Source organism: Chelon labrosus (assembly GCF_963514085.1).
Source record: "Chelon labrosus genome assembly, chromosome: 10".
NCBI lineage: Eukaryota > Metazoa > Chordata > Actinopteri > Mugiliformes > Mugilidae > Chelon > Chelon labrosus.
In genome coordinates this window covers 16,152,102-16,294,443 of record NC_140360.1, presented here as the reverse complement: position 1 = coordinate 16,294,443, position 142,342 = coordinate 16,152,102, and the positions used below count along the sequence as shown (strand labels likewise).

General features: G+C 42.3%; 2 protein-coding genes across 3 annotated transcripts; one reads left to right on the top strand and one right to left on the bottom strand.

The window, feature by feature from the left end:
* The first annotated feature begins 29,888 nt into the window (after positions 1–29,888).
* Positions 29,889–41,712, top strand: LOC311494362 (dystroglycan 1-like). Its single transcript, XM_084553375.1, has 3 exons — positions 29,889–30,552; positions 35,958–36,524; positions 37,727–41,712. Exons 2-3 carry the CDS (start codon positions 36,102–36,104, stop codon positions 40,034–40,036), a joined length of 2,733 nt encoding a protein of 910 aa, XP_084409501.1. The 5' UTR covers positions 29,889–30,552; positions 35,958–36,101; the 3' UTR covers positions 40,037–41,712.
* Positions 41,713–51,410: 9,698 nt separating this feature from the next.
* Positions 51,411–113,901, bottom strand: LOC311494139 (metabotropic glutamate receptor 7-like; the record flags this gene model as incomplete). 2 transcript variants are annotated; one of them, XM_084553039.1, is made up of 10 exons in its annotated part: positions 51,411–52,324; positions 55,688–55,940; positions 63,403–64,338; positions 69,735–69,870; positions 75,654–75,858; positions 77,644–77,781; positions 80,873–81,027; positions 81,636–81,771; positions 87,414–87,630; positions 113,398–113,901. In XM_084553039.1, 10 exons carry the CDS (start codon positions 113,899–113,901, stop codon positions 52,188–52,190), a joined length of 2,817 nt encoding a protein of 938 aa, XP_084409165.1. In that variant the 3' UTR covers positions 51,411–52,187. The 2 variants fall into 2 exon arrangements, with proteins under 2 accessions (XP_084409165.1, XP_084409166.1); XM_084553040.1 differs by having other exon boundaries at positions 52,195–52,422.
* Positions 113,902–142,342: the final 28,441 nt, after the last annotated feature.

The following is a 142,342-nucleotide window of genomic DNA, read 5'->3' as shown; positions in this document are numbered from 1 at the left end:
AGGGCTTATTTTGGAAATTTCTGTCACTTCATCTAAATAGGTGAATCATCTTGAAAAAAAAATGTTACATGCCGTAAACGTGGCTTGCTGCTATCAAGAAACAAACTCCAGGTCTGATAAATGAAGCCAACACTGAGGTACCAACAGCTTTGAAAACACAACTTGAGGCTGCCTCCAGAAATAAATCAAACATCAAATAATTATTATATTATAATGCCCAAATTTACAGCAGAAATTCACTTGTTTACAGCCTGGTACAAAACCTGTTTTGGTCTCGTTAGCTTATTTAGCCATTCATAACAGCTGTACAGGGACATTTTAAAAGACTCACCTTTATAAACTCTCACAATGCTTAAAGTTCTGCACAAATAAGTGCCATAAATAATAGACCGCCAGCTCTCTGGGCGTCACCTGCCCACCTTCACCCATGCTCCACCTCTTCGACTTGCTTTTGAGTTCCCCCAGTGTTTGGCGGAGTCAGCCACAACCAAGGTGGCCTTTAAAGCCGCTCCTCAAGAGGGTTCGTCCATTTTCACATACAGTCCCACGTGTGCACACCTATGCACCATACCTAGTTTTTCCTCCTACATACAGCAGTACATCACCCGTTGTAAATAATTAAATGAGACGCTGTGTCTGTATTGTTATACTGAAGGAAAAATCAATTAAAAGCTGTAGTGATAATCAATTTTTAAAAATGCAGTAAATGATTTTTTTTTTTTGCCATGCTTTGGCATTTCATACATACAGACTAAACCGACTGACCGAAAAAATAATAGCCATATTTATTTGATAATGAATATAATGGTTAGTTGAAGCCCTTTAAAGAATAATACATTAATGACATAATCAACACACTCAACTGCAATGCACTATTCAAGATATGCTGAGTGCAAGAATTTCAAGCCTCTCACAGGACCACTGTTGAGTTTATAACATGTGACGGCATAAATTTACCACATACGAAAATGTCTTGTACACTTTTGTCTTTACAGACAGGAATCATCACCACAATCAACATCACACATTAAATTACTAAATAACGTCCACTTTATTGCCAGCATATGTCATAATCCAAAATGATCCTTTCAGCTAAAGACAGAAAGAATCCAGAAATCTTTTTTTTTTTTTCTTCTATCTTCCATACATCAAAGATGCCATGGATAAAAGCATCCGGCATACATCCCTTGACAGCCGCCAGCATTCTTTTTCTCTTTATTCTTGCCACATTTTCATGAGCTTCCACTCCAGAGAGACTGTCAAGATGAAAAGGATGTTGTGCAACCCGCTTGTCTAGAGGACTGGACACCTGTTCTGAGACAACCATGTCCCTCACACAACAGACGGCTCTGGGCTGGCTTACAGGAAATGAAGAAGGAATGAGGACACGCCTGGTCTCCATGGCGAATGACAGAAACAGGGTTCCCCCCCTGCATACTGTACATACAGGGGGTCGGATGTGTTGAGTGTCTATGTGATAAACGCACGGAAACAAAGAGGACAGGGTGTCCCCCGGGTGGGCACATATAGAGCAGTAAGTGAGACGGTGTCAATGTGTGCACACGCGCATGCTGAGGGCAAGAGGTGAGACTCCATTCACACATGCCCCGGCGCGCACACACACGAACACACAGCCTGTGACATCCGTGCGTCTGTGTGCACCAAAACAAAACTCAAACAAACCCACGTGCAGCTGCTGGGATGAAAGGAGCCAATAACTTGTACGGCACGCAAACATAAAGTGTCCAGTTGAAACACAAGAGAGGACAGGCTTTGATCTGCTGAGAAGTTCCACGGGAAGACTTTGCGCATCTATCTGTCATGAACAAACTCACACTGCTGCCATGTTGGAGTACATGGGATGACACAATGAGAGCGTCGTCTCCTCAGACAATGAACGATAAAACACTAGAGTAGAGAAAAAAAATAGCCCTCTAAGCTCCTCTTCATGTCGTGGTTAGTCAGCCTCCTCCAGACTTAAATGAGACGCTCAGGGGATAAAAGTGTGTACACACATCCGCACAAGGTTGCACATGTGTAAACAAACTGTAACGTCGACGTACTGTCAGGATACTATAGACATAATGAGACAAGAGAGCGTGCAGAAGCTCTGAACAGTGGAAGGCAGTGGACTGACAAATCACACATCACAGAATACTTACATTATGAGCTGAATTACAGTTTTATGAGAGATCTTGATTAAACTAATTCCTCGAGAATTTGAAATATTCAAAGAGGGGCTGTATGTTTGGAACAGCTTTAATCAAATCACAGCCAATGGTCGTGTTAAGATTCACAAATATTACGAGCCGTGCTTGACGAGTGAATACTGAATGGCACATCAAAACCTAAGACATTCTCTTAGAAGAGAAGAAAATAAATCTTGTGAATACTATTAAATTAAAAGGTAGACATCTGCAGTGTTTAAAAGCTCTGCTTCATCAGCACTGCGTGCATTTGGTTTGATTAGATTTGCCATACCCTTCAACCAACCCTTCCATTTTTTATTCAAATGTTGCTAAATCCTGATTGGTGTCACCACTTTAATCTACCAAGATGCAAAAATGCCTCACATGGGGAAATGTCACTAACTTTGGCAGAAAATTATGGGAAAATTATGGGATATAAATATATATATATGCACAATTTTAAGACTCTCGAGCACTTGATAAAAGGGCTTCTGCTCTGTGGCTGCACTTCCACAATCTCTCCACCGAGTTGTGAAAAAAAGCGAGGCAGCAGCAGAAGAGGGCTTTAGCAGTGAAACAGGAGAGGCTTGAAATTAAGGAGCAGTGTTTCATCTATCAGCGTGTCTGTCTCAGCTCTGTCACATATAATGGGAGGGGTCGGCCCTCGGCACAGAGGGGACTGTACTCTCCCATCAGCCCGAGGCTTCATCTGGTGTTAAAGCAAAACCGTGTCAGGCTGCAGAGCGAGGCGCCTGTCAACCACAGGGCCCCAGAGAGGGTTATCAGACCCCTGAGCTGGCTGCTGCTCCGGGAGCCGGCCTCGGCTTCCTTGCGGCGGAGATGAGGCCGGCCGTCGCCGTCACTGCAGCCTCTGCGCCTACATGCGTCCTGATAAGATTACCCCACGGCAGTGTGATTTTAATCCTTAACGTGGTGTTTGAAAGACCGAACAAAACCGCAAGATTCCCTGCAGACTGTGTAAACACATCTGCTGAAAAAGTTGTCATCACAATGCAAGTTTCTAATTCAAAGTCCCCGGGACAAAATGACGTGCCTTCTGAAACAGTTTTCTGGCTGACACGAGAAATCTGCAGCACTGTCAGGTCAGTTATTAAACGAGGATCTGATGTGGAAAAGAATATTATAATATCTCCCTCATTCCCCAAACATATTTTTGGCTACATCAGAACTAAGGCGTCTTTTATCAGCCCGCTAACACATTTTATTTCTCACCATCGTAACACCCACCATCCCATCTCACAATACGACACCGGTTCGGGAGTTTGTATGAATGGATTTTCAAAGTCTGTCATAAACCAGAGTGGTGTGAAACAATACTGTCAGGGCTTATTCTTGTCACAGCAGCTTACAGTGCCGTCAATTTGTCTATAAAACTTAGACACAGATCACTTTCTGCAGCATATTATGAGTGAATTCAGCAGCTAATGCAGAAGTGTAATTGACACATTATTATATTGTTTCTACTATGCTATCATTTCTTGGTGACTGTCAGGATGGAGCTTTTTTTTTCTTTGTTCTGGCCTAAACCCCTGTAAGAAACACACTGTACACTGATCAGGTCGTGATGCAGTTGTTTTCACAGATCCTGTCTCCTCATTAGGTAAACCCGAGTCCCCTTCCCCTGCTTATTACTAGCAGCGGGGCTAAAAACAACACAAACATACAGATAATGAACCTTACAGGGCCGTGCTTCTGGACTGCCAGTTGTTATCTCCCGAGCGGCCGCTGGTTTCAGACACACTGTGACACCGTCTGAGCCGTCTGTATTTACGCTGGCTTTAGATAGCATGGGGACAGCGCGGCCCAGGACTGCACGTCGTTCAATCGTTATTTAGCTTTTGGGTAAAAAAAATCGGCAAACTCGAAAAACAGTTCGAAAATCTTCCAACTGATTTTGTACGGCACGCGCTGCGGTGCTGTTTTCATACACTTTGACTTCTCCATAGGGTCAATCCCTCCAGAGACAACAGCGGGGGTTTTCTGATCATTTGCTTTGCCTTACAATGGCATGCCTCTTATTACCAGAGAGCTTCTATTAGACCCATATATCATTTCGAATGTTTTTTTTTGGCATGGCGGAGAATACACTTTGGCAGGGTATTAACTCCGGCTTTTATCCCATCCCTCTTACTGGATGAAGGTCACTCTCTCTCTATCTGCAAAATGACTTTTCTCTCTTCTCTTTCATCCCCGCTTCCCTCCCATCCTCCACACCAGGGCATGAGTCAGAGAATCTGACACCTCCGAGGAGAGAGGAGAGGGAGGAGAACTGTAGAGAGAGATGGGAGACAAATTGAGAGGGAAAGAAGGAGAGATGGAGGTAGTTGGAGGGGGGTGGGGGTGGGGCGGGGATGAGCTGATCGATATCAAGAAACCTGAGACGATGATCTGGACCGGCCATGCTTCCCTGACGTGCAAGACACTGTAAAAACATGGCAATTAAACTCATCAGTGCACAGATGGTGTGGGAGTCCTTGCTCCAGTTTTATCACACATCTCAACTGTACAACGTCCTTTACAGTGGCGTACATTTTGGTTGCAAATATGCACTGTGTACAGCATCGCTAAGCTTCAGTTGGCCCAGTCGATGGTGCGTTGTATGGTATAAAACATCTCCACGCACGTTGAGCTAAAACTACATATTACATAAGCCCCACAACAAACCCAGCACAAACCCAAAAATAGTGCAGTCCCTGTTAAATATTTCAGGCACTCGGCAGCTGAACGGGGATAAAAAGCTTCTCTCTTTCTCGGGCGGAACACAAAAACACATACGCACACAGATGCAGATGGCCAATTGAAAGGAAAACCTCCATTTAGTGTACTGTGGAGCAAAGCGGATTACTGTCACGAAGGCAGTCTTTTAGCCTACTCGCTTGATGTACAGGACTTAGTCGGTGGAGTGGTGTGCTTTGCATGCACCTATCATTATATCTTAAGCAACTCTGTACAGTACAGAGAGCATGAAAGCGGCTCTTTGAGCGTAACTTCTGAACTAAATAAATCATGCTCATGAGACTCTTTCTGAGACACAACAGCAGCGTCACGAGGCCTGCTGGGTCAATCTTCAGAGCTCAGCACAGTGCTGTCTTTTCATAGCAAGGGACAGCCCGAAGCTCTGTCAGCCACTGGCTCTGTCTTAGGAACGGCAAGCGAGGGTCACATTGTGTATCAGAAGAAAGGGCCTCTTCATGGGACAACAAGAAGCTCCAAAACAAAGAACTCTACACTGTTTATCTCCGTGGACGCTGCCAAATCACCAATTAAACAAGTATTTGTGCGATTCAGTTTTGAGCTAGAGTTTTTTTTTTTTTCTACCTCAACATTGCTTCATGGTAAAAACAAAACGCAAAATATCTGGTTACAAAGCTGGACAAGTAAGGAGCTCAGTCTCAAGAGTCTGTAGTTATTAGATAGCGACAAGGAAGGGTTAATTACTCAAATGCAGGTTAATTGCTACGGGGGATTTATCTCGGATATTGGAGAGGAAATTAATTTGTATCACAACAATGCTCCTGTGACAGCAACATCAAAATGAATGCCTGAGACAAGGTGATGATAATGATTTGCCTCATAAAACACTACAGATGATTACAGAGTTTACAAGCAGGAGACGTCAGAAATCAATAGAACTAAATGAAAATCTGCGTACAATTCAACACTGTAAACCCGAATGCTCAAAATAATTAATTGGAATGAGTAGTGTAAACTCAAAATCTTCTTAAAAGTTGTACTTACTTAAAAAAATTGAGTGCCAGTAGCAATTTGCTTCTTTTTGAGTTTATTAAACTTGTAATTTTTGATTAATATGAACTTTTTGCATTTTTATGTACCTGCTACTTAAAATTATTAACTCAGAGTTACTTAAAACTATATGGATTAAACATGAATTTATGTCTTATTTTGAAAGAACAAATAAATAAATAAAATCAAGAATGAATTAAGAATTAAATCAATTGCATCAGATAGATTTGGATAAATTATCACACACGTTATTAAATATGTTTATAAATAATTCATTGTTAATAGTTTGCATGTTACAAGGTTGGCTAGTTAATGAATTACATTTTTTTTTTTAAAAATAGAAAAAAAAAAACACGCTTCCACCGGAAGCGCTCACATATTTTTTTTTGGAAGTATTTGCGTGCACTTCAGGCAGCAGACCGTCACCGGAGCCGAGGAGAAGAGCGGGAGACTAACCGACCGGAGTACGTTAACACTGAGTTGTGAATGTAAGTAGTCAACATAAAACTTGCTTGAATGTTTGTTTCTGGAGGTTTAACGTGTTTTTAAAACGGACGAAGTGAGTCACGTTTGCAATGTAAAACGGTTAACCGTTAGGTTAGCTAGCTAACATGCGAAGTCAACAGTTAGCTGTATACGCCATAGGCTACATGGCTAGGCTAATGTAGTCGTGGTATGTCGTTCTGGTGGAGACCAACGTGCAGTGGTGGATAGTAAGGTATCATGCTCAATAAAAAATCTGTGTTGGAGCTGTGTCAGTGTTGTGAGTGAAAGCAGAAGCTAACTCCACTTGCCTTAGACTAGCTAAAAGTTATTCTCTGCAAGTTAAATTAGCTGGTTAATTTGTTTGTTTTTTTGTTTTTTTTTTGGTGAGTTTTTTGTTGTTATTATTGCTAGGATAAGAATTTATGAGTGCTACCCAACTTTACCTAACTTTGACTTATTTGTGTAATAAAATATTTTGAATAGTCTAACAGGCATCTTAAACATCTACCTTGTTTTATTCAATGTTGGTGTATATTGTTGTACTCTTTTCGTATGAAGAATATGACTGCAGTTTTTGATAGTTCTGATGGAGGTTTAAACGTCATGACAGGTGTCCTGTAAAAATATTTTTTTTCTGTATGTGTTTTCAGGTTGCTGCGACAAATATGACTTGGCACTGTAAGTTGTGTTCAGCTTCTTTTACCACTAGAACATATTTATTTAAACACTGTAGACTGCAGCACAGCCACTTTTCAAAAATTAGCCCACTCCCATGCCTCCATGATGATTGTATGTGCACATTTCAGACACTTAGTGCACTGAGTACTCATCTGTCAAGATATCATACACAAGAACATACCAGCAGTGCAAAGGAGATTCAGGAACTTGTGACTTTCAAGTGTCCTTTATGCACATTTCAGCAACCTTTTTCTGAGTCTGTACTCCTCAGTCACATAAGAACACACTTAAAAAAGCATGAGACAGTGGTATGCCCATACAAAGCTTGCAACTATAGCACAAATGTGTATTCTTCATTTAACTCCCATAAAAGTAGAGTGCATCAAGTGAGTCTTGCGTCAGACTTTGGTAGTGACATTGTCTATGAGCATACTCAGAATCTCCAAGCCACCAGCTCTAACGTCACTATTGATTTGGATGAAGAGTGTCCAGTTCAGAGCACAGAAATGCAGGATGATACTTCAAAACTAAAAAATCAGCTCAAACTTAATGCAGCATCTTTATTTCTAAAGATGCAGGCTATCCTTCATGTGTCAAACACAGCTACACAAGAAATAGTTGATCACTTGAATCAGATCTTCTCTTTATCTCAGCCACTGATCAAGGATGCAATTAACGATATATTGCAGAGACATGGTCACAATATCACAGATTCCACACTCGATGAAGTTGTCAGTGCTGTCATGGACTCTAATGTTGTTTTTAGTGCTACCTCCAAAGGTGCAGAGTTGTCCTCTTTTAAGCGAAGAAAGACATTTATAGAGCACAACTATCCATTGGTAATGCCAGTAGAGTACCATTTAGGATCACCTGGTCATACCATGATGTATGTTCCAATCCTTCAAATGATTCAGGAACTGTTTAAAAACACAGATATCCTGAGCAAGATCAGAGAACCAAACACTGAGCCTGGTTATTATGTGTCATATCGTGATGGCTCTCATTTCCAGGAAAATGAATTGCTCTCAACAGAAGATTTACACCTAGCAATACAGCTATACATTGACGATCTTGAAATCGCTAACCCTCTCGGCACATCACGTAAAGTTCACAAACTTTGTGCTGTATACTGGGTCCTAGCAAATGTGCCGCCCAAGTATAGATCAGCAATGCACACTATACAATTGGCCATGCTAGCTAAAGTGACAGACCTCCAGAAATATGGATATGCAGCTGTACTTGCTCCACTGGTTCGTGATATTCACACACTTGAACAGGATGGTGTTTTCATTGAATCTGTTGGTCAGAATGTGAAAGGCACCATCTTCTGTGTTTCTGCTGACAATCTGGCTGCACATGGGTTAGGTGGCTTTTTGGAGTCATTCAGAGCAGATTATGTTTGCAGATTCTGTATGGCCACAAGTGAACAGTTTCAAACAACGGAGGTTAAAAAGGAGGAATTTGTCCAGAGAACCAAAGCGAGTCATGACATTCATGTACAAAACGTCCTCCAAGATGAGAATTCAAGCAGCCAATTTGGGGTTAAAGGTGATTGTGTCTTCCGTGAGTCACTTGAGCACTTCCACCCTATCACAGGTTTTCCTCCAGATCTACTACACGATCTTTTGGAAGGAATCGTTCCAGTTGAACTGGCACTTTGCATTAAGGAAATGATTCGGCTTAAGTACTTCACTTTAGAGTATTTGAACCAAAGGATCACATCATTCCCATATCAGCACACTGATAAAGTAAATAAACCTCATCCAGTTCCAAAAACATTCATGACCCGGGGAACAATAGGAGGCAACGGGCATGAAAATGCTACGCTGTTAAGACTACTTCCGTTACTTGTAGGCAGTAAAGTACCAGAGGGTAATGTTGCATGGGAGGTTTTGATGGACTTGAAAGAGTTGGTGGAATTAGCATTGTGCCCATCATTTTCTGATGAAACATTGGACTATTTTGTTTGCAAAATCAGTGACCACAGACAGATCCTACAAGAGACTTTCCCTGAGTTTAGGCTTCGTCCTAAGCATCACTATGTGGAGCATTATCCCACCTTAGTTAAGTGCTTTGGGCCCCTGGTGCATGTTTGGACCATGCGATTTGAAGGTAAACATCGTTTCTTTAAGAGAGTGGTGCATGATGCTCAAAACTTCAAAAATGTCTTGAAGACACTGGCAATCAGACACCAAAACATGATTGCATATCACCTTGGTTCACCATTGTTTTTCAAACCAAAAACACAAACATCCAGGGTTGACTCTGTTTTGGTTTCAGCTCTACCAGACGTAGCTCAGGCTCACATTAGAGGACAAACAACTAGTGACACTGTCTATTGTACATCAAAGGTGACCATTGATGGCACAGACTATATCAGTGGCATGTTTGTTTCAGTTGGAATCAGTGGGGGACTGTCAAAATTTTGCAGACTAACACAAATCTACCTTGTGAATCACAATGTTTCTTTTCTCTGTTGTGATTATGACTCCTGGTATATAGAGCATCTTCGATCCTACGAGCTGTCAGCCACACAGGGAAGCCAGTCTATCCACCTGCAGTCTGACTTCAATGATACAACCCCACTCTCTGCATACAAGATTGATGGCTTGCTGCTGTTGACTCCCAAGAGGTTCATACAAGTGAGACAAAATTAAGACCACTCTATGGTGAGTAATTCTTCATAAATCATTAATTGCATTTTGGAATTGCACTCTTTGGTAACACATTCTAAAGAACATGTCTATAATGCATTAAAAGCACAAATATAACTGGCTAATTTCATGGTAGACATAATGTACTGTGGAACCCAGGTCTCCGATTTTTCTTTCAAGCACAGTCACTTTGGCATGGAGGTATAAAGCATTATGAATGCTGAACACGTTGGAGGTTGTCATTAATGATTATAAACATTTAGTAAGACTTATAAATGCACTATAACGTCTGTGTGCTGATGTGTTTTTAACCTTACAATCTCTTCATTTATTAAAGTGATGGCAGCTGAAGCCCCACAAAAGATGATCCTTCGTGTCATCGAGGCAGACCGTGTTCGAAAATTAAAACTCAGCTCCCGTCCAGCCTCTGTTGATGCACTGATTGAGATTTTAAAAGAACAACTGGAACTGGACTGTGACTTCAGTTTGCAATACGAAGATCCAGACTTTGATGGAAAACTCACTTGCCTTGTTGACATCGAGGAGTTACCACAAAAAGCCTGTGTACATATTTCACTTACACAGGATTCCAGTTCTCTTACATCAACTGATACCCTTTCAGATGTGTCATCCCCAGAACGTCTGAGCAGATGGCCTCCAGGTCCTTTTCAAATTCCCACCTTTCCATTTGACGTTGAGCTGACACTTAGAGATGGGAATGCTGAATTTGAAAAGAATGAAAGACCTCTTCAGTTGTCAAGGGACCAGAAGCACAATATTTTAGACACACTGGCATCCACCATATATGGTTTTAAGGCATACCCCAGTGATAAAGAGATAGCAATGGTGGCTGAAGCTCTCGTAAGGAAACACCCCTGTTTAAAAGAAGCAGGATCTGACAGTGGATGGAATGGTTGGAAGAACAGCATCAAGTTTAAAATGGGCAATTACAGGACCAAGATGAGAAGGGCTGGATGTCAGGAGGTCGCTGTAAATGCTGGGAAAAGGAGCCGAAAAAACCCAGAGAATGAACCTTCACACTCCAACATCAAAAGACCTAGGCGTGCAGAGGTCAACTTCCTGCCTAACTTTCCTCAAGGAGAGGATCCCTCAAGTCTTGACCTTTTGAGGCAGGCTATTGTTGAGGAAGTAAAGAAGACAGAGAGAAACCTACCCCTTATTAGTAAGATGATGCAGAACACATTTGCTTTGCGACGCCAGACTATTGTGATGTCATGTCCTCCGGTGAAAGAGCTAATGGACCTCTGGCCTGCTCTTCATATGCAGTCTGAGGTAATATGGGTCAACTCTTTCATCTGTTTTTATCTTTGCTAAATAAATTTAATAAATACATTTATTTTGTAGGTTCTTTTTCAGTTTTTATCTTTGCTACTGTATGTCACATTGTCTGTAATGTTGCCTAATCTCATTCATCATAAAATAAATAATTGCTGTTACTGTCCTTTCCTCCATTGCAGGTTTATGCAGAGTTCCAACGGATAACTAACCAGAACCTACCTAACACTTTCTATGCGGAGCTTGATCGCCACACTCCTCGTTTGATGGCCTTATTTAGGCAGAAAGCTTCCAAAACTGGAAAGACGGCAGATGCTTTGGCAGACATTTTCAAAGTCCATGATACACAGGTGATTATACATTTCACAGGTAGAGTCTTAGTGTAATGTTGGGAGTTTAATGATTCAAATAAGGATTTATGTGCAGATATTGGAAATTAATTAATTAATAATTAGTTGGGACTGTTTAGCATTGATTTTGATTTGTAAACTTGTCACAACACTATTTTAATCTTCTTAGGAATTACATGATGTCCACACAAGGCGTACCACTGTTCTCCATGCCCTTCCCGTGTATCTACGTGAGGAAGCCTCTGGATTTTTCAGAACATGTGTGGTAAGTCCAAGTAAAGAGATATCAGGCCTATTGTACTGTAAATTAACCAATTCATATTTTCATTTCATTTCCAACACACTAGAATTCCTGTATATGTACCAGTGTTTCAACGTAAAACCTCTGGCAAGATGTTTATAAGTGTGAAGCGTCATTTTGAGGCATCAAAAAAAAATCAACTGCAAAGAAAATCAATTACCCGTCATTAGCCTAACAGTGGAACACATAAAAGTCATCTCACTTTCTAAGCAGTGAGAGCACAACGCAGCAGAATGAACAGGAGTCTTTCAGACTTGTGTATTTCTTGTTATTTATATTTGACATCCAACTGTAATCAAAATTGCCACAGCCATAGTTTCAGTAAATGTGATTATATGATCTCCCTTTCATTTTTTAGGATGATATGGATGAGCCAGACCTGGGGGATGCATCAGTGGTCCTCCTTACAACCGTCAACGATGATGCTACAAGCCCAGTTCACTACCACCCAGTGAGAGTCTCTGTCGTCCTAGAGGGTGATGTGGTTGTCGATCTCCCCAGGCTTGCTGATGCCTTCCTGGTAATGTTCGGCCTGATTTATGCACTACATCTCAGTTATCCCAGAGGACTGACAAACACTTTTGAGTTCATACAGAAAATCTTACTTGGTCTTGATGACTCTAAGCTGTCACCCAAGCTGCAGACTCTTAAAAATGACCTGATGTTGTATGTGTAACTCAAGATCCAAAAAGGAGTGGTGGATTCTGATGGCTCACTCTGTTAGAGCACGGTCCACAATGAGAATATGTCAGGTCAGGTCCATGTTGACTACTGTTCAACTGTAGATGTTAAAGTTGCTGCTCTACTCAACTTGTTTTCAGCCAAATGGCACAAAGTACACACTGTCTTTGTACTTGTTAATGTAAATTTTATTGTTGTTGAACTGAAATGCAGGGTTGAATTAAGTGTTTATACACTATGGCCAGAAGTAGACTTGTTAATTTTTATTTTTTATTTATGCATTTATTTATTTGTTTGTTTTTTTATTTCATATATTTATTTTTTTGCGCCGGCGCAAATTTAAATTTTGATTGAACTATTCCCTTAAGTTGATGGGTTTTTGTTTGTCTTTTAAGTCAAGATTACTTATTATGTTTAAGGCAATCAGTTGCCACAAATATTTTAAGTTGGGAGGTAAATGATTTTGATTTGTAGCAAGTCTATGTTTTTGAGTTATGACTAATCAAAAAGATTGATTGAAAAAAACAATAAATGTTAAGTTCATGAAACATAACAAACCTGAGTTTTCATGCTTGAAATTATTAAGTTCTCTTGAGTTATTGCAATGAGAAAGATGAATAAATATTTTGAGTAGTAGAACCTGAAAATATTTGAGTTGGGTTAATCAGTAGATTTAATTTCATTATAATTTAAAATTACATTTACCATAAACTCCAAATATATAAGCTCTGATATACTCAAATGTTTGAGTTTATGAACTCAAAAAAATTGTGGCAACTGATTGCCTCACTTTTTTTGAGTACTGCTAACTTATTCGGGTTTACAGTGAAGGAGTTTTGGTAGTGGAAACAATATTGTTCCCCTGCGCTGTTAATGGCCAGTTTATCTAGGAAGTCTCTTCTTGTATTCTCAGAGTCAGTTAAAGACAACTGAATATCTATGATCTCTCTGTGAAACTGTTTAATAGAGAAAAGCTGCTGTACCGGGGCTGCATTTACTTGATGACTGCAAACTAAAGCTGAGCCTTGTGCCCGTTTCTTCCCGCTTCACTCTGCAAGAACAGCATCCTACTAGATGAGAATTGTTATTGGCAGTTCCCAGACATTGGAGCAGCACGTGTCAGGTCTGGATTCTGTTATTTATGAAGCCTCTCAACCCCCGGCCCTCACTCTGCTGCAGAGATGCAGGTGGGGTTTCATTATTGAAGATGTTCTTCCACTTCTTATTAGATCTCTGGACTCTCAGAGTGCATTAAGGAATTGCATCTGGACAGCAAATCAGCAATACACGATGGCCCGCCTCTGTGCCCCCTCGAGCACGTCTAAAAGACATGTTTGCATCTCGCGTCAGCCAAATTGTACTTCTCGCTGCCTTTCCAGGAATAAATTGTGTATTTGCCCAACCCTTCACCGCACACACACACACAGACAACAAAATTATATTCCTTAGATACCTTGGGAATATAAATCTGAGTCCTGTTCTCCTTCTACTACTACTTCTTCAGCAAAACAACCGTACAATGCATTACAACCTAATCTATTCTCACACAAACAGCTCCACCCTAAGTGATGTGTCATTCTCTAAGTGTGTCCTGTATCTCTCCACTTTTGTTTGAGCAGATACACACTCGAGGTGCACATTTAAGATTCATGAGCATCTCCCAGGCAGGAAGAACCAGATTTCCTGAATCGATGAGCAGGTCCACATTCAGATTTTTATTGATTGCATTGCATTGAATCGTTTAAAGAGGAGCAGCAGCTTAAATTATGAGCGTGTTGTGCTGGTGAAAATGGTCAGATTCACATCAGAGCATGCAGAATGTAAATAAAACTAGAAATGAAAACGAAATAAGAAGACAATTTGGATTGGATTTGGTTTTGATAAATTAAAGTAGGTCTTATTGGTTGTAAATTGTGTCTAGCACAACAAACAAACTGGAAATATGTGAAAACAGTATGATTGAGAGGACAAATGACTGTTAAAGAGAGTATTGCTGTACAACTGAACTGCTTATGGTTAACTAGATTTGACCAGAGATTCTTAAAGTCAGTGGTAAAACTGGGAAAACCAGCCACCTGCACTGTATTTTTGTTTTCATTTGGGTCAGCTTATCTGTTTTGTTTTTTCCATCCAGTGTAGTGCAATTAGGCATCTTGGTGAATAATGGTGCTGTCACACGCACTCGCTGCCTCAGCACCAAGCAGGCGCCCACAGTACGGGACTTGTTGAGAACGATCTTTGTGCTCAGGACTGGCCTGGCCATCGGGGTCCACTTTCATAATCATAAAACCGTCCTCACACAAGAGACCAATTGTCTTACTCGGTCTCACTGCTGTCCCCCTGCTCATCTGGCGACATTCCGGCCATATGCCGGATTTAACAGCACACTCAGTTTAATGGCTTCATTAATTTAGCTCCACACACAAATTATTTTACCCAACACTGCTCTCGTAAAAGAGATCCAAGTTAAAATACACCAGGTCAGGAAGAATGATAAAAAATTAAAATTCCTGATTCTGTTTTTAATTCGATGATTGTTCGGTAAAACGAGTTTGAGGGTTTACACTGGAAAAAATGCTCTTCGTTTTTTTTTTAAAGACTCGACTAAATCTGACAGTCGACAGCTGCCAAGAACGTCAGCTATTGGATAAGAGCTGTTTCAAGTTGTAGAATTGGGAACACGCTGTCCAAAAAATTAGCTTTTTTCGAATAAGCTAAGTCACTTACCTGTTTTCATGTAAAAGGTCGCAGGCTGCAGATCCAACTAAACTATCTCCATGGGTCTGTGCTGGCGTTGTATCCACATAAGAGCCCAATGACACGGAGGTGTAGTGCGGACTGTCCTCCCGGTGTGTCAGCAGACTGGAGTGCAGAGCGCCTGTGCGCTGAGGAGGGGAGAGACACACACAGTGATGCAGGCGGCGACCACCCCGTTCACCCTGATTATCATTGACCGAGGCAGCCCGTGGGAGAGAACCGAGCGCTCACGGGGTAGAAATCCTTTGGTTCAGCTGCCTCCAAAGCAAATGTGTTTGCGTCCCCGCCTCGACCGAAGTGGTGCGGTGTGATCCTTGCTGTCCCCACAGGACCTCTACTGGGAGCGCAGCGCGCTTCTCCTTGTGCGTCGCACCGCAGATTTCCACATTTAGGATCTCTGAGCCTCTGCGCGCTGTGGAACCTTGGCCGGAGATTTTGCAGTTGCTGAATCAGTCTTTTAGATTTTGTGGCATTTCCTGCCTTGTCTCGGTTCAGGTTAAGATTTAGAAATTCCCAGTGTCAAGGAGAAGTTTGAGCCAAGTGCGCCAAAACAATGCGCCATCTTATGTCTTTCTTTTCACGACTGAATTTAATTTGCCACATATTCCCACTAAGCATAATAGCTCAAACGTTTGAGAAACTGTCAGGTTAAGTTTAAGATCAATAGTTTATATGGAGATCTAATGTCAGTCTTGGGCCAAATTTAAAATGTATTTAAAATTAGTGATGCTAATGTAGCATTAAAGTATTTACGTTTTTTCTTTTGAAGTTTTTTGGTGTGCTGGATCAGTAACTTTCTCTCACATGGCGCCATCTCCTGTATCTATCTTGGTGTTGCAATTGCTGCATCATAAAGTTTCTAAAGGGGAAGTGGGCGGTGGCATAATCGTGAATTTCATTATCATCCATTCTCAGTTTATTCTCTTATCTAATGTCCTTTAATCTGAGTTTATCTCTCAGTAACACAAAGACCAAGTGTTAGTGTCTGATATCGTTTTCCTTTGTTTCATGTGAAGCAACCCACCCTAAAGTGACAGAATGATGTGAATGTGTCTTTCTCACACCAGGCAAAAGGCACCTACGATGAATCTTCACTCCACAGGACGGCTCATTAATTTAGAGACACTTAAGGAGGACTTGTAGACAGCTCCCACTGCTCCCATGTGAAGAAGAACCTGTTTGGGGTAACGAGTTCATGACACCTCCATCTATTTCACAAATAATGTCAGGTGCCTCTTATTCATACTAAAAAATATGAAGAGGATTTTTCTGAATAGCAGCTCTTTATTCATTGCTGCTTGACATTATTGCTAGTGTCTCTGCAAACTGTTACACACTGTTGCTTTGTTTGGTTAATGGTGACATTTTGTCTTGGCTGGGAGTCAAAAAGGAAGAACGGAAGAACAAAAAGGAACTAGGCTGGTGTGGGCAAAGATATTTATGGCATATACGCTCAAACAGTGTTTGTGTTATTTGGTGTTTGTTCCCCAAATGGTGTCAAGTGCGACCTAGGGAGCTGCTGGGTTTCAACTCTTTTTAAACGCTTGCACTGTTGCTTAGTGAGGTGAAAGAGATGCAATTATTGCCACAGTGAATGCAATGAAAACCAGTAGCATTTTTTATTAAACAGAGGCAGACACAGGCGGCAGATAAAGGATCAAACTGGCTAATGGATGCCAAAACATTAAAAGTCAATCGGGGAGACAACATAAAGTATATTATAAACTATTTAGGCGCTTCCAATCAGGCCAAGCAGCTATGCAGGTACCTGTTTGTGGAGATTAATGAATGAGACTCAGAGCTGCAGGAGACAAGAATGAAATGAAACATAAATAAGATTGAGACAGAAACTGCAAACGTTTAAAGTTAAGGAGTCGGGCCTGGTGATTAGTGAATGAGTAATCTGTTAACCCATCGGCTATCGTCTGAGGATTTGTGCAGACATCTGTTTATGGAGATTAACGAGGAAAGGAAAGTGAGAGCTGGTGTTACGATGGAAAGGCACAGAAGACAAGGATCAGATCATAAAAAATAAACGTGGCTGAGACGTGAACTGTGTCAATTATCAGACATGATTACCACAACAATAACCCAGTGTGGTCGATAAAGGCGTATTAGACACTAAACACATTAAAGCATGTCCCAAAACTTCAGATTGCTCGCCTGCTGTTGTTTAATTCGTCAGTATCACAATGGCAACTCCATAGGAGTCTCTCCACAGCGGCGTTTCATGAATCAAGCACTTAACCGTATAAAAGCTTTACTGAACAACTTGCTGTGGTCCATCTGGGGCGGCGGCAGAGCGAGATGCTGTTTTTCAAACAGTAGGAGGTGCTGTGCAATTCCAAATCCACTCCACAGAGACAGCGTGCTTTGTTTGAACCACCGCTAGGAGCATATGGGTCAGCCAGCCATCAGTCATGGTGAGGTGCACTGTTTGATATGAAAAGGGTGAAGGAACTGTGATTGCATCAATACACATGGTATTTACAATGCAGGGATGCAGTAAACACAGACAGCTGCTCTGGGAGTGGCGTTCCTTAGAAATGAATCATAATTCCTTCCCTGCTGCTTGTGCATAGACGTTGTATTTCTGCCCGGGTGTAAGGCGCGAGGAAAAGAGAGGCGGAATTACATGTTCATTTTGGTTTAATTGTATGATTTTTTAATTCGTTTCTTGTGACTCAACCCCACACACCGAGGATATGCATCCGTATTTATATAATTTGTAATTAACTGCGGTTAAGCCTGAAAAGCTCACATGTGTTTTCTTTGTTGCATCATAATTTCTATAATCAAACAGAGATGGAAATTAGATGGTGATCAAAATTCACAAAAGCACCGCGCGCGCTGTAATCAGCCGTGGTATACAGGCGCCCATTTGCTTTCCCAAACACAATGTATATCATCCCTGCTTGTCTGTGAGCATTCAAGCTTAACAAATACCTCTCATACTGAAACAACAAGAGATGACACCAGGGCAACAACTACAATTACTCAACCGCGGAACATCTCTGTTCGTCTTTCTACTCCAGTCAGGCACAAACAAACATGGCTTAACATTCTCTGCATTGAATTTCGGGGCATTTCCGAACTTTGTCCTGACTAATGACGGGTGAGGACATACGGGAGGGAGGGCTGAACATATTCTGCTTTTGTCTGCTTCCACATGGCAGAGCTCGCAGTAGGTTCACCTTTCATTAAAGTAACTTCTGCAGTAGCTTGATCTTCTTGAAAGCGGAAATCATCTTTGATTCCCTCTCAAGGAAGCAGCAATGGCTTGACATTTCTTTTTTGATGTTTACTTATCAAACATGAAAGAGATTTCTCGCACAAACTTAAAGAAATAACATCCTTTATGATAGATATAATGTATGTTTCAATGTCCGAATGAAAAAATGAAGAAGGCCCGCGGCTAAAATGCATGCACCTACACATACACAGAGAGCTCTCAAATAGTGTTTATCATTGTGGCATTGATGTTCATTTAGATGCATAATGGTGACATATTAGAAAGCACATTTCCATATATGTTCCTTTGAAGGTGTATGGCTTTGCTTTGAAGAGAGCACATTGATTCGAACAGTGGAGGCAAAGCAGGCATTGGACAGAAAAGACCAGAGTTGGAATACAAATAGGAGATTTAGTATTAAAAACAGAATCAGGATTACAGTTGCCATGATCAGTAAGTGGTTTCTCTTTTGTATGTACAATCTACTCGCAGCTTGGAAAGAAAAAAAAATCTTCTTGCACATGATGATGATAAGCTGCTCTGTTTTTCCATTCCGTCTGTAAAAATGTCATACAGGGTGACATAATCCATTTCTTTCACTGTTTGTATTTCATCAGTCATTCAGTTTAATGTATGCGGTTAATACAAATACGCCATAAACAGAAGTAACACATGTAAGAGCGATGAGCACAACTCGCAAGAAATACACTGCAAAGACGGAAGAACGGAAAAAAAGAGAAGATCAAATGAGACAAGAGAAGTTAAATGACAACTCTACAAAAAGACACAAGGTCAAAGGAGGAACATTTTACAGCAGCTTTTAGAGAACTCCATCAGATGAGATTCCCTCAGATCCACAGGATTAAAGAGTCTTTTGGTGTTTTTGATACTTATATCAAAGCTAAGACTGAAGAGAAATATCGTGATATTCCTCACAGCATTCCCAGTTTTCGGTCTGTCATTTGTGTAACAAAGCAGCCGCTCGGGCAGCTGTGGCCACAATCAACATTCATATGAAATGGCAATGTGAGCACGGTGTTACAATGTGAAAGGGGTTACTGGTCATGATGAACTCATAGCAAATTATGTCTCAAACTCAAGATTTGGTTCACTGGTTAGTATGGGTTGTACCGACGAGTCGCCTTTTCGCCGATCATGTGACAACAACAACACAGACGCCTCCAAGAAGAGAAGTGAGGAGCCCAGTGGGTCGTTGCAGCAAAAGTAACAAATGTACTACTGCAATACACACACATCTAGCATCCGCTAACGCTAACAGAGGAACGGTCCAAATCCTCTCGACGGCAATTAACAACTTTGCCAAATGTCCTGCAGTAACAGAGAGAAGGAGGCTGCACATCAACAGTTTGTTGGTGAATTTCATTGTCTAAAGTTATTAGACGTTTAGCTGCTATACGCAGAAAAGGCTTCAAAGATATACCGCTCTTCTATCCCGGCTACATTATCCTATCTTACAACACGCTGTGAGGTGCTACTAAATGCTATTGACGGTGCCGATTTATATATATTAGAAGTGTCAGACTGACGGTGTTTGTGGTGTTGACGTGGGCTAAGGCCGACTGTGTTCAACCTTCAGTTACCTTTCAGAAAAGCCTCCGTAGCTCCCTTTGTGTGAAACGCTACAATAGGTCAAGAATATAGATTTCATTGTGGCAAAGCAATACTTTCTACTGCGTGTGACGTCATCGACTAGTCGACGTCGACTCGACTTTCGTGACACATTAGTTGACTTTAAGAAATCCGAAGTTGTTCAACCCCTACTGTTTAGTTGCCAGACCAGCATCTTTACTGCAGTCTTAACTGGGAGGATTTGGCGTAGACTGTCCACCCAGCTCCAAACACACAAAGTTAGCAACTAGCTGGTGAACCAGTGGGGCATTTAGCAGGTAAAGAGACAATTATTTTCCTCAGGAGTTTGTGGAGAAAAAAATAAGACTAAAAGAGAAAGAACGTTAGACTTGCATTTGTCAGGTGACCAGAAATATGACTCCAAATAAATAAGGTAAAAGTTAAAGCAATGTCAGTGTTGTGTTCAAAACATCTGGGCTCAAGTGGTTATAAAATCTCCTATAGCATAGTTGAACATCTCAGACTAATAACCATGATTTCAGTTGTGTTTATATTTTGACAGATGTATTATTGAACTGATGTTGTATTCCTGAATTTCCCATTTGATGGGATGGATTCCAAGTACTGTCACTTAATATCTGTCCACCTCCTCAATACATTTCTGTTTTTCTGCCTATAGATGTTTAAATACATCACCATGGCAATTTGATCTACTTCAGCTCAGCATTATGTGATTTCTAAGCAGCATTGCAGCGAGGTCAGTGGTCACATCCAAGCGTTGGCCAGTGAAATATGGGTTGGAGAGTGAATTCTGAATGTTTTCTCCTCTCACAGCTCATCGTCTCAGCGTCGTTGAACAAAGCTTGCTTGCTCAACGCTGCTTGAATGCAGCTCAAAGGTGTACCTGCACTTTGAAACCACAGCAAGGATATTATTTGCTGAAATTACAAGGTAACCGGTAACCAGAGTGGTGTGACCTGACAAGCCAAATAAGCATTCAAAACAGCACATTCGCAGTGGTAAAAGTGCTGAAATGTACACCTTTACTATGGGAAATGTTTTAATGTGATATGTCTCATATAACATTCAAATATTATTATAATTATTTCCTGATAATTACAGCTTACAGAATGCCACCTGTTATTCTTTAAAACTGAAGAACAACATCTTTCATTTAAATCCAAAGACAGAACTTTAAAAGGACTGCTTTAGAGCTCTGTGGATTCACTGGAGTATATGTAACCCCCTCCATAGAGAGATCATTACCATATTTCTCTTTCATTTAATAATAATGAGTCTCCTCCTGCACTGAGATAAATGAAGCTTTGTCCAAAGTCGTGTTCCAATTTCAATAAAACCACTTAAAAATGGGAGATTTCATGCAGGTCCTGTTCTCCATTTTTAACGTCTCAGTAACAAGACCTCTGCCAAGGCTCTGGGTCAAAGGTGTCTGTACGAGAAAAAATAAATAAAATAAATGAGAATGACATAATGGCAGATGTGAGATGAAGTATTCCTCTGGGCTATGTCTTGAACAGACCAAAGGATAATGTGTCATCCGCAGGTGCACAAATGTGCTATGTAAGCAACATTATGACGGTATGGTTTCTAGAGCAGCGGTTGGAAAACAGCCTGTAGGCAGGAACTCAATCTGATAAGTATGTTGAAAAGTGTGGGAAGTCCTGGCATTAATTTCAAAGAGGTGTAAGAGAGGGAACAGAAAACTAAGAGAAAAGGACGTAACAAACATAGCTTCTGTGCCTTGTGATGCAGGAAGCAAAACTATTATAGAGAACCATTATAGACACTCGAAAGTCTGGAAAGGCTCCTTCTGTTTGTTATTAAGTAAAGCTGAAAAGGGTTGTCCAAAGCAATCTGCTACTGTGAGAGAGATTGGCTCCATTGAGGGTCTCACTACTCAGCCAACCGGCTCAGCAGACCGCTCATAATAACCCTTCTAATAAATTTTCTAATCACATTAAAAGATATGGAACTGATTTTTTTATTTTTTATTAATAGAAACCAATCTCAAATCTTTGCTTTTTAAACAGAAACATGTGAAACGGACCTTTAGTGATAATTTCCTACCTCAGGTCCCCTATACAGGCTCTTGACTCTAACTTTAGAGACAGAGCTATCTGCAGAGTCTCATCTGACAGGTATGAAGAGCACCTTCAAACAGCTTTTGATCTTGAAAGTGCACTGAGGTGGGGAAACAGGTAATGAGATCTGTGCTGGAGCACAATACTGTACTTAGCCACAATACCGCAACAGTGAGGCAACGCCAGCTATTCTGAAGTTTTTTTTTGTAACTTTGGCAGGAACTGAAAGTAAATGGTCGAATCATAAAGGAGCCCGCGTGTGTTGGCTCTATTATTAAAATGGTTACGCATACCAACACCTCACATAACTCACGCTACAAGCACCTACTTGGTTGTGTCATATTTATGACAAAAAAGGACACACATTTTGTCTCATGCCAGGCCTTCATCCGTGCGGATGATTCGTGGTGACAAAGGCTTGACCGAAAGAATAAAGGCCGACAAGTTTTACTATGCAGCTAAAAAGGGACAAAAACAGTCAGCAAGAAACAAGCTGGTTAGCGTGCCAGTTTGTGCCTGTTTCTGTGCCCCAGGGCTTTAATTATTTAAACCATTGTTTATTCATCAGTTTTAACCATTTGCTCTCTCACCCACTACAGTTGCATGGATTTGCAGTGGAGGCTAACTAGCATAGCTGCTTAGTTCTCCGTTGGCAGCTGAAAGGCTTAACTGGATATTAGGGCTGGAAATATCTTAGTTTATCAGCAATGTTTAAATGGTGTCACGTTGACTAGTTCAGTAAATAAAAATCTGTTTAGCCCTGCTTTAGCCAACAGTATTCAGGACATGTTCATGTAGAGCTGCTTTTGTACAAACGTGAGAACATTGGCTTCTTTAATCCAACTTCTAAAAAGGGATTTTCTAGAAAAAATTCTGCAAAAAAAAAATTATAATAAAATATTAAGTAAGGTGTTAAAAAGCATGGTTTTAGGCACTGAGAGAGAAAATCCAATCAGTCTCCATTGGCCATACCAGTTAGGATTCAAAAGCCGTCCTCAAAAGCAAGCTGTGTTGAACAAAGACTGATGGCTGCCTATTCACGAGTGCACTGACTCATCACATGGATTATTTTTTCCATCAGCTACTGTTGCCTTTATATGTCTTCAGTCACGTTTCAGTTCATGTTAGCTTTAATGTTTGCTCCAGTGTTGTTTGGAGCTACGATTCTTTCTTCAGTAATATTCATTAATACCAAGGTGAGTTCCATCTGAAAGAATAAAAACAGTCCGGGCAGATTAATAGAACAAATACTTGTGATTTACATTCTATAACAGCACGTCTGAGCCTGCGGGGATAAAGAAAAAAAGATCCTCAAGGTTTTGTTTGTCTGCACATGCCTGTACACATTCCAGGAATGTGGAGAATGGTGGGCGAGCTACAAGAGAGACCTTGTATTTGTGGGTCTATCTCCTGCCCACCCTGTAGATTAGCCTCTTATCTGTTAAATGAGATGGTGCCGACGGATTTGGATAGTGGGACTTTGGCATCAGCGGCATGGTCCATGCACTGCGAGCTCTGCTGTATCACAGAGGGTCCCTGTGCAAGAGTTAAGCGGCACAGAGAGCCTTGGACCAAGACATGGTTGGATATGGGGAGGGATATAGGCCGCTTTGGATTCCTTCTCCTTGAATAGTGCTGGTGTTTTATTTTCTTAGGTTATTCTTAGTTTCTGTCTCTTATCACAGGTGTATGCAAAATTCTGGCCACTCTTGGGCAAATAATGTTTTTTTTTCTTTCATTTTTAAGCGAAAATATGGGGCTAAATAATAACAGTGCAGCAAACAGACATCACAAAAACACACCCTTCTAGTTGTAAAGTTGTAAACATCTGTAACTCTTTAGATCTTAACTGACTGAAATGGGATATTATGAGCTGATGACAGTTCCAGAGCTTTATGAATTGTCTGACTCTTTAAACTCAGTAACTCAGTAACACTCAGCAGCCATGGGCCCCTCTCAGTAACTCTCTGGAGGATCTGAAAATGAATGCCTACAAAGTAGGGGAAGGCTGTAAAACAGATATCAAGGCGCTTCCAGCTTGTAATTTCCATGGTCCAGAATGCCATGTCAAGACAAGACCTGGGATTTACAGAAAACTTTAATCTAAAAGTGCACGTCTGCTGCGGGCAGCAAGCAAAACTAAGCCCCCCATACAGAGCTGCATTGTTTGGTGGAGTGGTGGTGACGTTCCACTATATAACAAGGCTTGTACAAACACGATCATTGAAAGGGGTCATCACCTGCACCCTCATCACGTAAGTCAATGCAAGAAGTAGGCATAAAAAACGTGGATAAGCTGGATTCATGTAGGAAGGACGGGTAAAGTTAAGATTGAGCTCTATGGCCACATTCGCCAAAGGTAACACAGTGGAAATATTTAGCTTTAATTTTATGCGGTAACCACAGAAAATATTTAAAAAAAAAAATAGATGAATGGTTTTCACACGAAAAAAAAAAATATATATAAGAAACAGATTTTGATCAGATCCACAAAACTAAAACTTTCTGAGGCTGTATTTTCTCCAGCAGTGCAATGAAGAAACAAAAGTTGAACTGTCCTCGTCTGAGTTGAACACCGTGCAATATCTGTGGGTTGATCTTGCCTAAACATATCTTTCTGGAGTGATCTGCGAAGAAGAGTGGGTGAAAGATTCAGAACACAAACACTCTGAGGTGGCCACTGAAAGTATGTGCAAGCTGCAATACCTACCCATGGGCGGCTCACGAAGTTATGACTTAACAGGATACCAAAGAATGCCAAAGTTTGTGTTTGGCCTTTTCTTTTTTAGAGATAAAATTCCACTGAAGAGAGGTTCATTTTAATGTGTGTTTACTGCAGAGGTTGTATTTACTTATTTTAACTTCAAAAGCTCAACAAAATATGTAATTTGCTCAGGGCGGGTCCAGCATACAACTATACGACTGCAGTATGGGGGTTATGAGCGGTGCCACAGAGTCTAGATTCAATTCACACTCTCCCACATATCACCTGGACAGATGTGTGGCTGTGATTCCCGTAGCAGTTGACTCATTCCATCTCAGTCTGAACTGTTACCATGTGACCAGCCAGACAATAAGGCCGACTGAAATGCATCCTCCAGCTCTGACTCATGATTTGATCTGGCTTGTAGTCGCCCTCACCCCAGGCCGGAATTGATAGGTAGTGTTAAGTGCACACCTGAGACCTAGTGCTGGGTCTCCTGGCTTTCTCCTTATTTTCATCCTCCCTAAGCCCAGGGCCTCAGACAGATATTAAGCAGAAGTGCTGTGCCACACACTTGGCAGCAGAGGTAGAGACGGAGCTGCCTGCCATGTTAGGCGTGAGTGCCAGTCACCGTCAGGACCGACGGACAGAAACTGGAGCACATTCCTGAGACCTTACACACTCTTGCTAGTTAATAAATCTCTTACGATGGCAGAAAACACATGAAGCTGATGATTATCTCAACCAGAAAGGTAACAGGAGAGGACACAGAGTCAGGTTACACTGAACAGGCTTGTCGCACTCACATAGGTTGGAGCCTCTAACATACGGGGGCCACATACTGTCAGACATCTAAGGTTACCTGGAAGGATTTTATGAAAAAAAAAAAAATAGTCCACCGCAATGCAGGCAGCTCTACAGCAGGATAAAGTTCCTAATTTTGAGGAAGTATAGCGATGTTTGCTATCTTAATTTTGCGTGCTGGCATGTGAACATTTCAAAACACTACTAGCGCCTCTTGCCCACTGACAGCTGGGATAGGCTCCAACCCCGCCGTGACCCTCCAGAGGACAAGTGGTTACAGAAAATGAATGAATGAATAAGTGTTGACTTGGAAAGCTAAGCCACCAACGTCTTTTCAATTCATCCAAAGTGGAGGTACAAATGTCAACCCAAAAGTGCCACTACAGAAATAAAGAGGTGTACTTACCTAATGACAGCCAATTACTAAAATAAATTAGGCTAAACAAAAACATTGCTAGCTGGCTGTTGTAGCCAAATAAAGAATTCATGACTATGCCATGATAATACAGTTGCATGGATTTACAGTGGAGGCTAACTAGAATAGCTGCTAAGTTCTCCGTTGGCAGCTGAAAGGCTTAACTGGATATTAGGGCTGAAAATATCTTAGTGTATCAGCAATGTTTAAACGATGTCACGTTGACTAGCGTCTTTTCAATTCAACCAAAGTGGAGGTACAAATGTCAACCCAAAAGTGCCACTAGAGGAATAAAGAGGTGGACTTACCTAACAACAGCCAATTACTAAAATAAATTAGGCTAAACAAAATCACTGCTAGATGGCTGTCGTAGCTAAATAAAGAATTCATGACTATGCCATGATAATTATAATGGGCCGAAAGGTTCATTTGGAGTTGTGTTGGACCGTGTGATCGTGTTACTCTTTGATTATATTAAAGGTGCTTCCAGTAACTGTTAAAGTTGCGGTACACATTTAAGTGCCATTGAGGGCCTGTTCAGTCGCTGCGTTTTGATTTGATTTCTGCTTTTTATTGGGGTCATCCTGTGGCCATTCCATTTGGTGCTTTTTTGTCTTTGCTGATGTCCTCCTAATGTGTTTCAGAGTCATTAGGCCTGTTTGTTTCTGATAACAAAACTATTACCCCAGTCACAATAGTCATTAGGGGCTTTTCCTCGGACTTCCATTTGGCATCAGGACTCCTCGAGAGCTGTGTATTTACCCTGTAATGGAGTAGGGTGATCTGCCACTGGTCGAATGCACCTAACTGCCCAATACCCGGTAATTGCCTCCCGGGGTCTCTGATGGCGGATTAATTATGCATGCATTACGTGTAATTTGCAAATTATCAGCTAACCTGCCTCAGCAAGACTGGTGTGGGATTAATTTACACCGAGACACATGTAAATATGACAAGCTGAAGCCACGAGAACCTAATTTGCTTTCAACAAGACAACATATTTGGTAAATAATTGGTTTTTCTTCCGCACAAATGGGATGCTTTCACTGAGCAGCGGCTTGCCTGACAGTCTAGTTGGGTGTAAACGTGCACAATGGTAGCTCTTAAAAATTCTTATTTGTGCTGAGCAGCGAGAACAGATAACCAGGGGCAACCACAGACTGGAACAGCACACTGGTCGAGGCTCTGTGGTGAAAGGAAATCCTCCTCTTTCCCGTTATATTATCAGCTCGACATAACAAGTGACGCACACTGCAGACCAAAAACAGAACATCTGACAGGTATGTGACGGGAAACATTCTTTAAAGCGTTTCAGCGCTGAAGAAGTGACCCTGCAAATTACTGCAGCCCCGTGCCTTGTCATGTGGGAACCAAAAAGAAAACGATTATAGGCACCCTGAAGTATGATTGTGACAAAAATTGCGTGTGAAAAAGAGAAAAACTAGAAAAGGCTCCTTCCGTTTGTTATTAAGTAAAGCCGAAAAGGGTTGTCCAAAGCAATCTACTATTGTGAGAGAGATTGGCTCCATTGAGGGTCTCACTACTCAGCCAACCAGCTCAGCGGTCCAGCAGACCGCTCAGAATAACCCTTCTAATAAGTCACTTGGAAGAAAATGTGGGGCGTCAGCTGATTCCTAATCCTCTCCCTTTCTCTGTGCACACACATCAAGAGTCAGATTGATATGTGCAATCACATGAAAGCCCCTCTGCGGTGGGGCTATCATGGTCTAGTAGACTTGCAAGTGTTGTTGTGTACGTGGGAGCTGTGTGATGTATTTGCAATGAAAATCCCTCATCTGTCTTTTGGTGTAAACAATAGAATGAGGGAACAGAAACTGCTGGTGGGCGCATGCACTTCTCTCAGCTGACACGAATGTTTGTGCAGATGCTGTAGTGATTCAATTCATAGAACATGATTAGATAAATGGTTCTCATTACTGTGGCCGTGTTATAATGTGTAAATCAATCCATGATTTAGAAATAAAAAAAAAGATTCCACGGCTCAGCTACTACGTGACGATGAATTCTTCACACGTATTCAGAAGCCAGTTGCGAGGGAATATCTTCACTCTGACAGAATATCAGTTCAGACGCTCAATAGCTGATCAATTCTCTCAAGTCTACATGCAGATACTACATGCATGCTCCTGGTTTCTCACTGTTGCCTTGCAGGGGTGAACAAAGAGTCAGAGATATCCAGATGATTGACAGCTCTGTGAACTATTACAGACAGGCTCTGTTTCCCCGTCTTAAAATCCCACTCATGCCTGCCAAGGGTTTTATTACGATATGAAGGCCCTTTCTTTGTTGCCACGAGCATCGAGACAATTTTTGCTCCGAGACATTTGCGCAGTTTATTGTTTATTATTATGCCCGATGATGACAGCATGTAAATGGCATCACATATTTCACGCAAATATTTTCTACGGGGGTAAAAAGACATCTAATCATTTGCTGGCAAAGCGAACGATAAGAATGGCCATTTCCACTGTTTTATTTGGCAGTTTTATTCGGCTGTATAATGACATCTGTGATTGTTGTTTCATTTTAGGACTTTTACTGTGCTGCTCGCCTCTTCTTCAACGATGGCTGTCAGCCCGGGAGATGTTCTTCTTCCTTTAAACTCCCTCTTTCAAGTATTTTTCCCAGTTGAGCCCATGCCCTATTTAAAGCCACAATAATGCGGGCTAATGTAACCAGTCATTCATGCAGACTCAAAGAGGTCTCCACAAAGAAACTTCACCTTCTTTGTATTTGTTTGTTCCAACTTTTAGGGGAAAGGTGGGAAGTCGACAAGGTGAAGAAAAGTGATCTTGAAGAAAGTTTTGTAACACTCGAGTGTCTCAAATGACTTCTTTTGCATGATTGCTGCAGCATTAACTAACTAATCATCTTGGATTGGGCATTGGCTAAATATACTTCAAAAAAAAAAAAAAAAAACGCTGAACCCTTAAACGACCCCATGCTTGCATCTCGTGATTAATATATCACAGTTCACACAGCAGTCAAGTGTTTTCCTGAGAACGATGCACTAATGCAAATGCACATTGCTGCAAACTGCCTGCAACAGACACCTCGTCAATACTGCTTCACAATGTCCCTAATCCGTCTGGTGTTAGTATCTCTAAACTCTTCACCCATTACATTCTGTGTGCTGATACCAAAATCAATCTGTGCTGACAGAAACACTTCAATATAGCAATAAGTTTTTTGTTGTTTTTTTTTTTCTCAACGGATGCAGACGTGTTTTGATGATAACAGAGTGCAAAAACTGGCACCATTTTTTTTCTTTTTTTCACTTGCACAAACAGAAAATAGGTGGGTTCTGTTGTTAATCATTTCAACAGCCTTCGTTGAACAAACATGACCTTTAGACCGTGAATGGTCCTCAACTCTTTTGAACAGAGTTTGCGCTTTGGAAAATAAGCAGCAGCAGTTAACCTGTTGCAACACATTTTGCCAATCTGTCACTCTCAAAATAAATCCTGTGGGAAATGTTACAGGGCGCAGACAGCGTATTACATACGTCAGGGGTGTGTTTAACTTTTAATTTTTAATAAAAACATCAACAAAGGAACATTTAACAAGCTTGAGGTTTTTTCAAAGCTTGAAATTCAAGGGCAGTTGTGAGACTGGATTACAGGAGGCCATTTATGCTTTTCAAACTTGCCAGTGTGTTTCGTATGCCTTGTTTAATTCCCCTTGCTGCGTAATATCCTGCATGATTTTATTATCTTTAGATCAAAGTTGGCTCATTCTCTGTTATGTCTTTTCAGGCACACTTGTGATGAAGGGCTCAATTAGGGGACTTTCAAATCAGAGGGGTTTTATTAAAACATCCTTCGAGAAACCCCGATGCTTAAGAAACATCATTGTGATTTCATTTGTGATATGTGAAACAAAACACTGATTGCATCTGGAAGAGTGAAGACAGAAAAGAATAAAAATTAATTTACATTTCTAGTCATGCTTACTATAAAAATACAAACGACAGGAGACAAAGCCATGAAATTCTTGGACACATCTGTTGGTTTGTTGCCATGCAAAGTCACAGCAGGACGGGGAAGCAAAGATATTACACTGTGTAATTTTCTGTTTCCTGACTAGTTTATTGTTTTGTCATCTTAATACTGCATAAATGAAGGACCGGCATTGTTCTAAGCACTATCAGCAGGGTGCATCTAAATACCCAGTCTAAGTTTTCACCTGCATGTCTCGAAACATAAGGGAGGCGGAGTCATGCTGTTCCCACACGATCGGCCTCAACCTGTGGACCTGTGTGCGAGGAGGACGGAGCGAGGCAGCAAGGGAGGGGTAGCCACCGACATAATTACAATACAGAGCCGTGAACTATCGGTAGACTAACCGAGCCAGAGACATATCTGCTCAGTTGGGCTGCAGCTCAGGTACCCCGCTCCCTGCATGTTCGCTGTCCGTCTGCGGCGCTGAGGGCCATGTTTAATGGCATTTGTCAAGTCCTCGCAGCGATCTCCGGGTAGAAGAGGAGACATTACGGCGCGAGTTAGCTAACGTTAGCTCGCTAACAAGGTCAGTTTGAATTTTGGGTTACGCTGCTCTTTTAGGAGTCGCGCCATTAAAAATACCAGCCTCGTCATCTTTGCTAATTGGAGTCGTTTGCGGGATTAGCGCCGAGTGCTGTCCGCCGGCAGGACAGGTGAAGAGCTATTTTTGTCACCAGCAGCACACTCTCTTAGTGTTAGCTTGCCAGTTAGCCTCACTCGGTGGCTACCGCCGCTCGGTCCGTTCCTCGCTCGACTTTGGTGTTTGAAAGTGAGCAGACTCACGTTTACAATGCCCATGTGGGGGGCTATTGTCGCGAAGCAAGCTTTTCTCAATCGCAGTGCATCCTTGCCGATCTGTATTATTTTTTAGAGAGCCGAGTATTTGTGTGTTGGATGCCCCATCATCATCATCATCATCAGCTCGCTGCTCGTTTCCACCTAGAATAAAACAGGTGCATCTCTGGGCTAGCGGTGAACGGAGGCGCTCGGCGAAGCTAGTTCGGGGATTTGATTTTTTTCGGTTTTTCCGCAAATTTGGGGAGCAATACGTGCACTGAGATACAGTATATAAAGTGTGGGCTGCTAAATGATGTATCAAGGTTGAACGTCGTAGGCGGCGTTGTCATTTACAAAGGCCTCATGTACCGAGTCCTACCGAAACCGGGCAAGTGAAACGGGCCCGGTAGCTAACGATTAGTTAGTTAGCTAACGTTAGCTGCAAGCCAGTAACTGGTTAGCACGCTAGCTACTGGGACGTAAATTCATATTAGCCTCGGAACAATTTAATCAGGATTGTAGTTTAAATGTTTTATTAAATCACACACACACACGTCAAAAACGACATTTGTTGCCATAAACCACAAAACATTTATCGCTGCAGATGTTACGCTGTAAACGGTTGATTTATTTAATAATACATTTGTTGTGAATATGCACATTAATTGTAACGTTACTATAGTCCAGTAGCTGTGACTTAACCTTGTGTTGCAGGACGAGTTTAAACAATTGTGCCTCAATCACATGTAGCTGTAACTGTAGATCAGTTCACAGGATCGAGTAAAATTAATCAATAACCCACATCTTAACAGTTTACTGTTTAAATAGATGTGTAGATTGCTCTGTCACTGTTTCACACAACGCACAACACTCTCCCTTCGTGCCTCAAAGACCTCTGAATTCATAACAAAATGATTTGTTGACTTCCTGCACTGGGGCTTTGACAGCATACAGTGGTTTTCCTGTTGCGTTAAACGAGTTGCTCTCAGTTCAACGTGCCGGGTTAGACCTCCACTCAGCCAAGGCCAATTTTATGTTTTCTCCCCACATATTTCATTACGTTGTCGAACGGAGCAGAGGGCAACACAAGGGAAACATCCAACTGCAAAGCAAGCTTGTCTTGTGGATATGTTTGTTATTCAGCTCATGCGCTATCCAGAGGCTGCTGGATGTGGTACGTCAATTCAATTGGCCCTGAGTGCCACTGTGCATGGGAGCCCTAATTATTTTGATGGTTTTCAAGTTTTAACTACTGTTGAACTGCTGGCTGCATGGATACCACGGCTGTGAAACTGTTTCATTCCCACAGTAGTGCCGACATCAGTGTGAAACTGGCAGAAATCGCCCACACTCGAGCATGTGTCACTGCTTTGTTTACCATATATTCAAAGGCCTCGGCATAGAAACTGTGAGGTTTTGGGGAATGTTCAATGTATACACAGTTGCACAATGAACACATTGTTAAATATCTAACATCCCAAATAGAGCAACTTGATATGGGACTTTATTTAATCCTGGAACTCTTGAAACTACATTTCCTAAATATTTTCAGGAGGCATGCAATCCTCTCACTTGCAGACACCATGTCTTCATCTGCACTCTTGTCAAGCCATGTTTAAGGCTGTTGAGGTTTACTCCTCTTTCAGTACATCCTATTACGCACGTTTTGTTGTTTGTTTGAATGTTAGAAGACTGCAAATCAGAATATTAAAACGTTTCATATTTCTTAATGAGATGTTGTTCGACTTGGATACTGAATTACTCAGACACTAAAATGAGAACGTGATAAAATCTAGGCCACGTTGTGGAGAGCTTACTTTGATGCTCAGATGTAGCTTCCCCCCCCCCCCCCCTCGTGTGTGGCCATAGCCTGTGGTCTGCTGTAGTGCTCATCCTGAATTAAATTAAGGTTATGGGTAAAATATTTCACGTTAATGCCTGTAGTTTACATTTAAAGACATATGTATACATGACCCAAGCAGTATATTTTGTCTTTTACATTCAGCTTGCGTATTGGAGGATATTGAAGATGCAGCCACTTAATATTTTTGCATGAACATCATGCGTCTAAGAGACACTCGGTGTTAGAGATGGCTCAGTGTTTTGCTTTCTTGTTTGGTCCAAGAGTCAGATGAGGGTCAAGTGGAGAGCAACATGGGATATAAACTTCCAGTGAACTGAATCAGTAGATAGAAATCCCAGATAAATGTGCATGTCTCAACCTGGGGTTAGGTATTATGTGACTATCACATAATTTCTCTGCTATTTTGTGAACTGGTGGCAAAATGTCCAATTAGAAGAACATAACCCATCCTGTCACAAATTAAGGCCTTTTTTTCCCCTTCTTTTTGTTAATGTATCTTATGTGACATGTCTCTCCAACATTTCAAACTACGTGCAGGATGGTGGACAGTACAGGATCCCTGTGGATGTGAATTGATTGTATATTATAGTCTTCCCAGTGGGCAGTCGACTCATAACTGTCCACTTCTTAGCCCGAAACACAGCACAGTATTCCTGCAGAAAATATTAATTATTGAGAGTCCAAGTAGAATACAAAGATTAGACGGTATAGTTTGAGTTGTTTGTCATGCACACATTAGCCTTTGTATTATTTATTAGTCACTAACGGTAGGTAATCCGCTGACACAGTAGATTTCCCAGCAAGCTGTTGTAACTATCAACATTAGTATTTGTTAATAGGCAGTAATGAATCATAGGGTTTGACCTGTTTCAGTAGCAAAGTAGCTGTACACTGCTATACTGACTCGTTACAATTATAGGATCAGATCTGAATATAATTGAAAGTTACAAAAGTAGCAGTTAGTGGTTAAGAAAAGACTGACTATTGAATTTCCATAATCAAAGCTGTACAATTGATAGTAATGTGTGCCAATGGTGTTTTTAATCTTTCTTTGAGATAGATATATTTAATAGAAATATAAACAACTAAACATTCAGTATGACTTAATGGTTCTAAATTGCCACGGCAACACAGTTATTTTCAAGAGCGGCTTTGCCTTTCTTTAAAAAATATATTTCCCCAACCTTTGTGACATCATGTGAACGCAGATGTTTTGTTATTATAATTAAAGGTTGCAAATCCCCTTAAAGGAGCCGCAGGTTTAGGGCTGTTTGACTTTTTTTTGTTATACATCTTAACTTTGACACCAATCTAAGCTTCTGGATGGGAGAGTGCAGTAATCTACAGATTTACTGTGTCTGTTCCCACAGAGATTCTGCTCACTCTCAATTGCAACAGTTTTTTCTGTTGAAAATCTTTCAGCAGGGAAAATCCACTCATTCAGCTGTTTAATAGGCAGCATTGGAATACACAAATTGCAAACAAGCCTTATTTAATAGGTTTTTGTCGGTTTAAAAAAAGCAGCTTTACACTGTAGGAAAAAACTGTGAATAAAATATGTTACGGATTGTGTCCTAGTTTTCCAGATACTTCGTTATTTCCCATTGGAGCAGAGATAAACCGGATGCTTGAATGTCATGAATGACACCGAGCAGCGGTGATACTGTTATTGTCAAGATATTGGTTGGAATTGTAATTTCTTTTAAAGTTATTCACATTTAAACAAAATGTATGAAATAGATTGTCTGAGTGGTGTTAAAGGAGTGAGAGAAAGCGAGTGTGTGAGTCACAGAACAAACTAATTTAAAGCTTTGCTACTCCATTTGGAGGCAGACGGCTTACTGGTAGGCCGTGCAGTTTCCTGCATGGTTGATTTCCTTAATGACTACCTCTCATTATGTTCATTAAATTTAATGGCGGAGCCTCTGTCACACCTATATAAAGTAAATACATGTACATTTTGTGATTGGTTTGTGGTGGTTTCTGTGAGATGACTATTCTACTGCAGTCTATGAATCATCCAAGTATTACAGAGTTTTGTTCAAACCACATAAAACATTCTTTGCATGGCTGTTTCTGTATAAACTGGCAGACTTCAGGCCATTGGAAAACCAAAAGATTTCAGGTGAACTACATGTGTTTTGGACCAGGCAGTGTTTTGGAGTTCATCATCTGGTGTCATAGCCTTATGCCAGTCAGGCATTAGGATTCCAGGCAAATTGATGACCCCTCTCTGTCCATTTGTGTGCTACAGGATTGGGGTTGGCTAGCTCAGCACAATGAAGACTCTTAATTCCAGCCCCCAGGGCACCTAATTAAAACTTACAACCAAGACAAACAACCTTTGACACTGATGCATCTCATGAGAGCTGCTATAACTCAACATGACAGAGAAAAGAACATCAGTAGGCCTTTTTTTTAATTTCATTGAAATTAACAATGTGCAAGCATCGTGCAAAATTAAAAAATATATTTATCTAATTTGCACAAATAACCCAAAGATTTAGATAACATTTTATTTATGCTGAAGCAGCTGCTTCTTTGTAGTTTCACATTTATATAATTGCATGCGTTTTTGGGAACTCGTTTTGCCAGTCTTTGTCCTGTGACTTATTACTTCCTCATTTCCAAATGTTGTGTCTGAAGCCTCTCTCTCATCCACTTAAACACTACTCCCCCTGAATAATACACTCAACAGTTTACACTGTAGTAAACCTTGCATTTAGATGTCACATATATCAAAACAGTGATATTTATAACAGATGAATTGGTTCCAATTTGCTTTTGGTTTAGTGTTGCCTGGCTGTAATTTTTGTGTCAACACAATCTGACAAATTGCATTGTGGAATTTTTTTTGCAGAAAGTGGTGTGAATTGTCTGATTTGAGGATGATGGATGATACTGCATCAGTCAGTGTGTATTATGAGATGTGTCATTTTATACAATTTTACAGGGAAAAGTAGTTGGAGTGAGCTAATCTATGTCAGATAAATCAAAATATGAAATTGTCAGACTTTTTTGTTGCATTCTGGAATATCTAGTAAATGCATTTCCTTACACAGAAATGTTTGCATTTTTGAAAAGTCTTTCAGTAGCAATAATTTTGCTGTGCCATCGTAATCTGCTACAGCACCCTATTTGTTTTAAACACAATGTATATATCTGCAGAAACTACCATGAATGCCAAGATACTACGTAAATGTTTGCACTGATGTTACAATGTAAGTTTGCACTTTGTCAGACTCATGTTTGTTTTGTTTTTTTGTTTTTTTTTTTGCTTTCCCACTTAGCGGGCTGACATGGCTGTCTAACAGGCTACCAAAGATCTCTTCATGGATCACAGAGGACAACAAAGAAAAACCGCTGCATTTGTGAGCATAGCCAATCAGTAGGGAATCTGACATACAAGCATATCATCAGGTTGACTTCAGTGCATGCGGCCTCATCAGTTGTTCATAGACATTTGTTGGGCAGCCCAAAGGCCTATTGCTATGCACTATAAACGGAGAGACATGAGCTGTGGGGATGCTGGGAGGAGCAGGCCTCTTTCGTGCAGGACTATCCCTCTGGTAATTGGGCTTCTGGTGACCCTGGCCCAGGGCACCATGCCAGGACAGCAAGAGACACTGGTGGAGATGATATCTGTGGAACTAGAGGCTTCCATGCAGTCCTCTGTGCTCGCTGAGCTCCAGGCTGCGGCATCTTCAGTTGGTGAAGGGCCGCCTACAGCTGTCCCAGATTCCTCTGCAAAGAATGGGGGAGTGCACACCGGGATCCCTGACTCCTCTGCAATCGTGGGCCAGGTGTTCCAGTTGAAGGTTCCACCAGGACCTTCCCATGCAAGCTGTAATATCCATGTAAGTAAACTTGACATAACAGAAAAATACACAAGAAAGATAAATTTAGTGGATTTTATGTGGGAAATATTTAGCATGTTATCTTAAATCCCTCATAATATAAAAACAATGTTTTAAAAACCATCAAATTTACTGATGGAAGTAAATTCCTGCTGGGAAGTGCTGAATTTACCACGTTAGCTATAAGGGCACCTATTATTGTTTATTATATGATATCATTATAATACTTATTAAGGAAGCTCCTTGAATTTTAGGAAAACAATATTGAGGTCAAGCTTCAAGGTTGTCATTAGAGGTTTAAAATACTTTTGTACAGAGGAGAATTGAAATTACTTTGTGTACAGTGATGTATTTGGTTTTGGCCTTTTATGAAGTTAAAAATGAGCTTCCATATATTAAAAATGAGAATCACTGAAGATGTTTGAAGTTATCTAAATGCAAAGATATAAATTGGTTTCTAATGTTTCTTTTTTATGCCTCCTCTCCATAAAGTTTACTTTCAGAAATAGAAATGCTTAATGCTGTGTATATATATATATATATATAATATATGTGTGGTATTTATCCCTTCAGTGTTGATCACTGTATCACTGCTGATTGAAGCTGACTGTGTTGCAATTTGTTCCAGTCAGACTTATGAATGAGATGAGATTATCGGCCCAAGTAGTGATGCAGAAGGATATCCTGTCATACAGTAATAAGTCAAAAGTGATGAGCGATGACTCACACAGTTGTTATTATGAATACAAGCTCACACTGCTTCCTGTTTGTATTTGGCGAGATTTGACAAACTGAATGGAAGGAGGAGGGAGGGGATGTTGGGGAGGTGGTGAAAGCGTTTTTGCTTTTATTTGAGATATTTCAGCTTTGCATTCATTTTATTCAGTGTGCATCATCTGGGTCTTGTTTTAACTGGCAGTTTGCGTAACATGAAACAGAAATGAATGCACACACATTGCATTTCTGGTTATTGATTCGTAAAGGAAAACCAAGCATGTCCTATTTACTGTTTAAATGCGCTTGTTTTTCTTTGTTTTATATCAGGAAATAACATTAGATCATTACTTGGATTGTGATAACCTTTCATTGTTATTTGTAACTGATGTTCCGTAATGACTGCAGCCTTTTAGTGCTTGAGTTTTAGCTCAGCGTTGTCCCAGTAGTATGAAACTGTAATGGTGTCTCTCTTTTCCCCCCTGAAGCTCACTGAGATGGGAAAGGAGACTTTACCCTCCTGGCTATACTGGGACAAAGAAAACTGCATTCTGAGAGGTCTGGCTTTAGAGCAAGATAAAGGTGTGTATCATATCCTGGTGTCTGGCGAAGAGATAATTGAGAAGACTGGCAGCCAAGTGTTCCCCAGTACAGTCTTCTCTATTGAAGTATACCCAGAAGAACGGGCAGACACTGAGCCAGCCCTGCTCACTCTACAGTCTGATATCAGTGGAGTGCAGCCATTTACCTGTGGCTCTGAAGAGCCCGTCACTGTCCTCACTGTCATCTTGGATGCTGATTTAACAAAGATGGTTGCTGAACAGAGGGTAAATTTATTGGCCATTATGACAAAATTCTCACATGTGCCCCTGGAGCATATGAGGGTGGTCCCAGTTGTCAACAACCGATTATTTGACATGTCTGCTTTCATGGCTGGACCAGGAAATGCTAAGAAGGTGGTGGAGAATGGGGCCCTACTCTCATGGAAATTAGGATGTGCCCTTGACCAGGGCAGCATTCCTGACATTAGCAGTGTCCAATCCTCAGCAAAGGATGGGACCATGTCAGCCAGGCTGGGATACCCAGTGGTTGGCTGGCACATTGTAAACAAAAAGCCCCATGGAGTGAAACGGGTCAGGCGACAATTGTACAATACTCCTACCCCAGTGCCCTCCTTGCTTCCTCCAACAGTCCACCAAGAGCCCCATTCACGAGTTGTTCCTACCCCAACTTCACCCTCTATTGCCCCAGCAACAGACAACACTGCTCCACCTGTCAGAGGCCCTTTGCCTCTTCCAGTGAAGCCTACTATGAGGGTAAGAGATCAGATAGCCCACACCCCTGTCTTTGGACCTCCCCAACCTACCAGAGTACTAGGAACTACAAGCACCATCCCAATTCAGCCTACAATGACCAGGCCTACATTTGTGGAGGCCACTGCTTTGCCAACTCTACCAAGCACCACCAAGAGACCCAAAACCTCTTCCACAAAGAAACCGAAGAAAGCCAAGTCCTCCACCCCAGCTCCACGAGAGCCAAAGTCCACCACTGCTAAACCACCCAGACGTACAACTCCTCTTTCTTTGGCTCCAGACTCAAATCAGGCCCCGGAGATCCGCAACCCCATTGACCAGGTGACTGCATGGGTTGGCACATATTTTGAGGTTAAGATTGCTTCCGATGCATTTTATGACAGAGAGGATGGCACTGCAGATAAGCTGCGCTTGACTTTGAAGAAGACGCCTAAAGAAGCTGTGAATGAAACGTCATGGATCCAGTTCAACAGCACCATCCAGCTTTTGTACGGCCTTCCAGAAAAGGATCACGCAGGGAACCATGAGTACTTCATGTTGGCCACTGATAAGGGTGGAAAGAGTATCATGGATGCATTTGAGGTTCATGTCAAACCTTGGTCTAATAATGACAAACCATCAGTTGTGTTTGCTGCTCGTTTTCATGGTGACCCCAAAACTTTAGACAATGATGTCCATAAAAAGATTCTTTTGACCAAAAAGTTGGCTTATGCCCTTGGTGATCGCAACAGCAGCACGGTGACCCTGAGGGGCATCACTAAGGGCTCCATTGTTGTTGAATGGACCAATAACAGTCTCCCACAGAACATTTGTCCAAAAGAGCAGATTGCAATTCTCAGCAGCAGGATCTCTGATCGCGAAGGGAACCCTAAACCAGCCTTCATCAAAGCCATGGGGTCTGATTTCAAACCCATTAACATCTCCGTCCGTGGCACCAACAAATGCCAGAGCTACACATTCATCCCACCGGGAGAGATCCCTATGCCTGCTCTTCCTACAGCCACACCTTCACCCGGGACAGGTCGCAGGAGCAGTGATGACGTTTACCTGCACACCGTCATTCCTGCTGTAGTGGTAGCAGCCTTACTGCTCATAGCTGGGATCATTGCAATGGTCTGCTACCGTAAGAAACGCAAGGGGAAGATGACTATAGAAGAGCAGGCCACTTTCATCAAGAAAGGCGTTCCCATAATATTTGCAGATGAGTTGGATGATTCCAAGTCACCCCCGTCCTCCAGTATCCCTCTTATCCTTCAGGAGGAAAAACCTCCACTTCCTCCTCCAGAGTACCCTAACATGGCCGGCCCCCACAGTACCTTGCTTAACCAGGATCTGCTGGAGGAGTATTCGGTTTATCAAGATGATGATCCTAATGCTCCACCTTACCAGCCCCCACCCCCATTTACTGTCCCCATTGAGGGCAAAGGTTCTCGCCCTAAGAACATGACCGCATACAGGTCACCACCCCCCTATGTGCCTCCCTAACGCACACAGGAGCTTTCAGTTTGGAAAGCAGGTGCACTCTAGGGATGCTTGTCGAAAACTAGTACAGGAATAATTTTACATGTGTTCGATGAAAATGGCTTTGACTTTGTAGAGGAACAGGCAACCATACCCATATATCTGACCATCATGGATAAGACGCTGTATCGTACAATTCTACTGGCACAGGATAAATGGATGGAGAACAGTTTGTGATTCCAGCACTTTTTTTTTTTTTTTTTTTTTTGTCCTTCAGATCTGCTTTTGACTTCTTGCATATTCTCTTTTGTCTGTTTTTGCCAAGAGGAGTCAATTTTATCTTCAATGATGTACTATTTCTATTGTATAGAAAATAATAAAGAAGCAGGAAAGACTGAAGCCCACGGGGCCTTTGAGCAGATGTCACCATGACAACAGACTTGAGGCTCTCCCTTACAATGTTAATCTTTATGAGTTCTACATCACTCTTATCTGTCCTTTGGCTAGGTTTACTAAGATTTTGCACCTGTTATGTCTAGAGGGGAATGAAATACAAAATGCCAAATGGAAAGCATGAAACATTTTATTTACTCAAAAATCTGTTTGTTTCTAAGACATTGATCCTTTTTCTGTTCTCTTCTATGCTTTGCTCCCTCTTGACAATAACATGCAAACCATGCACTTATGCAAATTCTTGTTAAACCTTGCACTATGTGTCTTGCGCAGAATTGAAAGCATTATGTGGTAGGCCAGTAAGGATGAAGAAAAAAAATTATTTTGTATCCTTAAACTCACCACATGACTGAGATTCAACTGGTACTTGATCACAAAGGACATTACACTGATCACACATGTTGTAGATGTAGCCTAATTAAGTTACAAAACAAATGATTGTTTATTTTTTTTTTGTAGTTTTTGTTCGTTAACGTGTGCCACTGAACTCGCCTGTGTGATGAATGGTCTTGCTGTTGCCAAGGTGATGTCTGTGGTCAAAAGGCATACCTTGTGGGGTTGCTACAACAATATCAAAGGGGCCATTGGTATGCTGTGGTTCACAACAGGGTGGGAATTGATGACATAGTGAGGTGGATCCACGGTCTTTTATTCAGTTGGTTTTATTGGTGTGAGGGGTGGGTGGGCTTAGACTACTGTATTATCACTGCTCTGCCTCTAGGTATTGCACTCTGCTGGTTTGTGCACTTCCTGTTGTCAGTACAGATGTGAGGCATGGGGACAAGGGGGATGTACATAATTGTGTGCCTGTGAAATTAAAACAACTCCATAATGTTAGTGTTTTATCAGTAAACCTAGTCGGGGAAAGGGAGGGCCAGAGTGGGAAATGATTTTATTTTTATTGTATGTCTAGATTTATGATCACAATCATGAAAAATACAACTCTATAGTTTGTGAGGGTATAAAAGGCAGTTTATGTGCCCGACACAAAAAAAAGAAGCATTATCTCAATATGATGGCGGAACCAAGATACCACAATATGTGAATTATGTACATTTCATATCTGATATCACCATAAGAAAAAATGGTTAAAAATCTAATGTTTTTACTGAGTTTTTGATACAGTCTTAAACTTGTTTTATGAAAATATATTAATAAAATGTAATACTATTTGTAAAGCCTCAAAGATGGTGTATTGACCCATTTATTTGAGAAAATGGATTAAACATGTTTTTATTGGATATGTGTGTGTATGTATGTAGGAGTATCAAAGGGGTGATGAACAGAACTTACCAGAGAAATAAGCTCCACAATATTTTAAATTTAATGTGCTGATACAGTATTTATATTTACATGGTCAAACGTCAGAAGGAACAATACAGACGTTGAGATATGTTGAGTTTAAAAGTTACACCCCATTTTTTTTCTTTGCCATCGAATATATGAAATTCAGTTGAGTCCACCCTTGCGTAACTTTGCAGTATGTTGTCACATTCTTGACAGAGTTTACACAAGCAGGCTACAATTGGCTCTAATGGTTGACTGGGTTTGGCTATAACATGAGCTATGCTCTCTTTGTTGTAATAAACCAAACACGCAGCAGGCAGCCCCCGTGAGACCACATGATATTTTAAGAGCAGTGCTCCCTTTCTGTGCCATTTAGGTAGGCAGTTTTTTTTTTTTTTTTTCCTTTTGGTGAAATATCAATAACGGTGACTAATATCTGCTCTCAAATTCTTTTAGTATAGAGCTTCTGTTATGATGGCTTATTCAGGAAAGGTCAAAAAAGGATTTTACTGTTCGGTGTCCCGCTGCACATCCATGCTGCTCTGGCAAATGTATATTTTCACGTTACGAGACATTTTGATATGTTCTTGCATAGTCTGAGAGTAGAAATAAATCATTTAACTGCTTAGTGTGAAAAGCTTCTAGAAATAATTGCATACACTTAACTTTAAGAAACAATCGAGGCCCTTTTTTCTTTTGTATTTTAAAGGAGAATTCTTTCTCTTTAAGGTCATACAAAGTAATTGACAGTCACTAGACAGATGTTACTGCGTAGAGAGAAAGGTCTCTTATTTTTAGCACTAACACATACCCATAACTTTCTATATACCTGCAGTAGGTCTATGTTTCTGTCAAATAAGTCCATGCATTAAAATTGACCACAGTTTAATTGTCTTTGGCATTGATGCTGTAATTCCGTTCATCTACCCAGCTCATGTTTGCTCTTAGTCGTAACCAGTCTCTGTTATTATAAAACATAATTGATAATTATGAGATGGGTAATGTTGTAAATTGGGGGTAACGATCATCTATCTGATAGCCAACAGCTATCTAACTGTGGGCGACTTGCTCATTTACAGGTGATTTTCGTGTCACTGTGCTTAAAAGCAGTTTCCTGCAGCATATATTGTTTATAAATGTATCGACTGATGGACTGACATTTCACCTCTTCCTGCTGAGACCCGACTTCAGTTTTTTATTTTACTTATGTACAAACAAAATATGCATTGCAGACAAAACAATGGCAGCTAGCGGGAAAGAAGTCTTACAAAGGTCAAAGCAATTATTTTCATATATATTTAGTCTCACCTGTCTCACTTGAATAACATTTATTTGAGATGTGACTAAATTGTACTCTGGAGAGGAGCTTTTGCTATTACTATTAATAATTTTACCTCCCAAGCAGTTGTCATCACAAAAGCTACCTCCTGATTCCACTCGAAACCTTTATATTTTCAGTGACTTTCTGGTGCTAGGGGTTTCTTAAAATGTCTGCTGAACTGTTAACGTGGACCAAGGATCACCTCTGGCTGTCTTTATTCGATGCTGCCAAAGGGCCTCTGGATGCACAGTTATTGGGTGATATTTTAGTTGCACATGGCGGAGTTGCTGTCCGCTGACAGATAGGAGTCACATTTTCTGATGATGTTATAATTCATGACTGGCAGGGGCTCTGTGGAGTTGAAGCTGAGAAAAGGCAAAATAAGCACACCAGTATTGCCAAGCACAGTGGTTCTTTTCTTGCAGTGACCTGTGGGCTTTAAAAGGGGGATTGTAAAACATTCAAGCTGGAACCAGTTTGGTAAAATGCACAAAATTAAACTAATTGATTATTTTACACAAAAGCTGTATTGAACGTGAAAGAGTGAGTTATACTTTATAATTACTAGTACAATGGTACACAGCCTGCTGCAGCATAGCATTTGCATGTAGGGAGCTACTTCCTATTTATACTCTTTGTGAAGGACCATCTAACTGCTACAACAACAACAGCAGAGTAGTTTGAATCTACAAATGGAGTGGAACTGATCGATAACAGCAGCCAAATAGTATGAGGGCGAGTCAAAACACAGAGTTGAGGCTATTTTATGTCCTGCCAATCTCCCACTTCATCAACCTCCCACCCCTGTGCACTCATTAATAATGTATTGGGAATGAAAGTTAATGTATGTGATGAAAAATGTATAACCACAAGAAAACCTGTAAGAATAGCTGACCTTTCGGCTGTTGACGCACTTCACTTGAAAACCTGCTGCTGTGGATGTGTTGCAGCTCCGCACAAGAAAAGAAGAAGAAGAAAAGCACCAGGCCCATCCATTTCTCGACTTGTCATTTCTTAAAAATCCAAGCGCCTTTTGATAAAATACAGATCAGCAAAAGTGCTCTGCTTTGTTGACTGAAAGTGCTTCACAGATTTTCTACATGTCCCAAATTTAGTGTTTAGACACCACCTGCTGTACCTTTGTTAATTCAAAAAGTGGAAGTGCACTAATCAAAACTGGTGTTTTTTTTAAGTGTGTTTATAATTTCTGAGGTCATAACAAATTCTAATTAGACCTGTAACATGCCAGGCAAGGCTCTCATTGCAAACAGGAGGGCAATTATTTCCACTGCACAGTATTATTGACACAAACTTTTCTCTTGATTAAAAAACAAAAACTAATCAGTCACTGAATGTGCCATGGTGCTTGAGGAGGCGGTAAGGCGATCTGCTACTTAAGCTGTGGAAACAGAGGAGAGGGTATGATGGTGGGCAGCACTGTATGAGTCGGACAACTCTGTAATAGGCCTCATTAGATGCCCAAAGCCCAAGAATTGTGGCAGAGTGTTTCCCATTAGGCTGAAAGCATGGACACAAAAAACATTATAATGATTAAGGGTAATTGTCAGGGAAGCAAGGGGTATATATTTCACGTTTTATTATGGGCAATCCATAAACATGTTTAGCATAATACCATATTACATCATACAGACTGTGCTGTGACAGTATAGTACAGCTGCATCTATACAGAGAGGCCAACTGTACATTAACGACAATATAAAATAAACTGATTGCTACTATCTGCATATGACACCAACTGCAACTCTAAAATGTTGGCTAATATCTAATTTTAGCAAAACAGTGTGATAATAATAATAATCCAAAGGTGATAATACATTATAAAATCATAAACATTAGCATATTGCTCTTCTAGTCGTTAGCCAATTAACCTGTCATACAAACATGTAATATAACAAGAATAAAGAACTAGAAGAGTACGTCAGGAAAATGCATTTGATAAACATAAGACGGTCACATTTTTAAAACCGAAGCAATAACGTTTTTCTTCTCCGTTTAAGGGAGGAAAGTATCCGGTAACTGCTCAGTGCTAGCTCACGGCTAATTAGCTAATTCAAGCTAACTGCTCAGTGCTAGCTAACGGCTAATTAGCCAATTCAAGCTAACTGCTCAGTGCTAGCTAACGGCTAATTAGCTAATTCAAGCTAACTGCTCAGTGCTAGCTCACGGCTAATTAGCTAATTCAAGCTAACTGCTCAGTGCTAGCTAACGGCTAATTAGCTAATTCAAGCTAACTGCACAATGCAAGCTAACGGCTAATTAGCCAATTCATGTCAATACCACTGGTCAATACTAGACTCTATGGTCAATACTGCTTTGAAGCTAACTGCTCAGTAGTTAGCCAAAATGCTACTTTAAATTAGTGACTAATTATATGGGCAGTTACACCCATAGACATATACAGTAATTGTCTATGGTTACACCCAGTGCCTCTGACAGAACAGCTGAGATTCAATGGTAAGAATAAGACATTACACATTTCACAGTTCTTAGTGTTTCAGGTGTACGGGTTTTTTACATGTGCACTTAATAGTTTTGTGCTAATTACTTTAACGTTTTATTCCCAATTTGCATTTTATGCGCTCATTCCAGATTTAAAGTGGCGTTTTTAAATGCGTTGTATTGAGTGAGGAGTTTGTTTTTTATCACAGTGTTGTTGTTTTTATACACCAGTATATATAGTTATGGTGTTTGTGTTAGAAGTGTGTTGAAAGGCACAGTCGTCCCAAACAAGTGTATATATCGGTGTGCGTGTACAGAATTAGAAATGTTCATAATGAGCTCCTCACTTCATTAAGTCTGCACCTCGTCCTCCTCCTCCCGTCAACAACGGCTGCAGCGCCATCTTGTGAAAGAATGAAGTAAGCCCATTTGAATGCTTTTAGTGAGCCTCCTTGCCCTGAGCGCTGAACAGGAAGTCGTTTTAGGAGTACATTTTGTCGTCTGTCAGTACTGGTTGTAAGGCTTTTACATTTTTAGACAGGATAGTGAGGTTGCAAGGCTCTGAGGCGCAGGGAGAACACAAAAGACAGATATTGCTGCAGTGTCAGTAGATGGCAGTAGCATCACACCATGGCGAATGTACTGATTAATGCCCTTTGCATGAGATCACCATATTTTTTTTGTAGACAAATAACAACTAGCCTTAAGCCACGGTAAACAAAATCCCAAACTGCAATTATCATTTATCAGATACTGTATGTATATGCAGCACGATTCTATTATAAGATATTTGTGTTTATTTCAATTCATTACCATCCAGGAGGGTTAGTACAACACAACTTGTGAATCAATGATAGCATCACTGATGCATGTGATGCTATTTATTACGCAGTACATCAGGAAAGAAGTGATCCTCCTTTAATTCCCCTTGATAATAAAATGTGGCTGCTCTCTCTTAAGTCACTCTCATAATTAGAAAGTGAGATAAGTCAGAACAACTGCGAGACTCCATCATTCAGTCACAGATTTAGAAAGTGTGGAGTAATTGCACTTAGCTTCTTATCTCATAAATTGGATCCCTTCCTGAGCCTGGATGGAAATCCTCGTCTTCGGTCATGGAAGGGATCCCGTTTCCTCGGAAGCTGGGGATTTTCAGGGGCGTGAAAAAGCTAAGAAGTTGGGGAGAGTTTTTCCACCAGCCAGGGGAGACAACATGACATATTCTGCCTTGAACCGGTGTTAATGGTGTGCGCGGCATGTTAAGCTGAGGCTTACTGCAGGGGCTCGGGGCAGCAGCGAACACATGTCATGCGAGAGGTCACAAGAAACATTTACATGGCTCCGTGTTTTTGGATGGAGAAGAAACGACGACATTGAGGTCAGGTTAAACCCCCTGCTCTGCAGTCTCGTGTTGAGCCAACCACGCTCTGCCTCACTTGCAATGATCACAGCTGAATCAACATGTTGTTTCTGCTCTAAATTATACACCACGCAGCAGCAGGATCACTCTTCATGCACGATGCATCACATTCCTGTCTGTGGTATGCGTTCACCTGTAAACTCTCTTTTCTTATACAGTCCAGACAACACAGAGCATCTAAAAAAAAAAGAAAAGAAAAAACACAAGGGTTGCTCAGTATGTGGTTGCTGTACACCATTTCTACCTTTTACAAGCATTGTGTGATCTGTCAGACTCATGTTAGCGCAGGATGCCTGTGCAGAGCTTTGGTCTCAGCATCCTGTGTACTCCCTGCTGTCCTGATGGCCAGATGGGTCAGTGACTGTGTAGTCAGGGCTTGGTGGGCCCCTTCTGTTCTCTGCAAGGATCCACTCATGGGATCTAAACCCCAGAGACGAAAATCATGGAAGCTGGATCACAGGGTAGATTCACTGCGAGCCGAGCTGAGACATTCACACACTTTTGTATTCAGCGCACATGCGAACCCCACACAGGTACGTGAAGGAATATGCACTGCCTCATGTGTGGCTGAGAGTATGTGCAAATATGCTGGCATATGTGTGATATTTTACACTTGCCCGGAGGAGACAGATCTGTCGGTTTTACAGATTAACAAAAAAATTAACAAAAGAAAATGTCATTTTATTCAATAAACTAGATGCAGACATGATCTTTTATCATTTCAGACAAGCTGTTCAGGAGGGTTACATTACTGAGGCGGTATTTTTCTTGCCATGTCATGTGGAAATTTAGTCAAGTCATCTTCAACCGCAATTGCAGTCCATTAACTCCATTGTGAAGATACATAATTGATGCAGCCTTTGGGTAGAGTTTAATCAAATGGAGAGTGCTCCACACTCCACCGCCAACTGAAAAATGAGACATACAATCTTCAGCAATGCAGTTTGCGAGGTAAAACCATAATTCACGCTTTGAATTGATTTATAATCATTTGACTGCACACTTCCTGCACAGTGCCCAAAGCAAAACTCATAGTTTTTAAGCTTTCAGAGGTGGATTCATGTGAAGGATTTATGTGCTTGAATTAGGATCAGTTTTGAGAAGAAAGACTAACATATAAAACACCACACCGCTTTTTACTAATCTAGTTCCATATAAAGAGTGTGGTATGTGATTTATGTTCTGTACCTTTTAGGTTTTCAATTTCATTCCACTTTGGTTTCATGCGGATTCTGTATCTCTGTTTCGCAATTATTCTTTTCCGTTTCAATATTTTCTTTCTCTTTAGGCATTCGCTTTCCTTTGAAATAACAGGGATCTGTGTGGGATGCGGAAATGCATTGTTTATGCCATGCTCCTTGAAATCAAGGGCTTAGCTCTCTAGTTAAATTTCACAGCCAGCCACCACTTATCTCTGTCAACTCCTGTTTAAGCCACAGATGATCTGCCTTGCTGTAACCGCTGTTGGCTTTTGTTTTGCGGCCTGAACCTGAGCTGTGATTCAGTGGTAGAAATGTGCCACTTTATTTTGAACACGCTTTTAAAAAGTGAGATGCATCTTTCGCCGCAGCCACGGCAGAACAAATATGCAGCACATTCATGAGATGTGTTCCAGCTCCTGTACATCTTTTCTCCACGAATGCATTTTTATGACGGGGGGGGGGGGGGGACGGGGGAAAAATGGCAGATTAGCGCACCTACTCAGCTGCGAATTCTGAATAGCATTTGCCTCACTCGGCCATCTTAATAACACAGCAGTCAATTAAATCCATGAAGTCAGACATGTAATTTTCAAATGATCATTAACTGGAATTAGAAGTTTGGACGTGGATGAGACGGGAGGGGAAGACAGAGAGGGAGAGGTATAACAGTCATTAACAATAGAGGCAACGCGTACTAAATCCCTCAGCCAGAGATGAGTGAAGATAAAGGAGGTGACTGAGCTAATTGTGCACTGTCAGAATCCATATCTCTAACAACTGTCAAATGAGCAAATTTCAAATGTATTCTCTCCACCCACCTAACTCCCCCCCCCCCCCCCCCCAGGGGTAAAAATGGTGACAGAGAGAGAGAGGGAGCGAGAGAGGAAGAAATACCAGGAGACACTAATGTGATGAGAATGATGCCTGGTCTCTTCCGCTGATTAAAAATGCAATAACGCTGTGACAAACACACACACACACACACACACACACACACTGCGCAGGCCAAGCAGGGAAACGAGTTAGCTCTGTGGACCCACGGATGAGAAATGGCGCCCAGTGACCCCAGACTAATTTATTCACCTAGTATGAAAGGCACTCTGTTTTTTCTTGCATCACTATTGAAAAAACAAACATTTCAGCAAATTAAAAAAAAAAATATATATATATATATATGCTCATGATCCTTCCTTCAGATGATAATTAGTGCCCGTGAGGAGATGTGGATGTTATGATTCATGTCTAACCAATGGCTATCCTACTGTACCACTAATTATAAAACTGAAGTGACACTGTGGGCTGGTAACAGCAACTGGCCTGGTTTACAGAGAACAGAGGAGATGCAGGGGAAGGAAAAGATGCTGGTAAACAAAAAGAAAGATGCAGCAGGGGGAAAAGAGTGAAAAGTGTCTTTATCCAGCGCATGTTATATCAAGCCTCAGTTGGTCAGTGACGGGAAGCAGATAAGGTTTCACTCTGGCTGGAGTTGGATAATTGGACATTTATGGAGAGATAGGAAAGCCCAGGGCCCAGGAGCCATGAAACAGAGCTAATCTAGACTCAGGATCAGTAAATTGTCTGCGAAAGAGCGCATCAGGAGTTCTGACAAGATAAAGAAGGCTTTCCTCAGAGGTGGAGCTGGACCAAAGTGACATGAAAACCGGGATAGACGGAAAAACCCAAGCTCTTGGTGCTGGGACTTGTACATGTCACACAAAGGCGCACACTGAAATGCACATTTCACAGCGCCGCGGTGCCAACATGTCACCCAAATTGGGTCACACAGTCTTGTAATTCTTAGACAGCGAGGACAGTTTTGACAAGTTTGTGACTAGACGGCTCTTAAGAGGCAGAACTCCTAGTAAGAATGTGTACATTTTTAAAGAGTCCATAACATCTATTGTTCCTAGCAAATATCCCATTCTGAATAATGTGCAACTGACAGCCCTTAAACATTTCAGTCCTCCTGGTGAAATGGGTCACGCTCTCAGTTCACCGTGATTAGTTTCCTTCCTTTGATGTCTTCCCATTTGATTCTCTCAGGAAACTGCTGCCCACAGAACAGGTGCATACTGCAGGTGGGTCCTTACGTAGGAGCCTTGAGAGTTTGGATCCAGAATAGTCCGTACTTCATACTATTTTTGGCAGAATCCATTCCTGGACATGCCTTGCTTTTAAAAAATATTTTCTGCATTTCAAAGTTTTTTTGTTTGTTTTTTTTATATCAAGACACAAAAGGCTATTGCTTTTGTGTCTTGGTATTTCTTTTATTTTTGCTGAGCTGCAAATCTAAACTCTGTTCAGCCTCTACTGATTACTTGAACACAGACTCTGACACAGGCAATTAATTTGGTGGGGAGAGGCTAGTCTTAATTGGGTGTAAGTGGGATTTTTCTTGGCCGCGTGCAACAGAAAATGACAGACTGCGCGTATAAGAAGTAAAGAACCATCTGGTCCCACAGGAGCTGAGGGATATGCCAGACAAATGGAAAGAGAAACAACAGAAAACCTGTGCGGGTAAGGATGTCATTGCCTCTCTCTTGCTCTTACACACACATACACATAAAAGAGGAATCCGGCATCACTTGGTCATATATCATTTGTCTGGGTAACGGCCTAGAGGGAGATGCTCACCGGCTGAAGAAACAGAAGTCTCCCATGCGTGGCTTATTCATGTTTTTATATGATAATCAATATTGAAAATAGTAACATTATGCTTGTAGGCATGCACAGGAATAAAGAGTGGTTAGCTCGTAAAGGCTTGGTCATCAGCAGGACAAATTGTTCTGACATGTTCTATTATTCATGTAGGGGATTGGTGGTGAGACTTGGAAGGAGCAGCGGCGAGAGGGGGAGAGAAACAACGGATGAGACAGAAAGAGCAAAGGGTGAGTAAAGGAGTCAGCTAGTGGACATCCTCTCCTCTCGTGGGGTCTCATCTCCTCTGCATGACAGCACTGCTCAGTGAGCTTGCTAATATGCCCTGTCAGGGGGTGAGACGGTAAACGAACACATAACAGTCCCCTCAGCTTCCAGGAACCCATGAACAACACTGGGATTAATCGTACTTATTCGTACATGTGCACTTTCTCCTGCTATGGACATGCTCACTCATACAAACGCACATGCACAGAAATAACTATGATATGCTGTCTGGTTTGATTGTATAAAAGATAACAAAATGATTTTATTACATGTTCATAATTTGACAGACATCACAACATACTTGCATGATTGCTCTGATATTACTGTTTCCCACACCATAATTAGGCATAACATACCCAGTACGAAACTATATAAAACAAACATGCTTGGAGATACAGGGGAGGTCAATCGGACAACAGATTAAAGCCATATTCTGTCATTCAGTGAAGTTCTGGTAAAGAAAACAAACTGCAGAAGGATGCTGAAGCTCATTATCATTTTCATAATTTATTTCTCTTTTTTTTTTTTTCTTTAGTTTACATCAAATAGAACAAACATACATTGGCACATGCAAAGTGAACACTTTGTGGTGCTTTTCATTACCATCCAAATCCAATTAAACAAAGACTGGATATCTACTTTTGTACTCCAAACATGAAAATACTCTCAAATATTTACAAAAAAAATATACTTACAATGCCCATCACTCTTAACATAACAATCATCTGGGACTGATTTGAGTTGATTTCATTAAAAACAAAAATACTGTATGTGGCAGAGCTTGCTGTTCAAGGTAATTAAATTGACTTCAAGAAAAAAGAGGCACAGAAGAAAATCACTTCTAAACAATACAAAACAGAAATCAGATAATGGGAACCCCAGGAGAATATGGCTTTAATGACATTTCAAAAGAAAATATCTTGAAAGCAGATCCAGTGTCCTTTTTAGCGTTTGTCCTCATTCACAGTGACCCCTTTTAGCAGGCAAGTTGTTCTCTGTCAGAGAGAGAGAGAAGGGGGCCACCAACACAAGTTTAAAACCTACTGTTTGGTTCTGGAGGCCGACCCAGCCACTCTAGCCTAAAGCTGTGCTAGTCTCTGTCAGGACTCATGCATCATGTCTGGATGAAGGTTGGATCCCATCCACAGTCCTGGAGTGCATAGGTACTGCAGGTGGTGCTGGGATGCTTGCGCTCTCTCTCCTGTCTCTGTCTGTCTTTCTCTGATCCTCTACAGCTCCCCTCCCTTTTTCAATCACAGATAAAGGACAAACAGCATTCATTTCCAAGCAGATCAGATCCTGAGGTTGTTGTAACTCACATATGTTTTCTTGGTTGCTTGACCTGAGAACAGAGTATATATGTACAAAGATTACAATTTACTTTGCTAAAACCAAACAAAAGAAAGCATCTTGCAGAGGTAAACAGACATCACCCGCTTTGGTAAACTCATCCTGCTGTGGCGTGCATTCTTATCACCAGCTGTGTGCAATCAGCAGCAATGTTTTCTGGCCTGGCGTATCATTTCAACTCCCAATGCCCCTGTGTAAAGCCTTAGTTTCTATTTTCAGATGTTAACTAGTGATAAAAAACACAAACAACACACAAGTGGGCACCGAACAAATGCTGGGGCATGCAATGCGATCCCAGTCTGGATTGCCATGGAAACATATCAGAATGTGGCTGAGTGCCTAGGTGCCGTTTGTGTTTGTGTGTCCTGCTGTATCTCTGTCGTTATGAGAACCAATCTGAGATTCAAAACTTCACGCAGGAAGCTTTTTTTTTTTTTTTTTTTTTTGGAAGCGGAGGTCATTCTGTCTTGACTTCTTGGAATGGCTGTTTTATGTTAGGAATAAAATAAGAGTTATGAGTAGCCTCTGGATTAGGGTGAAATTTAATTAGGGTGTGATATCGTGGAGGTTAAGGCTGGAATAAAGAAATGTGAGCACGGGGATGTGCGTATCTGCACGCGGGCCGTCCTGCCTGTGCCGTGGATGCGGAGGTTGGTGCACACTTTCCTAATCACAGACATTTCTATAAATGCTCATTCTGCTGCTTTAATGTTGCTATGGCGACCAGCTCCCATGGGCTATGCAATTAAAGTCTCACCATTTCTTTACAGCTGCATTTTGTAGTCTTGGCCAGTGAGTATGATGAATAAAACATTAGTGAATTTACAAGAGATTCTTGCTGCTAACCATAAACAGTCTTCAGGAAAATCAGTCATTTTTAAGGAAGACACTTTCCTTGTGTGTGTGTGTGTGTGTGTGTGTGTGTGTGTGTGTGTGCGTGTGCGTTTGCTGGTCTGGGACTGAGGCATCCACCTTCATCTAATATTCAAAGCTTATTATCTTATCTCATCCCACGACTTTTCTTATCTTCTGCTATTTGCTCGGCTGTGTTTTCTTACCACGTTAATGAAATAAATTCAATCTGAAAAGCATTAAGGCATTCACACACGTGCCTGTCGGGGAAAAAAATGACAGGACACAGGATAATTTCTACATCTTTGATTTACAGGTTAAATCCTTCTGCGTGAGAGGCGCAATCATGAAGATATTACACCCTATCAATACCCATGTAAATCTGCAGAATTGCGAATGCTCCTAATTCTATAAATCACTCCGAGTCATCTCAGCGCCGATGGGCCCTGAAAGGGAGGTATTTGGCGCTCTGATGGTTACAGGAATTGACGGACAGTCTCTGGGGATGGTCGAAGCACAGTTCAGGTTTCGGAGCGGTCATGCACATAAATTCGCCATTAATAAATGTCACTTCCACTGTTGCTAAAGAAGAAGGGCAAGAGGAGGAGTAAATGTGCAGGGAGGGGAGACGAGGTGAGAAGACATTCACGTAGGGGAGACAGAAGGTGAGAGACACACAGAACAGATGACACGGCGCACACTTTGGGAGGGCCTTTCGGTAGCCTGCAGGCCCTGCTTGGGGAGACGGGGTGTGCTGCTGCAACAGATGTTGAGGTTTTACCCTCTATGCAGAGTGTGCGTTTACTCAATGAGCCACACGTGTGACAGGCAAGGATATGTTCCCCGTCCACTGACACGCTCGCGCCAGCTCGCCCACTAATACATGTGTAACTCTCACATTCAGTCACACAGCAGCATGCACACCGAAAACCGCGTGCACACTCACAGTTGCACAAACGCACGCGTACACAAGCTCGTTCGGCTCATGACAGATGAGTGTGACAACTGTTGGGCGTTGGAGAAATTCCCAGGAAAATCTGTCATCTCAGGCATAATTCAAAGAGGGGTTGAGGGGCTGGTGCACCTGTGGGTGCCATGATCGCTCTTATGTGATTAGAAACGTTGAGCGAGAGGAGGTCTTTGGAAGCTGTGATGTGTGATTTGCATGAGCTGTCAATCTTCTCTGTCTTCATCCTGACAACTAGAAAGGAGCGCAGAGCTTCCATAGCAACACTGGTCTAAAATCCAGCCTCTGCAGTTTTTTTTTCTCTCCGTAAAATTCTTTCTAGTATCTGTGTTCCTCAGCCAAAACAAAACTATATCACCTAACTATGAGAGCGTGTAGGCTTCCCCACTCACGCACTAATGCCCAGCATTATCTTTGCTAACAGGATCATGCTTACTGTTTCAGATGAAGGCTGCTATGAGTAACACACAGCAACAGAGACGGATAATCTCCCTCCATTCCCAGCGACAAAGCCCTGCTTCTTGAAATCTCTTCACAGAGCAAGTTCCCAATCTCCTCTCGTGCTCGCTGCCATGCACTCGGGCTAAAGGTCTAACCATTTGTCTGGATACGAGATAACTGAGTCCTTTCTATGGGACATTATACATGGTTTTAACCATGTCACCACCCAATTAAAGTGGTGTGATGGGACTTTCTAGGACAAGAAAGGAAATATGAGAACGACCTAGGGAAGAATAAGAAGACGCCTCATTCGTGTTTCTCGGGGAAGTGTACATCTATTACACGGATATCAAGTCCTCGGTCTTCTTTGCGCTCTTTATCATTTCCTAACATCTGTATAAAGTCATTATCTTTCACATGAAATTCATCTCCCATCAGCCCGGTCTAACTGCTTATCTACTGTCTTCTCATCACATATGAAATATTTAATGTGTGATGAATGCACTTTTTTCTCAGTTTCTACTGCTGTATTTGCGTTAAAAATATAAAATGTATATTTAGTTAACACATATTTCGTAGCACAGTGATCCCCCAATTTGGGATTTAAAAGCAGCCGATAACTAAACCTTTCCAAGTGACGTGGTTGTGCTCCTGTGGGCACATGCTGGTGTATAAACAGATAATGAATGACCATATGGTAAAGTCAGCTCTTTAGGTCTCTAAAAGTAAAGGTGTTGTTACAGTTACTCATAAGTACTGTACATTAATAAACATAGCATTGTCTGCATAGCTGCATATAACTAAATGAAGTGTTTTTCTTAACCTTTCTTAAATGTTTGAATGCTGCGTTTTTTTAAATACTTAAAGTACGGCATTGTAAATGTAAAAGGTTTTATATGAAATGTAACGTAACCGTATATGAAACGTCACCTTGAGCTCAGTTCACTCATACATACGTGGCTCTGAGGCTTAGCCATCCTTACACTGGGCTACTTACTCATGGGGTCAGCAGCAGGGTTCTCACACAGCTCAGTCTTGGCCTCTCCATTGGGCCTCTCGCTGGGCTTCTGGGACAAACGTGATGACATTGTGGCAGCTGTGACCACAGCCTTGAAGCTACGCTTCCTCTTCTGTACGTTCAGCTCAGGGTGGAAGATAATGATGTACACCTTGGGCATGTAGAGCATGCCCAGTGCTACTGAGGCACTGAGGTTCATGGAGATGGTCAGGGTGGTTGTCTGAATGTACAGCTGGAAGGAAGCACAAACAGGTAGAAGTGTATTTATTAAAGACCATAATAGCAACGTGCATAATAAGAATAAGTGTGTGAAGTTTGATTTGGCTGCTCTGTGAGGCAGATAAATATGTTATGAGTAGCATTTAAACCCTTATAAAGAAGAAATTAGAAACATGAAAGCAATGATGGCTAAACATCTGTGGCCAATTAGGGAACAGTCACACTGTTGAGCGCGGTGATGAGGCGAAACCTAATAATAACCATCGCCTGATAACAAAATCTGAGCATCCGGCCCAAAAAAAATAAAAAATAAAATGATTGTCCTTTTTTCAGTCTGGCAATGTGGTTAAATAAAAAAATGGGGCCATCAGTTATGTTTCTGTTTTGTGCTGATATACCAAGTATACTGTGTGTATATTCAGAATAACTTGTAATTGAATTCAGTAATAATATTCCTGTTTTGATAACCTAAATATGGAGGAGGTGGACTTTCAGATTTGCTATGTGTAGCTACGGACAAAGGAGCAGTCATGCGTTGAGCAACATAATCCAGCAGCATTTATTACAGCCTGACCTGGAGCTATTCACTCAAGTCAAAGTGGACTCAAGCGTATTAATGACAATAGGCGACGGATCACCCCGACTTTATCAAAGTGTCCTCGCATGGCCTCTTCACTCTTGACTAGATCGATTGACCACACACCGTCTGTCAGACGAGGGAGAGATGAGGGTCTGAGAGTCACCTTTCCTCTCTGTCCGATGTCTTATTTCACCACTCAAGCAGCTACTCCTTCCTCCAGTAGACCCATTTTAATTTTGAAGTCGTCCCGAGTGCAGTCAAGGACTAAGCGTGGACTAAGAACACTGCATCTGCAGCAAACAGCAGGTCTATGTTTAATTTTGTGCAGCGCCGCACGCAGCAGAGTGCGACCTGTGAACGGCTTTCACCGCGTTACTGCTGCTGTAACTGCTGAGACCATTCATGAGATTGCCATTCATTAACACATTCAGGTACATTTGCTTCAATACTCCCCTCACTACATTCCTTTTCAGAGGTTACCTAACACCTTTCACACTGTCAAGACTGAGAGCTTACATAACTCAGATCACTCAGGGATTAAGTATTTTAAACTTCATTAAAGTATAGTTATTTTACTAAGAGGGGGTGAAGTCAGTATATCAGCTAACACGCAAGAGCCCCTTGTTTCATTTAAGGGTCTTGGAGGAGAATATCCCTCTTCAGGAGTGGACATTAGCGTTTCAAGTGCCGACCAGCAAAGCCTCCTCGCTAATCTACTGCACTCGAAAGCATCAGATGTCACTTATATGCTGCCTTTCAGTCAATCGCTGGCAATGTAGACAGGGAAGAGGGTGCAACTGTAAACACATTATCCGCCACAGTGTGTCTGCAAAGAAGCGAAATACTCTCTGAGCAAGTGAGAGGCAGAAATGTCTGCATTTGCATACAATCTATCTTGGTAAATACGGGTAACAGCGATTTCTTTTACACAACACTCATTTTCATGCTCGTCATGCCTTTGTCTTCTAATCTGTAGAAAGCATCCGGATGCCTGATATCATCAACATGCCAATACACTCAGCTGCTCCTGCGGTTTCTCTGTGGAGCTGCGTCGGAGGCAGCGATCTGGCTGGTACACCATGCATTAATAACAGTATGAATATCACAATGCTCTCAGTGCACTCTGCTCTGCTAAGACGGAGGGGGATGCTGCGTCTGGGCTGGGAATCCGAAGCGTTTATGATTAGATTTTGGGGCAAGCCAGTCAAAGAGCTGCGAGGACGGCATCAAACATAATCACCAGCGAATCTCCACCCTGCGCTGCTTTTCAATGTTTGGTGGTTGGTAACCTGTCTGGTAACCATGGCAACGCTTCAGAGTTTGGCGCAAGCAACTAAACACACGCCCGGAATAAGCTTTTAATGAGATTCTGATACCTTGGACTCGGCGATGCTGACCCTATCAGAACTGATTTATTGACCGTGCAGGAGAGTTGACTCAGGAGCAGGCTCACAATAAGCATTAGGCGCTTGCTTGTACTCGATACACAAACACTGTACACAAACACACACACACTCCCGCGCACACAAAGCGTGTGTAGGTATGAGGGCTTTCACTCCCCCCTAATACAGCCGCGCATGCGCACAAACACACCAAAACAAATCCTTTTTCTTACCGTCTCCAATCTCAGAGATTTTTTTATTTTTTTTTTGCATTGTGCATCTCTCTGAGCTTGACCCAAATTCGTCGCCCCTTCTCACCCACCATTTGAACGTTTAGCTTGTCACAGAACATTCATAATTAATTTCTGTTGCTTTAACATAAATAAATACATGAAGTCATTTTCACAACTGCTTAGCAACTCTCTATTTATAGCTGCGGTAATGATTTATTAACGTCCTCATCAGGAATCAAACGGTTGCTGCTGAATTTTACATCTCATTGACAAGCCAAATGCCAACATTCAGCCACAACAAGCCATGCGCCTTCTATTTAGCCAAAAAAGCTGCCGAGGGTAATTCTCATAATTATACCCACCAGGGATATACTTACTGCAAAGGCAATTTAGTTGGGTATGGTTGAGTACTATAAATTCACACAGCGATAAGGACTTGATTCAGTAAGTGACAATTAGGATGCTCTCTGCCCCGTTGGAGAATGCCTTCTATAATGAATCCGGGGGATTTGCAGTCTCCTCTCAACTACCTGGATGTCTCTTGTTGTTTTGGGTGGCCTACTTTCAAGGCCCAGCTCACATTATGAATAACTCTGTTTGGCTTTGTGCTGCAAAGCCCTATTCCACATTGGAGACAGTGCTTTCTGTGTGGATGGCCTTCACTCCTTTTTGGCTCTCTGTACAGGAGGTTTCCACTTATGGGCTTTAGGACCGGCAGATAAAGAGTTTGTGAAAACATATTGCGCATCGTGCCTGTGTTAAGAGTGGTGCAAATAATAGTCAAAGCAATGTGAGGAAGTCACTGCTGATGTTCCCTCGACGGGATTAGTCAAAATACAGCGTTAACAGGGTTGACGTTTATCAGAGTAGGAAGGAAATCAGTCTTAACAAGGCAGCATTCATGACTAGTTGGGAAATTGTTTTTAAAATTGTTTTATAATATGTCATAATTCATCCAATTACTTCAGTCTTGGTTGATGTTTAGGAGGTGTCCTAACCGGTTGAGAGTCACCAGAAGACGGCTTTGAGGCAGAGACAGCTTGTGAAAGGAGAGAGGGTTTTTGTAACGCCTGATGAAGAAGAAAAATAAGCCTATTAAAAGATACTATTTTGACAAAAACTGAGTCATTTTTTTTTTGTGACTGGCTTTGTGCTGGTGTTCAGAGGAGAACACATTCTGTCTCTGCAGGGACTCCAAATCCTCCACAATGTCTCACAATCTGACTTTTTTTTTTTTCAGCAACGGAGAGAGTGCAGCGGTGATCAGTGGTTCTTTCAGAGCCTACGACTTTGACAGCAATCGAGCCAACTTTGATCACATACTATAAGATAGTGCACAGCTTCAGCCGGGTTACTCAGTGGGAGCGCAGCTGCTTAATGGTCACGAAGGGCAGCTCGACTGAATCATAGCAGGTAAAATCTATCATAACCCTTTATGTCTCATTTATTTATTTAAAATGATAGATTTTCATGGTATATCTCCCCCTGACTGTTTGCATCATCACTACTGCATCTGATATACTGGTCAACATGTACAGTGATCTAGGAAATGTAATGCAATATGGTTGCTAAGGGCTGAAATTCATGCAGAGGAGTTTCATTTTGTATATACTCTCATTTTTTTTTAAAGTGAGGCTGGAGGCTAAGCAACGGTAGCTTAATGTTATTTGCTGGTGTTATATTTATTCCCCATGTTGCTATTTTTCTGCATTTCAATTTTTACCCTCACCTAAAACTTTTAACACACAGTCCAATACCATGAATTACCTGTTTTTTTGGGGGGGCGGGGTTTGCTTTCCTGGACAGTGGTGGTTCAGAACCAGCGCCGCCTCCCTTTTCCTTGATGAATAAATACAGGCCGAGGCTAAAAATGTAAACCATGGCATTTCTTTCTCTCCATTACACTTGACCAGTTTTAGCATTTCGCCTGCAGTCTGCCTCTGGTGCAGTCTGCTGAAGGTTTCATGCATAAAACAAGTGCATTTCACATATTATTTTTCAAAAAGACTCCACATCTCCGGAGCATGTGTCAAGCCCAACTCGGTCAAGAGCTGTTTGCACAGAGGGGCGGGAGGAGGAGAAGTTCTCCTTGTTTCACCTGCTGAAAGCTGGAGAGATAAAGTTTTGTTTTTGCCAGAACTGGAGCTAATGACGCCTGTCAGGACAATCTGTCTTCCAAGAAGTTTACGTATACAGGAGACATCTTACAAGAGCCTAAGTGGTTTCCTGACATGTATTGAGGTATGTAAGCTTCCATGACAAGAAGTTCTCTTTTAAGCATCACTGCATCTTGTTTCACTAGAGCGCTTCTGAATCCTCTTTCTCTGAACTGTAAGACATTTTGATTGACATCATCCATTAAATATATTTTGTAGTTTTCTTTATGCATAATATCTATATGAATGATCTATCTGACCAACTAAGAGCCAGTAAAACAGGATGCATGGTTGGCAACACCCTGGTAAACCACCTTATGTATGCCGATGATTTGGTTATCTTTTCTCCTAGCAGTGCTGGGTTTCAAGAGATGCTGAACATATGTACTGAGTATGGTGTTAAATTTGATGTTAAATATAATAGTAAAAAGAGTGTTGTTCTGATCTGCAAAACAAAAGGAGATAAGGAGTTAATCTTTCCATCTTTTCACCTGGCAGGGCAAGCTTTAACTGTAGGTAATAAAACTAAATATCTAGGACACATCATCACAGATCAAATGTGTGATGATGCTGACATCTATAGGCAGCGCCGCATGTTATATGCACAAGCTAACATGCTGGTTAGGAAATTCCACTGGTGCTCGGATCAAGTTAAGATAAGCCTGTTTAAAGCATACTGTACTCCTTTATATACTGCCCATTTATGGACCAAGTTTAAAAAGTTTAGTATCCAGAAGCTCCAGATTGCTTATAATGATGGTTTGCGTACACTGCTTAAAAAACCCAGGTGGAGCAGTGCAAGTGAATTATTTTGTAGGGTAGGAGTCAACACATTCCATGCATTGTTAAGAAACCTAATGTACAAATTCATTTGCAGGTTGAATGGTTCATGTAACCTTATCATTATGCTGTTGTCAAACCCTGGTTTTAGTACTGTGCGATACCAGTCATCCATGTGGAAACACTGGTATCATTGCCTTTTTTAACTGTCCTGTTGTTTGTCTATGTGCTGTTGTTGGTATTGGTATGTGTATTTATTGGACCATGAGTCTGGAAATAAAAGTTGATGATTTATGCAGAAAAGAAACTGTTAAAGGTCATAAATAAGTCAGATTGTTATGTGGATTAAAGTCTGTTTGAACGGCAACACGTAGGCCTTAAGAGTCAGAAGTCCAGAAGTCAGCTGATCTCCTGGACTGAGGACAGCTGAATGCGGATGCCGGTGACGTTCACATTTATTTACGTGAGCATGCTGAGTAGGTGACTGAGCACATGCAGGTGCAACCCGAGGCAGAGAGATGCTCTGTGATCTTTTGTTGCTGTTGTCGCATGGCTTCCCCTCGATATGATTTTGAATGAGCAAACTAGAGGGAGTCACAGGTGTGGAAAAAGAAAAGGCCAGAAACGGTGTTGAATACAAGGAAATTCCACTCCCTACATTTATAAACTTCTGCTATGAAACCAGAAAACTTAAAGTCAAACAGGAGCAGCTGATTTTTTTTTGGGGGGGGGGGGGGGGGGGTCTGTGGCAGCTGGCTTTGTGTCATCTCAGTGTTATAAATCATTTGGTATTGGACAACCAGAGGAGGGAGAGATTACTCATCTGAGTGGGTACTCAGCCACATCTGCACACAAAAACAAAACACGGCAAGGCACACTTAAAGCGAAGACACACAGTCAAATGCATTTAGCGTTCAAAAGTTAATTTACATGCAGGTTTTACGCTCAAACAAATGTGCACACATCATCAATCTAATCTATCCCCTGATTGCGCTACTTTTGTATTTTTAACAACATCTTCAGAGCAGCAATCACGAGGGCGTCTTATGAGCTTGTATATACCGGCTAAGCAGAAACCGATGCGAGGACTGCGTAACGTCCCTGTGCGTGTTGAAAACTTCAGCATAAGTAGGCTGCAGTGACGGATAAGATCGCTTCACTTCACCGCGACTCCTCTGCAGCTTTTGCAAAAGGATTTCACTAAGACATGCTAAGGCACTTCTCACCGGCTAGGGAGCCAGCAGAAATGCACCCACAAAGGCCATTACGCCAAGATGCTGCGGTGTGAACCGGAGGTGTGTGAAAGGCAGGCGTCGGTGTTAAGACGGAGTTAACTGCATAAAGGGGGAAAGATAAACACATTACTGCTTCACTGGTCGCCGCAAGTAACATAATGAACTCCTAGTCGCTGCTGAGGGTGTAATTCATCTATGAAATCAGCAGCAAATTGAGATGAGGAAAATCAGCTTCTGATCCATCTCGTGCGGTAGCTTAGCAGGAAGGATATTGAACGGTGCGCCTCTCAAAAGGTTTGGAGTAACACTTTCCTGTCAGCATTGATATTCTGTCAGGGGAAAACTTCCCCCTTTGCTCCATCTTGTACGCACGCACGGGCCCGCCAAGCACAACGAGGGTCCACCGTGTGAATGCATCTGTATTCTGCCCAGCGCTGGCCAGATAAGCAATGACTAGCACAGAAGGTCAGAATGTCATATTCTCAATCAACTCCAGCAGCACACAGTGTCAAATGCTTTGTTGAGTAGAGCGCAGCTGTCAAGAGATGGAATGTGTTGAATCAAACTTCTATTTACCCTCCTCTCATTTCTCCCTGCGTTTCTTCTTCTCCAGGTCCTTATCATCCTCTTCCTCCACCTCCTCAACCCTCTTGTCTCAGTCTCCAGAATAGGGCCTAATAGTATATGTTGAGCCCCAAGCGTGAGAGCTATGATAATGGCATCTGGAGCTGCCGGCGCCCCCATCTGTATCAGTCCTCGGGCATTTTAGGATTCTGGTGCTTAACATCAACCCTTCCTCCGCCTTCACATGCCTATTTCTGTCTGCCGGGGCCCTGGTGTGGGTTTCCAAGCATGTCTGAGGCACGTAAATAAGAACTCAAAAGGAAACAAATCCATAACTTATGTAGTCACTAGATTTGTGCTTGCGCGCGTCCTTCTATGTGCCGTTTGTGTTTTCACAAATATGCATGTGCGCATGTGTTTGTACAAGATAAAAACAGGGCCGACGGAAAGAAAGGGAAATCTGTGAGAGGAGGGAGAGAGACAGACAAAGAGAGAGCTGGTGACAGAGAAAGAGAGAGAAAGCAAAAGACAAAGAAATGACTCACCTTCTCCGCCGACTGGGCCGTGCCAAAGAAAATCGGGATGAAGGCCAGCCAGACGATGCAAGTGGTGTACATAGTGAAGCCAATGGGCTTGGCTTCATTGAAGTCTTCTGGTACATCCCTTGTCTTGATGGCGTAGATAGTGCAGGTCACCATCAACAGGATGCTGTAGCCCAGTGAGCAGATTATCTGCAGGTCTGTGATGTCACACTTCAGCATGCCGCGGGCCAGCTTGGGGTTTGTGGTTTTCTGCTCGTCGTAGTCGATGATGGTGTTAGGCGGGTCGACGGCAAACCAAACCAGCACCCCCAGCAGCTGCACGCAGATTAGACTGGAGGTGATGGCGATCTGGGAGGTGGGACTGATGAAGCGGGGGGCCGTGACTGTCTGCTTCCCCTGCTCGAAGATCCGATAGATGCGGTTGGTCTTGGTGAGCAGCGCGGCGTAGCTGATGCACATGCCCAGGCCCAGAAAGATCCTCCTGAACGTGCACACGCCCACGTCGGGCTTGGCGATCATGAGGAAGGTGATGATGTAACACAGGAAGATGCCAGTGAGGAGCACGTAGCTCAGCTCTCTGCCCGACGCCCGCACGATAGGTGTGTCATTGTAGCGCACGAAGGTCGCCATGACAAAGATGGTGGCGATGATGCCGACCATGGCCAGGAAGACGGGGATGATGGCCCAAGGGGAGTGCCACTCCAGCTTGATAATGGGGATGGGCTGGCAGGCGGTTCTGTTGGAGTTGGGCGTCATGTTGTAGGGGCACAGTCTGCAGGAAGTCTCGTCGTACTGGTACTGGTAGCCGTCGCAGAGCTCACAGTGCCAGCAGCACGGCATGCCCTTTACTTTTTTCTTCCTCTCTCCAGTTTTGCAGGGCAGACTGCACACAGAGATAGGCACCTCCTGCTCCCCATCTGGCCACTGAAGCTCCTCCAGCTGGGAGAGATGTGACACAGCGCAGAAAGCAACAGTGAGATAAGGAGGAGAGAAAAGGAGCAGACTTTATGTTAAGATATATCTTTACTGATATACTTTTCCGACATAATGATTTCACCTACAGCTTGTTAATACAATGTGACTGTCATGAAGCTTCTTCTTTGCAGAGACAAAGTACAATACGATCATTATTAACCTAATACAGTCAAACATCTTTCTTGCCAATTTTTGAGAGGGATTGTATTTTCTAATACTTGAAAGTAATTGAAATCACCATGGCAACTGAGCCTACCTTTGTTCAGTGAAATAAAAATAAAAAAATGTGAAATGCAAAAGACATTATGTTTTAATACAGGAGCCAGTGGGGTATGAAATACGTGATGAGAAGGAAGGAGAATGGGATTTGGGACGGCAAACGGCTTCTGTTAGACTCCGCCAAGCTTATTTCTATTTAGGATCTTGTCGAGGAAATGAAAAGTGCAGTATACACGCGCGCAGCGAGTGAAAATCCAAACCTAAACAGCCCTGAGGTGTTTTATGATTCAAGCTCACACTATAGTTTCAACCTAAAAGGAAGCCTTGTGAAGAAATGGAATTTTTTAGGGCTCTTACATATTTTGTTAGGCTGTTAAGAGGAACTTTCACACTACTCCGAGCTGATCGTTTGATTTATTATGAAAGTGTACTGATCCGCGCCTTTAAAAGCAGTGGAAGATTAAAGGCGCACCAGCTTGGTTTCGCGGCAGTATCAATCAACAGTACCAGATAAAAATACATCCACCAAACTAAATCTATTGGAGACCAACGAGCAAAGAGAAACTGAAAACCTCCACGGTAGCAACCTGACTTTTTAATTGTCTTCTCAAACTGACAGGATCTAAAAAGACGCTTTGAGACAACGGGTGCGGAACAACCATCATTAGAAATGGAATGGCGGAAAACAATATTGGAAATGAACAGGAATTCATTTTAGTGATTATCTTTGTAGTGTGCTGCAAAGTGAATTGATGACTTGAAGACTCCCTGAGGAGTTACTGACTTCTACGGGCGCGATGGAGCGGTGTTCTCCACATCTTGTCCGTCTCACATGTACTCATAAGGACATACACACACACACACACACACACACATAAACACACACACACATGCAGTGGCGGGAGAGAGCGCCGCTCCGTTTAAGCCAAGCTAGCGGTTCATGTTCATCTGTTGCGAGCTGCACAAGGAAATCGCCCCCGTTAACGTTTTGATAGCTATTGTTTGAACCCACGAAAGCAGGAGAGGCTATGGATGTGGTTGCAGATCTTCTTAGAAAGACATTTTCATGGTTTACTTTGAAGGAAAAGCTGGATATTGTGGGGAAAGGCCGGCCAACCCTGGAGCTAGCTAGCCTGACCTAGCCGGGGAAAGGGTGTGTCCGTCACTTTCAGGCCAGCAAATGTGAGCGCTGCCCTTGATTGTCAGACTCCGAGGAGATCTCTAAATAGTTTCTAAAGTGCTGGTGATTAAAATGAATTATATTTACATCTTTTATGCATATTTTTCCCATTTTATTGGGTCGACATTGATGCTTCAGCTGGATTTGACGTATGTGGCGCTGCAGTGAGAGGAAACTTTTTGTTCTAAGTGAGTTTCTTGCTTTAGTAATGTCATTCATCTCGCTATATGAGATACGCGTCTACAATGCAACGTCCTGTTTTATTGCGTATCTGTATGATGTTGATGGTTTCTACAGCAGTGGCGTCATAACAATTGCATTAAGAGGTGTTTTGAATAAGGTTGAAGGCCATTGAAGGCCTAGAAAATCCTCGGTCCGCCACTGCACACATGCATGACACCGTTGTTCAGCAGAATAGCTGGGTAAAGGCTGGCTGAACAGAAGTGGAGACAATGCAGGAAATAACATATGTGCGAATAAAACATTTTTCTCCAACAATAAAATCTTAAATGGAGTCCTAAACCAGTAGTAAGCGCATTCAAACATTCACTATTTGTGCCAATCAAGTCCTTTGTGCAGTGATGGACGGTAGAATTTTAGAGACATTGTCAAACATTTGATCTGAGCAACACTGAGTTGATTTTGCTTTCAACAAAACGGCTCTGAGTAGTTGCAGGACTCATTACATATAGAGGTATTTTTTTCTCTGTGTCGATTACAACAAGTCTAAGATGACACGCCAGCCTGGGTTAGAACCATTTATTTGGGAACCAATCACTTTTCTTATCCTGTTACTCTAGTTACTCACAGTTTATAAATTTCACAAGGTAACAGACAGTCACTACTTTGGATAATGTTTTAAACTGAGCTCACGACTGAGTCCATTTGGTGTCTTCGGTGTATTTGAGAGTGCACATGAAAGCATTTCTCTCTCTGTGGGCCAGTTTCATTAAATAATTTCCTCCTCAATCCTGACCTTCTCAATCCCACAGAATATTCGTCAAGTGGTTTGTTTCAGCGTAGTGTTTTGCCGCGGCGCAGTCCACGTTAGATGAATTAATTGGCGTTTTGTGCTCAGACAGTTGTAGTTTGAGGGGGCGTTTGCTTTGTCCCGCATGTGCAAGGCCACAGGGACAAAGAACGATGCAAGTCGGTCGTGCAGTTCCCACATCTATACATGCTGGTGGATGTCATACATGTGTTCTCGTTTTGAATAGAGAATGTTTTAAAAATTAACGCACTGCTCAGTGAAAAAATAGAGGATTCCTTCACAGACTTATCTGCTTGGAGTACGTATAAATGTCTCTCGATTTTTTATTTTTATTTGTGAAGATCAATGATTGTATTGAGTACAGAAATGAGCCCTACAAATATCAAAACACTAAACAGTAATTTGTTCAGTAACATGTACAGATGGTAAAGGATAGTGAGTGGTTCCCAAATAATTGTGCATAACCCTCTGCAGTGTATTAACTCTGAAGTGAACTTGTCTACCTTAAACAATCTGAGGAAGGCTATACGTTTTGGAAAATGCCCTTTCGTCTTCAATAGCTCAGTATGAAAACTGGAAACGGAAAGAAACATCCAGGCTGGCTCAGCAGATCAGAAATGATCATATTTATCCTTTGGTTTTTGTTAAGTTTAAACAAACACGATATAACGTGCCAATTAGGGAGATTTGGAGGCAGTGGTATTATTTTGCTTTGTGTAGCTGAGGCTTCATATTCAGCTCACAGATATGAGTTCTGTGCTAAAATTCCCCAAAACTACATACAGAGTATTCCCCAAAAGTGTCAAAAATCATTTCTGTTATCTGAAAATAGAAAAATTTCAGGAAAGATGTTAGAGCCTTTTTTTTTTTTTGCTGCCTTGCCGTCTTTCACCGCCATATAACATAAACGTCATCGCAAAAATACCATCACATACAACCATCACGTATTGGTGAGTCCACCATCACACAGCAGGTGACAGCATCACCTCCTCCATATGTGGCGACTGCCAATAATTGCAGACGCACCTCTGCTGCATGCACATCTGCAGGGCGTTTGTGATGTGTGTAACCTGTATGACAAATGTGTTGTTTCTGTGCTGTCTGGCTAGATTATCATCTGCCATTTATCTGGGGGGCATGAAGGTGCCATTTGTTATTTGGACAATGAATGGTGCTCTCTGGAAAACCTCCCGATTACACACAGTGTGGAAACAGTAATGAGACCAACAGCTCTGTTGCCATGGAGACCAGGAGCAAAGATTTTTTTTTGACACCTTGGACTCGTGCTGCTGCCGTAGTTTTCAATAGGATTTTGCTTTAGTGGTTAATTTTACAATTAATTGGAGTTTTTAAGAGCTGCCTTATCGACAATCTCAGAGAGTATACGCACGCTCACTCCAGGGACGGCTTTAAATTAAATGGCTCTTTATGTGTTACCGAACGAAGTAATACCTTTTACATTGGACTATAATTGTACTATAACAGCATTTGGTTTGTAATCACACTAAAATGGAGTGAAGCACAAATCTCCAGCAGCAGGAGTGGTTCCACCTGTGCTATCAAATCCATTTGGTTGAGTTTAATTCTTGTGATCCAGAGAGCCATTATGCAAATGTTTACTCATCTGTATGTAAATGTCATGTTTTTTTTTTTGTTTTTTTTTGATAATCTCAGCTACACACAAATATTTCAGCTCAGGTTTCCTTCTATCATACGGGCAATTTCCAGCCATGTTGGCCTTGAAATAAAATAAAACTCATCAGTTCCTTTATTGTCCACATGAATCACCTGGGCCCATTCTTGTGTTGTGACAGTGAGATCTATTACAGCGGCTACAAACCGACACCTTGCACTTAAAAAAAAAAAAAGCAGCCGCTGTCTCCTGCTCTGCACCTAAATCTGATGTTAGACAGTATTTTTTATTTTTTTGTAGGTGAATTAAAGTTATTTAAAGATCCAATGAAATGAAAGAACGCCCTATCCATGTTGCCGTCGCATGGGTTGTGCTATCTGTTAAATCTGACAAAAGGTGTCCCATAAATTACATTTTCTTCTATTTTCAGATTAAAATCCATCCATTTTCCTTATATGCATGCAGAACCTTCATAAGATTTATTCTGCTCCTTGACTGTCATCTGATAAAATGTGATCACAGACTTCCACCGTGTATAGGAAAACCTTCAGGAAAGCTAACAAGCTCCAGGAAGAACATGGAAGGTGTGTATTTTAGATGTCAGTTTCCATCTAATATTAACACATTTGGCAGCAGAGCGATGCCAAACCTGAACATGCAGTATATGGACTGACACTTGGGTTAAAAACGTGTTGTTTCTCTTCCTCCCACTCTCCATCATCATTCCACCAACAGATGCAGTAGAAAAATAATAATATCCAACAATAGCCAGTGCTCACCTCGCTTGTTTTTTTTTGTTTTGTTTTTTATGTGTGTTCAACTAAAATCCTATTATCCCCCTTCACTCACAAATTACAAAATTATCTGGGTTTACTCCTCACAAAAAAGCAGCTTTCGAGTTATTTGATAACCTTTAACAAGAATCACATTTCAATTATGCATAGCATCTTTTTTTTTGTCTTGTAGGAGAGGTGTCTGACTTTAATATGCAACACACAACTGCGTGTGTGTGTGTACATGTTTCATTGTTGGACGCCTGAAAACAATAAACAGCAGAGTAAAATTTTCAAGATAAACTGCACAAACAATACAAATTATTATTATTATTATTATTTGAGTTCTGCACTAAAATTACACCAATTAGACTGAAACTAAAACGCGTCTGCACCTGAGATTTCTCCAAATTTGAGATGCAAACAGTGTGCGCACTCTCTTTATCACTAAAGAGATTTCGACTTTGGAAACTGTGGTGTCAAAATACGCACCTAGATATCCCGTTAAAATTCAGACATACAGACTTTTGAGATGGTTTTATGAGAACCATTAAACCGTCGTACCCTGAGCTGGAGGTTCTCCACCCACTGTCCTACCACCCTGTACTCTGGGGTGGAGGAGTTGGTCATCTGGAACTGGAACAGGTCATAGCGTCCTGGAGCGTCGCCGTTCTTGTTAAACACAACAGAGGTGCCGGCACTGCCTGTACAGAGCAAGAGGAGAAAATGCAGCAAGAGGACAGCAGGAAAGAAAAGTGTTAGACGCTGGTGTGACAGGATATGGCACTTCTTCCAATAAGAGGAACACATGAACTTTTAACCCCTTGCTTCTGCACTAGAAGGAGTCTATTTCTTCCACTCCGAGCCTCCACACCTTTTTATTGAACCTCTGCAGTATGAAAATCTCAAACAGTAGGGGTGGAAGGGTATTAAGCTCCCTACTGACCAATATAACACTTCCTCACCTGCTTCCTATGCATCATCACGGCTGCACCGCGGCCGCCGGAGGAATATATTTTCACATTCAAAACATGGTTAGTCGCGTGGACTCTCAGCTTGGCTCTAATATCTGAAATTGGCTGCTGTTTAAAATGAGCGCACACCTCCACAGGTTAAAAGCAATGCATTTCAATCACACAGTGGTCAACAACAGGAGATGGGGGGAGGATAAACAGGTCAGCCAAAGCATCATCCGGTCCCCATCTGCTCTCAGTGAGCAGCAGCCTGTCTCAAGCGGAGCCCTGAAGATTTCGCTAATTAGCTTAGAGAGGCCAGTGCACACCTGAAACATTATGCACCGGAGGAAAAAAAATAAATAAATCATATTCTTTCGTGTGAAAGCTCTTGAGTCTGTCTCTAGCATACATGTGGGTGAGTGTGTGGATGTCAGTCAACATGAGATCTCCCTCACAGAATGCTCAATGACATTAATGGAAGAAGGGTTGTACTTTATTTTATACATGAGGTCTGCATTGTTGATTAGGTCATTTTTACCAGCGCACAACGGCGGGAGAGAGTGAAGAGCTGCCGCATTTTACAAGTGTGTTCACCTTGGCACTGCGTACAGTGGTTCACGTGCACGAATGGAGCTACCATTTTTGAAATGGGACAGGGGGAGTCTGATGACACTTGGCATGGGAATTAAGTGCTTTAATAGCTCTGGCTATAAAAAGTGGAGGGAATGGACCAAGAGCATATGTCCAAAACACTTTGGGAACATGCTGTCTTTTGTATCTAGAACAGAGCTTGTGGCTTTTGGACGGGAGGCCACCGCAACTTCTCCTTCGTTCGCAGCCAGAAGGGAATTTCATCTCCCTCCAGTTTTTACCAAGGACATTTGTCATTGAACATTCTGCAAAGGTTTCAGGCCAAAAGCCGCTTGTAAAACAAGAAAGGTAGAGGTAGCATGAGAAACAGCCCATTTCAGACAACAGAGTGAGGGGCCAAGCATCCAAATTTTCCTTTTTAACTTTCTGACATCATTACGCATTACAAATGTCAGTTTGTGAGGGTTTAAGTGGCCATTTCTATGTTGATGCAGAGCCACAAACGGCTCACTGTGCGCTGTTATGTAAAACGAGAGCACATACGTGCCACATTAAAAGTCTGGAAGCGGCACCACTGGAGCCATTTGACCCATCTATGTTTCCATTCAGAGACAGGATACTAATTCAAAGGTATTCATGTGTCAGCGCAGAAAATGAAGCAGGACGGGTGTTGAGAACTAATCCAAGTGCAGTGGTGAAAGCAGCGGGAAAAAAACTGCCGATCCGTAAACCAAACTAAAGCTCGTGGGTGGCAGTCGTCGTCCTGTCACTTCTGCTTCCACCAGACAGACAGCAGACTTGTTGACACAGTGTATAAAGATGTTGACAAGGTATTGACTCCTGCAAGCGAAAGCTGTGACAGGATTCCCATTCTTACTCCACGCCCCAGCAAAAATATACAGCATACACAAACACGCAGTCATTCAGTAAAGTGACATGAATGATTGGGCACTTGGCGCTCCTCAGCTTTAGAGCAAATAATTAAGTGGCGTTTCTGTGCGTGCGGATAAAAAAAAAAAAAAAAGGCATTAGCAATTCATTTCTGTTTTCTGTTGCCTGATATTTTCAGGGGAACAAAATGGTCTGTGTAGACTCCTTTGCGAGAGCACTGTCTATGATGAAAGATTTATGCATTTGCATGTGGCTCTGAACTAAGACATGACAAAAGTGCACTGCTGCTGTGCTGAGCTGAGCAGTGTGGGTGGACTAGGGATCCACTGCTGTGTTTCTCTCGCATCATTATTCTCTCCTCTTTTTTTTCCCTGCCTCTCACTCTTCAGCTCTGTGACTCCAGCACAGTGGGGAGATCAACAAAGGAGGCTTACACTCCTTCGCTCTCAAACATACATTAGCAGCGGCACACACACAGGGTAATGCGTGCGGTTCCAGTCTAAATACAATAAGGGGCAGTGAGATATGCTTGATGGAGCACCAGCAGAACACGCCAGCAGAATGGTCTGAGAATATAATAGCGAGACAGGAAGGAGGTGGAGATCTTATTTGTGTCTCAGGTGAAATGAACCTCCCTCTGAGGAAAATGTTTCTGTTTTGGAGGCTGAAAATCCAGAAGGGTCTGCACAACTGGCACAGATGGTTACTGAGAATGGACAGCAGATTCTCAATCCGATGCATCAAACTGCACCAACTTAAGGTCTCCTTAGTCGCACGGCTCATGCAGTCGCACATATTCTGTTGCTTTAGTTCCACCTTAAAATCAGAGGACTTCTTGCCTCCTGCAACTCGGCACTGCTGCCATAGCGACAGCGTTACAGAATGGCAGGCAGCTCTTTAGCCTTTAGCTCGGTGACAGAAGTTTGTTTTCACACTTCTTTAGACGGTGAAAAGAAAGTTATTTACCCCTTTGCACTGTATGTAGTAAATCAATTGGACATGTATTGTTTGAAAAAAGGTTTAATAGATAATGTGTAATTTTTTTTTCTTTACTGCCGGCGAATAGCATGAAAAAACAAAAAACTTTGTTGACTTCATGAAAACCGCAACCGCTGTCGGGAATCGTCAATTCAGCACTGTAATATATTTCATTCCTCCGCGGCACAGTCCTCCTCCGCTGTCAAAAAGCTATTTTTTATTGCACTGGATATGTTGCTTCATTATAATGAACCTTGATCCCATGTACACCAGCCGGCTGCCAGCCTGCTGCTCACTAAGGCACCAAATGTACGTTAATCTGCAACTGTTGACAGACCCCGACAAATACACCATTTACTCCTTGCTTCAGTAACGTTTGCCGTTATGTGGCTATACATCATGAAAATGTATGCTTTCAGTAAATATATGAGCTTGGAGAGCATACTGATTGACAGTAACAAAGATGTACACAAATTGTTCAGTACATCTGGCTGAAATATCACTTTAGGATCACTGCCCACATCTCTGCTTATTTCTTCCAGCAACTCAAACAGATCTTATGTTGTTTGGATAAGAGCTTTCTTTTTTTTTTTTTTTTTTTGCTAGATTATAACAAGAATGTCAGACACAAGCTTGTATTACGACTTAAATAACAATGCCTAAATCTGCGTAATTATCCGATTGCTGTTGATACCGCCGAATCGTCCCTAGCATCTGCTCCCACAGCTTCTGTTTTGACTGAAAACGACAGCGGTGGGAGGAACAAGTCACTCGCTACTGAACAAACAACCCCGCTCAAGTGGAAAAACCAGCTAACGACGGGATCTCAGACTGAATAGTCAAATGGAATGAAATGGAAATTTAGTCTGATTAGCACACTAGACGTGTAATTGTTCAAATTCCTCAAGTTACGCCATGTGAAATAATAACGGCACTAAAGATGTGCAGTGGGGGGGAAAAAAAAATGCGTGACATGATATGTGCTGCCAGCAGTTCGCTCTGTTTTTTGAGTAATGGATGTAAAATGGCTCATTATTATTTAGCAGAAAAACTAGTATGCCTATGTTGATAATATGACCATTGATGTAGGAAGACAAGGAGAAGCTGACAGGAGCTTTACGAGATGGGGTTTGTATTTTGTGTGGAAAAGGCCAAAATGAAAGAACAAAGAAACATAATAAAACACTTTGAACTTAAGTGAAACATTCATATAATACGTCCATCCCTGTAAAGTACATAAAAGTGCGCTCTTGAAACATTTCCCACCAAATCCTACATATAATACATTGCAGCCGAGTGTTATTTTAATACTTAAGAAAAGACACACAGTGAGCTGATCTTAAACAGACGCCTAAGTCCGTATAATCCAAAAGCTAGCCGTATCGTATCCAGAACATTTTGTGAAGACACAACGTACTTCAGAGGAGCCTCTAATGATCACTGGCTGACATACATGCCAGCGCATTTGTGATGACAAAGGCTCCCCTTGTTTTAAACTCATCTCCCATCCGGCCCTCTCCCTCTCTCATCTCTGCCGCAGTTTGGAGCAGTCGTCATTAATAGCTGTTTGCCATTAATTGTTAAGCATCATCCACTTTGTGAATCAGGCATGAATAATGCAGAGGTTCAAGTAAAGGCAGAGCCATGAAATATCCTATTTACTCAAAATATTACTCTGATCCCCACAAAAATGTTGCGGTGCTTTGGGATATGAATAAAACTGGATGTAAATTTCATCTGTGGCCAGCCCACGGGCGATGCATCAAACACAGGAGATGGACTAAATTTATTACCTATTACATGTGGAGACACTTGGAGGCAAAGTTTTGACATTTTTAGAAATATGATTGGTTGCTTTGTTGCCACAAGTTAAGGCGAGAAGATTGATATCACTCTGGTGTCTGTGCGGTAAATAAATAGCTGGAGCCAGGGGACGATTAGCTTAGCATAAAACGGGAGAAAAAACTTGTTTGTCTCCATCTGAACCCTTCCAGCTCCTCTAAAGCTAATTAATTAACACTCCATGTCTCATTTGTTTAATTCGTTCAATCACCTAAGTGTAAAAAAAAAGAAAAAAAATGATTATGCACTGTTTTACAATGGGGTTATGTGCAGACTCTTCATTGGCCACAGGCCACCTATTGTTGCCAGGCAACAATTGTAGACTTCAGGAAGTCACTGAAGTGGTCCACAAAACTAGAACGTGGGACTGTTACATGTCAGTTTTTGATTAAAGTAAATTAATTAGTGAGCTTTAGAGGTGCCGTTAAGCAGATGTTGTCGTGGCATTTTTAATCTTCATGCTAAGCTACGCTAATCCGCTGCTGGTTTTTAACTGCATGTTTACTGTACAGATGTGACAGCGGCATGGATCCTCCCATCTACGGCAGCTCCTGGAAAACTGAGCACATTTCTCAAACTGTTCCTGTCAACTAATGCAGCACTGCTCACACTGTATTCAAACATTTGAAACCCCTGCTGTAATTCTTCTGTGCTGAGCTTGGCTTTCTCCTGGTGCTCCGGCTTCCTCCCGCAGTCCAAAGACTTGCTTGTTAGGTTAATTGGTTATTCTAAATTGGCCGTAGGTGTGCGTGTGAGGGTGAATGGTTGTTTGTCTCTCTCCGCGTTAGCCCTGTGACAGCTGGAATACACTCCTGCCACCCGCAGCCCTCCACAGGACAAGCAACATTAGATGATGGATGGAATCGTAGACTCGTTTAATTAATACAAACAATACAGAGAAAACTTGACATTCTTGTGTTACCACATTATGCACATAGTTGGGTAAGCCATGAGTTAATGAACATTATTCTGTTTCAGCATGTCATATTATCTTCTATCTCCAAAACGGAGCGTAAAACACGGCGGACAAAATCTGCTTCACACTGTTAAATGAGCCAACAGAATAGAGCATAGCTGCAGTGATGGTAAGTAGCTGGTAATTTAATTTTAGCCCGGTTACTATGGTGAGTATAAGCTTCAAATATTGTCCAAAATGCTCGAGTAAAAGCATTTTTTTGTCCAGAGTCTGTATGCGTGCGATGGGTAAACTTTCCCAATGTGTCACTCACCGTTGAAGCTGGTGTTGCGTATGTACCTCAGCAGAGTCTTTCCCTCCGCTGTCTCCATTTGGGCACAAACGCCCGGGTGATCGGGGCACAAGTCCCTCTGCATGTTGTGGAGGGCGTGGGCCATGGCGTACACGGCGTCAATCACAAACTGCACCTTCCCCTCCTGCTCGTACCTGGAGTCGATCCCGATGCGCTCCTGGCCTGCGGGAAGAAAAGGAAGATCACTAACAGCCAAACGCACCATGAGACATGAGATATTACACTACCTCCCTTCTCCCTGTCATCTCTTTTTTTTTTTTTTATTCCTCCGTTTACCGTTTGCTGTTAGTTCAGTTTTGATTCTGAACGAATTACACCCAAAGTGACAATGTGGCGTAGGAAATAGGAAGACTCATTTAAATCCCAAGTGGAAAATATCAAGCTGAGCAGTGAGACAAAGTGTTTGTGACAAATACAGCAGATTCAGACTGAATTACTGCAGCGTATTGCAGAGTAATTGGCTACTATCCACGAGCCACATTTGTCCCATTGAAAGGTGATGAAGATGACCATGAACTTTAGTAACATCTCCTACAGTGGCTGCTTGCTCTTTTATATCCTCCTCCCAGTGCACTGCCCTTTCACTATGGCTTGCTGTAAAGGTTTTGCCTCCTTCTGCTGATACATTACTTGAATACATAATGCACAACCTCGGCTGGATTCTTGTTTTTGCTACAAACCGGATCGGCTGTTTCACGCCCGTGGCGGATGAAAGCTGCATTTCAAAGGGTGGAGGGAAATGATACCAACCAAAATATTACTTTTAATAATAACTATAATCATGATGATCATCATTATAATTACAGTATCCATGCTCCCACTTAACAAAACGGCACCATCAAGAAAATAACTGAAAACTAAAAGACTATTTTCTCTCCAGTGATAGCTGTTACCATGATGATGCTAATAGGACGTACATAAGAATGTGGGAGACTTCAATGAACTGAAGGAGCTCAAAAGCAATCTGATCTGACATTTCAGTTTGTTTCTCAGAACTTAACATACATTTCAGCCCACACATAACCTTTTGCGTTTCCGAGCTGTTGAATAGGGCTGCTCAATGGACAGTTTTCAGAGGCAAAAAAAAAAAACCTCTGGTTAGCATTTAACATTCACATTCATAAATGAGACAATACGGAGACATCTGAACAGCGAAGAGAAGATAAAAAGACATCTTACACTGGGTTTGTGGGGCTTACAGCGTGGAGGAGCTTCTTCTGTCTTTGACATGTGACAAAGGACGCCAAACGGGAGATTATAAAGGAAACAAAATCCTTCGGCAAACAGCAATTTATGTCACACTGCTGTTACCGTCATCAAGCACGCAGGCGAGATTAATACTGCATCCAACATCACAGGCATCTTTCACGTAGATAATAAATGCAGCGCAGTGCCTGTCACACCGTTGGCAGGCAGAGTTTAGGTAATATGAGCATGGAAACAACACTATCATTAATGCAATCGCAAATGTGGTACTGAAACCGAACGGGTTCATGAGCAATGTTTTCTTAGCTTTCTGTCATTTCCCCTGTAATTTCCAACCTAAATAAATTATACTCCTGCTCTCTGCAGTTAGTGTGCTGAGCTGTCAAGGTGACTGGGTTAAGGGGGAATAGAGGGAATATGGGATTTAGGCGTTACAGAACATTAGCCACAGGAGCAGACGGTCTGTACCTGTAGTATGACTAAGACACGTGGTGCATTATTATTCTAATAATAAACTCTCTGCCTGGCCTGCACCCGCTGGGTAGAAACACCTGGTGTTAGACTTTCTGGATGAGCTGCAGACAAGGTAGGTTGAGCTGAACCCCAACAGTCTAGCTGCAGCTTCTAATGCGAACAAAAGGTCAAGTTCCCATCAGCCTGACACAGTAGGGTGAATTCTTACATCATCTTTTAGTATAATACAGAAATATTCCTAATTGGTTCACGTCAGAGCTCACCTACCTGTGCATTTACGGCTCGTATCCTCTCTCTTTGAGGCGCTGAGCAGCCTGCAGTCGAAGTTTTCCTCCCAAAACTCAGCAAACCACACGTTCCTGCGGTTGTTCTCAAGAGTGAGCGCGGTAAAGTATTCATCAAACCCTGGCACAGAGGAAAGAGGAGAATGGCTCAGTTCCGGACCAATTATCTACCAATTCAAACCTGGAGGAAATGAAGTGAAACAGCAGCAGTGTAGTGGTGCTGGTGGCGGTGGCGGTGGTGGTGGTGATGCTGGCCGCTAGGTGTTGGAAGTACACCAGCAAAGCACTATTTCATCAAAATTTGACCGTGGTGGTTCCTCTTCCTCTCAAGCCCCATGGAACTTTAATCACTTCTTTCATCTAGGAAATTACATTAATTAAAAAACAGGATGCATAATAAATAACACGGGGATTGTAAGCGGTGCCGCAGCCTGTTGCCTCAGGCTGTGACGTCCTGTAGGTGCTGAACAGGTTTTCTTCTTCACTTCATGAAATCCATTACAACAGAGATGGATCGGAGGCGTGATGTATTAGGTTAACACTCGTTTCTGCAAGGCTTGGGTGGCTGTGTGACGCATTAGCTTTATGAGAAATAACTCGCTGCGACAAAGGGGAGGAAAAAAAAGCGATATGTGGAATTTTTTTTCCTCTTTTTTTATTTTGGTGCAACTCTACCACCCAATGTGGGTCAGCAAACTGAGCTGGGGCAAAACTGCACTGCAAGATTCATGGCGTTTTTTTAACCTTGTGTTTCAGAGCACACAATTTTATGTCTGCATTATAAAGTGAATTTCCCATTTTATTATCCCTGTGTCTCTAACACACTGTGTTATCCAGTCATATCAGCTGAGCTGTGGATAAAGGTGGTAATGGCTAATCAGTGCCGAATGACTCAGCTGATTTTCTTTTCAAAAGACCATCAATGATGCATGGACGATTAATAATATCCTCGCTGCCTCCAGAGTGTACATTTGTCCTGGCTAGACCTCCCCTAATTAGGGAAAATTTCAAAAAACTCAGACTTTCAAATTTCTTTCGATTGTAATGATGAGTGGTTATTAGGACCGTGACACTGGGGAGAACTTAAAATAGATGGTACATGCTGAGAATATTCTATTTCAGTGGTGAATTTTGCATGTCCTGGCAAATGCAGACGTATAATTTTCTCGTTCGCTGCCTTTTTCTTGCGGAGAGCCTTTTTTTCAAGCTGTGGTTTGAAAGAGAAACAGCTGGTAGTGATATTTCACTTCGAGATTAATGTTAAATTTGTCAAAAAACATAAATGCTTACTATTAAAAGCTTAATTAAAGCGATTCCTCAAACCTAAAACTGTTTCAATAATAACTCCAGTGAACAGTGATTTTTCACTTTTCCACTCAGTTGTTTAATGAATCAGTGATTGTAAAACAGAAATAAAGTAGCCAATTCATCCAAAGTGACTTTAGTCTAGTCATGTACAATACACAGCCAAATGCAACAACAAGGTCATACTTGTTCTCTGTCAAAATCCATTCGGGGAAATATAAGAAATTGCCTCCAGAACTACATGAGGCAGCGGGAGACGAAGTGGGTACAAAGAAGGTAAATAAAAACATCATTCTTCAAATGCAATGGACATCACAGCTTTTTCTAAGTCTATCCCTCTAAAAGGTTTTCCAGAGCGAACATTTTCTTGGCGTCTTTGCACTTACTAAAAGAAAAGTGTTTTTAAAGCTGCACTAATCAATTTAATACAGATGAAATGACTGTTTAATGTGACAGAGGTCAGTCATGGTGATAAACCCACAGAGAATTATGACTCTGATCTGCAGCTACTGTCAGCTCTGTGGAGCGTTTTACAATCTTTAAGGTCATTAGGTTGGGCTTTAGTGTTTAGTTTTTTAGTATTAGATTTAAGATAATCTGTTTTGACCCTATAGTGTACGCTATACATATCAAGCACACTACAGCAGACAACACTGGCCAAAAGCCACTGAACATAGAGGAGCATTTAATGTTAGCGCCTACAGCTAAACTATGAATTTATATCATTGTGCTGGTGGAGGCCAAAACAGAGCTAAAAGAGAAAGTGTCAGTGAGTGAGATCACTTAGATTTGTTTTTTTTTTTGTTTTTTTTTTGTCTTCACCTCATCTTCACCTTCAAATACATAATTTTCATAACAACTTGCTCATCTGTAGAGGAATCAACATGTTCTGACCTCTTTCTAGCAAGAGCTTTTCATTTTCCCCCTTTGAACAAATGCAGACTACTGCCACCTGTTGGTATAGAGCAGGATTTCCTTTCACTTAGGAGCATAACATACACCAATCAGACATAACATTATGACTACCTTCCTAATATTGTGTAGGTCTCCAAAACAGTTGTGACTCATCAGAGAATGGACATGGACCTTCTGAGAAGTGTCCTGTGGTGTTTGGCAACAGGATGTTGTTAGTGGGGGTCTTTGGGTCGTTTGGGTTGATGGGAGGGGCCTCTGTGGATCAGGCTTGTTCCAGCGCATCCCACAGATACTTGATCAGTTTGGGATCTAGTGAATTTGGAGGCCAGGTCAACGCCTTGTGCTGTTTTCCATGTTTTTTGAGTTGTTCCTAAATTGTCTTTGTGTGTGTGTGTCTGTGTCAGGCTGCATCCTGCTGGGGATGACTGCTGCCATCAAGGAGTGTCATTGCTATGGGGTGGGGGTGCCTGGTCGGGTCTAGGTGGGTGGTGCAGGTCTAAGTAACATTTACATGAACACCAGGCCCAAAACTTTCCCAGCAGAACATTGTATTGTCACAAGATGGTCACTGTTTTTGACTTCTCCTGTCAGTCCTAATGTTGTGGCTGATCAGTGTGTGCGGTAGTCTTTGTGGTTTGTTTAAGTGCAAATTTTTGGTCCAGACACAGACAATGTGAGGCAACGTCAAAGTCGGCCTTCACCAACAGTAGTTCTTAGCTGACGTTTTTTTTTATCCAGGCCTTAAGATGATAACAGGTCAGAGTTTAAAACTTGCTCTTGGCCCCAAGAAACAAAAGATGCCAGTATTTAATGTTAGCGATATTTCAAACATCTGCTTGACCAAAAAACTTTTCTTTTTAATAAGGCTGGTAGCAAACAATTGGGAACAGAAACCTCCCTCGTACCAACAAAATCAATACAATCTAAAAGAATAAGGCAGAAGTTGTGAAGCCTGCAGTGTTAATGTCTGCGTGTGCACACTGTGCGCATACCTTTAATGGAGGAACGTTTTGGCAGTATAGTGACTGCTCCCACTGCTACATCCTCGAGCTGGTGGATCGGGCTGCTCTTGGCCCCCCAGCTGTCAGATCCAATCCACAGGAAATGGCCCACCTGATTGGCCCTCTTGGTGGCATTGAGAACTCCCCTGCAAGGGCATTTGTGAGTTTATTGGGAGAGAGCACAAGATGTACTGTATGCGCAATCCAATATCTATTACACAGAGGCACAGCTTGCTTTAAGGTGTTGTTTGGACAATGATGAGTTCTTCAGTTTGCCTCATTAAAAGTGAGGGGAAGAGAAGAATAACTACAGTTATTTAGTTTTAGGCAAAAATATTCTCTTGATGCGTTGTCTAAACACAATAGCTAAGAGACATTTGTCTCCACGTCTGTCTTCTATCGTCTTTCCCGTTTCACTTCAACACCTACTTTTGAATTCTTCACTCTGAATTTCCCGTTACTGAATGTTTGATCCTGTGTTTCTTTACATCAACATTACCCATGGGGCATCATAAATGAGACAATATCTCTGTTGCTTTGTTGTGATCCGCGTTCCCATTTCTCCTCCGAGGCATGCTTGTGTTTGTATTTTTATAGGGATGTTTGTGTAGCAGACGCAGCCCGTACGCGTGCTAAATCTGTGCCTCAAGTCTGTCTTCAGGAGCTGCGACTCAGAGATTAAAGACCTCAACGTGGCAAGTCATCAGCGTGCTTGAACGGCACGGATGAAACCAGAATGTGCGGCGCTCCTCACCGTATGTCTTCTTCGCTGGCAAAGATGACGACTGCCCGCGAGTGCTGTGTTTCCAGCAGTTGTTGGATGGCTTTGTCGTAATCCTCCAGCTTGGGGTTGTGGGGAATTTTCAAAGATTGGGCGATGCAGATTCCACCTTTTTAATGGGACAAGAGTAAGAAATGATAAGGCCTCTGGGATGATCTCAACCATTCAGTCACGCACAGATGCACAAACTCACTCACACACAAAAAAAAACCTGAGGTCAGAGCTGCTGCGTTTTTTTTTTCTATGTAAATCGCACCCGTATGGAAATGGAAAACACATGTGAACACAACAATGAGATTTTGATGAAGCTGTCACATGCATGCTATACAGTATAAATGATAGCTTTAAAGTGTACACATTTACATTTTGGCAACGATGTGCAAACCGCAGCAGCGCGCAATATAACACTCAGACTGCACCTTCCGACTGAGCAACCAGCAGGGTGAGAGCGTTATAAACATATCTGCTGTAACAAATCCAATAATCCACACCAACTGGGACGCTAAGCTACAGATTTCATATTATGGTTTTGAGGAAATCCAACAGCTCCATTGAAGTTTAATTTAAAGTCATTATCAAACATCTCTTATTGGAACCTGAACCAATCAGATAGCACAGCTGGCAACGACAAACAAAGAGGATATTACTACTGAAAATAAATCAGTGTCAGGCAGGTCATCAGTAATGAGTTTGCACAGCCTGAAGGGGACTGATTGCTTTAGTGAGTTACTAAGTAACTTTAGTGAGGTAATGTATTTGGCCCAGTGTGTCATCACATCTATCTTTTAACAGATTACTAGGTATTGTTTTCTTCAGTTGTGGTAATCAACAGCTCATCTTGTGGGTAGGGAACCAACGTTATACCTTCCATAAAAAATAAGTGATTTGCTCCACTCTGGTGTGGTAATTATGGGTGCTGAGAACAAGCTAACCTTTTGAGCACTTTGGATAAACAGATAATATGATCACCTGTGCGAGAGAACATCCTAGCTTCTGTAGATCGAGACTGAAGCGGCAGCCCGTGTCCCGAGTCAACAGCAAAGCGCTACCCAAACCAATTAAAATTTCTCCCACTCAAGCATTTTAATAGTCTACCCAATAACCTTTCAGTTTGAGTTTCCCTGAGTAGACGGAGAAATGGAAGGAATCTCCTAATTGCCACTCTCTGCAGGCTCATTACTTTGATATAAACAGCTTTTAGCTGGCAGATCACACATCTCCAGTCACGGTTTACTGTGGCATTTCTAAAGGCAGGAGACAGCAAAATGACAACTGCTGAACCGCCTCGAAACTATCCATTTTCTTTTTTTGTACCAGCGAGCAGAACTGGGGATTTTCCTTGATGCAAGAAAACCTTCAGTGTGTGCCAAAAGACCCTCTGGGATGGCTGCTGTTATCCGCTCTAAGTAGACTAAACATAAAAATGGAGATCCCACCAATGGCCTAGTAGTTGCTTGAGGGTTTGTGGGATCCTGTTAAAGTGAAGCGTGCTTGGTGTCATTTGTGAGGAGTAGCCAGCACTGGCGGTCTCAGAGGAATGACACTAAAACTCGGGTTCGGCACGGATAATTTCAGGCCCGACGCGTACAGTATGACACTGCACTTTGAGGTTTCCGTCGGAGGAAACAGCGCTATGTGATAACTGACTCTGATGAATAAAAGAGGCACTTTTAGCGGGGGGAAGTGCGTCTAGAGGTAACTATCACACGCGCATTACCTCCAGAGAGGAAAAATAAAACACCTACTTTTCAGTGAGAATTTAAGTCTCATGAAAATGCATTAAGTCCATTATGACAAAAACCCTACGGGCTTGTGTGAAGAGTTACGATGGTTTAACAGTCTTGAACAGAGATGTGTTATAGGTCACGACAGTCAATAACGCAGATAGAGACCACAGAAGCCACTGATAAAGATAAAAAGCATTTGGAGCAGATCCCATCTTCAAAGAGAGAAAGAGAGGGAGAGAGAGAGAGAGAGAGAGAGAGAGCACCAGAAGCGAATGAGGGCTTAAAAATGCCCTGAAGGCTGTGGTGGTTGTGCAACGGTGGCTAAATTATTGAATGCCTGCAGAATAGCTCATCTGTCAGTCGGCCGGTCAAGTCGGCTGGGGAGGCAGGCACGATGGAAATGCTGGTGTTGTACCGCTGGAGTACTGGGCTGTGTATTGGCCCGCCCTCACCTGTCACCGGGAGGCGTGCAAACTTGAAAGTGTCCTGGACTCAAACTGTGGATTTAAAGGAGAGATGTGTGTCTGTCTTGGTGGGAGATTTGTGATGTGAGACAGATAAATGCCAGGCTCTGGGAGAAGAAAGTGCTTTATTCCAACGTGGTGGAGTCTATCCAAGACATGGTACTGTATAGTAATACAGCGCTTTCCAGCTGTCATTCACAGTTAGTGAAGAAAAAGAGCCTGGAAAGTAAAGTAGTTCTTCCAAAGAAATGTAAAATTATTTCTTACGGTAGAAGTGAGATCTTCTTGAGATGTTCTGACTTATTAATTTACCCATGACCTTACAACATCATATTAAAACTATATGCAGCGTGAACCCATAAACTCTGCTCCACATTTGATTAATATGTCAAAGGCACCTTAATGATCACGATGGCTAAATTCATCAGGCTCTTGGAGGTTCTGCGCTTATCTGTCTGAGTGCCATAGGTCATGCACTGCATTAACTGCTTCAATTATTCATCCTCAATGCCCTCTGTTCTGAGGATGCACTGCAGGGCGAGGAAATCCAGCTCTGTCGTTTTGCTTGGTGAAATACAAATCCCTTTAAATTAGAGGCTCTTGATGGATTCAGCCCCCAGCCGCCTACTCAACACCCTCCAAACTCTAACCTCCAGGGGATCTGTAAGGCTGCAATTATATTTATCACCTCGGCAGTAAAAAAAAAAAAAAAAAAAAAAAAAGGCAGACCTGCTCTTGCCAGTCTCCCCGCCTCAACACGGGGGATTGCATCAAAATTGGCTGACGTGCCGCTGACATTCACATTGTACATCTGTGCGTCCTTCCACATCCTGCCTGCCTTCACGCTGCTGTTCTGGGACTCGCCAAAGTCGAGGGGTCATGTAAGAAGCATCGCGGTTTATTCCGCGGTGTGGTTTGCAGATGCATCGGGCTTCTGTCCTGGTCTCCTTCTGCTTTACTGGCAGATTTATTTATTTGTTTCTCTCACGGCTCAGACTAGATCTAAGAACGCATTGTGCTGGCAACTTACTGCAATCAATTCCACAGTGGCACTTTGTGGGAGGTTTTCCTCAAATGCAAGTCTTTTTATCAAATGGGAAAAGCGAACTCCATCACTCTGGCCCGAGTCCAGACAGACACAGAAAAGTACAAACAAGATTTATCTCTGCCAGCTTCACCTGGAGCCAGGATGAGGGTGCACAACGGGACTGTGCCTAAACAGTGGAGAGAAACAGGAAAAGAGAAAAAAAAAAAATACACTGAGGAGATCGATACAGGATGACCATCACTCTAGTCTCAGCTTGGGGTAATGGGCAGCCATATTGCATTAGTCCGCTGGATGGTTCTCCTTGAAGTGGTGAGGCGAGAATCCTACTAATGCATCTGACATTTCAGCGCTACCAAACAGGGCAGCCACAAAGAAATGTCTCAAGGCCTCATGGATCAACTTGCATCGACGCTGCAACAACACCAACAACAATCAAGTTGTTGTTGTTATTCTTGAACAAACACATTTACTCACAACACACGCATGGTATTTTCCTGATTTTTTTATTTTTTCTCTGAGCTTTTCTTTTATTCAATTCAATCCATTTGAGTAAGTTCTGGCACAGAACTGGTGCCTCTGAATGAATCCTCTGACTGTACAGTTATGCTATTACATAATTAATGTGTTTATTAAAGATAAGATGCCTTGGGTACTGGAAGCTTTTCTTCAGAGGAAATAATTCCCATTTGTATATGAATGCAAAATATTGCAAAGTGACGGGAGCTCAGTAGCAACAGAATGAGTGAGCAGCAACAATGGCTTCTAATTCCATACCCCTCTGTGTCGCTGTCATAATAATGTAACTGTGTTTACGGCTTTTTGCATAAGAAAAAAGAAACATCAGTAGAAATGTGTCTGAGAGAAAACCAGCTGGAAGAAACCGAGGGTATAGGATGAACTGAAACGTCCGAAATAGGCCTGAAATAAAAACCACTCCTTATTTGCTCCTGTGCAGGCTACTCTCTTTCCCCTTTCGATGCAAATTACGCAGACGCAAACAGCTTCTTAAACTTTTAATGAGTGATCACATTGGACATGAATGCACACAGATGAAATATTCATGCAAGCTGGACTTATGATCGGTGCCTGCGGGATATCATTAGCTTTCCTCATTTTAGAGGTTTCCGCGCATTAGTCTATTAGAAGAAGAGACAGCGGTCACTCCCTGCAAATTTACCAGAAATGGATTGGGACCCGTAGGTGTAGAGGTGGAGGAGAGAAGCGGCAAAATAGTTGCTGAGGAGCATGGTTGTACTGTCAGAGTTGGAGGGTAATGTTTTTTTTTTTCTTCCAGCCTTTCACATTTGTGAAGAGAAACGGCGCTGAGGCTCTGAGCACACAGCAATTGCCAAAACTTCGTCAAGACCCACGTGTAAAACATGTTTGTTTAATTACACAACCTCATTATAACAATGTACTATGTCCTCATCTTGCAGAAAAAGCAGCTGCAGCAACTGTAGAAAGTCTCTCCAGACTTTTCTAAATCACAGCACCACATGATTTGATAAAGATAGCTGACCCATTGTGCTGCATACCAACTGAGCTTCTCTTGGCGACAGCAGCGGCCGCTGATTCACATACATCCACTACATGCCAACAACAGCAGCAGCAGCGGCGTGGAAAAAAAGCAGGTGAGTGAAGCGTGTGAACAATTTTCAGCCCAGTTACAGGCAAAACCACAAATGCAAATTTCTGCTGTAAGTACTCTTCAGGATCCTAACTTATCCTAACTAACCCCAGACGAAACGTAACGTTGGAATTGCGAAAGGCTCATTGCCACTTTAAACAATCACAGTTAGTGTTGCGTTATAGCACCCAACAAATCAGGCTGATTGTAATTGCTTTTTAGACCATTCGGTGGTTAAACTGTCTCGGTTTAATCATATGTCTCCTGTGAGAAATGTTCGCAAAGGTTCTTATGAAGACCAAATGCCTAAAAAGGCCCACTGCTTGACTCATGCACCCAGACCAGCTCGTTGTTTAAGCTGACTGACCATCATTACAATCCAAAATATGAGGCTGAGTGAAACAGAAAGGGCAGAATGTAAAACAAAACTCGTCCAAATGACCAACTGCTTCCCCGTTCTGTCCCCGCTCTCATGGAAAAAGAAAAGACAGAGATACTGGATATATTTTCAAATAATTCCTCTTCTGGGCTAGCATTTATCAAAAGACAACCAAAATAAACGGTCCTATTTAACAGTGACATGAGTACGGGCTAAGCTCATTTCTGTGATGTGGTTTCTTCTCTACAAGCTGTTTCTCTGTCTACATTTCCAGTAACACTCCACAACTCACCAGGGAGCCAGAGCTGAAGTTGCCAAACAGATCAATAATTCATCCATCCAAAACAGATAGTACGATGAATTGGAAATGGAAAGCGAATATTCTTCTGGGTGAGTGTAAGTCCAAGTTATTTTTAAACGAGAGAAATAGATAAAAAAAAAAAAAGAAATAATAATAATTTCAGTGTGATTTCGTGTAGTGCCCATCACTGATCAGCTGTACTTACCAGCTTCTTTGGAGAGTTGTGTGAAGGCCTCCACTCCCTTCTCTCCATAGCTGCCCTCTGAGGCGATGGTGGAGACGTAAGTCCAGCCAAGGGCCCGGATGATGTCCACCATGGCCTGGGCCTGGAATGAGTCCGGGGGAACCACCCGCGAGAAGAAGTCATAGCGCCTGTCATCACTCAACTCCGGGGCCGTTGACGCATAGCTGATCTGCGGGATCTTGAAGAGAAGAAGTGCGGTCGGGGAGGTAAAGGAAAAAATTTACACATGTGGTGCTGCTATTCTGGTGCAGCATCATAGTTGGTTGCTATGGCGACCGCTCTGACAAATCACGTTTTTTGAGTGGCTGGGTCCAAAATTGCTCACAATTTACTGTACAGCGCAATGCATTCACTCTCTGAAATTCTGTTTGAGTGCGTGTCAATTTAGTATTCTGAGTGTGAGACGTATGCACTGTATACCTCAGCTCTGGGCCCTGAACAACGGTGGAATAAAAAAGCATTTTTCTTAAATCTTTCAGCGGCGCTAACGAGGAAAACTGGGAACAGAAAGGAACAGCTGGCCTGGCTCTGCCGCAAGGTAACAAGAGGCGCCTCTGAGGCTCACTGTTTAACGCATTATCTGTAAGTGGACTTTCCAAAACATCAAACTACCCCTTTAAGTGTCAAACTCATTTTAGTTCAGGGGCCATATACAAGCCAATTTGATCTCACCAGTAACACAACAGCATACTAACCTATAAATAACGACAACTCCAGATTCTTTTGTTTTAGCGCCAAAAAGAAAAAGTCAATTTTGCCGTCTGCTGTTTAGTCCTGGGTCTCAGTGTTGTGTTCTGTCCACTGCTTTGACTAAAACTCTGACTTTGTCTTTGAAGCCAAATTAGGAATGGGGGTTAGTTTAATTGAAAGATAAAAATAACTGCCATTCCTCAACGTCTATGTAATTTTCACACTATGCAAATTCATGCTGCGAGCCAGATTAGACCCTGTGGCGGGCTGCTTTTAGCCCAGACACCTGTGCTTTAAGTTTTCAAATACGTCCAACTTTCAAAATGCATTGTTTGCAGGGGACGTTACTCTGTGAGCAACATGAAAAGAAATTAATAAATCTAAACGCCTTGGCGAACAAATGAGCACCGCATTCATGTGTTTCACACTGCGTCGTCAATTGATCACGTGAACATGAACATTTGCACGTGAATGCAACATTTTGCATAGCCTGTGTTGGGTTTGTTACCAGGGCAACAATCAGTGCTGTCAATGAGGACGTATTGTACGTTTGCAACATTAAGAACAAGAATACTGAAAAATATAAGCTGCTCTTTGATCACGTCTCAAGGCACTTTGTGAGTGAACGCGGTCCGTTTAGTTATCGTGCACATAGCTGTCATTACACTCAACATTAACGCTGCACAAACACAGTTTATAATTGATTCTATTAGTTGCTCTTAGTTGCTCAAAAAAAAAAAACTAAGTGCACCTTTATGTTTATTTCCTTTTAGTCAAAGTACAATTTATTATGTCAAGAATGAACCGTTCTCACTTTAAAGGAAGGAGCGTAATCACACTTAATTATCCCTGTAAACAGTGCAGTTTGGTGGAGCGTCTCATAAGGACATAGGATGGGTTCTATCAGTCAAGCTCTTTACGAAGATGCAAGATAGTCATTTTCCTAATGTTCAGAAACCTACTAATAGTCTGCAGGTGTTCTTCTTACGGGTAGAAGAGCAGAAGAAAGGTACACGTTTTTAGCCAAGCCAGCAGATTGGCTGTAGTGGTGGAAAGCAGATCTTACAATCCACTGTTGTTCAGACTATTAACTATTAAAACTATTGCATGGATAGTCATGAATTATTTCACAGACACTGTAAGGTTACATCATTGATTTTTTTGGATCGACATGTCATAACCAAAAACGTCCTGACTGATGCCAACGGAAAGGGAAGTGACTTTTAACTCACCTGGGATCGTGCAAATTGATGCAAAGCTGCATCTGTGTGAGCTTAAATGTGTGATTATTTTAGGGCCTTAAAGGAAAAAGATGAGAGAGAGAGAGACTCCCACAGAAACGGGCGATGTGCCTGGTGTTAGCTAACTAGCTTACAGATAATGTGTGTACAGCGTGTACAGTACACTGGCTGTCAGAGGTAAATAAACAGGTCCAGCTGTCACAGATGATGCAAGCTTCGCTTTCTGTGAGAATTTGTATTTATTTTTTTTGGTTTAAAACTCAGAAAGGTGAAAATAAAAAGTATGATCTATCTATCTGACTGTATTTACAGTATTTTACATGAGCAGCACTGAAATATCAACAACAAAAATGGCTGTTCCCAGTGGTGCCTGAGCCGATGCAACTCAGGTTTCAAAGCTGCAATCACACCTGGTGGCAAGCCTGGGTTCAAAATAGCCACGTCCCATCAGATAAGCGGATGCACAAGCAGGACCGTACGTCACTTTCTCTTGAACCCATTGCAGCATCCCATCACACAGTCTAATATAAGCACTGTATGAATGCCATCCATTTCTGTTAGAGTGATCAAAAGCAGCCGGGCACTGGGGAAACACGGGAATGAGGACACAGCGGCCTGCTGATGGGATCGCCTCAACTCGCAGAGTGTGAGTTATAGCTTTGACCCACAACTCAAAGGGGGTCGGCGGCACAAAGCTGACAAATTGAGGAGCAGGGGACGAGGTCAAGCTCAAGACAACTCAATATGTTTCCTGTCATCCCCCCCCAAGAAAACGTAAAAGAAAATAAAAAAAACACAAATCAGCAAAGACTGAATCTGTGACGCAATTAGGCAAATTTACAGGTGGGAACGCTACGGCTGCATCACTAACTAAATCCCCTCGGTGCAGTCTAAATTGGGTGTACTGGGTCAAAGATGGCGTACAACAGAGTAATGGGAAAGAAACAGCAACGGTGATTTGAATTTAAAAAGATTCTTCATTCTAAGACGTGAAGCAGTTGAACATTTGATAGAGGTCTATCTATCTATCAGAGCTGCAGCGGCAAAACACGGTGGAGTCGAAAGGTGTTATAGGTTTGTTGAATCACGTCCTATCCCGGCCCCAGCTGCGACAGAAAGCTGCTTGAACATTTGTCTCCCAGGACTCTGAGCTCTTTGCTGCAAGGAAACATTTAAGACGGCAATGTCTTTTCACTTTGTCCCTGACTCGTGCCATGTTGATATAATTTCTCCACGCCTTGCTCCCCAGGAACCTACACCTCCTCGCGGTACAAACATTCACATTTTCAGCTGTTTTTAATTACCACTTTGACCTCCAGGTAACAACAAGCGCTAAAGCATGATTGAGAAAAGGCTGAGGTGTGAGGATTAAACCCGTAAATCATGTCACGAGATGCTGAATAACTGATACTGATTAGATTGTAGCACCTTTGTATTTTTCTCTCTTTCGCGGTTTGTAATTTATCCCACAGTATGAAATAAGTGAATTAAAATCTCGTCAAACTTGGTTATCTTTCTCAGCAGATTATTAGCAGCAAAAGTTTAGCTTTCCCACTTTGGTCACAGTTGCGTGACTGATTCCCAAATCCATCAAACAAATAAGCTCTTGTTGCAGCGAATTTGCCGCAGATTTGAATGTCTTTAGCGAGGCTGATAATGCAGAGATAATAAGGCGAGAATAATAGATATTTTATCAACAATTTTGGATCATTTTCTGCAAATAACAAGCTCGAAATGAGAAACGGATTGTTTCCTCTTAGCCCTTCCATCTAAATTGCTTCTGTCCACGCTGCACTTGTTACTGCTTGCAATTCATGAGTTCCAGTAAGATAGCTGAAGCTATTACAAGTGAAACGTGGCATCGTACATGACAACACGGCCTGTGCCACGGCGGGAACAGGGTGAAGGGGTGATGCCAGCGGTTGAAAGCAGCCCGAGCCGATAGCGACTACAGTAACAGCTCCCGAGCAGCTGAAGTCAGGCCAGGAATGAATGATTAACGACGTCCCCCCGTTCAGTATCACAATTACCCAAAGCTGATGTCTGGCACCTGTCATCTAAAGTATAGATCAAAGTTAGGATTGCTGAGGGTAATCGCCTGGCTTGCTCTTGAATGTATCTGGGCTGACAGGATCGATGGAGGGAAAACACAAAGGTCTGTTATAGGGGACACTGTTTTATTGATTTACCAGCACAAAGTGGTGCGGCCGCCCTGAATAAAAATCTGCTGGTGAAGACTAAAGAAGGACGAGAAAAAAAGAAAACAGTGACTGGAGGTGGAGGTGGAGGTAGAGGAGGGAGGTGGAGGGGTGGTAATCTGCTTACTGACATTAAATGAGAATTTCAACCCGGGTGTTTAAGAGGAGAGGTGACTGAGCGAGGTTGTGTAAAGGTTAGACGCGTTCACAGTTAGTGGGAATGCCAGGTGAAGTTAATTAGACCACTGTGGCCTTTCGCTTGAGTTTTCGCATACGGCAGCCCACAAGCACCACAGGCAGCTGTAAAGGAAGGTGAGAGACTGTAATGTTTGTGCTTTAACCGTCTTGTTCAGGCTAATGCGGAGGTGATGATTCTGACGAGCTGGGAGCAACGCGTGCAGATGCGGCTCGCTCGGCTGCTCCGCTTTGTCTCTCCTCCCGTTAAAAGAAACGTTATTTGAAGAAAAAATACGCAGCATATGGCACGGCGCAGCTCTCAGTCGGGGTAATGGCAACCATCTATCCTCGCCATCTGAGAAAAGAGGGAAAATCTGCAGATATGAAAAGGCACGCCGTCTCCGCACAAAACCGAGAGACATGACAGGCCACGGGTTCTTAAACAAAAGCAGAGGTTTTCTCGACAAAACACTGCGCTGAATAGACTCCATCAGAGTCAAGAATAAAGCACCAAAACACTGGAGCCCATTGATCCAAGAGCAACTCTCAGAAACGTAGCTCTGTATGAACTGTGAGTGGCAGAGCTGAAATGTTTCCCATGAATGGCTTTAACTGGAGTGAGAGCGGCCAGGCAGTTCCTGTTGCAGGAATCCCTGCGCCTCTATTTGCTGCATGATTAGCTTCTAAGTATATCTTGACATCAGTCAGCTCCACTCGGCTGTTTGCAACAATTCTCCGCGGTGGCGGCGGAAATGACAGCGGGTTCTGACAGACCCAACTCTGACCCCATGCTGTCCGTGGCTCACTGCCAACGCACAGATTGTCCGCATGACACCAGCACAATGACACACACACACACTGTAAGCATGATCCCATGAACTGGTCCAAGAGCCACGGTAGAAGCTGGTCAAAATCCACACAGCCCACCGATAATCGAATAAATATTTCCTCGCCCAAAAAAACGTGCCTAGTCACAAGATTTATTTGCAGCTCTGCAGCCTGGTGATGTAAAACAGCTGCAATCAATATTCTATGAACAAAATAATATAGTACAATAAACAGGCCTGCACAGATATTGAATGGTTATCAAGTTTTACATCTTTCCTGCTAAATCAAGCCTCAGCCGCTCTATTGTATTGTGAGGGTGGAGATCAGTCGTTGGTTTGTATTCAGATGGCAGAGCCATTTGTTAGCAGGGCAGAGGTAATGACTGTGTCCATACATGCAACCTCAGGCTGGGCTTTGGTAATCTCTCTTCGCCAGAGCGTGGCACTGCCAACACAGCCGAGGAGGCTAGAAGGAAGGGCGGGGGGGACCGACAGCTTTCCCTCCCTCTTTCTGTCACTCTCTCCCCCTCTCTTCCTGCCCATCTGTGTCTCTCGTTCTCACTCAAACTCTCCTTTTGTGAAGGCTGCATTTCATCACGGTGCCCTCGCTCAACCTGCGACTTTCAGCCTCGCTCCCTCGTTCCCCGCCCCTCTCTGTGTTTCAAGCCTCGTCGGGGGCGGGGGGCTGGGGGGGGCAAGTCACTCTCATCTTCCCGTGTCTCTCTCCCGTCCTGTCATCTATCTGCATGAGGACACGCCCACACAGATGATCAGCAGACACTTCCTGCTCAGAGAGGTCCTCGGGCTGCCAGTTTCCCCCCAAGCCGAGACAATCTGCCCTCAGTCATTTGCTAGAATGCCAGCCAACTCTCCCCTTCTTACGGCTCTCAGGCTTCCTCTTTTCTCACCATTTTATATTTTGGCCCCTCGCTCCAAGACACGACGCTTACATATTCTCTTGCGTCGACTAGAACATAGTTATTAGTATTTATATGATGGGATTTACTAGAAATGATTACTAACAATTAACCTATAACACAACAATGAAGAACCCTACAAAGCTGACATGTCAAACATGTACAGACATTTATTTTGTGCAGTGCTTCCGGCCACCTACATTCATGCTATTTTACTGCTAAATGGTTCGAAACGTTCATCAGCTATATGCTGTCTATCTGCTCTCTGGTGTTGGGTAGGTACTGGGTATTTAAAGCACTTGGCTGAAGAAAAGGTTAAATACCACATTAGTAAAGTTGTGGTAAGAGGATCAAAACGAGCTTACACACGCTCTGTATACCTTCAGTTTCTCAATAGATTTGTCACTACTAATGGCATCTTTGTCTTATGTATATCACACAGCACATTCAAGATAAAGGACAAAAAAAATGACAATGGTATTTATTCATAGTTATCGCTAACGTGAAGCATCTGTTGGCTTACTACGCAGGACTTCAAACACAACTACTGAACATGTAAACCTCAAGAGTAGACATATCAGGCATAACATTATGACCACGATCCTAATATTGTGTAGATCTTGTGCCTGTAAAACAGTTGTGACTCATCAGAGAATGGACATGGACCTTCTGAGGGTGTCCTGTGGTGTCTGGCCATATTGTTTGTTTGGAGGCCAGGTCAACACCTTGTGCTGTTTTTCATGTTTTTAATTGTTCCTAAACCATTTTTGTGTGTGTGTCTGTGTCAGGCTGCATCCTGCTGAGGATGGCTGCTGTCATCAAGGAGTGTCATTGCTATGGGGTGGGGTGGGGTGCCTGGTCTGGTCTAGGCGGGTGGTACATGTCTAAGTAACATCCACATAAATGCCAGGTCAAAACATTTCCCAGCAGAACATTGAATTGTCACAAGATGCTCAATGTTATTTACTTCACCTTTCAGAGGTATTAATGTTGTGGCTGATCAGTGTATACTGTTCAGTGCAGACGTTCTGCTGGTTTTTCAATACTTCTTTAAACGTTATTTTCATAAACTTTTTCAATTACTAGGATTTTAACTGATCACAAGTTTCTTCCATTAACAACAAATCATTTAAATATTGAACATCTTTTTAACTGATCTGTATGAACATTGACCTTCATTTCTCTATTATATGAAAACAAAATCAGAATTTAAAACACGTATCTGTGAATACGGTGTTATAATTAATTTGTGAGTCGCCATGCCTCGATAGCTAACATCATAGTAATAAAGAAAAAACAATCTCCAGCAAAGTAAAGGCCAAAGAACTAAACAAAATAAATGTTGTTATTTCCCTCAGTTTCCATTACACAGGGCTTATTATGCACATTTCCAGCTTTATAATTTTATTCTGGGATTCCACTAGAATAGCTTTGCATGATTCACAAAAAAAAAAAAAAAAAAAAAAAAGAATCCTTATTTATCTCATACTGCTTGTCATGCAGCCCCTGAGATGAGCCTCTGCCGGAAAACATTAGCTCCTGTCTCTTTAAGGCTCCTCTGTCTGAAAGCCTTTCATCTGATAGGCAGCTTTTTGCTCTTCAGCACCGCCTCATCTTCTTGCCCGTGCGAAGGTTCCTAAAGGAAACCTACACAGTGACAGATTTCAACCGCAAGGTATATATTACGCTCATTACCTGCTTTATTGTGTGAGATAATGGTGGTTATTTGAATAATGGATTATATTAAATGCCCGGAACACTACTCAAGAAGGCTGTTTTGCAAGTTTAACTTTGTTAGTGTGCTGTGCCTGGACGAGATGATCGTATAAAGAAATATGAGACAAGCTGACTTCAGTGTTCAAATCATTCTGAAGCCTTCACTTATATATATATTTAATGTAAATAAGCACACTAGGCCCTCATTAAATAATACTACATAATTATGACCATCAAGTGCATCTATAAGCAGATTTATCTTCCCTTCTCACAATGATGGAACAGGACCAGGCTGTATGTTACACTTCCTGGATTGGAAAAAGATTTATTAGTTGTGAACATAACTCCTCCACATTGCTGTTGGCAAACCAAATTAGACGTTAATAGATGCGTTTTCTAGGAGATGGGATTTGATTTTAATCCCTCCTCATACTCTCCCCTCCTCATCAAGGCCAGCCTCACCTCGCTCTCCTTCCACATCTCCAGCTATTTTCCACACAGTTATTCCACAAGGACCTTTGCTTGAACAGCGTTTAACCAGTCTGGGTGTTTATTGTGGCCACAGCTTTTTGGAAATCACACACACACACACATACACCGCCCTTTCAGATTTGCCCACACTGCTGAACTAGCCTTGGTGTTACATGACAGAAAGTTGGGCTTTTATAACCCTTTATCTAACGCGACCTTCCACCGTCTCCTTCCATCCGCCCACTTCTCTTTTTCCCAGTCGATTCACTCACCCTCAGTCCCTCCCGCTCACTCCATGCCAGTCCCCTGGGCAGCTCCAGTGCTCTGTGCCCGGCTCTTGCATGGCTGCCCTGCCAGAGTGTATTTTAAGACAACCAGCATGTTTCTCCATGGGTATAGAGGCTAGGTATGACTCACAAATCAGATATTTGACCAGGAGAGCCACACAGTAGAGTAAAGCCGAGGCGTGGGAGGAGAGTGTGTGGATAGCTCACAAAGGGAACCTGACCGACCTTCTTCTTTCCATCTGGTAAACAGAACGCTATTTCAAACTCTATAGATATTTCAAAGAAATAATGGCTTCCCAACACCAAAAAGCTCTGGAAGCCTCATCAGAGAAAAGTCTGCATCGAGGAGATGCTCAACATTTATGTCGCCCGGTGTAAAGGTGTAGTGTTGCTGCTACGAATATGTCACAAATGCAGCCACCTGACTTAAAGATCTTACCTCTAAAGCAAGCACGACAGTGGAGCTTTAATGCCGTCGCTCATGAGAGTTATATTCTACAGACCTTCTCAAGTCACTTCAAGTTTCTTTTGACTTAGGCTTCACAAAAAAGAAAGGCCTTGCAGAGAACAATGCGGTTCAGCAGAACAGCCTTGATCATCGCGGCTGTGTGCTCCCTTCAGGTGTGACAGAGACTCAACTCGCGGTAAGAATAAAACATAGCCTGCAGCTTTATGACTAAGTGTTATCAAATGTATTCCTTTAAATCCACAGGATCTCACATTACAGCTGACTGTATTGATTTTTCCAGACTGCAAAGTGCACTGGACGCAGCTTTGTTTTCTCCACTGTGTTCTTTATAGCCTGCGCGATAACTTCATTGTTTTTCTCTGAAAAAAAAAGGGAAAAAAAGAAAAGAAATATCAATAAAGCGATACTGAAATCTGCGTGCTGTGTAATAGAAAAAAACAAGAATATTTCTTTCAGGAGAGCTATTTGAATACAAATGCCCGTGTTTGTGCTGTGGGAGTCGTTCACGTGTGAAACGTCTTCACATCTCTGCTCTGCCTCATTGCTCCGTCCGTTGCTAATACGGCTCCAACATATTAGTCATCAAAGAGCGAGCATAGGTTCACGTTTCTCCCACCTACACCTGGAGCACGCTGGGTCTGACACATTCATTGTCAGTTGTGCACCTGCAACACTCTGACCTGCATCCCAATGACTCTCTCTGTACTAGCCCCCCCCCAACCCCCCTTCCTATATAACTCTCGCCTCAGAATCGACAGAGCATCATCAGCAGGCCCATTTCTCCCTTAATAGTGCAGACAATGCGGGCGAGCCTCCTCAATCTTATCTTTCCTATCTGCTCCTCTCAGAGAATTCTTTAGTAGGGCCATGTAATTACAGACTGATCACAGCAGTGGCAAATATCACAGATAGCCTTTTCCTTCTGTCAGAGTGTCAGGTCCCCTACTTGATGCCCTGCTCTTGAGACACGCAATATGTACTGGTTAAAAAAACGAGAATAGGACATTTTAATAGGCAGTTATCTGCTTGCTTAGCATTGCCTGCAGTGCCGCCTTGAAGCTCCCCCAGAGTTGAGATTGTAGTATTTTATCAGGAGTGCCTGCATTCAGCACACGCACCAAACCCACACTCAGCCGTTATGGATCTGTGTTTCAGACAAGTTGCAAATGTGAACAAGAACGTACAGATAAGTACACCTCGCTGCAAGCCTCACACACCTTTTTTAAGTGTCTAAAACGGATATAATGGCAGCTATTTTGTCTTCACAGGTTAAACCGCGCTTTGTGGTAACAGCAGTGATTTTCCGGGGAGGCGTGTGGCGAGGTGACGGATGAATGAAGCCGTAGCATGTAGCGTAATTTACACAAAAGCTTATATTTTTGTGTTACAGAAAATGGGCAGAATTAGCTGCCTAACCACCACTCACAGCAAGATATTCCGCACCCATCGACCGGGGCTTTACAAAAAAGTGGCATAACAACAATGAGCATTAAACTCCATAAAGAGGCAATAAAAATGCAAAACAACAAGAAATGTAGTTAAAATGAAATGGAAAACGAACCTTTGAACAAACAGATAAAGAAATAGATAAAACACTGAAAATATAGCTGCGTAAAACTAAAAGAGAACTAAAACCTAAAAAACAGGCAAGTATAAAGCTGATAATAAAAGTGATTTAAAAGACAGCTTTTTTTTCTTCTTCTTCTTCAAGGAACAACCGTGGGATTTAATCGCTCTGGTTTTAGGCGCACAAGAAATCTTCCAACCATGCTTTATGTACAAGTCAGCGATTGGCAAACTCCAGCTGTCCCTCACATTAGGCATCTATCACATGAGACATTCGACTGGTTGAACCTGTTGGTGGAAGTGCACAGCCGCAGCCTGGGAGGCTCAGTTCAGGTCAATAAAGTCCCTTCTCTCCAGTCTTTGGTCCTAATGGATAAAGCCCCCGTCACCTGTCTAGACAGGGGGACCGTCAGAACAGCCGCAGGTTGAGCATGACTCATGAGGAAATAAAAGTTCTGCTGGGACTCAGACCACGGCTATATGCTCGCAATGCGACCGGGGCGTCAATAAAAGATAATCTCTAAATATTGTAAGAGAGTGCGTTTGGAATCCAAATCCTGACCTCCTGCATTTTTAATTACTTGGATGATTGAAGTGAGAGTATAGAAAGTGAAAAGCCACCTGAGTGTAAGAGCAGAATGTGTGATATTAGATGGTCCTGGTTAGTTATTATTGCTTTTTTTTTTTTTAAATCTGCGTTTTACCCAGTGAGCTGGCTCTGTGGATGCTTGCCTGTTATTTTATTCAAGACTGAAATATCTCAATAACCCTTAGATTGGATACTGAGCAGACATTTATGGATGGTGTGGATGATTTGTAAGGACTTTGTTTCTAGCACCATCAGCCCGCTGTTGGTGCTGATTTTTATGATTTTAGATGACGTGTCTCAAATGTTGGTGGATGGGACTGCCATTAAATTTGGTGTGCAGACATTCCTGCCCCCCTCAGGATGAACTGTAATCACTGTGGGCATTCCCATGACTTTCCCTTTAGTGCCAGCATCAGTGTTTTTTACAGTAATTTGTCAAACATTAATATCCAATAAACAAAGGCAACTGTAGAGTTTCTTTAGGACATTTCATCCAAGTACCTTAATCAGTTCTAAAGGTCTGGTCGATAATTGTTAGATACCATTCACTGGGGAAAGAAAACAGGATCAAACAGTTTCTTCCTACTACAGGCAAGTATGTGGTCGCTAACATACCCTAGATGTTCAGTTTTAAGCCCCAACCCCCACCAGTCCTTCAAAACTGAGAGAGCTACTTGGATGAAATGACTTCAAGACACTCTACAACTCTAGCTGTCTCTGTTTATGACCTGGATGCCCGAGAACCTTCACAGGCATACGTCCAACATTAATTTTCCATGAACGCCCTGAAAGCTTTAGTCTTTGTTTAGTGCAAATTAGCAAACGTTAAGCACGCTATCACGGCAAGCTGAGAACAAACAGCCTCTAGCACAGGTGTAGATGTTTAGTGTTAACGGATTCTTATCTGAGTTACAAGGATTTAGATTTTATTTCCCTAACTACACCTAAAAACGAGATCTGCATATGAACAAAGTCCTGCATGTAAATCCTGCTCATTGCTTTCTTCCATTGATTGCAGGTTACATGACGACAGCAATGGTTATACCTTGTACACTTTTGCAAACGCATCCATCTGCCATTTCAAGTGCATAATGATTCCTTAACAGCATGGAAAGACACCGGGGCGCTCTTGAAAATTGGCTTAGTTATTTGTAATCAATCAAGTGACCAGTTAATTAGATCTAAGTCACATTATTATCAAATGCAGACGTTCCGAATCAATCACCTTAAGGACATTGCTAACGAAGAATTATGTGCATCAACTGGGAAACACAGGTTATGCTCCTTTAACCTAGCACTAAGGCAGCTAGAGTAGAACTGAAAAACCTTTTAAGTATAGCTCATTAAATGTATGTCTGCTATTGTTCACCTGGTGGTACTCTATGTTGACAACGATCCTATGTTGCCTCGTGACCTCGTGGTCTCCTGTGCTGCCGGTGTAACGCACCACTAAGGCCATCTGACCTCCTGGACCTGTCAGCAACACTCTGGTACCGCTGCAAAGCCAGAACAATGGACAATTGTCAGCGCAAGAAGTGTTTTTCCAGCGCTACACTGAATAACCTGCCAACTCCGGAAGAGCTGGACGCGGTCTTTCAGACAGAGCCATTCTGTGTGAACCTGCTCCCATTCTAACTCAGATCATGATTCATCAAAGCAAGTGTCTGGACTAATGGAGCGAGAAGATTTATGTGGAATGTGTTTTTGTGACGCGCATTTTCACACAGCTTCCACTCCAGGCCGAGACAAAGTGTGCGATGGCTGCACGGTGACATGTAGTTCAGAGGCAGAATCAAAGATGCGCAACAGACGCCAGCTCAGACAATTACCCTCAGACAAGTTAACCAGCCGAAACAGGAGTGAGCCCAGTCGAACACAATGGAACTGTCACACATCACGACTGAAGGGTTATTCTTTATTTTCAGCAGGAGCTCCAAGATGCGTCTGCCTCAAAACAGCTCATGTGGATCTCACAACAATCTGTCAAATTAGCTGCGATAACACAAAACACATCACCTTCTGTGTACATTTAGCAGATCTGAAAAACAGACTTTTAAACTTATCGACTCACTGATCATTCAAAATGTAAAATGGAGAACAACTCATGTGCGAGTTTTATGAAAAAGAGAGATTATAGGTGTACATTTTCAGTTCTTTCACAGTTTCAAACTTTCATTCAAATTCAAGTGGAAAAAAAACGATGAAAGGGTTCAAAGATGGAAATTTCCTCTGTAGCAGTAATAGCCTCTATTACTGAAGTTAAACCCATGTATGCAGTACAGAGGTAAGAGAGGATTATGTAAACTGCACAGGTCATAAACATACAACCATAAGAAAAATGTACCAAAGCCTTGGTGGTAAACTCTTCCATGTCGTACATGTGTTTATTTTTTCACTTATTTTACGTTTGTTACAGCACATTCAAAACCATATCCTCCGTGTGGATGTTCTCTTCAAATAAAAAGGTGCGATGTGCTTCCAGCTGTGCACAAGAACTGGAAAATTGCTTGAGAACTGACAGTGGAGGGATTATTGCCACTCTGAAACACACACTCACACACACACACACATGTTTTTGTTATTTAGGAGGATATTGCATTGACACCCTTGAATTCCCATGACACACACCCCAACCTCAGCTGTTACCACTACACGTCTAGCCTCAGCCTTTACCCCAACCTCACAGCAGCCTTACCAGGAAATAAATGTAACAGTTAACCTTGTGGGGGACCGCACATCTGTCCCCAGAGTTAAAGTAAGTCCCCAACATGATCCGTTTAAGCTCACTCACACGCAAACGTGAACTTGTTAATTACGTGGAGACTTGCCTCTGAGTTAAACGACAAAATAGTAATTCATCATTGCTCTTCAGAACAGCACATAAAGGATCTTTTATGCTGGACTAAACAAATACAGTTCTCTCGTTTTACGCGGCTATGCTTCTTTTCGTGAGATTAAAGCACGAAACCAACCTGGTAAAGGGTTAACAGTGAGGTTTGGTTTAAACAATTCTTAAAATGAAATCAAGATTATAGCAATAACCACTTGGGTAATGTTAGCGAAGGATTGTGGTCATGGTCACAAGAAACAATTGCTGACTATCATTAGGAAATGGAAAATGACATTTTCACCCATCCACATCAGCCTCCTTCCTCACTGGGCTTTGATGCTCTGTAATATAATAACACTATTTTCTTCCCAACGGAGCCACAGCCAATAAAGAGCTCACTGTAGTCACTCTGACTTAAATAAATGTTGTTTTGGGGGCATTTTTCTAACAGTATGTGACAGGATTTAAATGACTGACTCTTTCATTTTCTTGGGGCTACAGTCTTGTCTTACCCGAACCGTAATAACTACACACCAAACTCCTGTCCTGTCTGTCAAAATCCTGTCTTAACTCCCAAATATACTCGTCAAACTCCAAACGTCAGGCGTGAGTCATATGAATAAATAAGTGTTTTTGGAAGGAGGAAATCTTTTCATCGCTCCTACAACTGTTTAATGGACTACCTCTCTTTGTATCTGCACAGCAGGAAACGTGAAAAATTGTAGGTTATTAAGTCCATTTAGAAGATTTTAGCTCTGATTTCAGGGTGAGTACTTTCTCAGCACATGAATAACCTTTAGTGAAGTAAATGTACAGTCATTCAGACGTCAAACACACGGTCGCAACACTGGCCACAGTGCGGAAGTTGGTAAGACAATAAAGCTAGAAAATAACACCCGAACCTTGTTGCCGTGTGACTGCCGTGATGATTCAAAGTTGAGCTGCCCCCCCCCCCCCCCCCCCCCACCCCCGTGTGAAGCAGGAAAGCAACGACAAGCCATATAGTTTCACTTCCTTTCTCTCTCCCCGAAATGTCCTTTTTCGTTCTCTCGGGAAAAAAAAAAGACAGAAGCACGTTCCTGCCGTTTTGCCAGTTCCTGGTTGTACTTCATCTTTTTTCCCGTGAAATTAACAGAAGAGGTGCAGCTTGACGGACGCTGGCAGCTACTGTGGGCTTACGTGATATGTAACATACATTTTTAAACAGACAACAATGTAATGTTGATGAGCGCATGTGGAAGACTGCTTGGGGACAACGTAGCATTGTCCACATGTGAGCACGGAGCATATACCCGACGTTGTTGTATGCCACTGTAAACTGTCAGCCATCTAAACAACTCTTAACATTCGTCTTAATAAATGGAACATAACAGAGAGCCACAGAAAGAGAGTAAAGTCCGGGTTTTATTGAGCCAATATGTGACGTTGGACGTTGCGCAGATCTAATTGACGTTGCCATACCAACAGCCAGGTTCCATTCAGCCCTCCTATGGACGTGTGAATGCAAACTGGGGAAAAAAAAAAGAAAGAAAGGAAAACCCTTGAAGCTATGAATTTCTCGGGGGAGCTCCTCAGTGGGTAGTTACCCTCAGAGAGACCCCAGAACCGTTTGATTCAAACGCGCCTATGGAAGATATGTTTTAACAAATGCAGTTAATCCAAAAATACACATCCAGGCTTAAACAGAGAAACTCTGTGAGCCAAACGGATTACTGTATTCAAGTTATTGTCCAAAAGCTATTTCAAATTACAATATACTTTCGTATAGACAATTTTAAAATTGTGTTTGACTCTATAACCCAGCAAATTTCAATTTTATTCCCCAACCTCCGACCTCCAAGGTAGAGAGCGCATGACAGCATTATGCAAAATCTATTGATAAACAGCCTGCTATTGATCCTCCTAGCCTCATTAAGGCCAACATGCGAGTGCTTCAGTACTGATAAGGCAGTTAAAAAACACTATATTCTGTCATCAATAGCTTCAGTCCAGTAGTCAATTGTACTTTAAGCAACCTCATCTGAAGGGAGAGAGCTCCCCTAATTTGCAAAATGTCAATGGTGATTGAGGTCTTCCCCCAAATCAATGTTACCCGTCGAGTGCAGGCGATTCGGAGCGCACTTGAAATCCCACAGGATTTGCATCTGAACACAGTAATCCTGTCAACTGATTTTTTTTTTTTTTATTCATGCCCTGGCTGCTGAGGCACAGTATACTTTTCAAGCTCAGAAGAACGGAGACATACAAACACATTCAAACAACATTCACACACCACTGCATAGCCAGCCGGAAAGAGAGACGAGGAGGAGTGGGGGAAAAAAAATAAAAAAAACATGCTCACCAAACATTATCTCGGGGGGGGGGGGGGGGGGGGTGCAGACCAAAAGAAATTGAAGCTAATGAAACTCTGAAGTTCTGCTCTTTCATTTTCACATGTAAAATCAACAGGTGTTTTAGCTTAACTACCTGAGGCCCCTGCTGCACTCTAATAATTTAGTCTTCCTATAAAGGTCTAGAGTGTGCTGGCTGATATAATGGTTATATATTACTGCCTGTAGTTTGGAACGTTCTGACGCACCACGAGGCCCGGCTGTAATAACGCAACTGAAGGACAAGGAATGAATCCCGGTGACAGTTTATTATGTACACTGTAAGTGAGAGCACACTGGACCCTGACGTTCTCTGAGATGCAAACAGCAAACACACAGTAGGACACACACAGGCACCATATGGATGCTAACAGTTGTGTTCTAATTTGACCAAATTATTAAACATCATTACCACTACTACAGCCGTCGTGCTAAAGTACACAGTTTTGAGCATTACTGTTTTAGTTCAATATGTTCTGCTAGGAAACTTTTGGACCTGGCATTCATGTGGATGTTACTTAGACATGTAGCACCCACCTACACCAGACCAGGCACCCCCATAGCAATGACACTTCTTGATGGCAGCAGCCATCCCCAGCAGGATGCAGCCTGACACAGGGACACACACAAAAACGGTTTACGAATAACTCAAGAAAACATGAAGAACAGCACAAGGTGTTGACCTGGCCTCCATATTCACTAGATCCCAAACTGATCAAGTATCTGTGGGATACACTGGAACAAGACTGACCCACAGAGGCCCCTCCCCTCAACCCATAGCACCCAATGGCCCCCACTAACAACATTATTTTGCCAGACACCACAGGACACCCTCAGAAGGCCCATGTCCATTCTTTAATGAGTCAGAACTGTTTTGGAGGCACAAGGGAGACCTGCACAATATTAGGAAGGTGATCATAATGTTATGCATAATAGGTGTGCAAACATCTGACTATGTACTCATTAAATAAACCCTGAAAATATATATAAAGTAGTTTACAGAACAGTGCATGAATATAATAACCCATAATATAATAAAAACACACATTTACACACGTTGATGATAATACATTTGCACTATCATGGGACTATTATTTGTTTTATTGCACTGCTGTATGCTCTATTTATTTATTTTATTAGTTTTTCTAAGGACACAGTGCAAATGACGATAATTTGGTTGTGGTGCTGACTGCAATAAAATATTAATACATTTCATTTTTTTATTTTAATACCAAAAACAAACATATTATTCTGGAGACAAAATCCATATGGGGACACATTAAGATAAAACTACCGTATCTGCAAGTTTCAATTTCATGAGAGGAAATACAAAATATAAACACGGTAAGATGAGGACCATTGTGTGTGTGTGTGTGTGTGTGTGTGGTGGTGGTGGTGGTGGGGGGGCAGGTTTCTTTCCTCTCTTGCAGCTATAGCTGCCGGGTGGCGTGTCTATTTCTTGCTGCTCATCATTGGCATGCCTACATCAGAGCCCTCACATGGGCAGGCAGTCTAAGCACAGCCTCGTGCCACCAGCCTCCAGGGACAGCGAGACAGCCATGTGAGCAGTGCACCTCCTGTCTCTTTTAAGTTTGAAGCACGCTGTGCATGTGTATTGTACTTTAAATGCACTGTCACATTAGCCCTGTTTGCCAAATGCGGGCTGTCACCCTTCACCGTGTGATGGAGACGCAGAAAATGTGCCGAACTTTAATAAGACGGAATTGCCGAGCCGTCTGTCAGCGGGTCGAGCAACCACTCTGGTCCGGGCTAAAACACTTTTTAGCTCCTGTTAGCTGGATCACTGTGAAATTTTGAACTGGCATTCTCGGTCCCTAGAGGTTGAACCCGAACAGCCTCTGTGAGCCGCTGACATTTTTTGGATTCCCGCGCCACTTTCGCCTGACATTTGTGAAACGTCTCAAGAGTTTCTCAAGATGGACTGGCATGAAAATAGTTACAGTCATTTACTCCCTCAAGATCATTCGCTTCAGCGGTGATCACTTAACTTTTAATCGAATTCCAACAGCTGGTCAGAAATGTTGCTTTGGTCCGACACTGGTTATGTACTTTTAGCAAATGTTAGCATGCTAGGATGTAAATGATGCACTTACACAGAACACGTGCATTAGCATGTTAGCATTTATAAGTGCTGTATAAACATTTAATGAGTAGTTTATAATGCAATGTATAATGTAGTTGTATGCAGATATAAGGACATTTTAGGTGTTTTATTGTCATTTACACAACAGCCTTAACTTATGGGGGTCAATAGGAAAACGTTAATCAATATGTACACTATGTAGGTATCCAGGAATATTTATTAATGATACAGATTACTGCATACCTACATATATTTTAGTGTTTTATTCATTCATTCATTAATCTTCTGTAACCGCTTGTTCCTGTGAAGGGACGCGGGGTCTGCTGGAGCCTATCCCAGCTGTCATCGGACGAGAGGCGGGGTACACCCTGGACAGGTTGCCAGTCTATCACAGGGCTAACACAGAGAGAAAGCCAACCATTCACACTCACACCTACGGCCAATTTAGAATCACCAATGGACCTAATGAGCATGTTTTTGGACGGTGGGAGGAAGCCGGAGTACCTGGAGAGAACCCACGCAGACACAGGGAGAACATACAAACACACAGAAAGGCCCATTCGGCCCATGGGTTCGAACTATGGGCTAACTTCAACCATGCTGAAGGTTTTTAGATGTGATTGTATGCTTATAAATGTCAAACAGAGGGATTTAGAAGTAAAGTGCTTTCTTTCTTTTGTTTTGCGCCCTTTTCATTAAAACATCTTTTACGTCTCCTCCCTGACAAGTAAATCCACAGTGTTCATCTTAAGTGCATTACAATTTCTACGATGGCGTGTGATTTCAGCAACGCACTGGGCAAATTGTGGAGAAAGCGATAAAACCGAGAACAAAGCACAGAACCCAGGGCTAAGAGGAACCACAACACATGACTCCTTTTGAAGCAGCAGACACGCTCACAGGCAGCACTAAAAGCAGCCTCTTAACAAATTCACTTAACTCATTTACCAGGATTTGAGGAAGTGCGAGACAAGTGCCTGGTAAAAACAGATCATGTTGAAAGGAGAAATTTCTTATTGATCTCCGTAGACTTTTTGGTCCTTTTTATGAGGAATCCAAAGCCAGAACAGACTTGGATGTTATTTAGTCATACAGCACATAAGTCTGCCACGCCTGAATGACTTTGTAATTCAGGCTCGGTCCAGAAATGTTGCATGGATCACAGATCACGGCGCTCAAACAAACTACAATGAGCTCTGTGATAATGCCTTTCAGCCCACACTGGATCGCGTTCTGCTGAAGCAACGGGGACAGTTTTTCCTTTTTGGAGGGATGAGTTAGAGGCCGACCAGCAGCCAGCAGAGACCTCCTCATGCTTCTCCACTCATCCCCTGTAAGAGGATCGGACGTAATGGGGTTTCCTCTTCCCTGGCTCCTTCCACTCACCAGATAAACTGCAGGAAAAAAAAACTTCCAGCAAAGTCTGAAGAGTGGCCTTCTTGTAACATTTTACAGCCGCACCAACAAAAAAAATTTCAATGCAACACAGTAACGGCCGACCTCGATGTGAGCGGGGCTAAGCATTAAAGCACGTCCCCGCTCTTCCATTTCAGTGGGATGAATTGTGGGGTAGCAACCCACTGGGAACGTCAAACTGATGCTATTCTTAACCAAGCCTGTATTAAAATGAGGGATGGCACCTCATTAAAGACACAGAATCAACATTTACCAGCTATAAATGAAAACACAACTCAGTGAATAAGCTTCAATCTGTCTGAAAACAAATGAGGAATGCACTGGCTGTGATTTCATTGAGAAACATTTATTCATATAGTAAGCTATTATGTAGCTGAATAATAAAGAGCACCATCCCCCCAGGCCTGTGGGAATAGCTTAATATCAGACGTGCACGGATTTTCATACTCCCCCTGTGGCGGGCCGCTGACCTAATGACCTCATGTCAACAGCAGCGACAACATGTATAACAAGAGGATATTTTATTCATTTTATTAATATTGCATCAGCAGCTAATGTTGTTTTTGTGCGGGTGAAGATATACGTGGGCCAGTGAACAGTACTCCCTCACAAAGTCTGGGGAAAATCAGGCACTTATTCATTTCTTTGCGAGCTCATCCGTCTAAGTATTGGTGTTCTGAATCCATTTTTAACACATTTACCTTGAGCACAGCTAAAAAGACAAATCTCTTCCATGCACATTATCACCTAACAAGACAAGGTGTTCTCAATCCAGCTGCTCAAACTGCTGTCCAATCAGATAATGTCAGCTGAACATATTTCACCTGCAATAGTGAACAATAGTGATATGTGTTTGCTTCTTGTCATAAATTGATTTTGCCTTGCTCAGAGTTCAGTCAGTTTGAACTCTGGCCTTGGAGATAGCTAGGCGCTCTGATCTAAGGCCAATTTGAAAGAGCAGGTGGGATTGACCTCTCCTTAAGTAGGTATTGATTGTTTGCATCCTTGTTTGTATAACGGCATGCTTAAGGAAGAACACATGCAGTGTAAGGAGGTGCAAGGTGTGGCTGGACAAGAATGCAAGGACAGAATACATGAAGAAATTAGAGAAATAGATGAAAACATGTGGAATGCTGTGGTTTGGCCAGTTAGCGATGCTAACACCTGCAGCTTATTCCTCTTACCCTGTGGTAGCCTGTGTAAACACATGTGACCTTGTCAGTTCTGGTTTGAACTGGCCACGGGTTAGAATCTGATTAAATGGTTGGAATAAAAACCAGCATGGTGCTGAGTCACAGAGAGTCCCTGAACTGAGGATAATTTATTCAGCATGTATATATAAATATATCCACACAAAATAAATAATACAATGAAGTACCACATATTCCTTTCAAGCTCCACAATTCACTTAGCTCCCGCTTATTATTTATGTTATAGTGGCTTTTCTTGCAATTCTGAATCAGCATAACATTTATCATTACATGAAGCATTTTGACTATTGTCTTTGACGTTTTTTTCGAGAGTGTCAGACAGAAAACCAGGAACAGAATAACTTGCACTTTGCTACAAAATCTGCATAAATGTGTTAGTGTAACTGGTGACTCATCAATCCTCTGCAGTCTGCCAGACCGATTGTTATTTTTGAAAAGGGTGTTATTAGACCAAGTGAAAATATATCAAAATAAAATAAGTTACATAAATACCAAATATCAAATACCATTGATGTGGGGAGTTTCATGTTCTGCATGAGTACAATGAGACCAGTTCCTATGTCTCTTTTTATTCTGCACAGACACCATTTTTAACACAAACCCTGCATTATTTATTTGTCTTTTTACCTGCAGTACATACTATACTTTCTCCCATTAAATACATACTGTTGCATGCAGTACGCATTCAACTTTGTGCCTTTGAACATCGATTCTCTTATTCATACTCATTGCAGTCTGTAGTACTTGCACACTTTGTAGCAAAACGTTCTACCTCACTTTGGTACTTTTGTGAGACTACATCTGAGATACACACTACTGGCAAAACAAAGTATTGTACTCAAATTATATAAAAATAATAAGGCTTATTGTCCTCACGTTTTTAATCAATAATCAGATTTATTCCTGATGTGTGACAGGCCATTACATTTGTACATGCAAGCGTGTTGACACGTTAATTTCAAAATCAGAATTCTTGTCACGTCAAGAAGAAAATATTTTCTTTTGCGCTTCGTCATTACCAGCAGCACAACCATCTACTGCAAAGATTTTTTTTTTTGCCAACAATGGATTCCTACTGTAATTTTTTTTATCTATTTGAGTGCAAGAATAAAATCAAACTTAAACTACACAGGCAGAACTTTTTTGACTCCAATATTCAGTAATTCTCTTTTGCTGTCGTGAATAACTCACGACTCCAGAGAAGGGTGCATGTCTTTGGCTGGGTTTGATGGCTTATTAAAGTCGGCCATATCCAGTCGAGTTTTCAATTTCCATCCACAAGGTAAATCCCACTCAATTCTCAAAAGGGAACATTTGGAAATACTCAACCTATCTCTTTTATGTTAGAGGTTATGCTGTTAAAAAAGCAATTTCCCTGCAGGGGATTAATAAAGGTTTTTTTTTTTTTTTTCACAAAAATCCAGCGCTGTTATTTGTAGCCTTAAAAAAGTTTAGTTACGAGAGGCTGAATGTTAGTTTGTAGAGAATTGTGAAGTTAATACATTCTTCTCTGTGTTATCCGTGTTTCAGCTACTTGTTATAAAGTTCAAATGCTCTGAGTTGGGTTTCTGTGCCGCAGTCTGAATAAAAGCCAATTAGCAAGTGATGGAGAGAAAATAGAAGAGCTGAAAACGCTGTGTGGATCATTAAATATCCACAAGACGGTCGTGTTTTCATTCCTTCAGTAATGGTAATACGGTGTTTGTGTGCATATGTGTGAATGCGTGTCCACTCATATGTTGAATACTTGACTAACCAACCGGAGCCAACTGTGTCTTTTATCTGGCTGAATGCAGCCCTAGCGATGTGACTAATTGACCGGAGCTTCCGAATGCATCCATGTACAAATGGCTGTTTTTTGCTATTTAGTGTCTCTCTCCGACCTTGCTACGTCCACACGCACGCAGCCTTCTTTTTGTCCTTTCGGTGTCCATCTCTACCACTGTCAGCTGAATAGATCACACTGCAAGGCTTCAATCTCCTTCAAATCAGTCACAGTGATGATTCAGTGCAAAGAGAGAGAGAGAGAGAGAGAAAGAGAGAGAGAGAGCGAAGGAGAAAAAGCCGACAGGAGCCTGTCAGGGCTACGAGAGCAGAGGACGTCAATGCCTCACTTAGACAGCTAGTCTGAAGGGGCCGCTTCCCCAGACAAGAGGACAAGACGGAGTTCACCTGCATTCAATACAAAGTTTTGCCTCGGCCTTTGGGAGAAGAGATGCGACAGAGAATAGCAGGCTGCTCTCCCCGATGTAAATGTCATCTGGATAAAAATCAATTTCATGATTCATTCAAGAGGCCAAAACTTACAAATGGGCAAAGTTGCCTGGTCTTTTCAACCACAGCCTCCTCCTCCTCCTCCTCCTCCTGCTTCTGCTCACGAGAGCAGAGTAAGGACTGGATGATTTTTCAAAGGCCCAGCACATGATAGCTCCTGATAACAATTCAAAAGTTCGGCTGATTGATTTTTATTTTTTTTCCTCCTGTGGCATTGTTGCTTCTCATTTCCAACACAGCATGAAAGGTGCTGAAATAAAAACATCTTAGCAGCAAATCGGCCTCACCATGGCAACAGTATCGATCAACCCTCTTGGGTACTCAGAAAAATCCATCCCTCATGTCAATTTCCCAGCATTAACAGTTCAGCAGCTACTCATGTCTTGAATAGACATGGCCTGATATTTAGAATCTGGCAATAAAACCTACAATCATTACTTAGCTTCCCTGACGATTCATTTATCGCAGGAGTGACACACAAAATGACTTGATGATATTTGCTGGTAACAAAGCGGGAAGTGTGGGCTAAGAGGACAGCTCGGGGAGAGGTCACAATCTGCGGGCTTGAAGTGTAATGATTGCGCCTCAAAGTCCACTGGATTCCTCAATGTATCCAATAACGAAAAACAATTTAAATTGGCTAGGACAAGAAATTGAACTTAAGGCTCTCTCAAGTCATTGATGCGTTTGACTGGAATTATTTGACGGACTGCAACTGAAGAAAAGAAAATTGTTAATTGCTGCCACATGCCATTTAAATGCTGTGGCTCTAATGAGGGTAAACAGGCCCGTAGCTCGCACTTCTGCCTCGTATTGATCACACAGCATCACGTGACCTCACATTTCATTTAGCATATTTCTATTTATGCGCACATTTGAGTGTGGCGATTACATCTGCCAACACTTTGGGTTGAAATGAGAAAAAAATGCGGAGTGATGGACGGAGCTGCGTGACAACTGCATGTCAAACCACACGTTCCTCTGGCTTGATTACAACGCCTGAGCCGCGGCACCACATCACACTTGAACTTCACCTACCCTCTGACAGCCTGACACTTATAAATATCCTGACACACCTAGTGTGGAGAGGAAAGAATTAGGGACTAATCTCCCTTTCCCTTTAAACCCTCTAAATTTCATGGATGTGTGCGTGCTACTGTTGCACAGCACTCATGAAAAGGAGAAAGTCTTCAAACCATTCGCGTTCTGCAACAAAATAATGAGTGTAGTGAGCACGCTTCAAAGCGTAACTGGAGGGTTCTACCAACTCGGAATAATAAGAATGTAATGTGTTAACTCAGTCTATTATGAGTGAATAGGAACCAAAGCCGGGCTGAAGGTTGTGGTGGGGCCCATCAGTCGAACTGTCCGGCCAGTGGAGCCACAAAAACCCCCAGAGGATGACTGCTGTAAAATAATAAATAAATAAGTGTGTTGCATTTGTGTGTGTGTGAAAAGAAAAGGAAAGGGAGGGGATGGAGGGGGGAGGCTAAAAGCTTGTTTACTTTGATGGTTTTACAGTTGCAGTTAAACAGCTACTTACAGCCGGACTCATGGTTTGCCTAATTGAACTGAAAACAAAACACTAAATGACAGGACTGTGAGTTAGGATCTGAAACCACCAGTCAATCACCTTCAACGCCATCGTCCTCACGTGAGGACAAACTGCCGAGACCTGTCCACATCTGGAAAAGAATCCACGTGGTGTTTCGAGTAATTACATATTTTGCTATGGATATGTCTCTTAAATAATTAATTTGTTGCACCGGTGCCCTGCTGCGTGCCCCATTCCACTGCAGCAGTAGCAGTGGGCCAACACCATCGGTTGACTCTCAGCCAACAGGAACATAAATGTGCTACCATAAACCAAAGCTAAGTCATTTTGAAATGAGTTCTGCGAATTCATTTAATTCACTCGCAGCCATCAAGTTCAATTAAGTTTCAAAGAGTTTGAAACCATTTCATTTTGAAGAGGGGTCCCCCACCCGTAGACAAAAGCAAGCCAAGTCAACCATAAACGGCGGCTTTGGGGTTCAAAACCATTCGTAAAAATGAAAATAAAAAGCGCCTGCAGTCTGTCCACAGAAGAGGCTCGTATAATCATGTGCAATCGCATAAAACAGGCCTGTTATTCTCAGGAGGGGGTTGTTGAGTTTGGGTGTGATTGTGTCAGGCTGTCAGTGCCCACTCATCCAGACTCCGGAGTGAGACTGGAACAGACGGGAGCTGTTCTTTCAGCACCACCGGGGACAAGCAACAGCACACTCAGCTGTCTCAACCACACAGTGTAGTGGATTGGAAAACCACCCAAACTCACTTCACCTTCCTTTTATGTCCAAGATGGAACAAAGTCTCGGTGAGAATTACGCACAGCATACACCAAGTCTAATACCTTCCTTTTTTTTTTCAATCAGTTTTTAGTTTTTTAGAAATTGTGCAACCCTTTTCGCCTGCTTCCTGTTACTGGTTGGGCTGCAATGAGAAGGCGCATCACTTTCCCTTCACGCACATTGCTACTAGAGGCTTCGGCATACCGCAGCTATAACAGGCTATGTTAAATCCACACAACTACTGCACATGTTTGAATACTTGCCTGAAAGAGGCGTAGGATGTTGGCAACCATAATCGATACTGAACTCGCCGAGGCACCGATGACTCCCACCACTTTTTCAGGCTTGACAAAGACCGGCGGCTCCCCGTTCGTGCACCTCACGTCGGAGGTGTCCTTCGTGATCAGGGCTTGCACGAAAGTTAGCGACTGCTCCAGCGCGTACGTATCCCTCGAACAAGTGTCCAGCACCCGAGCGCCGAGGGTTATGTTGGGCAAGAGTTGCTCGTCCTGGTTAATTTGGTCCAAAGCGTACATCATGGCCTCAAGCCGCTGGATTCCGTTCTCCTTTTTGAGGTCCCCGCACGGCGTACCGTCGACCCCCCTGGTGTGCACCGGGAAGAGCCCACCGAGGGTCAGGTGTCCCTCAGTCCGTATTGAATGAGGCGCATAAGTCTCCTGAGCCAGCGCGAAATCAACCACAGTCCTCACGAGCCACAGCAGCCTCCATACAGAGCTCAGCTTCGCGCACATACAGGGACGAGCCATGATCAACTTTTAGCGAGGATGGAGCCTGAAATCCGCCGACGATTAAAAAAAAATATATCAGAAAGGCTGAGAAGTTTGTTAAAACGAGCCCATTCTTGTCACCAGGGAGGAGATTCAACAAGCTGTGCCGAGGAACCAAGACGCAGAGGAAGGCTCAGGCAAACTGCGCCCATCGTTTTGCAGCCAGTAGTGAGCGGTGCAGCTTGTTGAATAGTGGAGCCCCTAATGGTAATTCAGCTCCCGCGGAAAGGGAGGCTACATCCATTAGTCGGAGAATTATCAGTGAAAGGAGGCGAACACACGCCGCAGATGAGCTGGCCTAAATTTGTCCATTTACGCTAAATCCAAAGAGCGCAATGAAACCGATGCTAAGAACGGACATTTCTTCACAACACAAATCCGCGATTCTGGCAAGTGACGCGCAGGGGATCTCAGGAATGATCTCTCAAAAAATCAATACTTAAATATTAGGACCGGCAGAAGTGGGTGACATTCTTCTTGTTCCGAACAACTCCACGGGAGCGCAGCGATGGCTCGCTCGGCTGTGGCATCTCTCTCCTGGGGGTGCGTATCATCTCCACAGTCTCCAAAGAAAGAAAGAAACGATATGAGCGCAATTGTGCGTTCACTAAGCGGAGGACTAAGAGGAAGAGAAAAAAACCCAGCTAATTAAATCCCAGGCTCTCTCTCTCGCTCTCTCCCTCTCTCTCTCTCTCTCCGTCTCTGCAACCGGTCGCATTTATACAAAATGAATGAGTCACAGCGAGGGATTCACTGTGTGCGCCGAGTTTTCAGCCCCCTTTCGATGCGAGACGTCATTCAGCTGGCAGGGAGGGAAAAAAATAAAATAAAATAAGATTAGCATCACTTCATGGCAAGGTTTCCAGGAAGTTGGCGCTTAGTGTCTTCAGACATGAAAAGGTAAACAAGACGAACAAATGCACTTACAGACTTGAATAATAATACAATTGTTCCTCTGAGAGCCTCTCAGCGCGCTGCATTATAATCTCCCTCTCTACTTCCCCTCCCTCCTTTATCCTCTTCAAATACGCGCACACACACACACACACAAAAAAAAAGTCTGTTTTTTTTCTCCCTCCCCTCCTCTCTTCTTTTGATGTTCACGGTGGCGGGCATGAAACAGAGATCTGTGGCATTATGAAAACACAGAATAGCTGCAGGTATGAAGGGCTTCACCCCCCGACTGAAAAGTGCCTTTCCTGAAATAGTTTTGGAATCATTACTGATGCACCTTTAAAACGGAGGGAGGGAGGGAGGGAGGGAGGGAGGAGAACAGACACATTTGGAGGGGTCCAGACTGGTCTCCCAGGCAACCCTTCTTCAGAAGACACTCCTGATTCATCCTGATGCATCCCCCAAGCCCCCCACCTCCCCCTCAACCAACACACACAAGCTGGCACACAAACTGGTGAAAATTAGCCACACCTTTAGGAGCAAGGAGCCCTCACATGTTCCTAACGAAACACTATCATCACCAAACTATTTAATTGCACAGATGGTACTTTTACAAACAAGCAGATTATGATAATTTGCTTTCCGCGGGCCCGCGTTAGCCAGGGACTCACTTGGCAATTTGAGGCATTAATTAAAAAGGTAGTTTCTCCTTGTAAATCTCACATTCAGGACAACAGCAATAGTAGCTGTTAGGCTCCGCTAATGAGAACATGTGCAGTGGGTTACGGCGGGAGAAAAGGTGCCAACTGAGCAGTCTGTGAATACATAATTCATGTGTGAGCTTTAGTTTTCAAGTAACCTTAGAAACTGACCGCTTCTAAACAAAGCCGCCACACGGCCGACAATGGCATCCACGGGGCCGCTGTTGTTCTGGGAAACAGGACGTGGACTACAGGCCAAGTCAGCTATAAGTTGCTCGATGACGGAGTACTAAACACTCTCTGAGTTGCTTTATCGTAATCATGAGGAATAGAGTCCCATTTTATGAAGATGTTCGTTCCATTAGTTTCTGTTCAATTAAAAGATTAGAAAAGGCGATGTGGCTCTAATTGAAACTTGTCCTATTGACATTACAGGCTTGGATGGACAAATTTCTAATTAATTAAATTGAACAGAGATTAATTCAAGCCTAATCCCGCCATGTAGTGTATTTATCTCCATTAGCCACAGAGTACATTAATATCTTTCAACGGGCAAATTGTGCATGTCCAAGTCCAGGCATGATAATGTGATTTTTGGGTGAACATACAGCGCGCTGGGGCCAGAATTTGTGAGACGCGCTAAAAATACTTTTAAGGAAACTGTGTGGGAACTGCAGGGAAGAGACTGCTGAGGAGGAGAGAAATCAGGGATGTGAGATGGGTGGGAGACAGATGGCCACCTCCACTGTGAGCAGAGTGAGACGGACAGCCAGGCCTGGAAAAAAATGCAGCAACAGCCCCTACAAATGACACCCTGAGAGACTGGTGTCGCAACGCACGACACTAATTCCACGGCTCGGACTCTGCGGTGAGAGCTTGACTCCCACTTACACTGTCAACGGAAAGGTTACTTTTGAAAAATGGGGCCCTCACCATGATTTAATTCACTGACTAACCCCAGGAAGAGGGGGCTTTCCCTCGGGGAGGCAGTGTGATTTAGACTGAGATTACGCTTCGGTTTGGATCTTCTCTCTTTCCCCTTCCTCATTTTCACACAGACACGGAGTCACGTGTGCGCACACTCATTCGGAGAAATTCCATTTCAATTTGATCAGGGGATGAAGTGGGAAGCGACGAGCATGGAGGGCTGAGGATGTGTCCTGCAAGAGGGTTTATGTCCAATATATACTGCCACACAACCAAATACAGTCATAGGATCCATATGTCAGGGGTGCTCAACATTTCAATGCACCCCCACTGGATAACTTATGGCCTCCTATGAATGAGCTACAGCTTTTGTCTCAAGCATTCAATAACATGTCTGCACGATGCAGTCTTCTTCAAGTCAATTACAGGCCTGCCGCTGCGTGTGCTCCTTTAAAGAATGTCGAATCAAAGAGCAATAAAAAAGTCAACCTTCAGGACAAGAGGCAATAAGGTTTCCTTTTGGGCTGACACTAGGCACAATGGGCTCTGTCTGTCAAATTAATTAACCTGGAAACCTGTTTAATTCCCAGACTCAAATGAAAGGGTGGCCATATCCACAGGAAAGAAATAACTCTGGAACAGGAGTTAATTGCACGTCGAGGCGATTTGTTCGAAGGCACACAGGCCACCCGCCCGTTTGGAGTCATGCATATTCCGTGAGAGGTGAGGTGTTAATGTTAGATCAATGCAGGAGCGATGTTAGATTAGCAACATGAAGGTCACTGAGCTGCTGGGCCTCCACGTCTCATTTTGTACCATCTGCTTTGGAATAATAAAATTGGGTTATCTAAGATTTTCTTTGTCACTGTAAGCAGAATCAGTGTCTGCGAGGAGGAAAAAAACCCACAACGGTTTGTAATTCTACAGGCACGCTGTATGAAAAGACAAATTCCTACCTCTTTGGCTGTTTATACCTCAGACAAAAGCAGGTGCATTGCAGCTAGGACGATAGACTCTCCACACTCTCAATTACGATTGTAATCCATCTGTCATACCTTCTCCCTTCTAATTACGTCTCTGTAAAGCTGCTGCTGTGAGCTCAGTGCCCATTCACACAACGAAATGTGAGAGATAGACAGATAATGCACAAGTGACCACTGGAATACATAACTGCAGCAGGTAGCTTGGTAACAAGAGGTTTTTTCTCGCCGGGCTATATTTGAAACTCATCAGTTATATGACAGGGTCTGCTTAGATTATAGGTTACACTGAGATGAACCCTTTCGAGACAAAGAAGACGCTGAAGAGAGAAAAATAAAATAAAAATATTGACACCAGCTGCTGCAGTTTTTCGTTTCTGTAGATGTGACAAGTACCTGCTCCTGACTGGGAGCCTGCATGGTAGCGATAATGATCATAGGCATTATATGTGACAGTAACAGACCCATAGGTGCTGACCTCCCACCCACACAGTCCTGGAATTTTCCAGAGACCCTATTAGTGGGTGACTGGGTCTTTGTTTTGATGGCTAACTTCACGGTCCACTGGGCACACATGGTAAGTGGGTGCAGCTGTGTTAGTTAGCCAGGAGGACTTTAGCCTCAAATTTGATTGTGATAGCAAATGCCTCTCGCCTCGTGTCTGTTAATTAGCCGACTTTTGGAGCAGCTCCGGACGTCTGCGAATCTCCTTATCTCATGCGTCTTCATGTTACATCGCGATGGAGGAGATTTTCTCCACAGCCTCGGTGAATGACTCGTAACGATCCCTCTCCGTGTGCGTTTCTCTGGGATTGGGGATGATATGACATGGACGTGTGAGGATATAGAGACAGACACAGATGACCTGGCCATCAATCAAAAACTTTGAACTATATATATATAAAATATAATGATAGCAGCAGACAGAAAGTTTAAGTTACTGTAGCTGTAAATATGTGTTGGAACTGTAAATATGAAGCTACAGATACCAGCTGGTAATCTTAGCACAGCATGAATACAAAGAGGTGCAGACAGGTAGCCTGACTCTTCCCAACGCCAACAAGCTGCTCTGAGTTTGACAAATAAGTAGAAAAAATATCTTGTTTATTTAGCTGATATAAAAACATTATAAAGACAACAAGTTCCTGTTATATGGTTTTTTAGTTTTTTTTTGGGCTGGGGACAGTATCTTCATCAGGATGCGATTCAACCACAATGCTTCTTCGTATCAACTTATTGTCACAGCAATATATCACACAATGGTGCAGCACCTGGGTGTCAGATTTAGTACGATGAGGAATTAGTTTCCATGTATGCATTTGATTTTTAAATTCAAAGCTCAAGATCAATGTAGTTCTGAAACTCAGACATCTAAGTTGGCAAAGAATTTGTATCTACAAAGTACTTTTCTCAAATATTGTAACTCAACCAATAGAAAAAAATCCTAAATGACAAAAATAGATTTTTGGAGTGACGGCTACATCTTGCTCAATAGCAGACGCATGTAGGAGAGTTTTAAAAAAAAAAACTTTAAAGGTGGAGTTGGATGGGGTCGATCTATTCTCTGCTGTGCCGTTGTCAAAAAAGACACCAAACTATGGGTCTGAAGAACAGCTTTAGATTTAGACTTAGACTATCTAAGACAATAAAAATATAAGTAAAATCTAGTAAAATAAAATAAAACAGTATAAGCAAACAATGTACAGAATTAGCACATGAAGAAATGTACACGAAACAGACATACATAGGAATGATAGTAAGGTGCAATAGTGCCCATTAACATGAATAACATGGAGTTGTTGTACAGCTGGACTGAGTAAGGTATGAAAGAAGTCCTACAGCGTTCACTGTGGGAGCAGAGCTGGATCAGTCCCCTCTATAGTCTGGTGTAGTGGATGAGACGGACTGTCCATGATGGAGAGCAGTTTGTCCAGTGACCTCTTGTCCCACACTGAGACAAACGTCTCCCACTCAGTGCCAAAAACATGACCATTTAGCTTCCATTATTAAGCATCAATACTGAAAATTAATCAAGACTGATCTATTCATCTAACTTTCCGCAACAAAGTGAGTGAAGCTTGGTTCATACTCCGAAGCATTTCTGCAGGGCCTATGCCGCAGCTGACGAGTGGCCTACCCCACTGGGAGCATTTAAACTTGTGTTTATGCTAGTGTGACGCCGTTGGCCCGTAACTGTGATGCCAAAATGTTCGGCAGCAGTGGGACTTCTATATCAATGTGTTGGATTCATGTGTGCAACAACTGAACGAAGCATGTTGGAGCTGGAACTACAGTTAGTTTTACTGAAATTACAGCGCTGCAGAAAAGAGGGAAGCTGTTGGAGCACAACATCTTCCCTCTCATCTTCCCTCTCTTCCACACTGCTGTAATTTCAGTAATTGTGTGTACGACCGTTCAACTGATTGAAGCATAAGGGCGGAGAATTGTCTCTGCTGATCTGGTCACGGAGAGACGTGGACGTGGAAATGCATTTCGGACCAACCACAATTGCGGCCTGCGTCGCAACAGTGTGCGTGTTTACATTTCTGGGGACGTGCACATCAGATTATGGTAGGTACGGTACAGCATAAATCTCACTTAAAATGTTGAACTATTCCTTTAATAAAATTGTAGGTAATATAATACAACCTTGAAATCTGTGAATCAATATACTGTGCTATTCTCTGTATATTTTACAAATATGAAACTAATAACCACTCATTAATTCTAATTACTGACCAGTCAATATTTATGGGCCCTTACGTTAAGTGTTGAATCTTACAGAGAGGTCAGATGCTTCTTGACATCGTGATTACTTATTTCTGCGTCCTCTTAAACGTGGAAAGCATCGCTGCATTCACTTCCACACACTGTCCACCTGAGAGAAGGAAAATAAAACCTGCGCTGTGATAAAAATCTGAGCATTTTCTCAGTACAATGCGTGGAGCTGAACTGTTTTGATTTACGATTACCATTTTTATTCAACAAAGGCTTGTTCTTGTTTTGAATTGATTTCTGTCTCCAAGGTAAACGCTGTCCAGCAGCACGGCCGGTTTGTAAGGTACGGGCTGTGGTTCCAAATAAATTGCAGCTTTGCACTTGTGACACAAAGGAGAGCCACACTTCCAATCTCGGCGCCTGCACATCTTTCCTCCTCTCTGTCAGCTCAGACGCACTAGTGCTAAAATGTCAGTGTGTTTAAACGGGCCCAGTGCTGGCAGAATAAAACAATCTTCATGTTAATGAAGACGCTAACACTGAGACACGGCGCATACTGTGCTGCAGATGGACATCATGACCTCATCATCCCTTTCACTTTGGCAGGCGAGCCTTTCTAGTTTGTTATTCACTTCAATTTATGTTTTGGCAGATGTTCACATGCCACTGCAGCGAGTTAGCGCCTGAAATATTTGCATTGCACAAGTCTCACTTCAAACCATTTTATTTTCTTAAATGCTAATTGTACTATTCCACAAATTAGTTTCAGGTTTCACATTAACTTTACATTTGAAAACATGTTGTTGACTTTAAAAAACTGTGTGAGTGGATCACGCCCATGTTTGCTGAATTAAATGCAGTGCAGTTTGTGTTGCAAAAATAAAGATATATATTCTCTTCTCATCTTGTACAGCTCATTACCATATGGAGCTGCAAGCGAGGACTGCGGTGGAGGGCAGGCCTACTTATTTCAGATAAGTGCCCCTGCAGTCTTTACCAGAGTTTGAAAAGCATATACAAAGGTACACACACACACACAAAGACACACAGAAGAATTTGCTTAGTCTGAGTGCTTGCCGCTGTGCTATTCATCATGCACATGAATTCATCTCTCTCACTCATTAGGTGGAAATTAACAGTGCAAAAAAAAAAACTGACTGCACATGGATATCACATATGGCGCAACACCACCTTTGTGTATGAAAGCCACGAATCGATGCTTATGGTTGTTGCCTCGTTCACTTTAAGTCACCTCCTTTAGCTGGAGGCCCTACACACAATTAAAAGAGGTTCAAGTTAAATCGCTCCTCATTTTGACCATGTGCAAGCCTGAGGAGTGTGCAGTCTGACAGTAATCCCCTGGGTTTATCTGTTCAGTGAGCTCAGAGCTTCCACGGTCCCCAAGTATCCCTCCTGTCTCTCAGCCTCGGTCTGTCTCCCTTTAGACTCCCCCTGGCCCTCTGGTCCCGTAGGACCACTGTGGCTAGGACTGTGGGTCACAAAAGCTGCCTTTTCCCCAGGGCAGTCAGACTGCCGCCACACAAGGTACCGTATGTACCCACGCCAGATGATCCCTCACATATACAGAAGGAGAGAGGAGAAGAAATGCATACAGCCACAAAGCTACCTACTAGGCTGCATTAGTCTTGGCTTGTTTCGGATGCACTATGGAGATGAGAAGAGTCACGGTTAAGTCAGGGTGCCTATACCCCCAAGTGACATTTTCTGCTGAGGAATCGCAGCTCAAAGTGTAAAAGAGAAACAGGGAGCACACAGTGTTTACAGAGTTTGGAAGGAGGAATGATTGTGTATTGTAGCATTTAATGGGTGCCCGGCAGAGTCAAGTGAAAGTGAGTCCTGTCGACACAGGGCACAGCACAATACCGACAGAGCAGAATGGGACTCCTTATGGTTGCTTGGGGATTGAATAAGGCCCAGTTCATTTGCTGCATATCACGTTTTGTTACATGGTTTTCGACAATTCCTCATATTTCATCCGTGGAGCTGGCAATGGCCGTTTTATATCCTTCCCATTTCCCCCCACCTTTCAGCTCGCTTTAAGCTCCTCCGTGTCATGATGGTGTTTTTTTCTCCTTTTGGAATTTCTCCCTTCTTGCTTTCAAGCTGAAAATCAAATCTATAAATCAAAGGCAATGGGAGACAGACATGGGGACTGAAGGGCATTTAAATCCTTTCAGAGTTCCCAAAGCTTCAGAGGACGAAATAAACAGGAAATTAAAATGGAGCTGGAAATGGTAGCAATCCCTCTTTTCAGGGGATTGAACCCAGGTGCATTTCTTAACGCTTCCTCCTGCTTTATATTCTGTTCTGTTGGGAATGGCTCTCCCAACACCTTATTATTTTACTGAAAAATTAAAGAAATTATAGTCTCCAAAAAAATGCCAGATATTTGGAGCTGATTATTTTTGGCAAATTATTTTTTTCAGTCCAGTCACCAAAAAACATTGCGATGCTCAATGTGGAAGAAACAACACCACCAGGCTGAACATAGCCTACGACCATGTCTGCTCACCTGGCTGTGTGATTTACTCAAACACTGCTGCTGACCAAAGTTGTTGACCGACCTTCACAGTAAACCTAATTTGCATAAAAGCATATGATTAGACAGGGTCTAATCAGACACCACTAAGGAAACAAATTTGTTCACACTTGACAAACACCGAGGGCATTCAAGCGCGAGTGTGTGAGTGACCACAATTTAACACTGATTGCCCACATTTGTGGTAACAAGTGTCTCCAGCCATGCTAGCGGATATGTGAGACGGTGCAGCGCTTTGAGCTAAATTCATACATATTCACATTAATTAGAGTGCTGATAATAAGCAGATGGTTAAACTTATGGTATAACCAAGGTTCTTATAATACAACCTAAAGGGGGCATGGACGTCTGTACCAAATTTAATCGTCATGCATCTTATAGTTGTTGAGATATTTCAGTCCAACCCATTGACACCGGCATTGCTAAAGCCATGCAGCTAGCACTGAAGCTAGGATAGCTGTTGAGACAACTCAAACCCACAGAAGTCAATGTTACGGTGCAGCAACAGTCAACAGATGACCATAGTCGGTAATCTTCAGCCTCTGAGGAGCATGAATCTCAGAATTTAATGACAGCCAAGCTTACAGTTGTTGAGATGCATTTAATTTCACTTGAGTGACACTGCTATCCGTAAAGCCATGCAGCTAGCAGGGGTAAAAAAGGTCCAGTTTCCTTTAAATGTAATCCTTTTAGAAAGTCTGAACAGTCAAATTAAAGAAGACTAATGTCCTCCCAGATCGACATTAAATGGAATACATTGAGACATTTGAAAGCTCACAGTGATAGATGAAATGCACGGCTCTCGCTCCTACATCAGTGTAGAGGAAAGGCTATCACAAGCAAACATTATGAGTCATGTAATTCCTGACAGCCTCTTTGCTGAATTTTAATTAAAGCTAAGCCTAATGCCTACGCATACATCACACTCTCCATGATCACCTTAGCAATATTATTGATTAACATCCTATCGTCTTTTCACTCAATGTCAAAAGCTGGTGCTGATATTGAACATTATTTTCAGGCAACATTTCTTAATCAGAGAAAGGCCAGGAGCGCTGCGCTGCACAAATACAAATGGATTTACTGCTCGTGGTGCATTGATCAATATTTTTTCTTCATTGTCTTGAGTTGATGTGCGAACAAGAAATCCAAAACTCAAACATAATCACATCAAAATGTCCCAAGTATGAAAAATGATACGTCTGGCTCTTTCCTTCAAAAGACTCCCATACAATAAATTACACACCATCCGACTGAAGCTATAAATCACAGCACTCTGAGGCGCAGGCAGGAATGAGAGACATGCTTTCCTTTTAAGTGGAGGCTTACATTTGAACCTCAGGCACTAGAGTCCATAAATCGCAGCATCAATTATTAACCCAAATCTGTTTTAATGTGCCAAAAGAAACCCCAGTGGGCAAGCTAATGCAACTAGCAGGAAATGAGGAGAACAGACAAAATGACCAGTGTGGCCAGAGTTGGCCCCTTTTTACGTTGAGCTGATCTAGAGTGCAGGAAAGCATCAAACACAAAACCATCCTGTCAGACTTTAGGGGCCATCAGGAGCCATATTAGCAGCTAAATAATAGAGAATTCCATTCGTTTGAGAGTGGAAATATGCTAGCAGATAGAGCCTTTCGGACATAATTGATGAAAGCCTCAGAGACATGGCAGAGCACATGGGAGAGAGTTCAGCAAAAGCAACTACACTCCCCCTACTCAGACTACTCCCAGGATGCTTTTAGAAAACATCTGTGTTGGAGTTTACAAGGTGATACAAGTGATACGAAAGTGCACTGAAAGCAAACGGCAAACCATTAGGAGACGACCTCGGCAATCACAACGTAGCTGCAGGGATGTGGGTATATCATGATCGCAGGCTGAGACCAAAAGCAAATAGAAATTCATTCCCTTCAGGGTCAGTAATTTTCAGCGCGGTTCATTTTGCAGCAAATGTTTTCCAGCGTTTTATTAACCTTCTCAAGATCCTCACATGCAGGAAGGACACTCTTGGCATGAATGCTGATGCGAGAGGAGTTCAGGTAAACATCAGCATCTAATTGCAATGCCACGAAATGTAGATAAGCATCAGCCGGTTAGTGAAGGATGTCTGAGCTTTGGAAAGAACAACCAGTCCAAAGCGAATGGGGGAAGATATTTTTACTTTTTCTCACTTTAGGAATATGTGTAAATCAAGCTGAGGCACTGATGACATTTTTCATGCTTCCACTATTTCATGTTTAATTATTCATCATGTTTTCAGAGGGTAAAAAAATAAATAAATAAAAGGCATGCCGATATGGGAGCTAGCCCTAATTTTAAAAAGCAGTTTGCTTGCCAGCATAGAGCAGCCACCCTAGTCCCGCTTCTCTTTGTACATGATGCAAAACCTGTAACTGCTCTTGATTGTCACACTTAAAAACAGTGCTTGGGGAAAGTACACCGCAAGCTACACATCCACCCAGTCAGTCAGTCAGTTGTGGTTGTTCTTACTTATTTAAGCAATCGGCTTTATTTCCACCCAGTGATCACTGGGGAGGCTCTGCAGGATGCGCTCAGATCTCTTCCTTCATCTGGCAGAGGAGGGGAGGGGAGCGTGCGAGATGAACACCGAAGCTGTCTTATTAGTGCTTAACTCTCCTGCTTAGGACTCCAGATTGACAGAGAAAGAAGAAAAAAGTGTTCATGCGAGCTGTGCCATAAACAGTGGCAGTGATAAATATCTGCTGTCACTTCCAACATGACTCACTTGTCTGAGTCTTAGCTTTACTGCACACAGAGGAGGCTGAAGCGGAGCAACCGTACACTGCTGTGAAATCTTTATCAGATTACAGATAATAGATGCACTCTATAAAATAGCTTATATTACCGGAGAGTGAGTTGAAGCGGAACACAGTTCAGCACCAAATAGTGAATAATGAGCATAATTTTATAAAAGCACGCACAAACATTGATACAGGTAAAAAGCCATACAAGCCCTCATTACTCTTACAATGGACGGCCCATTATGTTGTTTTATGTAGGCTTCAGTTACTTGCTCACCCCTGTCCTTTTCTTCAAAGTGGCCACTTCAGACCACCACTAGTCTCCATAGACTTGCCTGCGCACCAGTTAAAGGGACAGTTCGGTTTCTCTGAAGTGGGGTTGTATGAGGTGCTTATCCATAGTCAGTGTGTTACCTACAGCAAACAGTGGTTGGCAAGCACCCAGTTTGGAAAAACAGACGAGTAGCAGCACAGTAAACTACTGCTGTAATCAGCAGCAAAACATATTTTTGCTGAACAAGGCCCAAAAATGTACGCTATATTATTAATATTATCATCACTTTATCTTGCGTTCAGAAATTGTTTGGCTTATAATTAAACTTCAGTTAATTTCAAATGAGTTCACTTAACTAAACGCATTTAAGGGCACTTTACATACCATTAAGTATAATTATTATTATCATTATTATTATAGAGAAACTAGTAAGAACTTGGTGAGAGATGAGAGGAAAATGTCTTTTCTAAAAGGAAGAAATGTGCAACAGAACCATATACGACATCAAAGATGTCCACCTAGCCTCCCAGTCTAAAACTTGTAGAGCCTTAAGCGTGCAATCCTCCTAATGACCAGCAGGCGGTGGCGCCACTGGTTGCAGAAAGAAGTGGAGTCTATGAGAAAATGACACTACTTCTAATTTGATTTATTTCCTGGGGAAACATTTCCCTAATGAGTGAAAAGTGATGGCGGACAAATAGGAAAAAGGACAATCTGCTGGAGAGAAGAGACACAAAGTTAATGACATGCAATGGCGGCATATCATTGCAAGGAAAATGAAAGAGAGGAGAAAAGAGGAGAGGTGGCAGTGAATCATGGGAGGTCCCCCAGCAGCCTAAGGCATATAGCTGCATGACAAAGGGATGGTTCAGCGTTACTTGAGCTAGCCTCGACTATAAGCTTCATCGAAAATGAATGTTTTAAGCCTTATCTTGAAAGTACAGCAGGTGTCTGCCTCCTGGACCATAACTATGAGCTGGATCTACAATACAGAAAAATGTCCCCTCTGAGTGTTCTACTGTTATATACTGTGTGACTGAAGTATTACTATTGGTGTTTGAATGTACACTGATCATTAAAAGCCACAACATTAAAACCACTCACAGGAGAAGTAAAAAAACATTGACCAGCTTGTGACAATACAGTGCTTTGGACCTGGCATTCGTGTGGATGTTACTAAGACATGTACCACCCACCTAGACCAGACCAGGCACCCCCACTCCTTGATAGCAGGAGCAAACCCCAGCAGGATGCAAGCACACACACAAAAATGGTTTAGAAACAACTAAAAAAACATGAAAAACAGCACAAGGTGTTGACCTGGCCTCCCAATTCACTAAATCCCAAACTGATCAAGTATCTGTGGGATACACTGGAACGAGACTGATCCACAGAGGCCCCTCCCTTCAACTCATAGGACCCAAAGGCCCCCACTGACAATATTCTGTTACCAGACACCACAGGACACCCTCAGAAGACCCATGTCCATTCTCTGATGAGTCACAACTGTTTTGGCAGCGAAAGGGGGGCCAACTATGTAAAGCTATAGTGCAGGAATGTCTGTAGCATTCAAGCCCTTGCCAATCGAGTTAACACAGTGCTGATTAGCACCAGGTGACTCTTTGTATTTTGCAGTATAACAGAGTCTTACATCTGTTGGCTGTGACAACATTCCTGCACCAGTGGACTGGTAACGATGACGGTGACTGTTTGCCAGAGTTGAAGAGGGGAGCAGCCGTAGCAACGGGTAAAAAGTAAGCTAGGAGTATGACAGTGTCTATGGCAGAGAAATAGAAGTTACAAATGTAGCTTTGGTTCTATGAATTCACTGTCTCTGGCAGTCGCGAAGCGTGAAATAGAAAACAGGGCATTAAGAGGAAGGACTAGAGAATGGACAGATGGACTCCAGACACAAGTTCCCCACTGTAACTTTTAGCAACCTGTCATTAAATTTGTCAAAAACAACAACCAATAAACTTGAATGTGTATTTTCCTCCAAATTACATCATAAATACCCCTGTACAATAAAAGTACCAAAAAAAAAAAACAAAAAAAAAAACTGATTATAGAACAATATCTGTACTTAAGGACATTCTTCAGCTTAATTTCAAAATTATAGGAGCAAAATAAAAAGCACATTTTACAGGCTAGTGACAGATCGAAAGGATTATTTTAGTTAGATACGCATAGACATCAAATTAATTAGTTTATAATGTTAAAAGAAAATGCTTTTACAAAAGTCTCTCCTTGACCTGGTACAAGACTGTCACTTGTTGTTGTTGATAACACAATTGTTCCGTGCATGTTCGGGAAGCTTTCCTCCCACAGCCTAAACACATGCAAATCAGGGGGATTAATGACTCTAAATTACCCATAGGTGTAAGTGTGACTTATTATGTGAGTCAGAGATCGCTCTGTGATAAGTCTGTCCGGGTTGTTTTTCTGCCTTTATTCCAATGAATGCAATGAAAGGCTCCTGGGGCTACTGAATAAGAATGAGAAGTTGGAGAAAATGAATGAATTTCGTGCATTTAGTTCCACATTAATGCAGCAGAATGAAAATCAGCATCCCCATTATCACAAACCACTGCTGAGCAAAGATCAGTACAATAAGTATTAAACTGTCAGCATTTTATATTAGATTTGTTTGGCAGATACGTGTGTTCTCGCTCAAAGGAAAGTGCCGGATGATACACTATATAGATGATTCTACACCTTGAAAAGATTTTGAATTGGCTTAACATTTTATGAGGAATATGTCATATTTTAGTTTTTTTTAAATCACCTGTTAATGCCTTATAGGTCAATAATAAGCCTTCATAACAGAAATAAGTACCACCTCTAGGTTACTAGGGGGTAAAATACCCTTTTAAATTAATTGGGAGTGCTCCTTTAATGGACCATATGACCACTTACCTCCTGGAAAAGAACTGCATAGTCCAAAATCCATTTATGACCCATCTATTAACATTTACAGCTCTGGTTTACACTAAAGGGCATTTAGCTTCAGACACCGGATGAATAATAGAGCGAAAAACCATGACAGTATACAGCATCAACAACTTAAACAAGTCTTCAAGCCTGCAAAAGTATGCTTCTATTTAAAAAATAAATAAATAAATCAGTTCACATGCTATTTATTTTTCTTGGAAACATGGCTATGGAGAGGATTAGCTGACGCACTTTGGCACAAAAAAAGAAAAGAAAGAAATGGATTTACAGTGAGTGTGACTTAATTAAATCTTGTTTACTCAGAGTCATGAACATGATTAATCTACATTTTGTTTCCAATCAGATGCAGTGTGTTTTCCACAGCATATGTTGGTTTAAAGTTTACCTCTGGGTAATTTAGAGTCAGTACCCGACATTAAGTGTCAGACACTGGGATTGAAGCAGAATCCCTCCATTTTTATTTCCCAGTACGCCGACAACATGCAGAGCACATATGCTGCCAAGAAGAATTTGTAACAACAACAATAAAATAAAATAAAAAATCTTAAGAATCCCCCAGCCTGAATTCAAACATTTGCTCTATCTGAATGCAGCAGTGGAAACCGCATAATAGTCCTGAAATCTGACAGGCTCTAAAAGGCTAATGTGAGCACATTCTCCTGTATGCAATAAGCCACTTTGTTTGTTGAAACCTCGCCAAGTGGCAAAAAAGCAGCTGCTATCTCTGCAGTCTCAAGGGGCTAGTTAATTTTAGAAAGATAATCTCCTGCAATATGCCGAGGGATTAAGACGTTAAAAGTCCCAGCATGGGAAGACGATAAGGCTGTGCAGTCAGGGTCTATACAAAAAAAAAAAAAAAAAAAAGAATCCAGTGCATTTTAGGAAATAGAGGAGTTGCGTTACTTATCGTGCTAATCAGCATGCAGATCAGGAAAAACAAACACCAGTTGTTCAATGACGTGTCTATGTAATTTGCCACTACCCCTCTATCTCTGAGACACAAATGATGATGGTGATGACAGCAGTTCATCTTTGGTTATTAGCATTGTCTCCCAAGGCCGTACTGCAGTACTTTCTCAAGAGATTACCTGCAGGAGAGGGATGCCACACTAAAGCAGGGATCCACTGTCTATGGCTTAATCAATGTCATTTGCATACGTAGGATAAAACTAATCCTCATCAAAGGGAGGTTCTCCACCTGAGGCCCTTTCTTGTCCTTTCCGGCGCAATCCTTCTCTTTTTAAATGATCCCTTGACGATATTCACCTTGCCAGAGAGAACAAAGCGCACTCGCACTGTGTGCAGAGGGAGGGAATACTACAGGGATGTTTGGACTCAGTATAAAAGTGCGATGCAATGCAGAGAATAAAGACCTGAGCCAGGATGAGCTAGGTTGTTGGGGGGTGTGTGAAGCAGACCTGCTATAATGCTGTTTGGAAGTGAACCAAACAGCAAGTTCCAGGTGAATAACAATGTGTGGATTTGCAGGAATGAGGTTCAAAGTCTGTGGGACCACAGCGGGCTGGCCAGGCCACCCGCTTACTTCTTGGGCTGGGGCCAAGGTTCTTAAAAACCCAGCCAGGGGTAACAGCCAGGGGGTCCCCTGCAGTTTGTCAGCAGTGCTTGAACACAACGTGGACCACACAGGGCACAGAAATACAAGTAATATACCTGAAGCAATCCTAAGGATGCGGGAGCCATTCCTCTGTCTGTGGGATTTGTGTCACATTAAGGGACGCTGAGCAATAAAGAAGCGGGTTTCAAAATATCCCTTACGGGCCTGTATTGTGGAGACAATCTCCTCTCTCTCCGGGATCCATTCTGTGCGAGATAAGCAAATTTACACTGGCAGACAAACGTGACATTTTCCCGGTGCAGGAGCTGCTTAAGAGGAGGCTTCATAGGTGGCCAAGGCTGATAAGACGACAGCTGGTATTGGAGGGGCTGGAAAACAGCATGAAAAGGAGATGACAGAAAGCAGCAAGAGTGGGAATTCTCCAGCCTGCTTTTCATTTCCAAATATCTCGCATGCAAAAAAAAAAAAAATAAAAAAAATCCACAAACAGGGTGAGGTTCGAGAATTGGTGACCCGCCTGCACTAGACTGATGCTCCTCTTCATGCTTGTTTCTTTATGGTAATGTCTACCCCAGGGTGCTGTTTGGCTGTCTTTCCTGGCTGACGTTCATAAGAATCTCGCCCTGTTTATAGGCTATCAAATGGATTACAGAGTCATTATCAACAGTGCTGTGTGGCCATAGAGGCCTGTCGTTTTACACCACATTTCCACTGTGTCAGCCACAACACCAAATTACACGGCGGGAGAGTTATCAAGGTGTATGTGTATGCGAGTGTGTGCATCGGAGTGCAAAACACACTGCAGACAAAGAGGCCGCACTGAAGGCATGGCCGATCCGGTTTTACACTGGGTCTCACTTCTGAAGTTGAAGCAAAGTGATTGGCCACCGAGTTTACCAAAAGACTTCCGCAACCGTAGCAGGGAATTACCCGTGAATACACAGCAGCAGTACGTTTAGCGGTATCAAAAGAAATAAAATGAATGGCTATTACTACCCGTTTTTCTGCTCTATTTTTCTTTTTACTGCCCTGACCGTGGTGTTGCACTAAACCCAGACACTCGTGTCGGCTGCAGCGCTCTGTGAAGAGGCATGTTGACGTGATGTAATGCGATGTGAGGCTCTCTGAAGGTCTGGGGCTCAGCGACGCCATATATGAGACAGTTTAACATCACTGGCCATTATGAATTTACCTGCAAAAGGTGACAGGAAAAGAAACTAGTGTTATTCAGCTTGGAAATGACAGCACTGGCCAGAGTCTCTCTAAATCAGATTGATGATCCATTTTCTCTGCCCCGGGGCCACAGTAATGTAAGGGCCTGGGATCCACCGAGGCTGCAAAGAGACAGATGGGACCTTGCCTGCTATGACCTTGCTGAGCCAATATTTCTCCCAGGCCTTGTCTGTTGCCTCATCATTAAAGGTGCCACGGCTATTAACATTGGAAGAATACTTCAAAGGCACTGTTTACTTGGACAGGACACAATACGGGTACAGAAAAATCACAGCAGCAGAGTAACAAGGCAAAGAGGGAGTGTTTGGCAAATGGTGAGTGTCGCGTGTAGAACGTGTCTCACAGATGTCTTTGATAGACATCCAGTGCTGTGCACATGCATATTTATTTTTAACAAGATTGTGCATCAGAAACAGCGTGTTATGAATTAACTGAGTACAGCTGAAGCAATTAGTGAAGATACATGAATTAATCGGCAGCTATTCAATTAGTCGTTTTTCATTTTTTTAGGCAAAGCCTCTTAAACATGAGCTCTTTGGAGCGGACCTACTCATCTAATAAAAGAAACAATGAGACCAACTCAGCATAAGAAAATCAACCTAATCAAATGTTCTAGGGACCAAGGGTAATAAGGAAGCTTTCAAAAGGAAGGTTCTTCCTTTTAGCACTGTTATTGAGTTTCATCTACAAGTGGACACAGACACAATACATCTGTCTATAGCTCAGGAAATGTACTTATTTGTCATTTTTTCATTTCATTCGGTGCCATTTTCTCAACTGCAATACACATATCTCAGGTGCTTTTCTTCCTCCTGTCATTTCTGTTGCAGTATTTGTATTAGTTTGGGAACTTCTGTTGGAGTTTGTCATTACTCATGACATTCATGAAAGTCCATGTGTTTAATATTCAGCCTTCACCTCTTCAACTTTTTTCTTCCACTTAACTGTACTCATTTAACTTTAGTTGGTTAGTTACTTGAGCTTGATGCAGTCAAGTAAAGTAAATATTTTTGTAACCTAAATTAATTTAATCCTATTCTTAGTTTTTTTAATTAATTAATAAAGTCTTAATAATAAAATCTTATTATTTATAAATTAACTGAATGCAAAGCTACCTGGAAGTTGCTCAGTTGGGAGCTGATAAACAAGAAATAAACCTAATTAATATGTGGATATCTTGTTACCTATATCAGTTCTCTTGGCACCTACAGTATGTACTCCAGTCAGGCATAACATTATGACCACCTTCCATATTATCTGCTGCAGGACTCGTTGTTCTTTGTAGCACTGAAGATACTGTTGTGTAGGTCTCCCTTGCCTCCAAAACAGTTGTGACTCATCAGAGAATGGACATGGTCCTTATGAGAGTGTCTCGCGGTGTCTGGTAACAGAATGTTGTTAGTGGGGGTCTTTGGGTCCTACGGGTTGAGGTGAGGGGCCTCTGTGGATCATCCCGCAGATAACTTGATCAGTTTGGGATCTAGTGAATTTGGAGGCCAGGTCAACACCTTGCGCTGTTTTTCATGTTTTTTGAGTTGTTCCTAAACCGTGTTTGTGTGTGTGCCTGTGTCAGGCTGCACCCTGCATGTCTAAGTAACATCCACATTTTTTCAAGAGACTAAAACTTGCACTTGTATGGATTTACTTTGTCTCCAAGTTTCTTTTGTCTTTTCAGGCATCTGTGGGGCCATATTATCTGCTCCAGGACTCGTTGTTCTTTGTAGCACTGAAGATACTTCTTCATGACTCTATGTGTCTATAAGTCTAAAGTTTTTGTCTCAAGAGGAAGAGTGAATCTGGGTCAAATCAGATACTTCCCTGATGATGCTGAGGGATGGATTAGTATCTGAACACCCAAGGGCCCTAAAATATTTGCACTGTTATATATTTTTAAGCAGAGTTCCAAATTATGAAGTGATTGTAATAACATAAGCCTTATGTGACAGAAATGAAATGAAAAAATAGTGAGACACTCAGAACATTTCACTCCCACTTTTACCATTCCAACTTCATCTGGTCCCTAATTTCTACTGCCAGCTGGTGTAGAGATCTGACAGTTCACTCCGAGTAAAAGGCAAGACAAGAATACATTTCTGACACCTTTCTTTTTTTTCCCCAGGCCATTTTATGATTTTTCTCATTTTCTTCAGCTTTTTCTAGGACTGGAACCATCTGGGCAAAAAATAAAAATCTGAAAAAGGTATCTACAAAATTTCAGGGATTTTTCTATGGTAACCGTCTGACACACCTGCTGACCACAAAAACTGAGGAAATCGTGGCTCATATTTTTGTGGTTGGCCAAAAATCTTGAACATTCTTTTTTTTTTAGACACAGAAAATAAAACTTGGTAAAACTTGGAAGGCAGTAATTGACATTGTTTTTGTTCGCGCAAAGAAACTACTCTGCCTGACTGAGTCCTACCAAATGAGGCATCAGCACTGCTGCAATCTGTACTGCATTCAGATTTTATGCTACTGAAAGTCTGATTTGTTGTTACCCTATACAAAAAAATGTCCCTAATAAAATGCCCTGGTGATTGCTTATTTATTTATCTTGCTGGACCTAGCGTAATGATGCGATTTTTCACCCAGTCGTGTTTTTTTTCGGCATGAAAAAGCTTCAACTTTTCCAAATTTAATGGCAACTTCTCAAGACAGTAAAAAGCTAAGCAAGTTTTGCAATTAATATATTTTGACATTTATCTAAAGTCTGACTGTTCGTTTGATCTTGGCCACAGTCAGAGCCCATTGATGCGAAACCAACTCTTGACATTAGGAGTTGTGATACATTTCTGTTTTTATTTTCCATTTCTAAAGACTTTTGATGCTTCGCCACCAATTACCCATTACTCTCATTCACAGTAAGTCTTTTCGTGGCCGTTATGTCAGCTTCACGTTCAACATGACATTGTTATTTATGGCGTTATCTTTATTGAAAAGTCATTCTTTTGCTGCTTTGAGAGTTTTTAAGACCCCAAATAAATCCACTGACATTAGGAATGGATTGCAATGCCAAAGTCAGACCGGGAAATATGGTCTAGGAAGCAATCCAGCAGGTCACTGTTACTCACCGCCAGTCAGTAAGAGAGAGATAAGGAAATAATCAAAACAGAGAGGCAAGGGCCAACTACAGCCAGACTGCACTGACGGATGGATTCCCGCTGTTATTCTTTGGTACCCCTCCTCCCTCATTTTATCCAAACTAAGCAGCGCGCACTCCTTTGATATGTGCTGGCTTTTGCAGACTGTTTAGTCTTTTATAACCTTTCTGCTACTTTAGCGCCTGGTATACAATAAAGCAAAAGAAAACCCCGCAAGCCCAAACTCCCTTATCTCCGGTTTCTTATCTCTCATTAGCTTTGGCCTGTGATGAGTGTTGGGGCTTTGAGGGGAGGGGATAATCTATTGAAATATGGATTCATTTTGGAAAGACTTTATCAGCAAAGCTATTTAAAATTTGATAATGAAGAACACTGTAAATCCCCCAAGTGCCCTTGTACCGCAGCGTACACACAGCACAACAGTACACAGCAGGTGGTAATCATTGTGTAATCACTCAAACAACAGTACACATCCAAGCCCCTGAGCCTCCAGCCACTCCCCTGGCAGCCCAGCCCCTGATATTTGCGGGGCTTATGATTTGTTCGGGGAACTAAGCAATAAGTAAAGCCTCCTCCTGGCCTTGTAGCAGGATTGAATTGCAAAAACATGTTGCACCTGGTGCAGCAAGAACGGGAGGGAGAAACACCAACACTGTCTGTATTCACTATCTGAAGGCTGCAACCTTATTGAAAATCTGATAATGATATTTGGTGAGCTTAATGGCTTCCCTCTGCAGGCGACAATCAGTCTCACTCAATCCTGTTTTTGCACCGCTCTCCATCCCCCCTTCTCTTTTTCATCTTCTGCTCCCTTTCACAGCGTGCGGCTGACAGAGAGGCATGATATACGGCGGCTGCGCTCGGTCTCGGAACCCGCGGCACGACAACAGTTTTCCTTTTGCTTTTTGTTTTCAAATAGAATTAGTGTCAGAGTTAGTGAATAATCAATGAGAAATCACGGCAGGTAATCAACGCGAGCTTGTCCACTTTATATTGCTTGTCCTGTGGCTCCAGTATACTCAGAATCAACTGTTGAACAGCAGGTCTGAGGCTGGTGGGGAGTCTTTGTCCTCCTCAAGGACGAACACTTCAGCTGGAAACGTGTTTCTGTGACACGGGCTTGAACCTGGACGCCATTAAAGAAAAATCTTTTTCATCATTTCACCCATTACCCTTTTAGAAACGCGTGATTCCAATACGTGCTATATGTTCGGGGCCTACCTCTAACATGAAGTTGTAATGACCCAATTTACCCACTGGCAACATTAAAGTTTCATCTAATGGGTTCTAATGGAGTCATACAGACTTTACAGGAAGACAGCGTGCTACATCTACAGCCACGTCTCCCCTGCTGTTGTGGCCGACTTTAACAGCAGACGTTTTATTATGAGTCCTTCCAGAGGCACGAACAATACATCACTCCATCTGAATACCTGGAGGCTATTAAGCAACATTGGCATTTTCGTTTTGTAACACATTTGCAATCATTAACAGAGCTAAAGTTTTTTATTGTGATTAATAATAGAGTAGAAGATAGCATTATTAAGCCTCACATTAAATTGCTCTCATTAAATTGACTTTACTGAATGCTGCAACTCAAGACTACTAAGCAGAACTGCAGAAAGGTCAGTGTGATCGTTATATAATTTAGCCGGAGAACAATTATGAAATGGTCTAATAAGAGACATTTCTAATGAGCAGTGGGAGAGTGGCAACTCCTTCTCTTACATCTTAGCTACATCCACTTCAGAACTTGAATACAACGCAAATATGTTAATTATGACAAATTTAAGGCTGCAAAAGGTGCTTCCACAGTTTAGATTTATTTCCACCCAACATTTCATATCTATATATATATACAAAAACAATATATTTCCCACATTTTACTCTACTTACTTATTTCTTTCAAGTTGAAGATTTTAAGGGAGAGAGGGAAAGACAAAGCCTCGAGAAATCCTGAGAAGATATATGTGGGAAAAGTCTGCACCACCAAATAAAAAAGTGGTTGCGCGACACACATCCCATCCCTCCCCTCCAGAAAGCCATTTCTCTGCTTTTGATAACGGAACATATATTAAGCCATATATCAAACCAATCACACTGTTGCACAGTTGAGGTTCGCAACTATTTAAACCGTGTGGTAGCAGGAAGTGCAAATGTAATTCGTTTTCTCTTGACTTACTGTACGGATGCTTTGAATTAGCCTGGCGTGTGCTCTGCCGGGATGACGTTGATCAAGTGAAGGCGCTCTGCAGTGATCAGTGAATGCAGCAGGTGTCATGAAACCTTCCACGTGTAGAGGTAGAGGTATAACCTGTGGAGGGGGGTGAAAAAGGCTTTTTAAATCTTTCTTTGGAGCCCAAGTGACCAAACTTTTTCCGCAGTTTTGTATCAGACTAGACGGGTGCAGTTTTTATGTCCCGGTGACCATGAAACTGCAGTTATGGCTCCCTCTTCATTCATTTTGAAAGGGGCCAGGGGCCTCATTTATAAAACAGTCCGTAGATTCCGGTAACAACCAAGAGGAGGAGCTAGAAAAGGAATTTTTCTTACACCGTGCTTGTTGGTGAGGGGAAGGTCATAAAGCGCATACCAGGGTGGAGAGCAGTGCGGTCATAAACATGATATGTTTGGTTGTGAATTTAGCCTCTTCATGATCGGGGCTCATAATGAGTACATGATTGTGTGAGAGCTGCAAATTTACACACTCGATACGTCCATGTAGTGAAGAGTAGATGTGTGGAAGCCACTGAGGAGTCTACAGTACACTCCATTGAGCACATTCACTGCAGTGGTTTTACGCACAGAAACTGATGAAATCATACTTGATTGCATGCTCAGTGCGATATTACTGAACAATACTGAAACTGTTTGCAATTACTTAATTCTATTTGATGAATTTCTACAGCTGATAATAATGAATTCATCAGTAAGCCAGTCAACATGGATGAGGTGAACAGTAATCAGTAAATCAATGTTTAAAATTTGGGAAAGGCACATCAGACTTTCCTGAAGTCTGCCTCCTGTCAGACAGCGCCATCAGCCTAGCTTTTCAACAGCCATGGCACGCAACTGACCACAAGCATGCCCTATCTTCGACACTCCAGGGGCGGAGAATGTGAGACAGCGCTGATGAAATATTGAGCGGATTTTTTTAGATTTCAGAGCGCTTATATGTTCTACAAGTAAAAAGTGCCTATGGAACAGTTATGGCTCACAAACGGACTGAGCGGCAATACAGGTTTGAATGTTTACGATAAAGTGAATCCATAAGTGATAGATTTAGATTTATTAGACATAATTATACACCAATCAGGCGTAACATTATGACCACTGACAGGAGTCGAGATAACATTGACCATCTTGTGACAATACAATGTTCTGCTGGGAAACCTTTGGACCTGGCATTCAAGTGGATGTTACTTAGACGTGTACCACCCACGTAGAGTAGACCAGGCACCCCTACCTCATAGCAATGACACTCCTTGATGGCAGCAGCCATCCCCAGCAGAATGCAGCCTGACACAAACACACACATACACACACACAAAGGGTTTAGGAACAACTCAAAAAACATGAAAAACAGCACAAGGTGTTGACCTGGCCTGCAAATTCACTAGATCCCAAACTGATGAAGTATCTGTGGGATGCACTGGAACAAGCCTAATTCACAGAGGCCCCTCCCCTCAACCCATAGGACCCAAGGGCCTCCACTAACAGCATTCTGTTGCCAGATACCACAGGACAACCTCAGAAGGCCCTGTGTCAGAACTGTTTTGGAGGCACAAGGGAGACCTACACAATATTAAACAGGTGGTCATAATGTTATGTCTGATCAGCGTATGTACAACAAGATAAAATATACCTTAAACGAATGGAAAATTCTCAGCAGCAGCACGGAGTTAAGATCAAGAGAGAAATTTCCACGCACCAAAAGTAGTGCACAAAATAGAATAAAATGGATTAAAGGGAATAAATTTGAATAATTAGAAACAGATTATGTGTGGAATGAAAAAACCTGTAGAAGGGTACATACATGCGTCCTAGAGAACAAGTCTGCATATGTGAATCTTTTTTTTTTAGCCTGAGGGAGGGTCAAATCGGTGCCAGAACACTAATACCAGCTGCTCCGCGCACACCTTGAGCACCCTTGGGCTCATGTTGTCAGGTCCAGTGGCCTTGTTGATCCATGTCCTGGTGAGCTGCCATCTCACCTGGTTGGTCGGAGTGGAGGGAGAGGGAGAGGGAGGGAAGAGGGAGGTAAAAGAGAGGAGAAGAAAGGTGATGACATCCTCCTGGTAGTGGGAGGTCTCCTTCTTTATAGATCCTGAGTTTCGCGTGATAAGTGGCATGCACTTCTTTCAGGACATATTTTGTGTGGGTGCAGTGGTTATAAATGAGCTTTTGTTAGCCCAAAATTATGCCCAGGGGTGTTACTAACTGCGGAGTTGCAGAGGATTTTCTGAGCACTTATGAAATTGATTAAAAACGCATGAAAATATAAATTAATGGTCTAAATTTTTCTTTGGACCTTTGCGATGGTCATAATTACACATTAATGGACCTTACCCCTGTGCCATCCATTAATTTCTTTTGGCAGAAAAAAGTTCAGAAAAGGGCAAAAACAATTTCCTCTTGCCTTATTTTGTGGATAACAGTGAAAAGTATTTGTTCATGCCTGTATCGCTGCAGTCTAAACCTTAAACTGGCAGACTCACACAAGGTGTTCTTTTTATCCTTTCAGAATAGAAGTCATTCATTTCCGTGTGTGTGCAGCGAAAAAGTGAAACCGAAAAAAAAAAAAGTTTTACCACCTCATTGGCTTTTGCTGCAAATTCAATCCAAATACAGTATTTTCCCTACTGTGCAGGCATGCCTTTGAAGCGGGGGGCAAAGTTGGGAATGGTTCCAGAAGACCAACTATCTATTCTGCTGGCTTCAGCACTCAATAGCTCCGTGATTAAAGCCAGTCTATTTTATTGATTGAAAAGGAAGGAGAAAAAAACCCAGAACCTTTCTACTCTCCCGTCTCTGCTTCTCCATCTGTAAAAGTGGTGGAAAACCTTGACCATGTCCAGGCAATTTGGGTGGAGTGGGCCTCTCCTGTTGCACTCAGTGACTCTGGCCATGCTCTGTTACCTCATCTCATCTGCTGGGAAAGTATTTGTGCTTGTAGCTCCAGAGAAAGCGGCCACGAGTTAAATTGAGTTACCTGTTCAGAGATGGTTTCATTTTCCACGGATGGCCCCGGAGATCCTTGATGGAACTGCTAACTGCTCATCACCCCTCATGTCCCCCAGTGTCTGTCTGGGCAGAGAGCAGCGACGCGGCAACGGCTCGGTGTGGCTCAGGTGGCACAGACAGCTGGACACGGGATCCATCACACTGTCCCCACCGTGGAGTGCAGACACATAAACCTGCTCCTTGATCTCTCACCTGTGTGAAACACCTTTCCGTTTCTTTATCTTTTTTTTTTTTAATGAACTAACACAAAATAGTTCCTGGTGCGGTCATGGTTATTCTTGTGTGTTGCATAATAAAAACGGCCACGCGTGACAACACACAAACACCCAGTCAGGCATTTCAGATGATGAATGGTCAACAGATTCCCTGAGTAATAAGATAGTGATTAATTTTATGACTGATGATTTATTCAAGATGTCTGTATTGTGTATGATTATACTTATTGATCTGGGCATAATGGATTTTCCAAGATATGTCAATCTAACGTAAGTGATATAGAAGGGGGAGAGACTAGAGGCTTGAATAACGTCCTCTCTGTCTATGTTGATAACCACACGGCAGGAGATGAGAGGCGGCGAGGTGTAAAGAACTGATGCGGGAGATAAGAGTTGAGAGGATAAACGAAAGAAGTAAATGGTGAGAGGAGAAGAGACGAGGAGCAAAAGGATGAGCGCAGAATGAAGGTTTTAGTGGATCAGCGGGGTGGAGGACGAAAAGAGGAGATATGGGAGCGGAGGAGAGGAACAAGAGACGCCGAAAACGGGGAAAAGAAGAGGACGGAGATGAGAGCGTAACAGATAAAAGAGCAGGGGAAGAGCAGACAGCGTGCCACCCCACAGTCACGTCACTCAATTTACTATGTTCTGGCCCATAATGTTTTATAGCACAATCACTGATACCACAGTAGTCAGTAGCGATCTCATTTCACAACCCATATCCTTCAGTAATGTGAACACAAAGGGAGAGGGAGAGCCATTAGCAGCGTCCAGCACTCATCCACTGCTACTCATGCATAATTGGCTTCCATGGAAGGAAGCAAGAAAGGGTAAACAGCAAGCAATCATATGAACTCCTGTGAGTCCTAATTGAAATCCGTTACCAATCAGCACAGATAATAGAGGATGAGGAGACATGGGGCAGTTCATACCCCCAGCCTTCTTTTCGGCATGCTGCTCTCAGTGCTCAGCATACGCATGAAGACGTGGGTTTGGATGATAATCAAGAGGCATGCTTGAGCTCACAGATCACAGACACACAGAACCCAAACATCTGCACATTTGAACTACATTAGGGGTGTAACGGTACACACAAGTCACGGTTTGGTACGTACCTCGGTGTGGGGGTCACAGTTTGGTACAACGGGAAAAAAAGCAACAAAAACTCACACATGTAAGACTAGCTCTTTTCATTTATTTTAAATAGACACCAATAGACTGAAAAAACAAAAAAATAGCATAAAACATAAAATGATTGGTGTGTTTCCAGCAACGTACATCTTTTATGTGTATTTTTGCCATTTTATTGGGTCGACGTAGACGCTTCTGCTGGATTTGACGTATGTGGCGCTGGTGCGCAGCTGGCGTGCAGCTGGAGCGCAGCTGCAACGCAGCGGTGGCTGCAGTGACTGAGAGGAGACTTTGTGAATTGTTCTGAGTTTCTTGCTTCAGCAATGGCAGTCATCTCGATGCCGTTTTATTGCGAATCCGTATGTTATTGATGTTTTCTATAGCAGTGGCGTCGTGACGATCTATTAATAGGCGTCTTAAATAAGGTTGGAGGGCAATGAAGGCCTAGGTGGAAAATGCACGGCCCGCCACTGATGTGTGTCACACAGAAACGTCAAGAACCGTCAATGTTCAATGAACATAGAAGACAGAAAATTTACCCTAACCGGTGAGTGTAACTGCGCACGCCTGACGCAGAAATAAGCTGGTGGATGGTGGACATGCAGTAACCCAAATTTACAATGTTGTACTTGCAAGTTGCATGTCAAATGGAGTATAAAAATGAAGAGAGAAGCAGAGTCTGTGAAATGTTAATGAAATTCAAAGAGTTGTCAAGATGATGGAGAAAAACAAACTTGGGCCAGATGCCAAGTTGAATTAATATCAGCTTTGAAGCAACGTGATTGAAGCAACGACCAATGGGAACAGGTGATTCAGGTGAACCCAGCAAGAGGATCTACATCTGCAGATATACACTAGCAATATTTTTATGTTCTGCTCGTTTCACTGAAGAAACATTTGGGGTCGGAAATATACAAGAGGGTTACCCAGGCAACCAGAGCCTGGAAAGTCCACCGGAGACCAACTGTCAGCTGCAAAGTGATGGGCGACGAACAAATCTCTTCATATGACGGGGCTTAACAGCACGTTTCTGAACAAACTGATGCATTTCTAAGATTAACATCCACATGCCTGAACCATATTAATCACACAGCACCGCTCGCCTGATCCGTTTCCTTTGAGCTTTCTTGTCCTGCAAATACTGGAAAC

Bases quoted from the DNA above. Each gene is read 5' to 3' on its own strand.
- LOC311494362 (XM_084553375.1), top strand. From the start codon at position 36,102: ATGCGGCCTCATCAGTTGTTCATAGACATTTGTTGGGCAGCCCAAAGG. The intron at 36,525-37,726 runs GTAAGTAAACTT...TCCCCCCTGAAG, and splicing joins ATGCAAGCTGTAATATCCAT to CTCACTGAGATGGGAAAGGA.